We start from the raw sequence: 144,179 nt of genomic DNA, 5'->3' as shown, positions 1-144,179 counted from the left end.
TTTTTTAGTTTTTCATTTTTCCAATAAGTGCACAAGCACAAGCTATTTCTCTGAAAATAGCTAGGTTTTGGAAGTTTTTACAGTTGTAGAGAGGAGAAAAAATAGAATTTTGTGGGGTTTCAGTCAGCAGCAAACACGTTTTCTTAAGACTCTATATCCTAATGGATCCTCAAGGCTATGAGTCCATGCTTAGTAGGCTAGGATCCCATCTGAGTCACCAAAAGTGATAGCCATTTTTATCCCCCCCTACACCAAAATTAAAATTTTTCCTGGGTAACAACATGTGCAATTGTCAATTTGACTCATTTAAATTTAAATTTTCATGAATGCATAATAGGGATACACAAAAGTTAGCTTTTCCTTTTATCCCTAAGTCTTGAATCTTTCCATTTGTGGATGCTTTATCCTCAAAAGATATAAGTTGTGACCTTGCGACCACTCTTCATCACATTGTCACAGGCCATTAGCACCTGATTGTCAATGAAGCTACAAGAGTGTGTAATGATGGACATGTGTCAATAGTTTGAGAATTCATGAAGCATTGAAAGAAAAAAATTTTTAGGGACCCATGGTCAATCATGGTCATTAGATATCAACAAATCAACATCCAATTTTTCCCCACTTCTTGAAGTCGTATGATATTTAACCAATGCAAGGAAATGATATTGTGACTTTTTTCATGGTGGGCCAGGTCCATAGGGAGTTCCTATCTACATTTTCATAGGAGGAAGAAATATTTCATCGAATGAGGGAAAAAGATTCAGTCAACACATTCAATTGACCTAAGGTTAAAGGGTTAAGTTGTGATCGTGTGATGAGTCTTAGTTGTAGTCAAATTTTAATGCCTTTGCATGATCACAAGCAATTTTCACATAACCATGATTTGGGTTGTGGAGCTAAAAAATTCCTTGATCACATGTTTGCATAGAGTTAAAGGGAACCCAGGGTCAACCTTCCAAAGTGGCAATCAACATTAAACAACCAAGCTACACAATCTTCATATAGTTGCAAACATTTGATGCCAAATTTAGTTTCAACTGCAAAGGGGTGATAGAGAAAATGCAATAGCTTTCACATCATCATGTAGTTAGTAAGCGATTAAGCCCAAACTATTGTGATGGTGTGAATAATTAGTTTCACATTATTACAGGGTTGGAACAGTTAAGGGTTAAAAGTTATATAGTGTTTTGAAGCAGCAAAATAAATAAAATGTGAAGGGTGGTCCCAGCTTTGCAGGGTTAAACAACTAATGAAAGAAGTAGGTTGCAAAGCCATGAATAGGGTAGTCCATGGGTTAAACATAAGAAATTGACTGGTGAGGTGGAAAAATATTTGAATGACATTGGGCCATGTGGAAGGTTTAGGTGATTGACTTTAGTTGACTGATGATATATTTGATTTGGCATGTCAAGGACAAAGAGAAACAATTCGTTAATGGCAAATCAAATTTTTGGATCAGCTGTAACCACTTTTTGGTGTTCCCCATGCTTATTCAATGAAGATTTCATCATTCTTGCTGCCTAGATATCAATCTACCTTGCCAAAGTGATGATGGTCATCATTTCTATCTTCTTAGGGCTCGGGTTGGTATGAAAGATATGATGTCTTGAATCTACATGTGTACCTGAATCATATCTTCCTGAAATTTGTAGTAATTGTTCTCTATATCTTTAATGGTAGTGGTTGAGTTATGTCTTAGGGTAGAAGCTATCTCAGTTATGTTTGAAATATAAAAACAAGTTTTGTAAACCTTCCAAGGGTAGATCATTTTTCTCTAATTCTATACTAGTAAGCATTCTATGCTCTGTTACTATAATTGCTTTTTGTTTATGAATGAATGTAATTCTTTTTTGTACCTCATTCTCCCATCAATATTAGTGCAAAACTTTCTTGCCTCTGTTGGTGTTTTTTTTTTCATTCTTCAATGGAGCATGACAGTATCTACTTTTTCTTCTTGGATGTTATAGAGTGAAGTTCCTTCCTTGTAGCTTCTCATTTGGTTAATAACTTGAACGTGATTTTTGAAGTAATGCAAATATTAAATCAGTGTATCTTGAGATTATATTGATGAGTAGTGCATTGTTATGCAAAGACAATGTCAAACAAACTATTTTGGTGTATCGCCTTTTTAGATTATATTAGGTACTTTGCTATCATGCATTCCTTCTCTCTTTTCCTCTCAAAAGTAGTTAGAGGCACCCTGATAGTAAGGAAGTTGACCTTCTCCAAAGACTCAATCTCATTGTTCAAGTCCCACAACTTGGAGACTATTTCCATGTTTCACAAGGTTGCCTTTAGGTAAGACTTTAAGCAAGAGTGCAAGCTTTTGTGACAATAGTACCTTATGTGAATGTTGTTGGAAAATTGATGTATGCTATGGTCTATATGAGACTAGACATTTCTCAAGTAGTGGGAGTCCTTAGTCAATAAATGGATAATAGTGGAAGGGTGCATTAGGATGTAGTTAAGAGGGTGTTTAGATATTTGAGAGATACATCTGAGTATTTCTTGTGTTTTCATGGTAACTCTTCTGCATCCCAATGTTATATTTACATTCGTAGATGTTTGGATTCAAATTGGGTAGGTGACATTGACAACTTGAAAGATCCAAGAGTGGATATCTTTTCATGATGTTTGGTAGTTTGGTTAGTTGGATGAGCAAGCGGTAGGATATAGCTTCTTCATCTACTATATAAGATGAGTACATGATAACTACTCATGTTTCTAAGGAGTCTATTTGTCTTAAGAGATTGTGTTCTGATTTTGGTTTTGATGTGGGACAAATTATTATTTGTTGTGATGGTCATAGTGCTATCTATTTAGCAAATAATGATACTTTCAATGCTTGGAAAAAATATATTGATGTACAGTATCATTTTTTTCATGATATAGTGAAATATGGAAAGGTGATGTTAGAAAATGTTGCTACTTTGGAGAATGTTGTGGATGCATTGATAAAGCTTGTAAGCATAGAGAAATATAGATGGTGTGTTGGTTTTATGGGCCTATGATATAGTAACTCCTATAAGGTCTTCATTAAGTGGGAGATTTTTGGGATAAGGTGACTTAGCCTTACCATGATTTACTATTTTATTTGTGCTTTCTTTGAAAGTTTCTTAATGAAGATGGAATGTTCCACAAGAAAAGAGTTCGAGTAGAAAAATAGAAAGATTCTATTTTTGGTGATTTATTCTCTTATGCTTTGGTTTCATACAATATTTGTGCATAATAAAGTTTCTAAAATATTTTGAAGATGTAGTGAATGTAGACTCTTTAGAAGTTGTTTCTTTGTTGTACAAAAACTCTTTAAGAACACTACATTGTACATGCTAAAAGAGATATCGAGTATTGTTTGAAGAAAGATGTTATGCTACCAAAATAGTTCTAGATTTGATATCACATCTAAATATTCTTGGAGAGTTGTTGCTGATAATATAGTTCAATTTTCATTTAGAGTGGTGGGTTTTATCCTAAGAAGGGTTTCCAACATATATCTTGTGTTTTGTGTTTATGCGTTGAATCTTTTTATATGTGTGTATTTAATTTGCCATAGTGTAAGGATTTTTGAGATAATTTTTAGCACCATCTCTCATGTTAGATTTAGCATTTGGAAGAGTTTTCGCACTTAGGCTTCCTTTCATGTGATATTATTGCTATGGATGCATGTTGGAGTAAATAAGTATTTACTTATTACACTTTACTTAAGTTTACTTAGGTTAATGCATTATTTTATTATTCTGCATTATTTTTTTATTTTTTAGGTGAGAGGCTTAGGAGTTTGCATACTCTTATAAGTTGTCACATTGACAACACTAGAGTAAGAAACTCTAATTTAACACATGGTGTCTACAACAATGGAGTTTGCATAATTAACTAAGTTGTCATGTAGACAACACAGTTATTTGCACTCCTCATTTAGCACATGGTGTCTACAACATAATTTTACGTGCTACACCTTTTTAGGCTTATCCTCTCATCATCACACTTACTCCTATGCTTAATTGAGGATAACCCACACCAGGTGGACATGTGCCTAGTTGTATAGCTTATCATGTTGGTGACTCCTAGGTATTCTAGAAGCATTCCAGAGGCCTTTATATATAGGCACTCCTAGTGTACTTTCACATTGAATTGAATAAACATTGTTATTTTGATCATACTCTTCTGGTCTACTATTGTTCTTGTGCTTGAGTTCCTTGGTCTTGGGTGAATCTTTTCCTAAGGAAATTTTTTACATGGTATCAAAGCTGAGGGAGATTCTCTTCACATAGCTGTTCAAGACCATTCTTGCTTCAGCACCTCAACCTAGGTCTGGAGAATTCACAGAAATTGGGAGCATGTAAAGCCAAAATGTACCTTGCCATTGTGTCTAAAACATCGATTCAGTGTAAATTGACTCTAAATTTGCCTATATTGGGCCAGAGTTGATTTTGAGGAAATTTTTTTTGCAAATTGGCATTGAAAGGTCTGATTTACAATTATGCAAGTATAGGGTTTGAATTATTATTTATGAATTCAAAGATTCTCCATGCTCAATTTCATTTTCTAAGTGATCTCCTTGTGGAATTCGTGGTGGAGTTTCTTCTTGGTCACTTGGTTGATCCTCTTGATCTTCATGATCCTTTTTATCCTTCTCATCATATGGTATTGTTGCAACACTTGTAACATTTGTATCTATATTTCCATCCCAAGATTCACCAGGTCTTTCAATACAACATCCCTACTCACAATGACTTTTTTTGTGATAAGATTAAACAACTTATATGCCTTAGATTGCTCATCATAGCCAACAAAAATGTATTAGTCACTCTTATCATCTAACTTCTAGTTTTTTTAGGAACATGTGCATATGCAATACAACCAAATACTTTGAGATGAGAAACACTATGAATCTTACCACTCCATGATTGTTGTGGAACCATGTCCCTCACAATCTTTGTTGGACTCCTATTCAAAATATAAATAGCACAAGAAATTGCCTTAGCCCAATACTCATTAGGAAGATTCTTACCTTTCAACATGCTCCTTGCTATCTCCATTATTGTCCTATTCTTTCTCTCACCAATGCCATTTTGCTGTGGTGTGTAACTAGTAGTAAATTATTTTTTAATTCCATGATCCCTGCAATAATTTAAAAACTCATTTGACTTATACTCTCCTCCTCTATCAGATCTTAATACCTTGATAGGTAAACCACTTTGTTTCTCAACAAAAGCCTTAAATTCTTTAAGTTTGCCAAAAGTTTTAGATTTTTATTTAAGAGAGTAAACCCATGTCTTTCAACTGAAGTCATCAATAAATGTTAAAAAATAAATGTTCCCCCCTAATAATGGCATTTTCATTGGATCACATGTGTGCTATAAAATGTGACCTGTTGGGAGCATGAATCAACAAATAAAGATTAGTTAAAAATCTCAAATATACATCAAAGACTCAAAAAAATGAAGGAACATTAATAACTAATACTTGCTTGAGTTTTGCAACTCTAAGCAACCAACAAACCAAATCCTCTAGCCACCTCTATAGCTCAACAAGGGCACCCATGAGAGGCCTTGTTGGTGTGTTAAGATGGAGGGTATGTTTGGTGTGCTCTCCCAAACCCAAAAAAGTGTTGAATCTCTTGAGGGAATGTGAAAATGTGAGAAATGATGAAATATGAACCTAAGCTGCAATGAAATGAAGAACACCTCAAGAAATGGCTATGGAGAGAGCCATACTTGAAGGCATTCAATGATGATAATATGAGATGCAATAAATAGAAACTACACTAATATGCAAGCTAAATCAACAAGTAAATGCAAAGGGAATGTAAATATAAAGGAAAACTAGCTAAACCATGCAAATGCAAAGCTAAACTGGCTACCAAATGGTTAGTATGCACCTACAAAATCACCATAAAAACTCTACTAATGCAAGCTCAAACTCCCATGAAAGCTCAAACTATGAATGCAAGCTCAAATATCAAACCAACATGATAATAATGCAACAATGAGAGATATAAATGCTTGAGACAAGACCTCTATTCATAAGCTTTAGGGAGGGCTTGGTGAGGTGGCATCCATGTAGGTGCCACATAAGGTGACATGCAAGCCATGCAAGTGGTAAAAAATTTAAAATTTTCTTACACATGTGTGAGCAAACTTGAGAAAAAGAGTGGGAGACAAGAGTGCAAAGGAGAGTGTGTAAGCATGCCTTCTCACACATGTGTGAGCACACTCTTAGGCTAATGAGGGAGATTAAGAATGATTAAGTGGGATTAGAGAAGACGTAGGCTTAAGAGGATGAAAATGATGGTTATAGGCTAGGTTTGAGGCTAGGCTTAAGATTAAATAAAATAAAATTTAATTTAATCTTGGGTTTAGAGTAATTAATAGGATGTGAGGATTTAACTAAATAAAATTTATTTTAAAAAGGGGATGATGGAGGATCATGTGTTAAATCAATTTAACACATTAGGGCTAAGAGTATTTAAATTAAATTTAAATACTTAGGAGAATGCACTTAATTAATTAATTAAACAAATTAAATAAGTAGAAGAATGTGACCAATATAATTAATTAATTAATAATTAATTACACTATCATGGGTAATATTAATAAATTAATATAGTCTTTAGGGACAATTTTAAGTGTCTAGATTTTGTCCCTCTTTGATGTGATGTTGGAACGACATCATATCAAAAAAAAAAATTTAGGTTGCCTCAGAGAAGGTGGGAATCTTATGATGACAATAGAGGAGGACGGTGCCCTCTCACAAAAAATGGGCAAAAAATAAATTTTGGGCAATTTTCTCGAAAAGTCTTAAGAAAGAAGAAAATGGAGAAAAACGAGAATAAATGAGAACATTGACATGACTTATGGGTAAACAGGGGATGAACATGACTTAGGGAAGACATGGGCTCAACTGGGGTATGTGGGGGGCCTATATAAGCCTTCGAGGGGCCCAAAGAAGGTCATTGTCACACCACAAGTAGAGCATCCAAAGCAAACATGGACCCCACTGATTGATTACAGCTTGGTGAGCACGTTCGAGAGTACTAGTGAGTAGCTGAGATGGGCCCACCAGTAAGTCATCTAGTCGTCTTCGTCTTTTGGTAGACTAGGCTAGGTTAGGCACATTTAATATGCCATAAATGTATAAAAAATGAGGTTCAGGTGGAGAAGATAGTCTCCACCCTATCATCTGCGCAAATGACAAAGCTATGATCTCGGCATCATGAAGATGATAGGATCCATCCTGTCATCTACGAAGATGCCAAAAGGGTGAGAAAAAGATGCAGAGATGATAGGTTTCATCCTGTCATCTTTGTGGACAGGAAAAAAGGTTAGGGCAAGCAGAGATGACAAAGAACATGTCATCATCTTTGTAGATGACAAAATATTGTCATTTGTGTTGATTGGCACATACGTTGATCAACATCTATGTAGATCAGCATTTTTGTTGATCAACATCATAAGGACAAAATATTGTCATCTATGCCAGTTGGGATAGATTGTAGCAGGCCAGGGAAGATGCCCCATTCTAGGGACATCATAGGCTAGAAAGATTGACTCCTTGCATGTCTATGCTATAGGAGGACATAGTGGTATTCAGGTCAAGAGAGGACTACCCTCCGACCATGGTGATCTAGGAGAGACTCATAAATACGGATTAGGGACACATCCAACTATGTGGCTTAGAGAACATTCATGAGTGGCTATACCTGAGGGCCCACTCAATGAAACTATTGGCGCTCATAGAGCAATGGCACACATCGACAAGGAGCTTCCATCTGTCGATGGGGAAGGCTATAGTCACACTCTTGGATGTGTGGCAGATCTTGCGAGTGCTGATCAGAGGTGCATACCCAGAGTATGTACTAGAGAGTTTTGATCCATTTCTAAGGGAGTGCTTTGGTAGACAATGACAAAATTTACTCGTCTAGCAATCATGGTTATCATGGAGAGGAGCTCTAGAGTAGAGGCTATCAAGGCTAGCAGTAGACCTCTAGGTCTACTGCTAGGGAGCCATTTGCCTACAAATACTGACCTCCCATCTAGTATACATCGATAAAGTCTATGGGGTTCTAGCATTGATGCATAGATGAGATTATCATGTTCGAGTGGACTCCATATGATTGGGTAGAGCGGTGGGGGCAGACACTGGTAGCAGGTGGAGAGGATGACACAGAGGATTAGATGTACCTCCTATACACACAGACTAACTACTAGATCATTAGTCAATCCATGTACATGATTATGCGGTACATGCCTTCTTGGGTGTGATGGCAGTTTGGCAGGATAGAAGATGTAGTGCCAGATAGATTCTTATATCCTGTGGTGTCTCAAGAATATGGTCGGCTATGAGGGCATGGGACCACTCTTCTAATGGCCTGTATATCATAGGTATCGATGCTAGCAGTACCATGGGTCCACAGACAAGACAGAGGAGACGTAAGTGTCACACTGACATTTGCATAGTGGTGGGCAGCCCACTAGCAAGTCAAAATCACAGTGCCAGGGGCATGTCCACTGATAGAGTAGGCACGAGGTGACAAAGATGGTGTAGGGGATGGGGGACAGGAAACCATGATGCCACCACTGGCATAGGGGGCATAGGAGGGATTGTGAGGGTGCAGAGCCCGAGCAAGGAGAGGGCTAGGGCCAACACTAGTACAAGCACCTGCACAGGCACCCGAATAGGGGCCATAGGTACAGGTATAGGCACCACCACAAGCACCACCGCAATGACAGGTATAGGTATAGCTACCCAGAGGGGGACAGAGACAGGGGCCTATAGAGGACTCATATATGGTGAGGGCTGAGCGGGATAGCCTTTGTGCAAAGGTAGCCTAGCTACAGAGGATAACATAGGTGCAATAGGTACAAGAAGACAACTTAGAGTAGGCCATGGGGGCCATACAGACAGAGCTGCAGGTGCAGAGGGCTAGGGGAGATAGTGCACAAGAGGCCGTAGTAACCCTACAAGCACGGGTGGATGTTGGGGAGTTTGCAGGGATGAGGATCCATACAGGGGCGAAGGAGTGGGTAGAGCTGGAGAGACTTCGAGGGGAGGCAGCCGCATTACAGGCCGAGCAGGCCACCCATCAGGCACAACTGGACAAATATCGTAGGTAGAGGGACATAGCTAGATAGATGCTATAGCCTAGTGCAGCCATCTCAGTGATGTAGGGAGGCCATCGCAGTGAGCCGAGCAGAGGCACAGGCCATACAAGAGGCAACCTATTATAGGTTTCTTTATATTGAGGTCGTGCTTGCTGATCAACGACAACTAGATTTTGAGAGGGGAGCCAGCTCATGGATCTCACGGGGTAAAGCCAAATTAGAGCAGTCTGTAGGATAGTAGAGACCTCCTTGAGGGGGGGATACTGGGGGGATGGGGCCCTCATAGCCAACAACTTGGTTTTGTATAGTGATTTTTTTTTTATAGATATGTGCAGATGCAACGATTTTTTGATGATTCATTTTTACTATATGATTCTACATGATTTGTATATGGATTGTACATACACTATTTTTTGAGACATATACATGACATGATTCGATGGCTCTATATGTGTATGTGTAGAACCAGAATCAGTATGCAAAGAACATTAACAAATAAAGTAAACATTCACAAACCAAAAACTAAATTCACATATATGCTTAGACTAAGAAATAAAATAAGAAGTGCAAACCTCACGAGAGAAAACACTCCATGCTTTCTTGATTCTGTAGATGTGTCCTTTTGCTGTGGATGTATGCTCAAGATGCTCAAAAGTTGCTTCAATGGAGATGGGTAATGGCAAATTGGTAGCTTTGTGAGCTCTCAATTTGGCATTATAAGGGTATGGTTGATGGCTTTGGTTCTCAAAATAGCATGGTAACTTTAGCTCAAAGATTGTTGATTAAATGGCTTGGGATGGGATTCAATTTATAGGCTAAGGGGTAGAGGGATGGAGGGCTTAGATGCAAGGATGGATGAAGGCTTAAGGAGGGCTAAGATGCACTCAAAGGGGAGCACATGGATTGTGCTTGTTTAGCACCAATGGGAAGGTGACACTTGTCACAAGGAGGATGAGTGTGAGAGGGTAGGGTTAAGGGTTGGTTAAGGGCATGATGAGTGGGGTTGAGTATGTAAGAGGGATGTAAGAGGAATGAGTGTGGAAGAGGGAAGAGTGTGGAAGATGGGTGTAAGAGTCATGAGTGGGCTTGTAAGAGTCTTTATATTTTGTAAGAGCACTCATGACTTAGTGGTTGGGTTTTTTTGAGGGGAGACTTTGGTTTGGATTAGGAAAGTCTTAAACTTGTTTAAGGAATGTGACAACATTAGGGGGTGGATTAGGCTTGGGTTTAGGATTAGATTAGTAATGTTAGAGATGTGCAAGTGGATGGCATTAATGAGGGTGGGTGAGTTAGTGGCTAAGCTTGGTTAGTATGGGTGGATGGGGTGGATTAGGCTAAATGGAGGATTAGAGATAGGTTAGGGTTTTTTTGAATTTGAGGATTTCATTTATCAAATAGATTTATTTAATAAATGGGGATTTTTGGAATTAGATAGGAGAAAAGGATTTAATTGATAAATAATAGATTATTTGATTTATCAATTAGGACTATAGATGATTAATTAAATTAATCAACTAGGGGATGACAAAGGATTAATTAAATAAGAATTTAATTAATGATGCCTTTAGAGATGGCTAAATTAGATTACCAAAGTAGTGTAATCAAATTTAGGTGTCTACAGTATGGACTTATGTGATGCATATGATATTTATGATGTGGATTCTAACGTTTTGTGATGCAAGATGTGATGCTATGTGATTTTTCCTATGATATATGTATATGATGCCTAACATGTGTGTGATGCAGATTTATGGGCGATTATGAAATGTATGCTTTACTTTACATGTATGGATGCACTATGTGAGATGATGTATATGCCCCTAGATGTGATGACTAAAATGAATGTATGCAACTAATGGAATGAACTAACAAGATGAACTAAAAATTCCTAAGGAACACTAAATGAGGTGAATCAAATGAACACTAATGTAATGGTAAATGAATGAATGTAATAATGAGAAGTTAATGCAACCTAATGGAAATGAACTAATGAATGAATATCTATCAAAACTGTCACTCATAGAAACCCAATAGTGTAGTGTAGGAGAGGGGAAATAAATAGAACCTTGTCTCAAGCACAACTCAAATGAAACCCTATACTACATGCATCCTAAGTACATGATATCAAGAGATTCCATTGTGTTCATATGGAGAGCACACCTTAAGTTGATTTTGCAAATGAGTTTATGCATTATATTCTATAAAGCATAAATGACATGACTCTTTTGTGTGGACTAGACAAACCATAAAGACTTTAGAATGATAGGTGTAGTTTGCATAGTTATGATAGATCAAATGTCATATATGCAACAGAGAGGTCTGGGCACACCCAAAGTCTTTTAGGGATCTTTGGTGGTACATGTGCTAACGCATTGTCCCTATTACGCAACACATTAACATAAGCTAAAACAAACACATATGAGATAAAGCCTCAAAAAATTGATCATACCACAAAAAACATGTGTCGTCAATGAGAGCCATTTAGGTACGACCAAAATATGGAAGATCAAGGTGCATCCTAAAAAGGCTTCCATTAACACACAAAAATAAAATCAACCAAATAAGAGACCTCATGAACAAGTAGTTATTCAGTCCACAGTTCCTGCCAAGAACCTTAGGTCTAGAAGTGAATGTCACAATGTCACCTATAAGAAGGATTCATCCTATACTAATGTGTCAAATCGAATGTCAATGATCGTAAAGTCATGTGATTTCGACAAGGGCTGTGAAGTGAAAAAACTTCTCGAATCATCAAGCCTCCAATGGTGATTTTATGTAAGTCCAAGTGTGGTCACTGTTGTGAAAAAGCTCAACATAATAGGATTGACAATCACTTGATGGAAAAATGCCTCATGGAGAAGAGGTCTTTTATTGGATGCATGACAAGCACAAGGCTAGATAAGACTTTGCACAAGGGAATTGAAATGGTGGAATGAGGCGAAACAAGCCTTATAGACAATGGATCAACCATACTTTTTTTTTTTAGGAACATTTTCTACTTTTTAGGCTTTTTTCAGGAACATTTTATGAATTTTTTTGGATTTTTTTTTTTTTTTTTTGATTTTTTTGGGTTTTTGCAGGACTATAAACACTGTACAGGAACTAAAAAGGCTCAAGCATATAATTGCTTGAGATGCTAGATATTTATAGGCTCAGGGAGTGGATCTCCCTCTAGAGTGGCAATTTGATATGCCCCAGAACCATACTTGGCTGTAATAATAAATGGATCTAGCCAATTTGCCTCAAACTTTCCTTTCTTTTCACAGTTGTAGAGGTTCCTCATATTATGCTGCAAAACTAAGTCACCCACTTCAAACTCCCATGGCTTGAATTTCTTGTGATACTAAAGTTGAAGGTGATTTTGATACATGTGGAGGTGGTTTATGGCATTGAGTCATCTCTCATTGAGTAGTGCCAGCTCTTGCAAGCGAGCAACTTGGTATTCTTCTTCAGATACCAAATTCTTGAGAGAGATTCTGAGGGAAGGGAGCTCAATTTCAATGGGCAAGATGGATTTGGAACCATAAACGAGGGAAAATGGGGTTGCTCTTATCGGGGTATAGATGGAGGTGCGATAAGCCCAAAGGGCGGGAGCAATTTGGATGTGCCAATCATGGCTAGCTGCATCAATGATTTTTTTTTAAATTTTCAAAATGGTTTTATTGGTAGCTTCAGCTTGGCCATTGCCTTGGGGGTAGTATCTGGTGGAAAAATGCTGGGTGATTCCAAATTTCTTACATAGTGTGGCAACTTCTTGATTTTTGAAAAGGGTTCCATTATCAGTCATGATATCTTGAAGTATACTGAAATGACCAATAATGTAGTTCAAGATGAACTTCAAAATCTGTTTTCTAATGATGTAGGTTAATGGAATAGCCTCGACCCACTTTGTGAAGTACTCAGTGGCAACAATAATATACTTGTGCCCATTTGAGGAATTTAGGTATACTTGACCAATAAGATTGAATCCCAACTAGGAAAAGGGCCATGGAGTGATGGTGGGTTGGAGGTCTTGGGTGGCAGCGTGTATCAAATCACCATGTTGTTGACAAGGAACACATCTCTTCACAAAATGATATGCATCTACTTCCATAGTGGGCCAATAGTAACCTATCCTAACAAGCTTTTTTGCTAACGTAAGGCCACTAGAATGGGCACCAAAAATCCCTTGGTAACCTCTTCTAATGCCATTTTTGCTTCACCTGAACTAAGACATTAGAGGAGAGTTCCATCAAAATGTTTTCAAAAAAGTGTGTCACCTAGGATGGTATATCAAGCTATGTGACGGATAAAGGTTTTTCTCTAATTTGGGGTGAGGGTTATGGGAATGGTTTTGTGATGTAAATAGGCAAAGATGTTGGTGTACCATGGAGACTCAGAACCAACAATCTCACACACCAACTCTGAATCAGTTTTCTCATAAGAAAGAGTAAAAAGATTCTCAACAAGAAACTCACATTTAGGACTATATTCTAGCATGGAAATCATGAAGGCAATAGTTGCCATAGCATCTGCTACTTTATTATTAGCCCTTGGTATTTGTTGAAAAATAATCTCTATAAAGTTCTACTTAAGATCCTCCACTATCCTGCGATAGGGCAACAATTTTTCATCCTTAGTGTGGTATTCATGTATGACTTGTTTAATGACCAATTATGAGTCTCCAAAAACAAGAAGGTTTTTGATATTCCATTTGATAGCTTGATGTAGTCCCATGACTAAACCTTCATACTCAGCTATATTTTTTGTGTAAGGGAATGAGATTTTATAAGACTTAGGAATGAGATCTCCTTGTGGTGTCACAAACCAAATTCTTGCCCCAGATCCCTTTTGTGTAAAAGATCCATCAAAAAATAGTTTCCATGATGTATTAGGGGTTATAGTCATAATTGTGTCATCTGGAAAATCTACTACAATGGGATGGTCACCTTGAAGAGGAGCTTCAGCAAGCTGATCCACAATTACTTGTCCCTTAATGGCTTTATGATCCTTATAAACAATGTCGAATTCACTTAAAATCAAGACCCATTTTGCTACTTGACTAGTGAGGGCAGCTTTCGATAACAAATATTTGAGTGGATCAATTTTGGCAATGAGACATGTAGTGTGATTAAGCATATAATGGCGTAACTTCTGCGTGCAAAAGACTACAACCAAACATGCTCGCTCAATAGCAGTGTAGTTCAACTCATAGCCAACTAGTGTTTGACTGAGGTAATATATAGCTTGCTCATTCCCATTGTCATCTAATTGTGCCAAAAGTGCTCCTAGGGCAACTGAAGTAGCTGAAATGTATAGAATCAATGGTCATCTTGCAACTAGAGGGACTAGAACAGGAGGATTAGCCAAATATGTCTTAATTTGTTCAAATGCTTTTTGGCATAGACAATCCCATTGAAACTTGTTTCCCTTGCAAAGCAAATGTTGAAGTGGATGGACCTTATCTACTAATTGTGACACAAACCTCCTAATGGATTGTAACTTTCCTTGAAAACTGCGGAGTTGTTTCAATGTTGTAGGTGGAGGCATATCCATGATGGCTTTCACTTTTGCAAGATCTACCTCAATAACTCTTCTTGACACAATGTAGCTTAACAATTTTCCTGATTTGACCCCAAATACACATTTTTGTGGATTAAGGTGCACTTTATATTTCTCCAACCTTTCAAAAATGGTGGTGAGAACCTCAATGTTTGACTCACGTGTCTTTGATTTTCCTAGGATGTCATCAACATAGTCTTCCATTATGACATGTAGAAGATCATGAAATATGGTGGTCATTGCATGTTGATAAGTGGCGCTGGCATTTTTCAAGCCGAAAGGCATGACTTGATAACAAAAGATTCCCCATGGGGTGGTAAATGTTGTTTTATGTTGATCTTCTTTTGCAATTTTGATTTGATTGTAATCGGAAAAATAATCCATCAAAGACAACATCTCATGTCCAACAGTCAAATCCACTATGATGTCTATGTTAGGAAGTGGAAAATCATCCTTGATACATGCAAGATTTAGATCTTGAAAATTTGAACAAACACGGATGCCCCCAAATGCTTTCCCTAAAGGAACAATGTTAGAGACCCACTCAGGATAATCAATATGATGGATGAACTTTGCCTCTAACATTTTTTCCAATTCTGGTTTGACTAAAAGTGCTACCTTAGGAAGCATCTTGCACAATTTTTGCTTCACTGGTTTAATCTTGGGGTCTACTATTAAATGATGCACAAACAAATCTGTGTCTAAACCTGGCATATCTTTGGATGTCCATGCAAAATTGATTTTGCCCTTTTTCAAGAATTCAGTCATTGCCTGTTGCTCTTTAGGATTCAGGGTAGTGGCAATGTAGGTGATTTGTGGGTTATCCTCTATACCCAAGTTGACTGGAATTGTGTCTTCATTCAAAATAGGTGACTTTTCTGGTGGTAAAGATCTGAATGGCAAGTCAATCTCTCCCTCTTCTGGCACCTCTAAGAGGTTTTCACTAGAAGATGCATCCTTTATTTTATCTTTTTCCTCATCCAAAAGTGCCCCAGAGGAGTTTTCACTAGAGGATGTTTCTTTTATTTTTCCATTTTTATTTTCTTTTTCACTTTTGTGACTAAGAGAGTTGACTTGGCTACCAAAGTAGGCTTCCTCATTGTATTGGATCTCATGTTCATAATCTCAGAGATTCTTAAGGCCAAAGAGTGCCATCACTGCTTCATCAATCTTACAAATGTCGAGAGCTGGTGGTGTATCTTGAAGGTCCTAGTCTATCATGTTAGGGTTAGTGAGAGGTAGGTCGATGGATGAAAGGTCATCTATGGTAATGGCATGGACATAGTTATCTAGGTCATCCTCAATGTATTGGAAAGGCACTTCAAAGAATTCCTTCTCTTCAGTCTCAAAATTAGGTTCAACCATACAATAGTTGTTAGCAAAGGATACCTTAGGTTTAATGGAGCCCAATCCACATCCTTTAGGATAGCTATTAGCTTCTAAGGCTTGTCTCATTCCATCTTCTTTAGGTCCAAGGCCGGTACCATGATATCCCATGTTTTTGGTAATGGGAGGGGCCTTAACATACTTATCTTTGGGGAACTCCATAGGTTCATCTTTTCCATCATAATGTAGCCAATCTAGGATATTAGATTCCATATGCTCATCACCAAGTGAACCCCAATGTTCAAATGTTGTCTTGTTAATATGCATAGTCTCTTTATTGGCAAGATGTGGAAATTGTGAAGGCTTTCCAAAGGAATGAGGGGAGAGTGGTAGTTGTCCAACACACAAGGCATTTTCAAACTTATACTCTCCCATTCCTAAATCAGTAAAAGTAACCTTCTTCCTAGTAGTATTGACCTTAGTATCTCCCACCTTCTCTTTTCCTTTGTGGGAATTGGAGTCATCATTGGCTAATTCTGACACTATTGTGGAAGGTGATTCTATAATGGTGAGAGGCTTAGGTATAACTTTGGCAAACTCACTAATTGGACAAAAATTTACTGGTGCACCTTCCAATCTTTTACAAAATGCAAAAGGAGTGGGATCCCCTAGGATTGTGACCTCTCTTCCTCGGTGGGGGAATTTAAAGCATTGATGATAGGTAGATGGGATTGTCTTTAGTGTATGTATCCAGGGCTGACCAAGCAAAATGTTATAGGGAAAATCCAAGTCTAGGACATGGCATTTAGTATTTATAATGGCTGGTCCAACTTTTAGTGGTAACATGATAACTCCTTTTGATTCTCTTTCCCTTTCATCATAGGCTTTGATTGTTATCCTCTTATTAACATCTAGGAGATCTTCTAGAAGTTCCAAGAAACGAATCATCTTCAATGTACATAGATTCAAACTAGATCCATTATTAGAAAGAATCTTTTAATCTTATGTCACTATAAAAGGACTTCAATGTGGAGCAACAAATTATGGTGGGGATCAAGACCTTGGAAATCTTTATCTATAAAGACAAGGTGTTGTTGGGTGGCAAGGTTTCCAATCATGGTGGTGAATTGGGAAGCACTAATTTTTTCAGGAACACAAGATTCTAAAAGAGCCTTCTCCAAGATTTCTTTGTGGATGAGTGATGTGGTTAGGAGCTCAAGAATAGATATTTGTGCATGAGTCTTACCTAACTAGGATAACACATCATAGCGAGAAGTGGGCCTTTATGAAGTGGATGGCATAGCAGGTACATGTGGCACTGAGGGATTAGTGTGATTAGGAGTGGCAACTTGCAAAGTAAGTCTTCCTCATCGAGTGGTGGCATCACAATCAACTGCTTGTAAGACAAGGGTATTCACATGAGTGTCTACTTCTTCAATGTGACCACACAAGGAGTCAAATCCACATATATCTCTGGTTTCTATCTTACCAGACAAGGAGTCAAATCCTAATATGTAGTTAGTAGAATAATCATAAGGTAATGCATTTGATGTGTAAACTTGATTTGCATTGTTGGTATTGTTGTTATCATTGTTGTGATCAGGAAATGGCTTTTGGAATATCTTTAATTTAGCATTTTTAGAAATTGGACCTCCTTCTACTTCAATTTCCCCATCATCAACAAGATTTTGGATAAAAACTTTGAACTTGATACATTTTTTGGTGTCATGTCCTTTGATGCGGTGGTATTTACAATATTCATTTTCCCTATACCACTTTGACTTCGGTTGATTTTTATCAAAGGGATGTGTGTTAGGAAATACCATCAAGTTGTGATCCACTAATTTTTGAAAGATGGCTTCCAAAGGTTCACGAAAGTTAGTGAACTTCCTATTTTGATCATAGTCGTGATTGTAATTGTTGTTGTTGCGAGGGAAAAATTATGTTTGATTGCGAGATTGCTGATTGGCATTGTTCAAATTGTTGTTGTTTCGGTTACGATAGTTGTTGTTACCTTCTTGAAGGTTTTTGACATCGGTGACACCATCGTGCATGACACCTTTCTTCTTGGACCAGAATTTGGGTTTATTATTGTTGTTTGCCTCATTGTGTGAGGATGATGGATTCTAATGTTTGATGGTACCTTTTTCCAAAAGTCCATTTTCAATATTCTTCCCCTTCTTGACTAAAGTGGCAAAGTCTTCAGGGCTAGCCATCTTCATGTGGAAGGACATTTCAGGTATCAAATTCTTGATGAATATATCCACAAGGTGGGAATCCTCGATTTTGTAGGGCATGTAGTTAGAAAGATTCCTCCATTGTTGTAGAAAGTTAGTAAATGTTTCACCATTTTGTTGCTTTGTGTTGCACAAATCACTCAATGAGGCATGATGTACAATATTGTAAGAATATTGTACTATAAACTTGTTAAATCATTGAAGGAAGTAAAGGAGCCTTTACGTAGATTCATTAAGCATTCTAGAGCGGGGCCTCCAAGACTTCATGCAAAGAGTCTCTTAAGATAATCATCACTATAAGCTACTTCTTGGCACAGAATGGAAAATTCCTTGAGATGTGTGATGGGGCATGTCTCTCCCGTGTACTTGTCAAATTTAGGAATTTTGAAACTAGGTGGAAAGGGTACCATATTGATGGATTTTTCAAATAGAAAAGGACAAATTTCTTCAAAAGAGACATCCTTCACCCCTTTGTTGTTCATGGTAAGGACCAAATTTCATAATTCTTGGAATTGTTGAGCCAAATCTTGATTAGGTTGCACTTGTGATTGTTGGGAGTTCACAAATCCACCTCCTAAATTGTAGGGAGTCCCAAATGCAGTGTGAAGGGGTGGAAGTACTCCACTTTGGCCAATGTATTGATATGTAGTTGTTGGAATTGGCATGGATTTCTTTACCATATTGGTTGGCACTTGTAAATAAGAGGAGTGCATTGGTTGTGTCAGAATTGCCATTGGTTGAGTAGGCACTTGCCCAATACCTAAGCATCCCAAAATTGAAATTGTCAAGGTAGATTGTGGAATACTAGCATGTGTGGTAACATTGGGGATAGAACTAATGATTTTTTGAATATGTTATGCACTCAATTGGAACGTGGATTGTGTGGGAGTGCTAGATGTAAGCATAACACTAGTTGTCACCATGGTTTCTTTCCCTTTGCTAGAAGTTGGAGCTACGTTTGAAGTGGGCAATACAAGAGCACCGCCTTTTGTAATTTGTCTAAACAAAGTGCTCTCATCAAAGCTTGGGAGAAAATTAACACCATCCTTGACTAGATTTAGGAATATCTCAGTTTTGTTTGCCCTAATGGATTTTTCCATCATTTCCACATTGTAGGGATTCACAAGGAATGTCCTAACATCACTAGGTACATCATTGGGGTCAATAGGATCTTCATCTTGGTATACCTCTTCGTCATTACCCCCCAAAGTTGTGTTACAGAAGTGATTTTCTTGTTCTTGCATAGATGTTGAGTTAGGCATACCAAGGTTCAAACTAGAGGGAATTTTGCTCCCTAATTATGAAGTTGTGAGTGGAGGAAATGGATTCTCCATCTCTGATTGTCTCAATGATTCCCACAAACGTGACATGGGATTAAATGTGAACCTTCCTAATCATGTGTGTACCATGCAATAGTGACCAATTGATGGGTGGAAGATTATGGAAGAAAAGGAAAATGAGGATGAGAGCTATTAACCTTATGTGATTAAAAGGGTCAACCACCCAAGTGTGAACAAAAAGAGCTTGGTTTAGCAAACAAAGTGTGATTAGAGGATAATAGTATCTTTCTCCTACCAAAGATAGTCTAGTGATCTTTAGGTGAGATAGGACACCAAATTGATTACTCACTATTTGGAGATGGACTTGTGATCCCAAATAAGTAAGTGTAATTATGATAAATGTTTTCTTATAGATAAAAGGTCTAGCATCACAATTTCAAAAGATGTTTTAAGGTTCAAGCTCTCTAGAAGAAAATTTGAAAATGAAAGACGAGGAATTTGGAGAATGGAGGTGGATATGAAAAGATGAAAGTGTTGTGGTCACTTATGCGGTTACCTCAATTCTCATTCATTGGAAACAAAAACCTTGGGTTCACTCTTGGGAAGGTAGACCAATTTCAAAGTTTTCCATTATATTCAATTCTATCATAACGATCTTGCCTAGCTTCTTCCTTTTGGATGTCTTTGATAGCATATCAGAATTGTTTGCCACCGTGTGCTAGGTTCTTCCTTTCCTTATAGATGGGCGGTTTAGACAATTTCACTTTCTTATGCTTGACTTGGTTGACTTTATCGGTCATGGTAGGAATAAAACAAGACCCAAATTTTAACTTTGCAACTAGACTGACTCACTTAACCTATCTCACTCAATGAAAGCTTACCTCATAATTTCACTCATTTTAAAACTTGTTTGATGTTTTGGCTTTGGTTTTGAATGTTTGAACTAGCACATTGAACATGCCAACAACCCTAATAAGGCTATCACTAGGATGAACAAGACTTATCTAAGGGGTGTCCTCGATATACACAAGGTACGTGAAGCCCAAATCTATAAATGAAAGGAAATACTGCCACACAGCTGGGGGGAGATAGTAACCCAAATCTCCTCCTTCACTTTCCAAAGGTATAAAGTTCTTTGGGGCATAGCCAAGAGTGACAATATTCCACTTCCAAGAGAGGTGTCTTTTGATCCACCTCCCACTATTTATACTATACCAGAACACTAGAGTTGAATTCATCCCAAGGGGTGATGAAATCTCCAAGTAGGCCTTCTAAAAAAAATGAAAAACAAGACCACTTATTTCTTGTGCACCCAAAATCACCTGAAGGCGCAAGGGGAGCTGAGAATACGTAAGTGGCCTTGGGGTTTAAAAGACACTTGTTCTTTCCCAATGAAGCTTTAAGTTTTCTATCTACTTGAAGACACTCGTGATTAAAACATACAAGGTTCTTTCCAACTTGAAATGGCTTCAACATAAATGAAAATGTGGATTTATCAACAAGAAAGTAAAGTGAGTGCGTGAAAATAAAATGCTGAAAATAAAAATGCAAAAATAAAGTCAATTTACCTTAGGGCATTCAAGAGTGTATGACTTCATTTTAAGCACCAAATCTAAATGTGATCTAGCTTAGGCATACATGTCCATTTTAAGCACCAAATCCAAATGTGATCTAGCTTAGGTATACAAGTCTATTTTAAGCACCAATTCCAAATGTGATCTAGCCTAGGCATGGATGTCCATTGTCCCTTAATGCATTCAAGATGGTGTAAATTCTTTTTAAACACCAAAACCAAATGTTGTTTCTATCCTAAAAATTCATGTCAATTTTGCACACCAAATCCAAATGTTTGCTAGCCTAAACCTCCATGTCAATTTTAAGCACCAAGTCCAAATGTTGGTTAACCTAAATATTCATGCATTTAAATGAAAGTGTTTAATCCATACAAGTTCATTAACCCTTAAGTTTAAGTGATAAAAATCACTACAAATTTCTTTTAGTGATAAAAATTACTATTAGTTTTTGCTTTCTAGGTTTTCAAGGTTAATTCTCTGCATTAAAATCGTTCGTAAAAATCTGCAAGTTAATAGATTGGCAAAAATTATCGTTCAAAATTGCACCATTTTGTTAAAAAGTGGAGATGCCAAAATGTAGGCGTAGACACCAATTCTTGCAGACGACAAAATTCTCAGATGACAAACTTTGCAATTGCTAAACAATGAAGACGATAGAAGACACTTGGCATGGTTTAAGCAGACTAAATGGCTTGTCAGACACAAACGACAATGTAAAATGCAGAGACGCTAATATTTGGAGATGACAAACTAGGGCGCACACAATGCAGATGACAGAACAAACTTCCCAGATGACAAAATAAACTTTGCAGATGACAAAATAATATTCACAGATGACAAAATAATATTCTCAGATGACAAAATAATCTTCACAAATGACAAAATAGTCTTCACAGACGATAGAATGAAAAACTGGACACTAGAATAAAAACGTAGATGCTAAAATGGAAATGCAAGTAAGTAGGTTTAACTACGGCAAAGATGCTAAAGAGCAGAGATGCTTGTCTGTGTAGACACTGATCTGCGAAGACAAGAAAACCTAGATGACACTGCAGCCCGCAGAAATGACACAGCGAGGTTTTTTATGACTAAATGAGGCTTGCTTGTAGATTTTTGGAATGAAATCAGGGATGTGAGTCCCACTGGGCATTGCCAAAATGTGTGCTAAAAAATGTGACCTGTTGGGATCACGAATCAACAAATAAACATTAGTTAAAAACCTCAAATTACATTAAAGACTCAACAAAATGAAAGAACATTAACTAATTAATGCTTGCTTGAGTTTTTCAACTCTAAGCAGCCAACAAACCAAATCCTCCAGCCACCTCTAATGCTCAACAAGGGCACCCATGAGAGGCTTTGTTGGTGTGTTAAGATGGAGGGTATGTTTGGTGTGCTCTCCCAAATATAACAAAGTGTTGAATCTCTTGAAGGAATGTGCAAATGTGAGTGATGATGAAATATAAACCTAAGCTACAATCAAATGAAGAACACCTCAAGAAATGGCTATGGAGAGAGCCATACTTGAAGGCATTCAATGATGATGATATGAAATGCAATAAAGAGAAACTACACTAATATGCAAGCTAAATCAACAAGTAAATGTAAAGGGAATGTAAATGCAAAGGCAAACTAGCTAAACCATGCAAATGCAAAGCTAAACCAACTACCAAATGTTTAGTATGCACCTACAAGATCACCATAAAAGCTCTACTAATGCAAGCTCCAACTACCATGAAAGCTCAAACTATGAATGGAAACTCAAATCTCAAACCAACATGATAACAATGCAAAAATGAGAGATATAAATGTTTGAGACAAGGCCTCTATTTATAGGCTTGAGGGAGGGCTTGGTGATGTGGCATCCATGTAGGTGTCACACAAGGTGACATGCAAGCCATGCAAGTGGTCAAAAATTTAAAGTTTTCTCACACATGTGTGAGCAAACTTGAGAAGAAGAGTGGGAGATAAAAGTGCAAAGGAAAGTGTGTAGGCATGCCTTCTCACACATGTGTGAGCACACTCTTAGGCTAATGAGGGAGATTAAAAATGATTAAGTGGGATTAGAGAAGACGTAGGCTTAAGAGGATGAAAATGATGGTTATAGGCTAGGTTTGAGGCTAGGCTTAAGATTAAATAAAATAAAATTTAATTTAATCTTGGGTTTAGAGTAATTAATAGGATGTGAGGATTTAACTAAATAAAATTTATTTTAAAAAGGGGATGATGGAGGATCATGTGTTAAATTAATTTAACATATTAGGGCTAAGAGTATTTAAATTAAATTTAAATACTTAGGAGAATAAACTAATTTAATTAATTAATTAAATTAAATAACTAGAAGAATGTGACCAATATAATTAATTAATTAATAATTAATTACAATGTCATGAACAATATTAATAAATTAATATAGTCTTTAGGGACGATTTTAAGCGTCTATACCACATATATCTGAATGCACAATTTCTAAAGGTAACCTTGCTCTATATGACATCCCTTTTGGAAAACTCTCTCTCTATGATGTTTGGCCAAAATACAACTTTCACATGGACTTAATGATGATTCAAATGAGGGTAAGCCTCTTACCATTTCCTTTCTTTGCAATAAAGATAATCCTTTGAGATTTAGATGACCATACCTCAAGTGCCATATCTATGTTTGATCTTGACTTGCTACCTTGAAACTTGCTGGAACTTCGTTAGTCATATTGCTCTTCATCTTAAGTGGAAACATTTTGTTATTTGTCATTTCTACCATTGAAATCACCATGTTACTAGGAGGCATATCAAATATAGTGTATAATTTTTTCTCAAAAATAACTCTATAACCTTTTTGACTAAGTTGCCCCACACTTATAAGATCATGTTTCAAACCAGGCACAAAGTATACATCAGAAATATATTTCTTACCATGCTTTGTTATAACATTGATTGTGTCTTTTCCACTCACTTCCACTATCTCATTATTTCCCAACTTCACTTCTGATTTAATTGATCTATCCAAACTTTCAAAAAACTCTTTATTACCTGTCATATGATTGTTGCAACCATTATCTGAAAACCAAAAATCATTTGTACTCTCTTGAGCTACATTGCAAGTAATAAATAGTGTCTCAGAAAAATTTACATTTTTCTTACTCATATCAGCTTGTTTTTTCTGACACTCATTCGCAAGATGTCCAATCTTCTTGTAGTAATAACATTAAATATTTTATTTATCATACCTTTGTGATGTTTGGTTGTTATAGCTTCCACTTGAATAGGAGTATTGATTTCTTCTTCCTCCTAAATCTAGAATCCTTTCTTCTTTTTGAAAATTATTTCTGCCTCTTCCTCTTCCTCTAAATCCAACATTTCCTCTTCCTCCACCTCTACCAAATGTCATTTTTGTTTTGATTGCATTCTCCAGTGAATTACCATTATGCTTGTTCAACCTGTCTTCATGATTATACAAGGATCCAAACACCTCATCTATAGACAATGCTATTAAATCCTTAGATTCTTCAATTGCAAACACAATATTATCAAATTTAGGAGGAAAACTTCTTAAAACTTTCCTACAACTTTATGGTCAGAAAGCTCATCACCATTCATCCTTACTTGATTAAGCACATTCATAACACGATTTAAAAATTGTTCTACAGAGTTAGAATCCTCCATTTGTAAATTCTCAAATTCTCTTCTAAGTGCTTGCAAGTTAACAATCTTTACCTTACTTGTACCTTGATATGCAGTCTCAAGAATGTCCCAAGCTTGCTTGGCTATAACAGCTAGCTTAATTTTTCCAAGAATTGAGTAATCTAGAGCTTGTCCAATAATTTGCAAAGCTTTTTTACTCTTCTGCCTATTTTCATCAAGCTTTTTCTTTTGATTAGCATTTAAAGTAGACTCATCTATAGGTTCAGCATAACTAGTTAAGATTATATCTAACAACTCATAGGAATCAAATATAAGCTTCATTCTAAAAGCCCAATCATCATAAGTCTTTTCAGAAAATATTGGAATTGAAGCCTAAAAACTCCCTAAAGCCATGCCTGATAGAAACTTATAAATAAAATTCACAGATATAACAAACCCTAAATAGGGCAATAAGAAACTTATGAATCTTACAATAACTTTCTATCCCCTTTCTTTGTTGCAATCCTCCTTATGCACAATCCTTCAAACTCTACTTCTTAACCAAGCTCTGATACCACTTTGATGGGTGGGCACAGGCACACAAAAATAAAATACGAAGCGCAATGTGTTGTGGCACAATAAAAGTTAATTGTATTTAATTACTCTTTGATTGACCAAAAATAGATACATAACACTCCCTTTTATAAGTAAGTTCACAATATTCTAGAGATATTTGACATTTTCTAACAAGACAATTATCTACAAAGTTCTAGAAACTACTACAACCAACACAACCTAAACCTAAACCTAATATTTAATGACAGATATGATTAAATATGTTTTAAGAGTATAAATTAATATTTCTAACAAGTAGTAGCTAGTGCATTGTTAAGTGTTGCAAGAAGATCATATCTGTGAAAGATGTATCGATATGAGTTAAGATTGATAAAGAGTGCAAAAGGGAAGATGGAGTGTTTCAAAGGAAGAAGATCCATTTTTATTTGCTAATAATGGTGTATGTAGCATTTTTTGTGGAAGCTTATGGAAATAGTGTGGACAGGTAGATGCTTAGAACTTGTGGAGGTGATCAGAAGAAGTGTCAAAGTGATTCACAGTTATTTTTGTGTAGCAGTACATCATATTGTGTGCTTGATTACTATTGTGTTCTCCATTCACTCCAATGGAATGAACTGAAATGGAGGAGTTGTCAAGGATTCTAAGCAATGTGGGCTTAAAAATGTGGATTTTGAGTTGGGTGAAAAGAATAAAATGATAGATAAAAAAATGTAAAATTGAGATAAACAATGGCCAAAAGTGTGAATTTAGTTTTTAATTATCAAGAAATCCAAAAAAATCTTAAGTATTTATTATCATTTATTAGAATTTTTTTTTTTCATGACCTACTAGAAGCTAATAGGAGTGAAAATCAATACTATTATTTGAATTATTTTAATGAGTTTTAAATAGCTTTTTATCGCTAAACTTTAGCTTATACGAACAATGGAAAAAAATATTAAATCTCATTGGTCCATTGGAAAAATCTATGGATGAAAGGAAACCATGAGTATATTCCTCCATCATGGACTAATAAATGTAGTGTAAACATAAATAAACGTGTACATGCAATTGAGCATGGACTTTATTTGAATGAGGAAATGAACACTATACTATAACGAGGGACAAATGTGAATAGTCAGACATCATGCATAAAATTAGGAATTAGGAACAACATGGAGAGAACAAAGCACTCCTCAAAGCAATAGGAGTAGGCACTAACAATGCATCGATTATTTTCATTGAAGCATCCATAAATAGTTATGCCAATGTTTTGGGGTTTAGAAGTGCCTAAAAATAGTGCAAATAAGAAATTTTTTGTTTGTCCATGAACATAAGAACTTTGGAGAGCACAAAAAGATTGTAAAATTGCAATGTTTTGACTTGGAAATGTGAAAGTATTAAAGGTTGACCATACAAAAGAAGGTGCAATTTGAGTTGTAGAGCCTAGGATATTTTATTAGGTTGCATAAGTACTATTATTTATTGGAAAGATTATTTTGAATGTGGAAGTACTTGTAAATGAGGAAACTCTTGATGGCCCAACTTTTAAATTGCTAATATTTTTGAAATGTATACCTATTATGAATTTTAGTATTCGAGGGCCCTAGTTTTAAGGCTAGCAACTCATAAGTTTGATTCTTCTATTCTTCTCTAACATTTTTCTTTCTACCAAAAGCCTCAAGTTCCTAATCTTTTGTCTTAATTTATTATTTATAAGTTGATAGATAGAAGTGGACCAAGTATTAGCATTAGTGAAGGGGGACTAGTGATAATATTTGACATATTTTTATGTGTCATTATGTTTGGATTGATAATGATTTGAGAAGCATGTTGGATTGTGATACTAAGATTTTGGGCTTGATGAAAGAACTTAGTCATTTTGAATGACTCAGTGATATTTGGTAAAGTGTTTTGAGGTTGAATTTTAATTAGATCAATGATGTTGTTAGAGGTAGAGAAACAAAAATATTTGTAGTGATTGAGGTATTAATATTTATGGGACTTGAATTTGTTGTGCCTATAGAGCTTGAAGTGTTTGTATGAATTTTAATGATTGAATTTAATGGTGAGTCATGAGATAATACTTGGTATAACTTTCTTCACCCAAAGAAAGATCTTGATGGTCTTGTTTTGCTAGGATAAAAAAGGGGTTTGTTCTCCCTCACTTGGGCTTGGGCTATTTCTTAGAGTTGAACTAGTGGTAGATTTGGCTATCCACATTAGGTCAAGAGATTATTTTCTTAATTACCTATTTCCTATTTTTATTGTATTCTTCAATTCTCCAGTTGCAATCATATTTTTCTTACAAATACTTTCTTATTTATTATGATAGTTCTTACATGTCAAGTAATTTAACTACTTTAGAGATTTTGTGAGTCAACACCCCTATAAAAGGGATTTTTCTATGAGTATTTTATAGAGAATGATAGAAACACTTCAATGTTGATTATTATTCCTCACAGAATCCAATCTTCCTTAATTTGAACATCAATAATCAAATCCACCTCCTCTTCTCCTCCTCCAACTATGTATTTTGTTGCTAAGTGAATATTAAATTTAGTGAACTACCTAACACTTCTTTTGTTAGTCACACTTCTAATATTAGTAAGATTTTCCTTTCTCTCACTTTTGAAATATTGTATAACTGGCACTATCGATCTATTAATTAGAATATTGCAAGAAATAACATACCATGACAAGAGATTCTAAGATATAATTATAACAAGTTTATTTCTTTTTCCCTAGCATAGAATCACAATTTTTATTTTATTTTTCCAATTTATCTCCCTAGAATCCTCTATGAGGTAGAAGATCTACTGTCAAACATAACAAGTTATGACTAAGGATAAGGAGTTATTCCTAAAATTCTTCACTTGTATCCCTCTTGGACTATGGCCAGTGAGCCCAAATAATACTTTTGTGAACTTAGAACCTTTTTGCAAGTACTCGAACATATTATGTTTTCTATAAATAAAATTTCACATATGGAAGATTTATAATGCCCGGTCTATTATATTCACTTATTGAGTTTAAGACCATAAGAATGTGCTAACATCTAGATTAAACATTGAAATAAGACCAAAAATAAATTGCTATAGAGATCATTGAACTAATGTTTCATTCATGACATACAAGATCATGAGAAAATTAGTTGAAGAAACATATGAACTTGTAACTCAAACATTCCATCCATTGATTCAACACTTTTTTATTGACCAATTATGATAATAAAAAGTATGTTCTATAATAAATATATGTCAATTAGATTCACAAAAGTGTTTTAAGAATGATTTAAAACCCTTATTTAAAAATCTTCATAAAATAACTCATAAAATTGCTAACATAGAGTAATTGAGAAATAAAAAAACCCTTGATTTTGATTCCATTAAATTTTAGAAGTATATAGAATTTCAATAAAGAAAATCATTATACTTGATTTCAATTTCATATTGTTTTTGAAACTAAAAGGTGTTTTACAAGGGACATGACATTGTAATTGTATCTCACAATTAAGAAGTTTTATTTGAGATAATCTACTTAGCTGTACAAGTATATCCGATAATTGACTAAACCCTATTTGATTTAATTACCAAACATACAACTAGAGAAATGAAAAAGAGGCCCCAAATTTTCTGTTGTTATTCAAGAGAGAACAATCTTTACGCCTTTAAATGATAAAATATGCATGGTAGTAAGAAAATTCCATTCGGATTAAAAAATAAAACAAGTATTGGCCTTCTAACAGCTTTTCAAATATTCTTTCATTTTCCTTTAGGGAAGTAGTTGCATAGATTGTTCCGAAAAAATTCTTCCATGAACCTAGAGAAAGTTGTTAAAAAGATAGAAAATTTGTCCTTGTCTCCTAGGATTTCATGATAGATATATGCATTACATCTAGAAAATCTCATCAAAATATGTCAAATCTTCATCTTTAGTTAGATTTTATCTTCAAGATAGGATTAGGATAATTGTACATACCAAAATCTAGATGAATTTTCAAAATTTGATGAGAACCAACAACCAATTATATATATCACGACAAAAGATCACTTATACTGAAAAATTTAGATTCAAAGACAGTAGACAACATTTAATTATTGACACACAAATAAGTTGGTAATTCCAATGAACCCTTAACATTCAAATTCAAATGTTGAAAATTCAGTAAGTATCAAGGTGTTTGATTCTTAGTCTAGTAAAAATAAAAGACATAGTCTCCTTTATCCCTTTCCATAAACATATGCTCAACTAACTATGTCACACTTACATGCTTAGTAATTTATGCATCTTCAGTTTAATCATACAAGCACGATGCTCTAAGAATAGTACATCTTGAGCAAGATGATTGCAAATTAGCTTAATACTTGAGGAGCATTGGGGACCCACTGACGAGTGTACACATTTTATACTTTTATTTAGCAAAGAGGATGTGTCATCACCTTTTCCCACAATTTAACCTTTTGATTGTGCACTTACACTCTTAGTGCCTTTTGCACAGGTTTATTTTTATTGGGTGTATATGTGAAGCCCAAAAGTCTTTCATTTATTATTGTTTCCCTCTAATTGTTTATGTCTCTTCATTTCTTTTGAGACTCTATATATATGAATTGGAGGTTCATCATTGTATATCATATTCGTAGAGTAGAGCTGAAGCTACAACTATGATGTAAAGTTTAGACTTTAACATTAATAAGAGATCTTCCCCATAGTGTGGGCGTAGCTACAATTTGTGGTGAGCCATGATAAAATTGTGTGTTTGTACTTTTCTTCTTTTTATTGTTCTATTCTTTCTATTTACACTTTCAAAGAACTTCACAATTAGTATTAGAGCTTGGCGTAGATGTTGGAATTGATTTTGGTGTTTGAAAATCCAAAGTCATGGAAGATTTGCGAGTGCATAAATTTCTAGGACTGAATTTTAGTTTGTTGAAAGTTTAGATGCGTTCATTGCTAGTAAAGGAGGACTTGGTACTAGAAATTGATAAAAAGGATTAAAAACTTGCTGCAATGAAGGATGAAGACTGAGATAAAACTGATGAGGAAGCAAAGAAGAAAATCTTTCTTTCTTTATCACAAAATGTTTTATTCAATGTACACAATGAATCTATGACCAAGGAAGTTTGGGATAAACTTCAAAGTATATTTGAAATGACCTCCACTACAAATGAAGTATTCATTGTGAAGAAGCGCTACAAGACAAAATAGGGGAAGAAACAATCATCATAGAAGATCAAAATTATCTAGGCGCTCAAAGTCAAAGGAAAGGAAAGGAGGAGACTGCTAGTTTTTTGGCAAAAGTGGTCATGTAAAAAAGGATTATAGAGGTTATAAAAGGGCACAAGAACGAGTGTGGCAAAGTCAAGCCAACACCATCTATGACAAAGATGATAGTGTACTAATTTTATCCACAACTGAGACTGCTTCAGCCTCATGGGTTTAGGATTTCAGTGCATCATTCCACTTCTCTCCATGTATGAAATAATTCTCAAATTATCAAGAAGGTAAGTTTGGTGAAGTATATTTGGGTAATAATAAAGCATGTGAAATATTAGGCAAAGAGGATATTTTATTGTCTTTGAAAGGAGGTGTTAAATGGCTATTAAAAGATGTGCATCATGTTCCAAAACTAAAGAGAACTTTAATTTTTGTAAGTCAACTATATGCATAAGGTTTTGTCACTTCTCTAACCAATTTATGGAAAGTCACAAAAGGATCCATGTTAGTTGTAAAAGGAGACACGATTAGGAGTTTATATATTGTAAAAAATATTGGTGAAGTGGGGGCTGCCATGACAATTGAAGATGTAATGCCCCACCAAGGGATCCAAAGAATTAACCTAGAATTTCACTAAGTTTGGTAGCATTTTTTTTTTCCAACATGAAAGTAAATACCACATATAACTTATGCATAATAATGGAAGCAATAGTAATGTCCATCTACATGTAAACATATCATACATAACAGATTACATTCTTTAAGATCCCTTAACGTTGAATTACATCTAAAAATATCTAACATACACGAATCCATCTAGTACATCCACCTGAAATAATAATGATAAGTCCAATGTTTAATTCATTAGATTTCAAATGCTCAATCATCCACTGTACATGTCACAGGGTATGACAAGCTCAAAAGAATATACATACGTGAAATGAGATACATCATTCTATTCTAATCCATGATACATCAAAGTAAAGATAATCACATGATATACATGATACATCATCATAGAAGACATATACATCCATCATAAAGATCAAACATAATAAACTAAGTACACGATTCCTCCCAACCGTTAATAGCATCATTAGACCATCGTGAATCCTAGCCATCCCTCCGTGCGTAACATTCCAAATCACCGAAGAGATCATCGGTATTAACATAGTAGGAATGTCACTACTAACATGTAAAACATCATATGTAGAAAGTAATCTAACATGCAAATAAAAGCATAAGATAACATCATCTAACATATGCTAAAACATCAATGAAAAGATACATATCTACCATGATGAAGGATGCATCAGCCACGATGTCTCAATGAATCCCAATGATAAGAGTGAAAAATACACTACCACCGGACCGCGTGGTACCTAAGTGGTCCACTCCCACCATGCTGAGGAGATAATCTCAAGTCCCAAACAAGCTATCAAAAATCACATAGCATAAATCTCTACAAGTCCAGGAATCCTAAAAGTATACTAACTCAAAGGTTCCAAACACAAAATCTGACATCTAATCCCCAGAGGCACACAAAGACATGTAGGAACCTACTATGCAAGCAGGAAAGTGTCATCGCATTTATCACGTACAAGTTACCCTGGCAGTTAGCTAAACTCCACGGGTCCATACTGATCTCATGTGGCCACTAGTATCCTCTCATACTGATGAGGCATACTACAGAATGCAAGGTCGCAACCATGTGTTCTCACTACTCCCATCCTAGCCTATACAAGCACTCAAGGCATGGGCGAGAACAAAACACTTATCTTTTTAGGTTCATTCAATTAGTATTAGGTGTCAATGTTATCACTTATTAATCCAACTTACAATGAGTTACCCTGACAGCCTCTTAGGGCCCCGGCCCCCATTGCAAGCCACTTCCCGTCACTACATGCAGATATCCTACCCTAAGCTCATGGAATCATAAATCTCAAAATCACAAAAGATAATCCATAATAAAATCATCAAATATGCATAAAAGCATCAAATCTCCATGAGCAAACATCCATAGAAAATCATGAACACAACAGCTCTCTATTGGCAACTGAAGTATCAAAGTACCCAATGGTTCTCAATAACCAAAATATATCTCAATCATATTGATCGAAGACTCCAAAAATGGTTGAGTCAAACATGTCACAACATGACATCATCAAGAATAAATCCACATTTCAGTCCCATCATGGCGACTAGAAAATAACCAAGGATAACTGATCGATGACCAAAAATAATGGTTAAGTCAAGTGTCTCATACATAAGAATCTCAACTGTAACAATCAGTAATTACAACCAATACATAGAGCATTCCATCACATAACCATGGTTGGGTTTATAAAAATTGAGATTAAAACATCATAATGATATCACAATCACATAATCCCCCAAGCCTCTGGTAGACGTCCTATAACTGGTCAACACTAGTCAACCCAAATTCAAAACAATAGCATAAAGAATACACAATGCAAACACATGTTTTGGTTTTGCTAAGTTTACGACTTAAATTTAAATGCAGAAGTCTCAGTTTACATTTCCAAGTTTAGAGAAAGAATTGGAGGAACATTTATATGTTTTGAATGAATACAAATATTTTTTAAAATCCATCTTTCAATTATAAACTTTGATTCAAAATGTCCCCCACCAAACTAACAATTAAATTTCTTATACTTAATAAAATAATTAATTTAACCATGAACCTTTGATATAAATCATTTATCAGTTATACAATTATAAATCAAATTACTATTAATCATATTTACATATTATATATATACTTATACATATATATATTTAAATATAAATAAATAAATAAATAAATAAATAAATATATATATATATATATATATATCACATTAAACAAAATCGAATTAACAAATCCGATTAATACCAATTACATGACAAATGTTATAAACATTCATATAACAAAATAGTCCGCCGGTACGCAGGACCCTGCGGTCACAGGGCCTGCGACGTTAGTGGTACTGCGTACCACTGCCGTCGCAGTACCTGTGACGGCGGTACACTGCGACCACAGTGGGGGGCGCGGGTCTCATCCCCCCCCTACTAAATGCATGATATGTATTTCTTTAAAAAATTGCTTACGCGATTCCCATTCGAGTTTTGCGATTTGGTTTTAACGTTTCTTAAAACGCTTTCACCTAAGGATATATTATTCGATTTTTAACAAATATATATATTATATATACATATGTATATATATATATGTATGTATGTATGTATGTATGTATGTATAAATACATGCAGAATTAAAAATATCACAACATATGAACATGTATATATATATATATATATGTATGTATGTATGTATGTATGTATGTATGTATGTATGTATGTATATGTAAATTGACAAAATATATATATAAATTTTAATTTTTAGAATTTGTCCATAAACTTTTGATCTCCAAAATTTTTAATAATTAATCTAATGGGTTTGACTATGAATCTCAACCCTAGCCCCGTGTTCTTTTCAGATCTATACATACAAAATTTTCTCAAATAAATTTTAGCTACCCATATTGAGAATGCATACAATAAAAATATGAAATTTCTCAGAAGACATATGGAAGACACGAAGAAGACAGGAAATGCATGATGCGAAAATAGCATAAGTAAAATCACAAGAATCTACCCGGATTCTGATGCTAATTCACTCTTCTTCAGAAAACCCGCAGAGCAAGCTCCCTTCTTCAGAATTCTCGAATCCTCCAATGCTCCAACTGCACTCCAAACGCTATGTCTAAGCTTCTAGGAATGCCTAAATATAAAGAGCTATCAGGAAACACCTAGAATGCTTCTAGAAATAGCTAGAAGGTGTCATCAACTAAGCATGGGTCTTTTCCAACCTTCTAGATGAGCCATAGGGTTGTAGACACCATGTGCTTGATTGATGCACTAACCTCCGTGTTGTTGACACATGAGAAATAGAAAAGTGCGTTAATTCCCATGCAAGCTTATAACTCCAATTCACTTTTTATATAATTTCTATTTAAATATTTATAACTTTCATTTTATTTTTTATAACTTTTATTATTATTATTTATTTATTACTTTATTATTATTTTATTATTATTATTAATTTTAATTTTCTAATTTTCTTTTATTTAATTCTTTTTTTCTCAATTAATTCTCATTTAATTAATTATAATCAAAATATCAAATAACATGATATTTTATATTAATTTTCTCAAATAATTAACTTATTAATTAAATCTATTTATTAAGACTTAATTAATAAAAAATTCACCATAGACCTCCAAGATAAATATATTAAAACCCATCATAGAGCAATTCACACAAAATCAGTCTAAAGGGTTAAAAATCACAAATTATGTCATTCGACACATTCGGTTGGTAAAATATCCAAATACTTGTCCTACCTCACTAGGACAATTGACTTAAAGGTTTGGGATTTGGACTTGAGAATTTGTCTCCCTTCTCTTATCATTGAGATAGTATAATAGGGTACGCTCATCCTGGCAATTCAGGGAAGTCGATACTCGGTACCTACAACCTGCAGAAAATTCATGCATGTATATACAATATATATAATGCTAAGCTAAACAAACAATGGCAGGAAGTGGTGCATCATGTAGATTCCGACTAAGCAGGTGACTACGACTCCCTTCCTTAACCATATCAGAAACACCATACAATAAGAAAACACGCACACCATACATATACAAGTATGGGGTAAGTATCCATAATAAAACACATGAGATAATAAACCATCCAACTAATCATCAATAATAACTGAACACAATGTAATGATCATCATGTATGCATGAAATGTAAAGTCTAAATGATCTCATCACATAACCGCTGAATCCATAACATAATGTCTAATAGTGTCAAAACAATACCACTAATCCATCAACATAAAACTAGTCCATCATAGTCTAATAATAATAGCAATAATGTCCAGAAAAGATGTAAACGAGGGCAGGCACTACAGAAGATAACAATTCAGAATTGTGGCATCAAAAATTCAGTCAAATGAGTAAAAAGGGCCTTGCTGTTATGCATAAAAGGGAGCAATTATTGGGGCTAAAATCAATTGACTTACAATGTTTTGAACATTATCTCTATGGAAAATAGAAGCAGGTCAACTTCTTAAGGACTAGACACGAAAATAAAGACACTCCTTTGGCACTTGTTTATTCTTCCTCACTTTCCTTGATGATTGCACAAGAAAAGTATGGATTTACATATTGCATAAGAAATCTGATGTTTGAAGCAATTTTAAATTTTTTAAGGCTTTAGTTGAGAATTAGATTGACCACAAAATAAAGTGTTTGCAAATGGATAATGGCGGAGAGTTTTTCTCATTGGAGTTTGATTTATGTTGTGTGGATAATGACATCCATAGAATCAAGATTGTTCCATTCCCCCCGCAAGAAAATGGAGCAATGGAGAGGATGAATAGAACAATCTTTAAGAAAGCTCATTGTATGCTTTCTAATGCTGGTTTAGGCAAGGAGTTTTGGGCAAAGGCATATAATATATAGCCGTATACTTAATCAACCGAAGTCCCTCTTCTTGGTTGGGTTTTGGCATACCAAAGGAAGAGTGGCTGGGAAAGAAAATCTCATATTCTCACATTTAGGTGTTTAGATGCGAAGCTTATGTACATGTTCCAAAGGAGAAAAGAAGGAAGCTTATCAAAAATTCACAAAGATGCATATTTGTGGGCTATGGTGAAGACCAGTTCAGTTGCAGAATTTGGGATCCAGTTGGGAGGAAAATTATCAGAAGTAGAGATGTCATCTTCAATGAAAAGGTATTTCTGGCTCTCAACTTAGAAGAAAAATCTGCAAGTGACTATGTTCCTTTCTCTATTTTCGATAATAACATTAATGCTGATAGAAACCAGAACAATGTTTCTTCAAGTATTCTACCTCCTACTTCAGTTTTAGCTCCTGCCCCTCTTTCCACTTCATCTACCAGTATGTGGAGTCACTCCAATACTACTGGTGAACAGAGTATTGATGAAATAGGAAGTCACAGCCATGAAACTCCAGTTTCAAATTTCTATCAAAATAGAGATGATAATCCTCTGTTTCAGTACAGAGAAAATGAAAAACATAAAAACATACTGAGAAAGGCACTTTCCCTGCCGATGTTCTTGGTCATAGACATCTTAATGATGAGAACGTGCCACCTACGGGTGAGGTGGACTCCACACAGGAGCCTCACCCGTGGTCTTCCCCACACTACACCAACAGTGGTTCTGTCGCCTGCCACTTCCAGCACACCCATCAGATTGGTCACGTAGGAGAAAGGGAAACTGATGGGCAAATGGTGGATATTCAAAACGCTGACATATATCATATCACCCATGGTTCCTCTGCTCCCCATTATGTTTCGCAACATATCATTAACGATACAGCCCTCCATCCCCTTACTCACCACTGCAATCTGAAAAGTCATGGAGAGCATGAATCGAGCATGCATTTGGAAGATGTTACACACTGTAATCACACCAGTTAGTAGCTCATCCATGAACTCGGACTGGCAGACACAACAGTAGAGAAACCATCGCGTGAGGAGTTCACTTGCGACTCAAGGCCCTTTGAGGTTACCTGTCAGATAGGCCATGCAAGACAACAGCACATCTTGGATAAAGATAGGGTTGTTAAGGGGGAAGTTAATTCCCATGGCATCCAAACTGTTGTGCAAACTCTTATTGCTCCGGTTGAGACTCATCACAACATTCACACGGGTCAGATAATAGTGCTCGATAATCAGCAAGTCTCTGCTATTCAGCAAGGTAACAGTCTTCCTCACTCTCGGTTATTGGCACATGATGGAAATATCAACAGCGAACATAACATAGAGGGTTGCATGCACAATTCATCTGCCAAGAACAATTCGCTTATAGAGGGTGTTGAGATGCAAAATATCAACATAAATCAAAACAAAACTTCAAAGAATAATTGCTCTCTGCCAAGGGGCAGTCGCTATGAATTAATTAAATTCAATTCTCAGGAAAATACCAACAGTGCTGATAACAGTGGAAATCTGGATGCACATAATGGAGATAATTTCAGGGGCTGAGAAAATCTAGAAGATAGACTAGGCTTCCTGTCCGATTCTCTGATTATGAACTATTATATTCCGAAGAAGCAGAGCCAGAATGTTTGCTTTCATACCAAGTTGAACCAGAAAGATTCAAAGAAGCTTGCAAAGCATCAGATTCTTACAAATGAGAGGCAGCAATCTAGGAAGAGATAGATTCTTTGTTGCAAAATAAAACTTGGGATTTGGTTCCTTTGCCACCAAATCGGAAAGCACTAAAAAATCAATGGATTTATCGATTGAAAGATGGCAAAAATTGAAAACATTACAAGATTGGTTGTTAAAGGTTTCAATCAGCAAAAAAACATAGATTTCAATGAAATCTTCTCACCCGTGGTCGAAATGTCTACAATCCAAGCTATTCTTGATTTAGTTGCTGCTCATGATCTTGAACTTGAACAACTGGATGTCAAAACGATATTTCTCCATGGTGATTTGAATGAAGAAATCTACATGATGCAGCCTGAGGTATTTATTAAACATGGTAAAGAAAACGTATATTGCAGATTGAGAAAGAGCTTGTATAGTCTCAAACAAGCTCTGAGGCAATGGTACCTCAAGTTTGATTGATACACTGAAAATAACTTCATTTGGTGTGAATCTGATCCATGTGTCTACTACAAGAAGTTACCTGATGGTTCCTTTGTTCTTTTATTGCTCTATGTTGATGACATGCTTGTTACTGGTTCATCTATGAAGTTGATTTTAGAATTGAAAGAAAAGTTGTCACAAATGTTTTCTATGAAGGACTTAGGGGTAGCAAAATGGATACTTGGCATGGACATTGTCCATGATAGACACAAGAGGGAAATAAAGCTTTCTCAGGAACACTATGTTCTCAAGGTATTAGAAAGATTTGGCATGGGGGATGCCAAACCAGTCAACACTCCTCTCACTGATCATTTTCAATTATTCATCTATGTGTGTCAAGACACAAGAAGAACAAAACTACATGAAGAACATCCCATATTCTTCAGCAGTGGGTAGTCTTATGTATGCAATGGTTTGCACTTGTCCAAATATTGCCCAAGCAGTGGGGGTTGTCAATAGATTTATGAGTAATCCAGGTAAACAACATTGGGATGAGGTTAAGTGGATCTTAAGGTACCTTAAAGGAACTCTTGATTTTGTATTGTGTTTTGGTGGCAAAGATACTTTACTTAGAGGTTATATTGATTTGGATATGGCTGAAAATCTAGATAACAAAAGATCTACTACTGGTGATGTTTTTACATTTTTTGGAGCAACGATCAATTGAGCATTGAAGTTGCACAAATGGTCTCACTATCTACTATTGAGGCTGAATACATTGCTCTCACTAAAGGAGCAAAAGAGTTGATTTGGTTGCAATATTTATTTGGTGATTTTGATTGTCCTCAACAAGATCAACCTTGTATTGTGATAGAAAAAGTGCCATTGACTTGGCCAAAAATGCAATGTTTCATAGCAGGACTAAGCACATTGAAGTGTGTTATCATTTCATTCGAAGTAAACTTGAGGAGGGAAAACTTCAAGTATTGAAGATTAACACCAAGGAGAATCTAGCTAATGCACTCACAAAGGTTGTTCCATGAGAGAAGTTCAAGTTCTATAGATCTTATCTCAACATTGTAAAGAAATAACATTAGGAGAATTCAAGGAAGGCTCATACATTACAACAGTTGGACTTTAAGTGGGGTTTTTTTTTGGTATATATGTGAAGCCCAACAGTCTTTCATTTATTATTTACAATTTATTATTGTTTCCCTCCAATTGTTTATGTCTCTTCATTTCTTTCGAGACTCTATATATATGTATTGGAAGTTCATCATTGTATATCATATTCGTAGAGCTGAAGCTATAGTTGTGATGTAAAGTTCATACTTTAACATTAATAAGAGATCTTCCCTGCAATGTGGATGTAGCCACAATTTGTGGTGAACCACGATAAAATTGTGTGTTTGTACTTTTCTTCTTTTTATTGTTCTATTAGTTTGCACTTTTAGTGAACTTCATAATTTTGACCAAATAGCTAGGACATGATGTGAGCCATTAATATGGGTAAAGATGATTATTTTTTAAACACTTCATTTCAAGGGAAATTTAGAACCCATAGGCGTTAAGAAGAGAACTACATCATAGTTATATTATGTTAAACACTTTGATGCAACCGCATAACCATGAGGTGATCTAGACCATCCACATGCGAGTCAAAAGTTTAGTTGTTGTTTATGTGACACTAGATAACCTGCTCTAGAAAAAAGGGGGTGATAATGACTTAAAATCGAGACAAGGAGAAACTTGTCAGGAAACAAGAAAAATAGCATTGGCTAGGATAACCAACCTATTAAAATTAAACTAGTGGAGGGGCTAGTCACAAAATGTATACAAGGGCCTTGATAGGTAACTTAGATGACTAGAAATCACTTAGAGACAATCAACACATAATTAAGACAAAAGGATAAGCCTCAAGGGTTTAGGGTTGAAGGACTTACCTGAAATCATGAAACAAACATGTTATCTTTTGTTTCATTGAACAACTTTATTATCTACTTGTATGGAAGAAAATCATTAGAGAAGAATTATCTCATCAATAGATATTTCATTCTAGCACCATGTTGTTTGAGAATCACAATAAAAAAGTTTTCTATACATTTTGAGGCCCACAAATCATTAAACTAGGGAAATGGGAGACAAAATTTTAACACTTCATTATGTTTCTCTAGTGTCTTACTAAAAATCAAATTCTACCCAAGAACTCTTTCAAAACCTCATTCATCAATCTCATAAATGCACAAGGTGCATTAGTTAGCCCAAAAGGCACGAGCAACCATTCAAAGAAACCTTCTTTACCATTTCATGCAATCTTCACCTTATCTTTGAATACAGATTTATCTACTTTTCAAGTATATATTTGTGAAGTGATCCACTCCACTCAAATAATCCATAATGTCATTCATCATTGGTGATGAAAGTATACACTTAATGATCAATCTGCCTTCAATAATTTTGTAACCTATTTATATATTGATCTTTCCAGTCTTTGTAGGATTCATTCTATGAGCTGCCTTGTCTTGAAAAGTGGCTCTTGGAATCCAATCAATCTAATGACTGATCTTCCTCATTAGTTAGAGTCCTTCCAGTAAATTGTCTAAAACAATATCCTTAAACTTCTACAACATAAATTGCAATTTCTGCAACGAAATCTTCCGTAACTTCACAATATTGTTTTATAATTAAAGAAAAAAACCTATTCAAGTCCCATTCTATCTTAAAACTTTCTAACATCAACCAAACATTCTCTCTTCAAAAAAACAAACTTGAGCCAAATCTTCTTTCATAGATTTGAACTAATGTCTAACTCCATACTTAGTTAATAAGTAAACATTAGTATATCATGAAGGCTTTCTGATCCTTCCTATCAAGTTTCAACTCACTAACTATTTCTTTAGGCCCACAAGGTTGTCTTTGCTTCTACTATCAATTAAAACATCACAAAATTCTCCTTCATACTTGGACCTTGTTTTGAATAACTTCTTTCTTTGATTATGTTCATTGTCTTAACTTATCAAGAGTCTTCTTATTATCATGGCTTCGTCTCTTTTAGCTTGATTTGAGCGGGAGGATTTTGCTTCTTCTCCATTGATGTTATCTTCTCATTCTGAATTTATGTTCTTCTTCTTCACCACTTAATGAGGATATTCATGGGCCTTACGACCTTCTTCACCACACCTGTAATAGGTTGCTTTAAAAGTTCCTTTTATGGAACCTCTACCAAATCCTTCATTGCCTCTTGAACTTTGATCTTTTATCTTTTGTGCTAACTAATCATTTATGCTGGGGTTTTCAAATTTCTTCTTTTAATGATGACCATCATTTGTGTAAGTTCTTCTATCTTTTCACCTTGACCACATCCTCTTACATTCCCTCAAATCTTTCGTTTACTTTCTCCACAATTTTTAGAGTAAATTGAAACACATCTTCCATGATACAAATCCTTATCAAACCCAACTCTTCTTGAATGGGTGGTCTTAGTCCATTGGTGTAATAGGCTATCCTCTCCTTGTCTACTTTATAATAGCCTGGTGTGATTAGAATGTCTTGAAACACCTCCATATATGTTACTAAACAGCCCTCTCTAAACTCTCTCCTTTCCTACACACAGGAGAAAGGAAATTTAAATTTTCAATTTAATTCTTTTGAATACCCTACATATATCAACGAATGCTACCCCGCAATAATATTAAAAAAGGCGCTGACTCTTATTTCAAACTCAAGCATTCAAACCAGACAGGAAGATTGACCATGTTTCTCTTCCAAAAAGGCAACAATCATATTAACATCTGGGTTAGAGTGGGGGGTTTGTTCAGTAACAAAAGGTACCTTAAAGAAGGATTTCTTTGGCTCTAAGACACTAGACCACAGCCGGTGGATAAATATTTTATCACAATGTTAAGAGCTAGAAATCAGTTTTGGAGCCGTTTTACAAATTATAGAATCATCACACCATCAAACATTGCCAATTCACTTTTCTATACACAAACTAAATTGATCAACTCATTAACAAACTAATAATTCATTATCAAAACTTGCTTTCCATCAAAATATATTCATCGTATAAAACTCACCATCAAATTGTATATATTCAAAACAGCATATAAATTTGTTGCTATGAAAATGTCTTCATGTAAAAAAATTAATGTATATTACATCTAATATAACAGCTGTTGAGAAGACCGAAATGAATAACTTGATATGTATCAAATGAATTACCAATAATCAAACTCTCCCTAATCTTCCCACTCCGACTACATTATAGAACCAGCACATTTCCAAAGATTATTTTTGAATATGACATTTCATCATACACTCTATTTGTATAACCATAAGTGGTGAAATGGAAGTATTTAATCACATAATTATTGTGAATTTTATCAAATACTTACATACGTTGTGGGTTCTTTCACATTAGCACAAGCTGAGAGAAATGTTAGATAAAAATTTCAGAGCCTGGTTTTACAGTCACCAATAGCATTTGCTTGAAACTTCTTAAATCCTTCGAACGGTGTCGTTATGTTCATTTTATGCCCTCTAAGAATTCTTTCACTTTCTGTACATGTATCTCTATAACTACAATTCTAGATTGAACACAAAATAAATAATTTCAAAGGCTACAAAGACAGGTTTATTTGGCTTTATAGAACTTCTTCAATAGGTTCAGGTGTGTATATTTTCAAATAATTTGAGGCATTTTGTCTAAATATGTTACCTTCCATGTCTGTGCTGTGACATTATATGAACAGAATTATAAACAATAAAAATGCTTCAAAATTTTCTATTTCTTAACTAGTCTTAATACTACTTTCAGTATCTTAAAAACATTTAAGAAACAACAAATTCTTATACTTCCATAACCAGAACTATTTTCTTTTGAAATGCTGTTTGTAAATAATCAAACTCACAGTAACCCAAATATAAAAGAATCATTTTCTTTATTTCACACATTGCAGAACTTGATACATTGTAATGCAGTAGACTAAGATTAGACATTTATTATAAAAAATAAATCTAATCCACCCACAGATTAGTATTTTAATCCGAAACTCTTTTAGGACCCTTTGTTGATGGAGAACCCATGATTGCTGGAGCAGCACATAGATTTCATAGGTTCTGGAAATGAAATCAAAATGACAGAATGAAAGCAGAAGAATGACGGACTATCTAAGAACATCCACAAAAGCTCAGAGGCGTAGACAGACATTTTCTGACATTGAACATAAACGGGTGGACTTCTGGCCATACTTTCAGTTCCCCAGTTTCTAGATCTATACATATTAGATGGTTTACATGGCCATCACTTTCTTCAATCATCCAAATATAATCCCCCACAGCACAAATAGTTCCAGAAATGAAATCTTTGGGAGATAGAATTGCTTCATATTTAGGTTTCCACTCTCTGTCAAGCTCATCAAGCTCATAAAAAATCAAAGGATGCGTGTATGGTGGGAGTTCCATTTGTTCACCTTTACAAGCCATTATCATTTTGCCCTTGTACATGACAATTCCCAAGGTCTCGTGGACAGGTCTCACACCCCCAAAATAAAGAAATCTAATGTTGCCATCTCCATTCAAATCATACTTACCCACTTCTATCCCTTTTCTAGAAAACCAGTAGATATTTTGGTTCTGCATGAAAATGCTTGGGAAGAAGCTAATTGTCATATGCCCAGACACTCTTTCCTCTATATGAACCTCTCTTATTTCCCACTTTTGTTCTTCCGATCTATAAATCAAAACAACAAAAATCTTTCTTCTAAGAAGATAAAGATTTCCAATTATAGCAATTACCTGGTAAGTCTTTTCCTTTGGATCACACTTGAGGTGCACGGCTACATCATCATGATATTTTTTCAAGTAAAATGAGATCCTGCCTTTTCTGGTCACTTTTGCGTCTTCAAGACAACGGAACTGCATGGTAAGTGGATTGAGCACTCTAATTTTTCCATTTCTTCTACAGCTATAAACCAAAAGTCCTCCATCTGCAGCCCTGAGAAACCATTATGAGTTGCTAAAACTCCACTCTTCACCAAACATCTTCATGTACCTCAGCCTTCTACCAATATCATAGAGAGCGAGCCCATTAGAACACCCACTTGTTTCATCACAACGATCCATCACTACCCAGCTTTGCAGATTACTCTGCTCCCACAGATTGTGAAAGTAAGAAGAACTCGAAATAATGCTTCGCCATGCAGTAGAAACAATTTGAATCTGGAACAGAGTATGAAGAGGAAGCTTGCAAAATATTGTGTTCAAGACATCCTCTGGAATATGATGTACTGAAATTGATTCTTCCCAGCCATCCTCTCTATTTGATGAAGTCTCTCCTTTGTATTCTGCTTCTTTGTCCCCGTCCATAGCATGGTTATGCTTGTTGGATCCATCCTCGATGCATAAGCCAACTTTAAGGGTAAGATTATTGTTATAAGCATCCCTTGATCTAGAATCAGCTTTCTCCTGTGCAGCTATTGCTTTACCCTTGCCACCTGGATCTTTGCTTGAGCCTGAGCCATCCTCTCTGCGTGGCCCAATACCAAGTGTGAGCCACTCAGTATAAGGCTGCTTATTCGATATACTTTGAAAGCAATCATTTCCCTTCTCCTCTCTGAGAATGCTATTCCAGCAGATTCTCATCCTCTTAATATTATAAATGAGCATTGAATTGTCTGCTTCTCTCTTGGAGGCCATCATCTTTATGTGTATGTGAAGTGTGAGGTTCCTATGATTCTCTTCCATCCATTATAAAGAAGAGTTCGGTGCCATGGAAATGTCCGAGTAACTCGAGCATTTTGGAGCCTTGCATTGTTGTGTGTCAATGTTGTCTCGAGTCCTCCTTAATTTTCAACGAAAATTGACTTCAAATTCAGAATTTTGCCATGGGTAATCCCAAATTCCTTCTGTATCACATGACTCAGCAATTATTTTCAATATTTTATCCATTTCATGATCTGGACTCTCGAGCATTTAGTTTCCCATGCCAAGCCGTTCCTACACAATCTGGTGTTTTGTGAATTTATTTTCGAAAATTTTATCATTGTCATGAAAGTATGCTTGATTATTCGCAGGTTGAAAGAAAAAGAGGTTATATTAGAGTTACATGATATGTATATGGTGGAATTTCTAAAATTCAGTCAATATTTTTCAGATTTAAATTAAAATTATTAAATTTTCAATTTTTATTTTTCACTCAATATTATTAAAAACTGATGTAGGTTGACATTACTAAATTTTTAGTATTGTTACTGAAAAAAATCATACTTGCGCAGTGGTGCTAAATTTAATATCCAGTTGTAGTATACATAATAATATACCTGAGCGTTAATTCTGATATGAGAATTTAGTTATTTTAGATTTATATATTAAAAAAATGTTATTGTTGTATAATTATGTCTGATAGGAAAATATTTTTAAAAATTTACATGTTTAAGTTGAAGGTATTTAAAATTACAATTGGACTTTATGAAGATAAAATTATGTTTACAATTACAATTCCTATTAATTTGTAGTTAACATTTTTTTGAAAATGATCTAAACAAACTTATGATCTTTTTAATTAAAATATTGACTAAAAACATCAGATTAATATAATGACACTGAATTTAATTATTAATTGTATTATACATTTTAGATTTAGATTTAAATATTTACTATTGCATATCAAGAGAACAAAAGAGTTTTACACTTAGTGTCATAGATTGCTAGCTAGTAACCAACCATACAAAAAAGAATCAAAACTTATCCATTAGGCTATCAAGGAGAGTTTATATAGCCAGAATACTTGTTAACATACTAAACCAAAAGGATTATTCCTCCTCCTGTTCACTTGATTCTGAAGTTGTGAATCTCACGAGGGAAGGCATGAGTGGCCTAGGCAAATCATCCCTTTCCATTGACTGCTTCTTCTAGGTACCGTTAATACAGATCTTACGTATAAGCTAAGCAAGGGGAATATTAAATTCCTCCACTTCTTTCTTTCTCCTTTATGGTGGTAAATATACTTGATCTTTCTTGGTCAAGTGTCCTTTGCCTTCTTGTATGAACTGCCATAATTGCTCCTCCTTTAGTTTGAATATGGTTGTTACATGCACAACAATATCAACACATATGAGTCTCCTCAGAGACTCGGTAAGGATTATTTCTTTACCCTAAAAAGCATTATTATTCCTTAACTTCCATAGCCAATAGAGAATTAATAAAGAGAGAAAGTCTAGAACATATTAAGGTTATTGCTACTATGACAGATTTTGCCAAATATAATATTCTCAACAAAGAAATTAGTATCAAAATCAAAACAAAATATATGCCAAATATCCTGGGCAAAGGGGCATTGAAAAAACACATGGACAACTGATTCAGGACAAGAGCAAACAACAAAACTATTAGGGTCACCTCCTAGTTTACCGAAGGGTAATTTATGCATAAACAATCTCGAAAGGAAGCACACATTATTTTAGGTTCAACAGACCTAGCCCAAAGATGGATAAGAATTTTTTAAAAATATTATGTTTGAGGGAAAGGTTCCAACATGAGTTAAGATGATCAAGGATGTCAAGGTGTTGGAGGTAAGAATGGAGTACACATACTTGGTCTTAACAAGGTGCAAGGGAGAGGAGTCAGGCCATCTCAATTGAAAGGAGCAAGAATCACTCGAACAACATTCCAACCTTAATCATAGAGTAAATTCTCCTTTGGGATTCTTGTAAGGAGTATTTAGACTTAAGCTCTTTCCAGTCTATTAAAATGCCATTACACAGAATGATGTTGTAGTTCTTTATACCAAATTTAGCCTATTTTTTCATTGAACAACCTTGCAATAGGGCTAGAGGCTTGAAATTTCTTTTCAGTTCCACCATATTGAACTATTTCTACTCCTGATGTTACCATCCTCTATTTTTTGAATACCACACAACAATGGCCTCACCTTAGCCGAACTCTTCTATATGGCTTTAAACACATTAGAGCCCCAAACTGCTATTTTACAGTCTAATGATAGGAAGTCAAATTCATTCAAGTTATTCCAACATGGGTGTCATCTAATCAAGTTATTTTATATAAGTATTTTCCAAGGTTCATCTCCTTGTGTTTCTTTGGCAATCCATTTCACTGCTAAGGCTATGCCTTGAGCCTTAAGGTCTTTCAAGCCAAGACCTCCTAATTCCTTAATTTTTGTACACCAATCTCACCTGACAGGATGCATTGTAAAAGTACCCTTCCCATTAAACCAAATAAAATCTCTAATGATTTTTGGTAAAAATCCAAATTGCTTGACATTGAAGAGCCAAGTTGAAGAAAAGTATATAGCATAAGAGGATTTAAGAATCTTCTGATAGACCCTGAATTCTTCCTGCTATGGATAAAAACTTAGTATTTCATTTGTTGAGCTTACAACTAATTTTTTCTCTAACCCAATTCTACATATCATCAATGTTAGGGTTGATGGTACAAGAAATTCCAAGATATTTAACAACCGAGTTTGGACCACCCTAGCTAATTCTATATTTGTTGCACCAGGAGGGAGGGTTTGAGTTCCAACCCAGAAGGATAGATTTAGAGATATAAATTTTTATTCTAGAGGCTGCACAAAAGAGATCCGACTTAATCATCAGGTGCTCCATGTTAGTCTCATTGAGTTTAAATAATATTGGCGTGTTGTCTGCAAATTGAATATTAGAGATCTTGTTTCCATTTGGTAGGAGGGGACCTAAAACATTCAGAGAAAGAAAATTATCTTTGAGTAAGTAGTGAAGGGCTTCTGCAGCTATCACAAATAGTGCTTGGGCAAGGGGGCACCCTTGCCTAATAGACCTTGAGAGTTCAAACCATTCTAACCTGACCCCATTAACCTTTATGGAGGCATTATCATCCTTAAGAAGAGTATTCACCATATGAATATACATTTCTAGAAACCCTAGGGCTCTCAACATCATGAAAATGAAGCCCCACTCCACCCTTTCATAAGACTTCTCATAATCTATCAATAGCATTTGAATATCCTAACCTGAATATTTTGCCTAGTCCATAATTTCCTAGCAAGTGAGGAGGTCCTCTAGTATATATTTGTTGTTGACAAAGCCTATCTATGTCTAGCTGATGATCTTAGGGAGAATTAGAATGTCTATCCTAGAGGCCAGAATCTTAGCCAAGATTTTATAAGATACATTCAAGAGTGTGATAGGTCTCCAATTCTTAATTAGTGTTTTTTCACCTCCCTTATAGATTAGTTTGATAAGGCCAACATTGATGTTCTATCCCATAGAATATTTCTCAATGGAAACCATGTATAGATCTTGTAGGATGGGGCTAATCCAATCTTTATTGACCTTGAAGAATTCCATTGTGATCCCATATGGTCCTAGAGATTTCTCTTTGCTCAAAATACATATGACATCTTTAATCTCTACAAGAGAGATAGGCACTTCTAGCAATGTTGTATCCACTTCCAACAATTTCTTAGGAATAATAGCTTGAATCTTGCTTCTTGCATTTTCCATATCAACCTCATCATATTCCAAATAAAATAAAGTTTTATAATATTAGGTAAAGGCACTGAGGATTCTCTATGAATCTATGAAGTTGGATATATTCTCACATACACACTCAATCTTATCTTTAGCTTAACTTTTAGAACTTTGAAGAAGAATTTAGAAACTATGTACCCCATCTTAAGCTAGTTATCCCTAGAGCAAATTCTGGCCCCTTGAATCATTTTGGTTTGAAGTTTCATCAACTCATGCTTAGTCTTTGTAACCACCTCTAGGGTTTGAGGGTTGGAAGGTTGATTTAGGAGAGAGGATTTAGCTGATTGTAAGGAGTTGATCAAGGAGAGTTCCAAAGCTCTACCATCCTTGGTTTTTTTTCCCCACAGTCTTGAATAGCTTTCACTAGGAGTTGATAGTTTGGTTCCAACAAGTGATGGGATTCTCATGTCTATAGATGGTATAGTTATACCACTATATAATTTTGGAAGCTAGAAGCACATATTGGTCATCCAACAATAAATAATTGAGAGAAAATGATCTAGGGTTGTTGAACTTGGATTGGGGAATCCAAGTTAAAAAAAAATCAACCAGAATAGGGTGGTGGTCAGATAGTGAATATGGTAGAACCTAGAAAGGATTGTTGTCAGAGGGTTTGGAGCAACTAAAGAAATATTTGTCATAATAAAACCTATCCAGTCTAGAATATATCCTCTTATCTCCTCTTTGGAAGTTGGAACAAGTGAACTAGATACCCAAGGATTGATGCCTCAAATCAGTAAGGGGATCAATGAGATTGAGTCTACTCAATAGTCTAGACCAATAGAAATGTTCATTTCCTTTCCATTCAAACTTCAAGCCACTTATTTTATCCTGAGGTCTCTCCACCACCTTAAAATCTCCAGCCACCATCAAAGAGATATTTTGTAATTCGGCCAACCAGTGCCACAATTTGATTCTATCCAAATGATCTTTAGGAGCATAAATAGAGAAAATGCCAAACTAAAAATTTTTAGATTTAAAAAAGACACATGCTTCTCTATCACAAGGTGAGTTTCTCTAGTTCCAAATGCATTTTAGGGCAACTTCAAGGGAAAAACTTATTGCCTTGACCTCTTGAATCACTAGAACAATGCTCCAATCTGACTCCTGCAACATCAAGAGCAAGAATCACTAGAACAACACTCCAATCTGACTCTCGCAATATCAAGAGCACTCTTAATCATAAAGTAAGTTCTCCTTTGGGATTCTTGCAAAGAGTATTTAGACCTAAGTTCTTTCCAGTCTATTAAAATATCATTACATAGAATGATGTTGTAGTTCTTTATACCAAATTCAGCCCATATTTTCATTGAAAAACCTTGCAATAGGGCTAGAGGTTTGAAATTTCTTTTTAGATTCCACCATATTGAGCTATTTCTACACCTGATGTTACCATCTTCTATTTTCTGAATACTACCTAGCAATGGTCTCACCTTAGCCCAACTCTTCTATATGGCTTTAAACACATTAGAGCCACAAACCACTATTTTACAATCCAATGATAGGAAGTCAAATTCATTCAAGTTATTCCAAAAAAATTCTCTACATGGGTGTCCTCTAATCAAGTTATTTTTGATAAGTATTTTCCAAGGTTCATCTCCTTGTGTTTCTTTGGCAATCCATTTCACTATTAAGGCTATGCCTTAAGCCCTAAGGTCTTTCAAGCCAAGACCTCCTAATTCCTTATTTTTTGTACACCATTCCCACCTAACGAGATGCATTGTAAAAGTACTCTTCCCATTAGATCAAAGAAAATCTCTGATGATTTTTGGTAAAAATCTAAATTACTTGACATTGAAGAGCCAAGTTGAAGAAAAATATATAGCATAAGAGGATTTAAGAATCTTCTGATAGACCCTGAATTCTTCCTACTATGGATAAAAACTTAGTATTCCATTTATTGAGCTTACAACTAATTTTTTCTTTGACCCAATTCCACATATCATTAATGTTAAGGTTGATGGAAAAAGGAATTCCAAGATATTTAACAACCTAATTTGGACCACCCCAACTAATTCCATATTTGCTGCACCAAGAGGGAGGATTTGAGTTCCAACCCAAAAGTATAGATTTAGATATATAATTTTTTCTTGTAGAGGCTACACAAAAGAGATCCAAATTAATCATTAGGTGCTCCATGTTAGTCTCATTGAGTTTAAATAATATTGATGTGTTGTCTGCAAATTGAATATTAGAGATCTTGTTTCTATTTGGTAGGAGGGGACCTGAAACGTTTGGAGAAAGTGAATTACTCTGAGTAAGTAGTTAAGGGCTCTGTAGCTATCACAAATAGTTCTTGGGCAAGGGGGCACCCTTTCCTGATAGACTTTGAGAGTTCAAACCATTTCTTCCTAACCCCATTCACCTTTATGGATGCATTATCATCCTTAAGAAGAGTATCCACTATATGAATATATGTTTTTGGAAACCCTAGGGCTCTCAACATCATGAAGATGAAGTTCCACTCCACCCTATCATAAGACTTCTCATAATCTATCAATAGCATCCCAATATCCTAACCTAAATATTTGGCCTAGTCCATAGTTTCCCACCAAGTGAAGAGGTCCTCTAGTATATATCTGCCCTTGACAAAGCCTATCTATGTCTAGTTGATGATCTTAGGGAGAATAAGAACTATCCTAGAGGCTAGAATCTTTGCCAACATTTTATAAGATACATTCAGGAGTGTGATAGGTCTCCAATTATTAATCATTTTTTTGTCACCTCCCTTATAGATTAGTTTGATAAGGCCAACATTGATGTTCTATCCCATAGAACATTTCTTAATGAAAACCATGTATAGATCTTGTAGGATAGGGCTAATCCAATCTTTATTGACCTTGAAGAATTCCACTATGATCCCATCTGGTCTTAGGGATTTCTCTTTGCTCAAAACATAGATGGCATCTTTAATCTCTACAAGAGAGATAGGCACTTCTAGCAATGTTATATCCACTTCCAACAATTTCTTAGGAATAATAGCTTGAATATTGCTTATTGCATTTTCCATGTCAACTCCATCATCTTCCAAATAAAATAAAGTTTTATAATATCGAGTAAAGCTATCGAGGATTCTCTATAAATTTGTGAAGTTGGATATATTCTCACATACACACTCAATCTTATCTTTAGCTTCCTTAACTTTCAGAACTTTGAAGAAGAATTTAGAAACTATGTCCCCCATCTTAAGCTAGTTAGCTCTGGAGCGAATTTTGGCCCCTTGAATCTTTTTGGTTTAAAGTTTCCTCAACTCATGCTTAGTCTTTGTAACCACCCCTATGGTTTGAGGGTTAGAAGGTTGATTCAAGAGAGATGATTTAGCTGATTGTAAGGAGTTGATCAAGGAGAGTTCCAAAGCTCTGCCATCCTTGTTTTTTTTTCCCCATAGTCTTGAATAGCTTTTTTCAGGAGCTTACAGTTTGGTTCCAACAAGTGATGGGATTTTCATGTATATAGATGGTATAGCTATACCACTTTATAATTTTGGAAGCTGTAAGAACATACTGGTCATCCAACAATGAATTATTGAGAGAAAATGATCTAGGGTTGTTGAACTTAGATTTGGGGGATCCAAGTTTAAAAATATCAACCAGAATAGGGTGGTGGTCAGATAGTGAATATGGTAGAACCTAGACAGGATTGTTATTAGAGGGTTTGGAGCAACTAAAGAAGTATTTTTCATAATAAAACCTATCCATTCTAGAATATATCCTCTTATCTCCTCTCTGGAAGTTGGAACAAGTGAACCAGATACCCAAGGATTGATGCCTCAAATCAATAAGGGGATCAATGAGATTTTCCATTCAAACTTCAACCCACCCATTTTATCCTGAGGTCTCTCCACCACCTTAAAATCTCCAGCCGCTATCCAAGAAATATTTGATAATTCAACCAACCACTACCACAATTTGATTTTTTCCAAATGATCATTAGGAGCATAAATAGAGAAAATGTCAAACTCAAAATTGTTAGATTTAAAGGAGACACATGTTTCTCTATTACAGGGTGAGTTGCTTCAATTCCAAATGCATTTTAGGGAAACTTCAAGGGAAAAATCTATTATCTTAATCTCTTGAATTTGTAGCATATCAATATTTTTAACCCACTTTAACAATCTCTTAATAATATATTTTCAATTTGATGTTTCTAGACCTCTAACAGTCTAGAAAGCTAGTTTCAACTTGTCCATAGAATGGCTTATTTACGAGTGTCCATTAGGGTCTAAAACTCATTGAAGAATTTTTGCATTTTGGTTGGGGTCATCTTGAAGGGCTTCATATTTACACTTGTTTGAGAAAACTTTCCCCTTTTTCTCTTCACCACTTCACCACTTCCAAAATAATATGGTTATGCTTTCACCTATCTTTCCTTTTTCTACACAAAATACATAAACTACCATCCTCTTCCTTACTATTCATCTTAGATAAATCCTCCACCCAACCTCTGGAATGAAAACTAACTACACCTCCTTTGTCGAGAAATTTCCCTCTTGCGGAGTAAGAAAGGAGTCTGGATCCACATAATCTAAATTGGATGGGAGATCCCCTTTCCTATCAAAAGTTGGATTTTTAGAGTTTGTTGGAATAACAATGAGGGAGTAATCATGAAATCTTTCCTCTTCATTCAAGTAATTCAACTTGTGGGTGATTAGGGCTTCTCTAGCCATGTTTCATGGGTTCTCTAAGCCACCTTCTCTAGCCAAAAGGGGTAATTGCCAAAGGAGAGTCATACTCTTCTATGTTCTTGGTGAACGAAAATTTAACAGCCAAAGAGGATGTGTTTATGGAATCTTTTTTGGTCTTATCTTTTAAAGACCTCAAGGTTAGCTATTGGGCATTCAAAGGCTGATTACCACTAGCATAAGGCTTTGGTTCTAGCCCAAAGTCTAGAGTTTGAACTCTTGGTAGGGTTTCAAGCTCTTCCTTTGAAACTTGAACTATAAGAAATTTGGAATTCATTAAGGGATCATAAAATTGGTCTTTCAAGGCATCTAAGAAAGCTATAAGTTTTTTGGAGTCCTTCAACCATGTAGATGCCTAAGGGTCGAGAGAAATTTGATTAGATTCTTTCTTGATGGTGGTGATAATATACTTGATTTTAGGGGGTTTCTTAGAGGGAGGCAAGGGCTCAATCTTATGGGGTTTTTTGCCAGTAATAAGGGGGCATGCCTTCCTTTTGTGGCCTTCCCATCTACAAAAATAAGATGAATTAAGCCCTCCCATATATTCAATGGGACACCATATAGGTGTGGTTCCCATATCTAGGCAAATTTTCTCTGGGGTATCGAGACTAGGGAAAATGGAGATAAGAATTCTAATATCAGCATTAGGGATTAAGGTGTTTGAGTGATCAATTTTAAGAACCTTTCCAAATGGCTCCAATAGTTGTGGAATGAAATTCCAAACATAGGGAGGAAGATTTCTAATCTTTATCCACCTTAGGTTGGCTAGGGTCAAGACTTCTTCATTAATTGAATCAAAAGACCATGGCATAGCCATAAACTTTGCATTACCTACTTTCCAAAATAGTTTGTCCACCATAGCTTTTTGGGAATTAGGGTTGCAAAAGATTACTATAAATAAACCTTTGTTTAAGATACGCCAAAAAAAATGGTGCCTTAATTTGTGACCTCAAATCCTTTGAAACCAACATTCAAATAGTTCCTTGATGGAAAATTGAGAGGGTCTATTGCAAAAAAAATATTCCAATGTTCCTTAACCTACTCTTCTCTTTATATAACTCTACTATCATCTGGTTGTTAGGTTTAATAATGAGGTAGGGTGAAGAATTGTCCTTACCTCCATCTCGGTGTCCATTAGGTTGAGCAGTTTGGGATGAAAATCCTTTGATAAAATTGGTGTTGGCTAGGATTAGGGGGATTCCTTGAAGCACTTGTTTGAAAAAGATTTTTCCTCCTCAACCAGTTAGTTTATCTTCAACTTCCCTCTGTTCTCCATGATGAGTAGTAAAATGGTTTTGGAAACCTAAGTGATTGTGAGAGTTGGGTAGGTTGTTCTTCAATTTCACCAAAGAGTTATCATTGTGAGTATTTACTGCAACCAGAGTAAATGCATTGAGTCAGTTAGTCATCTCAAACCTTGGAAAAGTTGAGGCCATTAATGCCAATATATAGGGGAATTCTTGACTGTAGAGCCCTCTCCCTTTGTCTCTCATCTTGGATAAATTGTGGAACTTTTCCAAATTTAAATATTTATATGGTAGCTTATTTAAGATATTCTAAATTTTTTAATATATAAATATACAAGTATTGTTGCTTTTTTAAAGTTGTATTTTTTTAATTTGAGATTTCATTGATGACAAATTACTAGTAGTTCATATTTTGATGATATATCATAAAATTTGATTAAAAAATTACTAATAAATATTTATATAACATATTAGAAAAATTGAATACAAAACTACTTACTCATATACTTAAATTGAAGTAGAATTTTTTTAATACATAAATAATTAAAAATATTAGATTAAAACTTAAAAATTTATTTAACAATTTGTACATAAAATTTCAAATAATAGCCCTCTACGGTAAAAGATTTCAAAATTTAGACATTGGCAATTATATTATCTAGAAGTGGAATGTGGATACCCACATCATAGTGTTATCATAGGGGGGTCTTTCAAAACTTGATCAACTTTTCAATTCACATCATAAATCCTTTTCTAAGAAGGATTTGCAAAGGCATAGAGTGGACCAAATTCCTCACAAGCTAAATTAGTCAACAAAGAAATGTATTATTTGTATCAAGAAAAAGAAAGTGCTAGAATGCCCCAAACCTATCAAATGTTAGTAGAGATGCCTAGGGAGCTCCAACATTTCTCTTATTGGTAAATTCTAAGATCATCTTTGTGATTCTATTTCTTTGTAGTCTTGGGTTTTTGAATACCAGAAAGGGGTAAACGAAGTTTCCACATAGACATCAATAATGGTTTCTGTATATCAACTTTATCTTAAATTGTTTGTAACTTGGACAATGTGCAAATTAGATTTAAGGGATTTTTTTTTGTGAAAGTTTCATATCATCAGATCTTTGTAAATGAGGACCCCTTCTTTTCACTTAGGAAAAGATTAGTTGTCTTTTGTAGTTTTAGTTGATAACAATTTTCAAATCTCCCAACCCGAGAGATGAGTTTGAGCAACTCTGATCTTTTAGGGAGACAAACCTCAAAATGCAAAGAATTCAACGTCATAACTTCAAATTTTCCTCAGTACAAGAGGATGTCAAGTAATAGTTTTTCTTAGTACAAGAGGGTACCAAGTGACAAGCAGATGGTGCTGAGTGACTTGGCACATGAAGAAGCTGAGTAAGCTTGATAGTAAGGGTAACTTGGTACAAGAGGTTGCTGAGTGAGCTTGGCCACTAAAAGGATATGGATCTTGGCATAATGGATGTCAAGTGAGCTTGGTCAACAAAGGGAAGATGGAGCTTGGTAGGCTCAACACTCAACTAACACAAGGACCCACTGAACTCGGTCTATGAAGACATTGAAAAAACTTGGTTAGAATGACAACTTCTTGGTGGACTCAATAGAGACAACATGTCTTACACAAACCAACTGAGCTATCTACAAACTTTTATCTGAACATTTCTACCATTAAAACACAGAGAAGACAACAATGAAACTTGCAAGTATGAACTTCTCAAATACTATACATGCAACAACAAATAGAAGGGAGACAAAAATGAGCCAAGTATACCTATTTTCTTGCTTTCTATTCAACTAGGTTAAATCTATTACAAAATCTATGAGCATTTGGCTTCAACCAAAAAACACTAAAACTTCAACTGATAAAACTTAATTATAAACTTACAACACTAAAGGCTGCATACAATATGCTTGGAGCAATCACTACTTCTCAAGATAAACCAATATTAACTTACATAATGACAGAGAGATTCAAACACATGCTGTGATACTAAACCTTCCTTTTGTCCTCTAAAATTTGAATATTCCTCTGATTTGATCTACTAATCTTCTTCTTTCTCTACTCTACTCTTCTCCTCTGTTTTCTCTCTTTCTTACTCACTATTAGCTTATCAAATGAAGATGAGATTCATTCCTTTTGTCTCACACCAAAAAGTTTCCCTTTCATTTTTGGATTTGAAGTCACCTACCCACATTTATTATTTCTAACTATTGCTTGTATAATGTAAGATTTGGTAGGTGGGCATTTGGCTCAAGGGGCAACCATTCATGCTTCAAATTCAACACTCTCCCTTGGTCTTGAGCCAAAAAAAAAATGGATCTCTCCTGATCCATATCAATTAGAAGAAGGTGCCCAAAACTTGCTATGCCCAAAGGCTTTGTAAAAATATCTGCTAGCTACTACTTAGACTTGCAAAATTCCATTTTGATATGTCGATTCTCCACCAGCTCTTTGATGAAGTGATATCTAATTTCTATGTTCTTTCTTCTTCGTGAAGATTGGATTCTTAGAAAATGCAATTGAGGAATATTGTCATGAAAGATTGTGGTTCCATCCTCTTGCCTTTCATTCAAATCTATCAAGATCCTTCTTAACCAAATAGCTTGGCATACTACTACATTCACTACTATGTGTTCAACCTCTTCTATAGATTGAGCAACAATAGGTTCCTTCTTGGATGCTCATGAAATTGCACTTGATCCCATATGGAACATGTATCTGGAAGTGCTCTTCCTATCAACTAAACTTCTAGCCCAATCATTATCAGTGTAACAGACCAACTTGAAATCATTATTTGTAGTATATAAAATCCCAAATCCCTTGGTACCATTCATACCTTAGAATCCTCTTTCCTGCTTGCCAATGGGAATCCTTTGGAGTTTCCATAAATTTTGTAATATCCTCCCCTGATTTGAACTTTGACTTGCAGAAATTTAACTTAAGGAATATTGTCAAACACTTTGTATGCAAACTCATAAAGCTGATTTCCTCAATAAATTGCTTTCCAATGAGTAGATTTATGAACAACTATGAAGTGACATTAAAATGCATAATACACATCATAACATTTTCACAAACACTTGGCACACATTCAATAGTATATGAAAAATCTGGAAACTCTTTCAATCTGCTAATAAAAGGTGATTTTTAAATGTAGATGTGCACTTACAGCTGCCTTAAAGGCTGCAACAACTATTCAGACTTGTATTCAACAATTATTATGCAAAATATCAAAATTTGATAGAAGAAACTTGGAATTAGTGGCCGTAGTATTTTGCAGATGTAGTCGGCCAACCCTCCAAACTTCTAATCAGCCGAAAAAACAAGTAAACTTGATACCAACACTGTTCATGCCGTACTGTAGCAAAATACTGTTCATGCCGACAGTAGCAAAATACTGTTCATGCGGCACTATAGCAATAACTAATTTCAGATCTGCACCTCAAACCCTTGTAAATTTCTTTATGCAAACGCCCCAAATGAAACCCAGTGTACTTCCTGAAGTGAAAACACCCTTGATCCTCCTGACTGTGTCTTCCAACAGTGAAGAGAATGCTAGCAAAGAGGGATTCCGTCCTCCAAGCTCGATAATCAGATATCTAGCAACATAACATTAATCTTCATCCAAGCATACAAAAAAAAAAACTCTTCCATTTCTTTTATAGTGTTCTCACAAGAGCTCAATCCTTCGTTTTCTCAATGTGGGATAAAACATAACTCCCTTTATGTACCTTATGTCTCCAATGTGTTATAAAAATAAAGGGAACTCTTTTAATTTAAATATTTCCCACAAACTATAGTCTATGCATTAATAAAGTCAAATATTTAAATTTAACTTTATAAAATGGCTTTATCAATGCATAACAAATCTTATCAATGATAAATAAGTCTTCCTGTCGATTTTAAACAATTACCATCAACATACCACTATGACTGAATGTCCGACCATGTCCAAGATGACTTACTATAAATAGTAAGTATGCCCAAAGTTGCCTCAGAACCCCTCAGAAAGACCTGCAACTGAAATTGTCTAGGCCAAATGGCCTCTAAGCCCCTTTAATGTCCTAGTTAGCCTACGAGACTGTGGGGAAATAGGCTAATGACAGCATCATGCTATGAATGCTAGAAAGGGGACATTACAGTCCACCCTTCCCAAAATTGCTTGTCCTCAAGCAATTTCAGCTCTAGATGCTGCAATATCTGCTCATTTTCCCAAGTAGCATCCTCGACAGGTAGGTTCCTCCACTTCACTAGATACTCCCTGATAGTACTCCTGCGAAACACCCTCTCCCTGGAGTCAAGTATGGCCTTGGGAACCAAGATAAGCTTCCCCTCATCATCAAGAGGTGGCAACACTACTGAAGGCACCACATTGTGACCCAATGCCTTCTTAAGGCGTGACACATGGAACACATTATGCACTTTACTGTCTGCAGGCAACTCCAACTCATAAGCTACTTCGCCCACTCTCCTGATTACTTTGAATGGTCCATAGTAGCGTGGTTTCAATTTCTCTACTCCACTCTTCTTGAGAGAGGACTGTCTATATGGCTGTAACATGAGGTACACCATATCTCCCACCTCAAAAGACCTCTCAACCCTGTACTGATCAGCATATTGCTTATGCTGATTTTGCGCCTTTTGCAAATTTTCCTTCAAGGATCGCATAATGTCCTGACACTCTTGCAAAGTATTCTTGGCCTTAGGCACCCTGCTGTCCCCAAATAACAAATCCAAAAAATTAGGAGCATCATACCTGTATAGTGCCATAAAAGGGGACATTTGAATAGACATATGGAAAGAGGTATTATAGCAGTACTCCCCTAGATGTAGCCACTTCACCCAAGCCTTCTTCTCTCCTGCAATGTAGTTTCGAAGGTACCCCTCAACCCATTTGTTCACTATCTCTGTCTGCCCATCAGTTTGGGGGTGGTAGCTGGTACTCGGAGTGAGCTCTGTTCCACATAACCTGAACAACTCCTGCCAAAAGTGGCTCATAAATCTGTTGTCTCTATCACTAACTATGCTCCGTGGTATCCCATGTAGTCTGAATACCTCTCAAAAAAATAGTTCTGCTGTTTGTGCTGCTGAATATGTAGACGAAATTGCAAAGAAATGTGCAAATTTCCTCAATCTGTCTACCACAACAAAGATACAATCCCGACCCTGTGCCTTGGGGAGGCCTGTGATAAAATCCATGGAAATGCTATCCCACTTCTTCTCTGGTATGGGTAGGGGCTGTAGTAAACCACCCGAAAAAGAATGTTCTTGTTTGTTCTGCTGACACACAGGGCATTCCCTAACAAATTCAAGCACCTCTGATTTGAGTCCTTTCCAAGTGAAGCGCTCTCTCACCTGCCGATATGTCTTAAAATATTTGGGATGTCCTGCCATTGGTGAATCATAAAATGGCCTCAAAATCTTCTGCTTCATAGCAGACCCGAGTACTAAATAAATCCTTTCCTTGTAGATGATCAAATCATTTACGACAGTGTATCGACTATCTTGAATAGCTCCCTCAATAATGTTAGATGCCCAACTATTCTTAGCATATTCTACCAAGATCATCTCTCTCCAATAATCCATGACTATCCCAATAGCAAGCAAATGAGGCCTTCTAGCTAAAGCATCTGCAACAATATTTTTCTTCCCTTTGACATAGGCTATGTCAAAATCATAGGCCTATAATTTACTCACCCATTTTGGTTGCCTGTCATTAAGGTCCTTCTATCCAAGGAAATTTTTCAAGCTATTATGATCTATTTAAACTGTGAATCAGCTTCCCACTAAGTACTGCCTGAACTTAGCTAGCGTGTGCATGATTGCTAGCATCTCTTTGTCGTAGATGTTGTAGGTTCTCTCCACACCTCATAATTTTCTACTCTCATATGCGATGGGATGTTCGTCTTGCATGAGAACAGCTCCTATGCCCTCTCCTGAGGCATCACACTGCAACTCAAAAGGCCTGGTGAAATCTGGAATGGCTAAAATAGGACATGTACTCATCAGCTCCTTAAACCTGTCAAAACAATCTTGAGCCCTCTCTGACCACTTGAAACTATCTTTTTGTGTCAAATCTGTAAGTGGCACTGCTATCTGTGAAAATCTCTTCAAAAATCTGTGGTAGAACCCACAAAGCTCAAGAAATCCCTTAAGTTGTGAAGTGTTCCTCGGTGGTGGCCAATCTAGAATGGCCCTGATCTTGTCTGGGTCAACCCAAACACTTCTTGCACTAATAATATGCCCTAGATAGAGCAACTCTATCATCCCAAACTCACATTTACTCATCTTGGCATATAATGACTCCCTCTGTAGAATACTGAGCACTGTATCAATATGCTTCAAATGTTCCTCCCAAGTACGGCTGTATATCAGTATATCATCAAAAAATATCAACACAAACTTCCTCAACTGATTTTTGAACACTCTATTCATACAGGACTGGAAAGTGGTAGGGGCATTTGTCAACCCAAAGGGCATGACTAAGAACTCAAAATGTCCATAGTGGCATCTAAAAGCTGTCTTCTCCACATCCACCTCTCTAACCCGTATCTAATGGTAGCCGGATCTCAAATCAATCTTGAAGAAGTAGCATGCTCCATGCAATTCATCAATAAGCTCATCGATGCGCTGGATAGGGTATCGATTCTTGATTGTCTTCTTGTTTAGCTCCCTATAATCAATGCACATCCTCATTGTACCATCCTTCTTCTTCACCAATACTACTGATGAAGTGAAAGGATTTTTGCTTGGCTGTATGTGCCCCATGTCAATCAACTCCTTAATTGCCTTTTCTATTTCATCCTTATATCTCTTCGGATGGCGGTAAGGTGTGATGATAACTGGCTTAGCCCCTTCCTCTAATTCAATAACATGCTCGATTCCCCTATCCGGGGGTCTCCCTGGAGGTATCTCACCAAACACCTTAGTATGTTTGGTTATTATTTTTTGTACATTAGGTGGATACTCTAGTTTATGCTGCTCTGCCATCTCAGGCATTACTCTAAACTCTGCTGCCCACTGCACCTGATCATGTCTAAAGAAACTCTACATCCGCTTGAGTGACACCACTCGAAGTCTCCTATCTAACAAACCTCTGAGCACTATCTTCTTACCATTTGCGTCAAACCTCATTTCTATTTTCTCAAGGTTAAATGTAAACTCTACCAGAGACTTCATCTAGTTCATCCCAAGCACCATATCTTGATCACCAATGTTGACCACAAAGAAATCTCCTGTCATGTCATAATCTCCCAAATGAAGTTGCAAGTTGGAGATTTTCTTGGTACACTCAATTTTGAAGCCATCGGCAACCATCACCTTAAATCCCCTATGCTCCTCTATATGTAGCCCTCTGCGTGTCACAAACTTCTCATCAATGAAGTTATGTGTCGTCCCTGTATCAATGAGTTCCACAACTCTCTGTCCATCCAAGGTTCCCCTAACTCTGAAAGTGACGGCCTCCTGTATACTTGACAACTGAGCTATCATGCTACCACCGCGTGCTTCCTCCTGTGAAGAACTATCATCATCTCCATCTGATTCAGATGACTGCTCTGAATCTCCATCTATTGACTCTTCAGCTGAAAGGTACTCCATCTGCTTAGCTTTTGCTTTCAATGGACACTTATGTGACAAATCCCAAGGCTCCCTGCAATGAAAAAAAAGCTTCTTCTTCCTGAGATCATTAAGTGTCTCATTGTCCAACCTCTTACTTTCCTCCTTAGTTGGCTGAACCTCTTTATGAAAAGGTTTCCTGTCCTTATCTTTCCTTGAAGGGAAACTCTTTGCCTGGAATTTATTTTTTGAAGATGAAGAGGAATCCATGTCACGAGCTTTCTTAATGGCTTCCTGCAAAGTGGGAGGGTTGAGAGCTTTAATCCACCCTCTCAACGGATCAGCTAACCCATCCATAAATAGAACTAGTATCCTCCATTCAGATACATCTGTTACTAACATTGCAAGTTTTTGAAACTCTGAAATGTATGTTTCCAATGATCCCCACTGTTTAAGCTGAGCTAACTCCTTGAAATGGAGTTCTGGATCCTTCCTATCAAAACGTTCAATCAGCCTCTCTGTAAACTCCACATATGAGGTAATGTGTGCATGTCCCATAGTGACCATACCATGATGCCACCACTCGTGTGCTAACCCATCCAGATGAATTGCTGCATACTTAATAGCTTCTTCCTTGGGCATAGGGTTCAATTGCAAGTATGTGTCAAGCTTTTGAACCCAAGCTCTTGCTGTAGACTTTCATCCGTAGATCCATATACTCCCTAAAGGTAATTGCAGTAGTAAAATTTGGCCCTCTGGCTTCCCAATCTCTCCTCAACTGGTCCTATATATCAGTAATCTGGGGCTCTGGTACGAGCTGCTCTGGAGCTCTAGGAGGAAATGTAGGAATCATGGGCCTTGAACTCACTGTCCTAGCTCACTGGGGTGCATGACCGAAATTGTTCCCAAATTGTTCATCTCCATTATGTGTCCCATCCTGATCATTTCCATTCTGATTGTTACCATTCTGATTATTTCCTCCACCCATCTTAGCATTCAACCCCATTTGACGAGCCATCATCTGCATCATAAGATCCAATCTCTGATTCTGTTCTTGTGTCCTTTGTTCTGCTACTCGCTGACCCTGTACCAAGGTCTCTAATAACTGTAAGAATCTTTCCTCTCTAGGCTCTGGACCGACATTCTCGCCTCCACCTAATCTTGTATTCCTGTCATCTCGGTCACCCATATTGCTGTCTTGATCAAAGAATACCTCCGCTGTGTCTGTATGACTTGATTCTATACCCCCCTGTATGGATGAACTAGATTGTTTGCTTTGCAGGTCTGAACTCCTACTTTGTCTTGCTCTGGTATTGCGGAAATTATAAGGCCCCTGTCGCATGCTCAAACATAAATGCTCTAATTTTTGTGTTTTGACATTTCATCAAACACTTTCCCCTCTATCCGCCAGTTCCAAATTTCCTATAAGACCTCCACAGGATGGCAGGACTTATAGCTCTGATACCACTGTAATATCCTCCCCTGATTTGAACTTTGACTTGCAGAAATTAAACTTAAGGAATATTGTCAAACACTTTGTATGCAAACTCATAAAGCTGATTTCCCCAATAAATTTCTTTCCAATGAGTAGATTTACGAACAACTATGAAGTGACATTAAAATGCATAATACACATCATAACATTTTCACAAACACTTGGCACACATTCAATAGTATATGAAAAATCTGGAAACTCTTTCAATCTGCTAATAAAAGGTGATTTTTAAATGTAGATGTGCACTTACAGCTGCCTTAAAGGATGCAACAACTATTCAGACTTGTATTCAACAATTATTATGCAAAATATCAAAATTTGACAGAAGAAACCTGGAAGTAGTGGCCGTAGTATTTTGCAGATGTAGTCGACCAGCCCTCCAAACTTCTAATCGGCCAGAAAAACAAGTAAACTTGATACCAACACTGTTCACGTCATACTGTAGCAAAATACTGTTCATGCCAACTGTAGCAAAATACTGTTCATGCGGCACTATAGCAATAACTAATTTCAGATCTGCACCTCAAACCCTTGTAAATTTCTTTATGCAAATGCCCCAAATGAAACCTAGTGTACTTCCTAAAGTGAAAACACCCTTGATCCTCCTGACCATGTCTTCCAATAGTGAAGAGAATGCTAGCAAAGAGGGATTCCGTCCTCAAAGCCCGATAATCAGATATCCAGCAACATAACATTAATCTTCATCCAAGCATACAAAAAAAAAACTCTTCCATTTCTTTTATAGTGTTCTCACAAGAGCTCAATCCTTCATTTTCTCAATGTGGGATAAAACATAACTCCCTTTATGTACCTTATGTCTCCAATGTGTTATAAAAATAAAGGGAACTCTTTTAATTTAAATATTTCCCACAAACTATAGTCTATGCATTAATAAAGTTAAATATTTAAATTTAACTTTATAAAATGGCTTTATCAATGCATAACAAATCTTATCAATGATAAATAAGTCTTCCTGTCAATTTTAAACAATTACCATCGACATACCACTATGACTGAATATCCGGCCATGTCCAAGATGACTTACTATAAATAGTAAGTATGCCCAAAGTTGCCTCAGAACCCCTCAGAAAGACCTGCAACTGAAACTGTCTAGGCCAAATGGCCTCTAAGCCGCTTTAATGTCCTAGTTAGCCTATGAGACTGTGGGGAAATAGGCTAACGACAACATCATGCTATGAATGCTAGAAAGGGGACATTACAAATTTGGAAATCAGACTTACTGCATGCATCATATTAGGCCGAGTTTCTATCAAATACATTAGACTTCCAAAAATGCTCTTGTATAGTGTTGGATTAATACTTTTACTGCAATCTTCCTTGTTCAACTTCAAACCTACTACTATTGGTGTTGGGGCTGCCTGACTATTCTATATTTTGAATCTCTCCAAGATCTAGTTTTCATACTTTTCTTGATAAATGAAAATTCCACCATAAATTTGTTTTACTTCTATGCCTAGAAAGTATTTCAAGAGACCTAGGTCTGTCATTTTAAATTCATTCTTCATGGCCTCTTTGAACTTGCCAATTAAGAAATTATCATTTCTAGTGAAGATTAAGTCATCTACATACAAGACAACAATCAATACATTACCATTTTCTATCTTGATTGAGAGAGTGGGCTCACCATTGCTTTTGTTGAAGTCATTGCTCATAAGATATGCATCAATCATGTTGTACTGTGCCCTTGGAGCTTTCTTGAGACCATATAGATCTCTCTTCAAACTATACACCTTGTGTTCTTCATGTTAGTATAAATAATTATTATTTATTCTTTACTTAAGTTTACTTATGATAAATGCATTATTTTATTATTTCTTAGGTTAGACACCTAGGAGTTTGCTTACTCATATGAGTTGTCATGTTGACAACACTAGAGCAAGCAACTCTAATTTAGCACATGGTATCTACAACACTGGAGTATGCATAATCAACTAAGTTTTCATGTAGACAACATAGTTGTTCGCACTATTATTTTAGCACATGGTGTCTACAACACAATTGTACATGCTACACCTTTGTAGGCTTATCCTCTCATCATCACACTAACTCTTGTGCTTAATGGAGGATAACCCACACCTGGTGGACATGTGCCTAGTTATAAGACTTATCATTTTGCTAACTCCTAAGCATTCTAGATGCATCATAGAGGCCTTTATATATAGGCACCTCTAGTGTACTATACAATGAATTGAATATCATATGGTTATTCTAATCATACTCTATTGGTCTTTTGTGCTAGTTATTGTGCTTCTTGGTCTTGGGTGAATTTTTTCCTAAGGCAAATCCTTACATGGCATGAAAGCCATAGAGGTGTCATTTCATAGCCATTGGAGATTGATCTTGCTTCACCTCTCCGAGGACACCTCGACTCAGATCTAGAGAATCCACAAACATTAGGAGTTTCTAGAGCCAAAGTGAACCTCACCTTTACATCTGAAGCATTGATTCGGTGAAAATTGACTATAAATTTTCCTATATTGAGCCATAGTTGATTTTGAGGTTATTTTTTTTACAAACCGGCACTCAAAGGCCTGATTTGCAAATATGGTATGATCTATTAGATCTATTAGTTTATTTTTTAGATCTATATTTTTGTCTAATATTTCAATTTCTAGATTATATTTTTGAATTTGTATTTTCAAATTTTTTTTAGGCCTACTAGGCTTGCAGAGAATTATTTTTACCAAGAACTTGATAGTCAAATCCTGGCCCCTGCAAGTGAAATATTCTTCAAATTATAGAATATTCTATTTAATTAGTGTCAATTCTTCACAAATATGACCAACATATTTTACTGACAACTTACAACTACAAACAGGCTTTATAATACTAGCAATAGTCTACACATCCAGTCACCCAGTGGTAACACAACACACGAGATGCTTTGCTAAATGTCCACTAGCCTTTTCTTTTAAACATTGCATATGTTAAAAACCCACCCAATGTGGGGTTAAACAAGTCTCCTTGCTCATTGCTCAATTAATGATGACCAAAACTCTGCTGGCCATTTTTGCAAACTTTTCTTGCACCACTTCAGCGATCAAAACTATGCCCGATAGCGATGTAAATAATTATTATTTACACTTTACTTAAGTTTTTCTTAGGATAAATGAATTATTTTATTATTTCTTAGGTTAGACACCTAGGAATTTTTGTACTCATATGAGTTGTCATGTTGACAACACTAGATTAAGAAACTCTAATTTACCGCATGGTGTCTACAACACTGGAGTATACATAATCCACTGAGTTGTCATGTAGACAACACAATTGTTTGCACTATTATTTTAGCACATGGTGTCTACAACATAATTGTATGTTCTACACCTTTATAGGCTTATCCTCTCATCATCATACTAACTCCTATGCTTAATGGAGGATATTCTATCATGTTATCATGTTGCTAACTCCTAGGCATTCTAGATGCATCATAGAGGCTTTTATATACAAACACTTGTAGTGTACTATACAATGAATTGAATACCATATGGTTATTCTGATCATATTATGTTGGTCTTTTGTGCTAGTTATTGTGCTTCTTGGTCTTGGATGAATTTTTCCCTAAGGAAAATTCTTACACTTCACCTAGCAGTGCATTTCACTCTAATTACTTGTTTCTTGGGAGGCAAAGTAGTTAACTCCCATGTCTCATTTCTTTTAATGGCATCTATTTCCTCATCTATGGCATTACACCATTTCTCTTCCTTCATAGCTTCTTCAAAGTAAATTGGATCACTATGAGAAAATAATGCAAAATTAACACTCTCATCATAATCTTCCTCATACCTTTCATATTAGTATATCTCCCTTAGACTCTTGGTCTTTCTCCACAATAGGGAGGCGAGAGTGGGATCTGAATTCTTATTATTTTTGTTGCTACTATTTTGCATACTAGCTCAGGGCTACCTTGAACTGCTTGGAGCTATCACTCAACATGTTAGAGATTACTTGCCCTTATTCCTTTGTCTGCAATCCATGCTTGCTACTCCATCATCTTGCTGATCACAAATGTCATATTCTTCCTCATCAATACTTGACACCTTTTCTTGAAGTTCTTGAAGATTCATCAACCAAGCCATTCCATGATTGATTTCTAAGAAAATCCACATCTTTTGAAATGATGATCTTCTTGGTGATCAGATCATACAATCTATAAGTCTTTTATTTTGAGCTATACCCTATGAAGATACACTACACACCTTTGTCATCTAGCTTTTTCCTTTTTTCATTAGGCATACATGCATATGCTACACATCCAAACACTCTCAAGTGCTTAGCTATCCATCTATTCCTTGACCATGTCTCAAGAGGAATCTTGTCACGAACTAACTTTGTAGGACATCTATTAACCAAATATACTACTATTACTATAGCTTCTCCCCAATATTCATTTGGGAGCCCTTTTTCCTTCATCATGCTTCTAGCTATTTCAACAATGGTCATGTTCTTTTTCTCAGCCACTCCATTTTTCTATAGAGTATAACTTTTGTAAGCTCCTTCTTGATGCCATTCTTCCTACAAAAAATTATAAACAAATTGGAGGTATAATCCCCTCTTCTATCTGATCTAAGGACCTTTACATAGTGTACACATTATTTTTCAGCCTGGGCTTTAAACTCAACAAATTTATCAAATGCTTCAGATTTGTTCTTCAAGAAATACACCCATTTCCTATGACTAAAATCATTTATAAATGTCATAAAATAAGTACTCCCTCCAATAGAAGTAGTTTTCATTGGGCCTACTAAATCAGAATGCACCAATTCTAATGGTTCCTAGCCCTTCTAGAATTTCTAGAATTAAAGGGAAGCCTATGTTGCTTACCCAAAATTGAAGCCTCACACTTGTCATATGAATCTACTATTGTTGATAAACCACCTACCATTCTTTTCTCAGACAAAAAATTTAAAATAGAAAATCCAAGATGTTCATACCTGAGATGCCAAAGCTTGAAGGTGTCTTCAATTATGCTCCTAAGAGTTGATTGCTGATGTACTAGTGTACATGCATGCTTGGAAGGTGCAACACTGACCTAAGAAGAGAAACATGTCTATATCCTCAAAGGAAACATCTGGTTCTTTGTCATTTAGATTACTACAAGTAGTCTATTACTCCCATCCTTCTCATGAATGAAACACTTGTCATTTTCCATCAACACCTTGTAGCCATTTTGAATGAGTTTTTCAATACTCATCAAGTTGTACTTCATATTGGGGGTAAAATATACATTTTGTATCTCCTTCTTCTCACCTTGCTTGGTGTGGACCATGATAGATCCTTTACCCACTATGGGAATGGTTCCATTATTTCCATTTTAATTTCAGACTTGAAAGTCTTATCAATGAAAGAGAATAAAATTTCATTACCACTCATGTGGTTGCTACAACCACTGTCTAGGTACCATACCTCATGGCTTCCTTCTTCACCAATGTTACAAATGATGAAGATTTTTGGGTTGTTTACATTTTTCATATTCACATAAGCCACATTTGTATTTTTCTTTGACTAATTACCATGCTTCTTCTAGCATTCACTAGCATAATGCCAACACTTATGATAGTAGTAGCATTCTACATTTCTCTTATTAGATTTATAATTCTTCTTACCTCCTCTAGAGCTCTTTTGAGAGGTGCTTTCTACCTCTTGGTTGCTTGCTCATCTTGAGATTTCTGCACCAACATTTCTCTAACCATTCCTTCCATGACCTCTACTTCTTGATCCTCTACTAGAGCTATTTCCTCCTCTCCCCTTGCCTCTTTAATTTTCTTGAGCCTTGAACGAATGCTCTTGGGAAGTTGTTATTGATTTGGTGCTCATGAGTTTGAAGAGTTTCCATCAACTCATCCATGGTCAATGTGGTGAGATCACTTTCTTCCTCAATGGTCCTCACAAGGTTGTCATATTTATGGGGTAAACTCAATACATTTTCCATAATGCTTTTCTCTTCATAATCTTCTCCATTTAATTTGAGCCGATTTATCAAAATGGAGATTCATGAGCTGACGTTTGCAATAGGTTCATTGTCCTTCATCTGAAGGTTCTCAAACTCCCTTCTAATCATCTATAGCTTTACTACTCTAACCTTATTAGTCCCCTTGAAGTTTGTCTCAAGGACATCCCATGCTTCCTTTGATAAATTTGCTATTGAAATCTTGGGAAAGATAGTCTATGTCATTGCTGCCTTAATTAGACTTAATTCCTTTACATCCTCTCCCCTTAACTCCTTTAGTTGAGTCTTCTATGGGTATTTGAGGGTAGGATACAGTGTTGGGATAGTAACATCATTGAACCCATTGATTAAAAAATCTCACAAATAATTAGTAGCAATTATGGTTTTCATCTTCTTTTCCCATGTATCATAATTCTATCCATCAAAGGATGATGACTACTACCATATCTTTCCTACATCTCCTACCATGTCAAATATAACTAGAAAATTAATGCCTTAACTCATTGTGGATGTGGGGCCTGAAAGCTTTGATACCATGTAAAGAATTCAACTTCACAACTTCAAATTTTTCTTTACACAAGAGAATGTTGAGTAATAGTTTTTCTCAACACAAGAGGGTGCCAAGTGATAGGAAGATGGTGTCAAGTGACTTAGAACATGAAGAGGCTGAGTAAGCTTGGTGGTAAGGGAAATTTGGCACAAGAGGTCTTTGAGTGAGCTTGGTCATCGAAAGGAGGTGGAGCTCAACAAAGTGGATGTTGAGTGAGCTCTGTCAATAAAGGGAAGGTGGAACTCAATAGGCTTAACACTCCACCAACACAAGGGTCGAGTGAAATTAGTTTATGAAGACACTAAGTGAACTCAGTAAGAACAATAGTTTCTCGGTGGACTCGGTAGAGAAAACACATCTTATAAAAATTGAGTGAGCTATCTACAAACTTTTTGTTTGAACATTTCCACCATTAAAACATAGAGAGGATAAAAATGAAACATGCAACTATGAACTTCTTATATACTAAACATGTAGTAGTGAATAGAAGGGAGACAACAATGAGCCAATTATTCCTTATTGCTTTCTTTTTATTCAACTAGGTTAAAACTATTACAAAACTTGGGAGCATTTGGCTTCAACCAGAAAACACTAAAACTTCAATTGATAACACTTAAATATAAACTTATAGCACTAAAGGCTACATACAATATGCCTAGAGAAATCACTGCTTCTCAAGACAAACCAAAATGAACTTATAGAATGATAGAGAGATTCAAACATGTGTTGTCATACTAAACCTTCCTTCTATCCTCTATCCTCTGAACTCTAAATATTTCTTTGATCTAATTTGCTAATCTTCTTCTTTATTTTCTTTGCTCTTTTCCCTTGTCTGCTATTTTTCTAACACATTGCTAGCTTATCGAATGAAGATGAGATTCATTCCTTTTTTCTTACACGAAAAAGTTTCCCTCACATTTTTTGATTTGAACTTACCTACTACATACATTTATGGTTTTTGACTATTGCTTGTAGGATGTTAGAGTTGGCAGGTGGGCATTTGGCTCAAGGGACAATTATTCATGCTTCAAATTCAACACAAAAGACAAAGGAGATAAAGAGCTAATCATGTACAAAAAAATAAAAAATAAAAACTACCATCAAAAGTGGGGAGGCATGTAAAATTTGAGTGTCACATTTACGTATACATGAAAAACTTGAAAGGAGAAAAAGTTTAAAGACAATGGATAGTATGTTCAAATCTATGCACACATTTTATGCTCCATGACCATATCAACTCTCACATATGAATCTATATTTGTTTAACACTTGCACAAATGATTGAAACATAGGGGTGCTCAAAGAGGGGAAATGAAATTCATTTTTGTGAAGATATTTCAAAAATTTAGCACAAGTTAGATATCTGTATGACACTTTAGTTCCATGCTCAGGATTTCCCCATAAATCTCACAACTTTGTGTGATTTGCAATGAATATCGAGGGTACCCAAGAAATTTGTACACAAGATCCTGGATTCAATATTTGAAAATATGAAAATGGTTTGAAAAAAAAGTGGGGCACAAATAATTTACACAAAGTTGAAATCTGAAATGTAAGACCAAAATCATGAAAATTTGAAGAAAAGGAATCACAAACTCAAAATTTGTACACACATCTTGGCCTCAAGTTCAAAATCTATACACACATCTCTACCTCAAGTTTGAAATCTGCACATGACCTCAAGCTATAATCTATGCACACATCTTGGCCTATATACATATCTTAGCCTCAAGCTCAAAATCTATACACACATCTTGGCCTCAAATTCAAAATCTATAAGTTTGAACTGTTTGGCACATATTTTGAGCTCCATGCTGGCAATGTCATACCAATCTCAACACTATCTATCTTTTACAAGAAAACCCATTTGCCTATGGGAGAAGGTAAATTCAATTAAAAAAAGAAAAGAATAATAATTATTTAAAATGAACTAAAGAGGAGTGACCTTCTTTTACTATTCAAATATTCTTATTATGTTAAGTCCACCTTATTAGGGCATCAAAGGCTATAATTTCAAGGGCTAAATGATTTATCTTAAAAAAAATCCAAGTCATCAAGTGAAAATTGATTTTGGAGTGGAGAAGGTGATCCTTATTACTAGTAGTGAATTTCACAAAAAGGTGCAAAATTGCTAATATAATAATGCAATATCCGATTAACTTAGGTTGCATTTAATGGAGGTTGACCTAAGTTCCATGGAGTTTTTGAGATGGGATATTTTAGTGGATCGAGTCATGCTTTCAGTATCAGTATAGGCCAAAGTTAAAATTTATAGGATGGGACATCAAGGCACAACGATTAAAAATATAGGAGATATTTTATATATAGATACATAACTCAAATATGTATATCATAACATAGATAAACCATTCTTGATGGATATTTTATAAACTAAATACATGTAACATAACAAATTTAAATAAGCAAATAAGTACTAAGCACTTTCATTGTAATATTCATGACAAGTACATGTAGCAAAAATGCCTAAAGGCTACAAGTATCATGCATGAAATCAAAATGACATTAAAAGTATTCCAATAAATAGTAAACAATAACATAGAGCTTAAGTTATGAAGGCATGCACATGCTCATGCATTTCAATGCATGAACAATTTTTAAGATCTACGCTCAGTTCCACCACATGCATTCAACCTCAACTTAGTTTCTTTCAAATTTCTTAATTATTTCATGCACAAGAAAACTTCATGTATGTAGATAGTCTTGTTGGTACCAATTTTTAATTATTTTTTAATTAGTTTTGTATAATGAACATAACTGTTATTGTCATGTAATCTCTTTTCATGTTATTGTTTAGGATTTATTTATTGTAGTTAACTCTAACTTCCCTCATTAGTGTACAAGGATAATATATTTAGTTTTTCTTTATAATGTACTATGCATTTTCAGAATACATAATCAATAAAAAAAAAGTTTTTAATTTCCATCTCTGTCGTTTATCTTTTCTAATTTCCTAATTTTATCAATTTAGTTTATGTACTATGATTTTAGATCTTTAATTTCTGAATTCACATAACCAATTAGCTCAAACTTGTCATTGGGAGAATAATGAATGCCAAAATTGTGTGTACCACTCACATAGATTAAGATTCTTTTTGTAGCTCACCAATGAGACTTGTGTGGATCTTGCATGTGCCGAGAGATAAGGCTCACGCCATACATAATATTAGGTCTCAGTGTAGTAAGGTACATGAGGCTCTCAACCAAGCTTATGTATAAAGTAGGATCTATGTGGGGACTTGGATCATACTTGGTTAATTTTTCACCAAGGGCTATAGGGGTAGCAATTGCTGTACATGACATCATTATAAATCACTTCAATAAATCAACAACATACTTGGTTTGAGAAATGAATATACATTTAGTTTTTTTTTGCACCACTACCTTGAGAAAATAATGCATAAGTCCTAGATCTAATATCTCAAATTCTTATTTCATATCTTCTTTGAATTTCTCCATGAGAGATGGGTTACTACCTATAAAAAAAAGATATCAACATAAAGAAAACAATTAAAATATCATTTCCAACATGTTGGGTATAGAGGGTTGGCTCTAAAGGACTTTGAATTTATCCCCTTTTCAGCAAATAACTATCAATTCATGCATACTAAGCATGAGGTGCTTGCTTCAACCCATAAAGTGTTTTTATTCAGCTTGTAAACCAAGTTTTATCATCCTAAAATTTCATAGCCAATAGGCTGATCCATATACACCTCTTCATCAATAGAAATATTTAGGAAACTTGATTTTACATCCATATGATATATTGACCACTTGCATTGTGCGACAATAGACAATATAAGTTTAACTGTAACAGACCTGACAATAGGCAGCTTGTTTATGGGCTTGTTGGGGTTAATCCAACTTTGAAGAGAGTAACAACATTTTGGACACCTCTAGAGGATGGTTGGATTAAGATTAACTTTGACAGGGTGGCCAGGGGAAATCTTGGTGTTTCATGGTGTGGGTGTGTGGCAAGAGACCACAACGAAAACATTCTCACTTTTGTAACCAAGCATTTGCAAGATGGAAAAAATAATATTGCATAATGTTCTATAGGTAGGGAGGCTTTTCTCTTAGGAGAAAAAATTTCTTGTTAATGAATTCATTTGGAAGTGATTCAAAGATCATCATAAATGACATTAAGAGAGGGAAGATGGAGACATGGCACCTGGATCAATGTATACAACAAATCAAAGAATTACTTCTGAAATTGGATGATTTTAAGGTTTCATGTTCATTTTGGGAAGCATATAGGGTGGAAGATATGTTAGCCAACATGGGTGCCAATGTAACATTGGGTCCACAAAATGAAACATTTGAGGACTTGCCTCACCTTGGACTAGAATAAAGAGAGCACTATTGTTCGACCATTAGACACATTAATTCACATATAAATATTTTCAAATTAGATGGTTTAAGGGGAAGGCATTGTGATTCTAACTTTTGATGACATTAAATCATTCCATAGTAAGCAGAGATTTCCAATCTACTAATGTATCCCTTGCGCATGTCAATTGGATTTTTTTTTTGCTTTGGTACTTCTTTCTAGAGAGTTCCAAGGTAGATAATTTAGCTGGAAGGTAGGTTAAGTTTAGTTGTTTTACACTATGATAGAAATGGAGGAAAACTTCACTCTGGGTTTGGATTCTCAAATGTAGACCTACAAAGGCCAGATTACCACATGACGTCTGGGTAAGTGCACAAAGTTGTGGTGCCAAAAGGGGGGTATAAGTGGACACCCTTTTCCTGAAATCTGCAAATTTTGAACTTCAACAAGAATTTGAAGACAGTTACGCTCAAAATTTTCAGATATGACAAAAACAAAAGTCATAGTCCTTTAAGTCTAGTTTCTAAACTACTAATTTTTTTTTCAAAATGGTTTAGTTTTAGGTCCTCAAAATAGGGGGCCACAAAAAGTGGTATTGTTTATTCCAAAAAAACATAACACAGTACAAAGTGTGGCCCCCCTAAAATTTTAACTTTTTAAAAAAAATTCTTTAATCGCTCTAGTCAAAAGTTACTTAACACTATGTAGTTTATCCTAGATTTTTCGAGTAATTTTATAATGTGTATTTTTTTTTTTAATGAATTTTTTAACTAGACACATCCCAAAAACATGAAATATCTGTGTGCTCCCCCTAGAAATAATTGAAAACTAATCTAAAATCAAAACTTTTTTTTTTCAAAGTGTGTAGAATGGAGTCTAGTTTCTAAAAAATTAAGTTATTACAAAATTCAATGAACGAGCTAAAATCTATAGCTCAATTAGTACGTGGTGGTTTTTGACAAAAATGAACATACATTCAAAAAAAATTATAGATTATATGGTTAGATAGCTAACACAGAGACCTATAATGCTATGTAACTTGATCTTATCGATACTAAACCATGAGAAATCTTGAAGTGGAGCACAAAAGAAAAAATAATCATTTTTGTTTGCTGGAAAACACGTCTCACACATGTTCATCAAATCCAAACCTTTGAGTTGGATCTCCAAGGCAAAACCAAGCCTTAGGCTTGGGTTTAATTAAGGTTTAAATAGCACGTGCACCCTATAGCGTGCACACGCTATTTAAACCTCAGTTCTAAATAGTGCGTGCGTGCTATAGTGCGCATACACTATTAAGATCTAAGTTGCAAAAGAGAACTATGTGGGGGGGGGGGGGGATAGGGGAATGGCTATGTGTGTGCATGAAAGAGATAGAGAGAAAGTAGGGGATAGGAGAGGGGAGAGAGTACAGGATGGGAGAGAGAAAGTGAGAAAGAGTAGGGGTGGAAAAGAGAGTATAGGATGAGAGAGAGAGAGAGAGTAGGGGTGGCAAAGAGAGGAAGTGAGAGGGAGAGTAGGGGTGGAAAAGAGAGAGTGCGAGATGGGGGAAAGAGATTTAAAGTAGGGGATGGGAGGGAGAGGAAGTGAGAGAGAGTACAGGTTGGGAGAGAGAGATTAAGAGTAGGGGATGGGGGAGAGAGAGAGAGTAGGCAATGGGAGATAGAGTGGGAGAGGAAGAACTTGAGAGAGAGGAGGATGGGAGTGCATGTGTGTGAAAGAGAGAGAGTATGGAATGGGAGAGGGGGAAGACAAAGTAGCTCAAGAGAGAGTAGGGGATGGAAGAGAGAGTAGACAATGGGAGAGGGAGTGGGAGAGGGGGAGAGTGGGGGGAATGGAAATGTGTGTGTGTGTGTGTGTGTGTGTGTGTGTGAGAGAGAGAGAGAGAGAGAGAGAGAGAGAGAGAGAGAGAGAGAGAGAGAGAGTAGGGGATAGGAGAGAGTGTGAAAATTTAAGAGAGACTAAAGGGTAGCAGAGAGAGAGAGAGTGGAGAGGGAGAGAGTGAGAGTGAGAGAGAGAGAGAGTAGGCAGTGGGAGAGGGAGAGCAAGTGAGAGAAAAAGTAGGGGATGGAAGAGGAGAGAGGGGGGATGGGTGTGTGTGTGAAAGAGAGAGAGTCAAGAATGAGAGAGGGGAGAGAGAGATAGAGAGAGTAGGCAATGGTAGAGGGATGGGAGAGAGAGGGAGAGAGTGAGTGAGTGAGTGAGTGAGTGAGAGAGAGAGAGAGAGAGAGAGAGAGAGAGAGAGAGAGAGAGAGAGAGAGAGAGAGTATGTGATGGGAGAGGGAGTGGGAGGGAGAGAGAGGTGGAATGGAAGCATTTAAGAGAGATAGAGTAGGGGATGGGAGAGAGTAGGCAATGGGACAAGGACTGCAAGAGAGAGAGAGAGGGGGGGAATGGGAATGCATATTTATTTATAAGAGAGATAGAGTAAAGGATGGGAGAGAGTGTGAGAGTTTGAGAGAAAGTAGTAGGGGATGGGAGAGAGAGAGAGAGAGAGAGAGAGAGAGAGAGAGAGAGAGAGAGAGAGAGAGAACTTGAGAGAGATAGATAGTAGGCGGTAGGAGAGGGAGTGGGAGAGGGAGAGGGAGAGGGAGAGAGAGAGAGAGAGAGAGAGAGAGAGAGAGAGAGAGAGAGAGAGAGAGAGAACTTGAGAGAGATAGATAGTAGGTGGTAGGAGAGGGAGTGGGAGAGGGAGAGGGAGAGGGAGAGAAATAGGGGGGATGGGAGTGTGTGTGACAGATGTAGAGAGTAGGGGATGGGAGAGAAGAAGAAGAGTGGGGGGATAAGAGTGTGTGTATCTATGAAAGTGAGAGAGTAGGGGATGGGAGAGAGTGTGAAAGTGTGAAAGTAGGGGGTGGCAGAGAGAGAGTACAATGACGGGGGAGAGAAAGTAGGTGGTGGGAGAGGAAAAGAGAGAGGGGGGATGGGAGTGTGTGTGTAAGAGAGACAGAGCAGGGGATGGGAGAGAGTGTGAGAGTGTGAGAGTAGGGGGTGGCAGAGAGAGAGAGTACGATGATGGGGGAGAGAAAGTAGGCAGTGGGAGAGGGAAAGAGAGAGGGGGGATGGGGGTGTATGTGTAAGAGAGATAGAGTAGGGGATGGGAGAGAGTGAGAGTGTGAGAGAGTAGGGGATGGGAGAGGAGAGAGAGAGTAGGGGATGGGGGAGAGTGTGAGAGTGTGAGAGAGTAGGGCATGGGAGACGAGAGAGAGAGAAGGGGATGGGGGAGAGAAAGTAGGCGGTGGGAGAGAGAGTGGGAGAGGTAGAGAGAGCTTGTAAAAGATGGGAGAGAGAGAGAGTAGAGAGGGAGAGAGAACTTGAGAGCGAGAGATAGTAGGTAGTAGTAGTGTGAGTGTGAGAGAGAGTAGGGGGTGGTAGAGAGAGTATGACGATGGGGGAGAGAAAGTAGGCGGTGGGAGAGGGAGAGAGAGGGGGAATGGGAATGTGTGTAAGAGAGACAAAGTAGGGGATTGGAGAGAAGAGAGAGAGTAGGGGATGGGGGAGAGAAATTAGGTGCTAGGAGAGGGAGAGGGAGAGAGATAGAGGGGATAAGAGTGTGTGTGAGATCTCTAAAGAGCCGGGGATGGAAGAGGAGAGGGGGTGAGAGAGGTAGAGAGAGTAGGTGGTGGGAGAGGGAGAGTGATAAAGAGTAAAGGATGGGAGAGAGTAGGAAGAGAGAGAGGGAGGGGATGGGAGAGAGAGTAGGGAGGATGGGGAGTGATGTGTTTTGAGATAGTGCGTATGCGCTTTATAGTATGTACGCGCTTTATAGTGCGTACACACTATCTCAAATCACCAAAAAATGGTCAAAACCCAACCTTGGGGCCCATTTCATCCATTTTTAACTTTTGGTCTATTATGCTCTCTGTTATTCCAACAGAAAACATGGGTTTCAACATAGAAAACACTATTTCAACACTTTTGGAAGCTAGCAAACACCAAATTCAATCATTGGATACGTGATTTGAAGAATTTTTGAATATTCCTTTAATAGAAAAGGTTAGTGCAATCCATTTTAAATATTGTCTGTCAATATATAGATACAAATTTGATTATAATTTGATATGTTATGTAATGTATAGTGAATTCATTGAAAATTGTATGTTTGAATGAAATGTTATTTCGAAATGGTTAGAAATTTGACAAGTCATTTGATATATATTGTGTATTCGTTCAAATAATTATAATTTTTATATGTAATTGAATAATTTGTAATTTACACATTTTAAGCAATTCAGATGTTTGAATAATTTGACATGTAGAAATTATCATCATGCCAAGGAAGAAACCAAAGGTTCAAACAAATGCAGATAGGGAGAGAGATTTGACAATTAAAAGATATAAAATTAAATTACTACGTGAACAAATAAAATTGCAAAGCAATGATGAAGAATCGACTTTCGAAGAGGATCAAGAACCACCAGTATAAAGAAACAAGGAGGAGGAATTAGAAAGACAAAGAGAACAAATGAGATTTTTATGCTCAAGAAGACAATTGAATTGTGAAGCTACACCATCCTCTAATGTTGGAGTCATATCGTCTGCTACACCATCTTCGAATGTTGGAGTCATATCATTCGCTACACCATCTTCCAATGTTGAAGTCATATCATCCTCTCATGTTGAAGAGACACTAATTTATAGATCCAAGGATATACACACTCCATCATGTCATGTTGAAATCACAACATCAACACATCAAGTAGGTGATATTCCATCTTTTACATCTTATTTCCAAGGCACATCATCTTCGGTTCAAGGTACATAATACATTCAACCTTATATTGATGTTCAAAATTTTGAGAGAATTGAAGAGATTAGAACACCTTCTACAATTTGTTTTAGAAAACCAAAATATTTGATTGATATTGATACTAACATTTTGAAATCAATGCCTGACAAGATTAGCAAGCGTACTTGTCAAAGAAAAGTTAATCATATGCAGAGATTTTTTTTGGAGAATTAAATATTACAGGTCAATGCCAATTATTATTTGAAATGATGAGAAATTTGAAATTTAGGCCTATCATGAAGATTCTTGGGCTAAGAACGATGGATGATTCAAATGAAAGAAATATTGTAAAGAATCTAATGAGTGCTTATGACAAAGTGGGTTCTAAATCATGCACCAAAGATAGTAATATCACAAGATGAGTACTCACATCAACAATAGTAAGTAGCCAAATGAAGAAAGCTCGACTCATGAGAAAGACAAGAAAAACATTAAAAATTGGTAGAGGTACCTTAAGGAGAGCCATGCTAAGGCTTGAGAGATTAAAAGATCCAACAAAAAATGAGTTATGGACATTTAGCGATAGACTACCGCAAAAGGATAAAGAAATTAGTGAAGCCTTGAAATCATTGATAAAAGATTTTTGGAAAAATAAAACACGTGTTTCTCCTAATCAAAGAGATGTTGTAAGAAGGAGGATTGGTAGCCGAAATCATGAGCCACATGCGAAACATTTTTTGGACTCAACTCAGACATAATTTTTTGCAAAATTTATTGGTATGTATCATCAAATTCAAATAAGTCAAAGATTTTTTAAGATGGGTAAACCTTTTTATGTGAAAATAAATCACACACGCACAACTTGTTGTTGTAGGATACATATTGAATTTTTTAACCATTCTGATGTTTTTAGGCACGTATGCGTAGTTTTGCATTCTCAATTTGTTTTGCAGGATTGTGACATAAAAGAGCCACCAAGATCTTCAAGGGAATTCATAGCCAACATTTTATGTGAAATAGGGGACGGCCAACAATTTTACAAGACATCATGCTTGGATGGTATGTGCTTATTTTGTGGTTCTTTGCAACTTTTATCAACTTGTCAACATATGGCTAGTACACATGCAATTGGAAATGAAATAGTAGATTATGGAAAATTCAAGATAGTGACATATGCTATAAAAGATGGGAAACATGGTAAAAGATGTGATCTAGTTATTGAAAAGATTCCAGTGTATGAGTTCATGAAGATTTTTTCGTGAAAAGATTATTTACGAGTATGCAAGGCATACCCATAGAGCTTGATGGTTGGATTTTCAATTCAAGTTGTGCAAGGATAGGTTTCCATTGGATACCATTGTTTTGGTTGTAGATTTTGCAGAGAACTACACAGTACAACCACAAAATGAGGTGTAAGCAAAGTATTATACATCTCAACAGGTTTCCATATTTGTTCACATAACATTCATGCATTCGCCTACAAGTACAGAGGATGATAGGAAGATTTTGAGGGAGTACCATTTTTACATCAGCGATGATCAATCACATTCTACGGAGTTTGTACATGGTTGCTTTCAACTATTTTATGGAGATTTGGCTAACAGGGGCATATCATATCATCAACACATTATTTGGTCAGACAATTGTGCATCTCAATTCAAGAATGCACGGATGTTCTATTGGTTGAGTAGGATGCACAAGTTGTGTAGAATTCAATATATGTGGAATTTCATAGAGGTTGGTCATGGTAAGGGAGAACACGATGGTGCAGGCGCATGCATTAAAAGAGCCTTGGCTCATGAAGAACTAAAGTACAAAGATGGAGCAATATTGATAGATGCAAAATCCATCATCCAATGGTGTTACAATGCTACAATGGGTCCAAGTAAGGAAGGTGAGTCTACAATTTGTAGATTTTTTTGGTTGATAGATAATACTAACATTTCACCATATTAGGATTGTTGCACACTAACAGGATGTAGTGAGTTACACTGTTTTAGAAGCTTTGATGTAGGTTCATGGAGTATCCACACACGAAAAATGGCATGCTATTGTCCATCATGTGTAGAGGAAAATTGGGATGACTGTGAGTCAACTGAATGGGTGGACAAATGGGATATACGGGTTTTGGACCCAAGTGACACCTAACATCCCCCACAAGTACTAGAAATGGTAGAGATGGATTCATCTATTGACTTTGACTGCTTGTCAGATCTAGTGCAACCTGGTTATATATATATATATATATATATATATCTTTGTAATTTCAATATGTAACTTTATAAATTTTACCCAAGTATTTTCTGAATTAATGACCGCATTTTGTACATTTGTCATTGCAGGCCATGTTTTTGCTATTATTACACCTGAAGACAATGAAGAAGGGATAGATTATTATTTGTGTCATGGTGTTGAAGCCAAACAAAAATTAGATCACTCAGTTATAGATGGTGAAGGTTTAGAGTACCATGTCAGTGCGGTGGTTGTAACAGGCACATGGCTTAGACGATATCCTATGAAGAATACTAACTTGTGGTTATTCAAGGATTGACAAATAGAGAGGAAGATTCTTCATTATTCAAATCTTGTTGTTGCATCAAATGCCCACTTGATAAAATATGGAGGAAAACCACATAATAAGATTCTTTGGAAAGTTTGCGAGTCAGACCATGAGGCAATACTTGAGACATTAAAATGTCCAACAGATCTAGTTCGCTCATTAGATTGAATTGGGAGAGAGAGAAAAAGTGATCAATTGGATCCAAATACAATGTTACAACATCTTCCCCAAGACTATCACATGACTAAGGTGGACCGTATTGTTATGATGTGTAAGTGATGAGATTTAGTTTTGATTTGTTTAGAATCTAGATACATTATTTGAATTTATATTAGATTCTTTAATAGGAACCATTTTTTTAATCTTATCTTAGATTTTTTACTGTGCTAATTCTTCATTTGTAGGTCACCAAAGAAGAGGGCTAATAAAGTTGATGCACAAGTGATAAAGGGTGAGATGCCAAAACCATCTGTGAAATAGTATTATCAATTCACATCCTCAATAGTTATTAGTGTTGTTTGTTCAAGTACCATTGTATGCTAATCATCTTATGCCTTGAATTGTAGACTAAGATTCTCAAAAGAAGACTAAACCATATCATCTGTCTACTCCCTCTTTATATAAGAGTTTGTCAAACAGTGAGAACGAAACATTGATTATTACTCCCCCCTCAATGTAAAATTCTCATTGATTGCATTTTGTAAAGTTTTAAGTCACTATCAACCTATATATCATTGTATTCTTCTTATCATCAAATTACACAACAATAAGAATATGAATGATGACTTCTTCACATGAACCTGACAATTATAAATGCTACACCTTAATAAATGTTTGGGCTTGGTCTTTACCATTTGAGCTTATAATACAATACATTGGCTTCATTTCTATTTGGAAGTATTTATTATGTTTGTTCCAAAAGTCATTCTTTATTTGCGAATATGAAAATGTGACTATCATGAAAGGCATAGTCTTATAATTTTTAATTTGTATAATGGTATAAAAGCTTGGTTGTGGGTTTGAATCCATACAACCTATGATGAGTGAATAGTGTCATGCAAAACACCCTTCATTTCTTTTTCTATTTCAAACACATTCAACCATAATTAGCACCATTACCACTACCAAGGGATGAAGTCTTGTAGGCTTATAGGTAAAATTATGATTGGTAGTGATCTCCTTAACAAGGTCATCACCAACATTGGTGATCTTGCTACGAGGCAGGCTAGTATCAGTGTCCAATGCAATACTCTCCTTCTAGTTGAGAAGCATATTTGACCCATTCTCCTAATTTCTTCCCTCCCCAAATTTTCCATTGCCCTCATGACCCTCCTTCTCATGCATTTATTCTATTTATTCTTCTACCTCCTCCTCTGCTTGGCCATTTTGCAACACCATCTGGATGGAACTCTAGCCTTCCTCAAAACCATTATACATGACCTCTCCTTCTTCAAGATATTCTATATAAAATTTTCCTTGACCCTTGAACCTTTCAAAACCCCAATCTCAATGGAAGGCTTCTAGACCAAAGGAACTAGTAGATCTGGTTCTTTACGAGAAAGAGACAACAAATCCAATTTCCTAGTGACTAGATGGAAAATTGGGGAAATCATTTCAATTAGTTGTAAATTGAAAGGAATTATAAGAAGACTATATCAATATAATAAGTAACTTAGTAATTATATCAATATAATTTAATTAATAAGAAAATGAATTTATTACTCTAACATATAGTACATTATTTTGCACACAAAGGTGTTGAATTTGATGCTTAACAGATTTACATACATGTGTAATAAATAATAAGTGTTGTAGCTTTGGGATCAACACTATAAAATGAAGGATGTCATACTAAATTCACAGAGGTACCAAAATATTTTATTTGATATGGAGACAAAAGAAAATATTTTATCCATAGCTTACAAAGTTTAGCACCTTTAAGTTGGTTGAATTCTTTGTTGAAATTTGTCACTATGGCTACATGAATGGTTTGAACGTATGATTTTATCACATGTTCTAGATGTTTTTGCATGTGAATGGTTTTATGCCACTTTAATTTTATGCCTATAAAACACTATATACAATGATGCTTCTTGTTAGCTTCAATAAGACCCTATCTTGCCCAACATGCTAAAACCTCAATAATGATGGTTTTTTTTGTTCATAGTTTGAATACCCATGTTTGTAGAGTTTGATTCTATTAGTTTGATTTTATTAATAGCCCCATGATATATTTTTAAATATTCCACATGTTTGGTTTTATATTCAATCAATCAACGTATTTTCCTTTTAATTCTTCCACATTTGGCATATCCATCTAACAATGAACTTATGATACTCCCATCAAGAAGTGCATGATTGCATGGTTTTATGGTGGATGTCCCTCTCTTTTTTAAATTTCAATTTTATTCATCTACATGAGTAAGGGAGATCAATTCCATTTCTTTCAATTGTATTTAAAGGTCATTAAAGTTTTTTCAAACAATGTGATTAAATAAATATTATTCAACATTTACCTCTATCATCGAGGTTGATTCATTCCTCCAAAATTGAAAGCCAAACTTAACATAGAAAAGTAAAGCAAGCCTCAACTATATTCTCATTAAACACTGTGAATTCAAATATCTTTGATGGGGCATATCTCGAAGCTCATGCGAGATATGGATGAGGTTCCAATTCCTACAAGACCATGTTGCAGAGACCTACAATAACCTTGGTCACTTTTTGGAGATCACATTCCATTTTCATTCTACAATGCCATCTCGGGTGATGTTGAAACTTGCAATGTTGGCCAGTGCAAAGTTGCCAACTGCCAAATCTCTCTCATCTTTTGTCGTGGGATCAAACTGTCTACTCCATTAGCTCTGGGTGGCTAGGTAAACCCTATCCCCAACCTCATCTTGTCCCCTTTAGTTCTTGAATGTTCTTAGGCATGCTGAACAGGAATGTCCCTAAGGGTCACTAAATGCCATAGGGCTGCAATCTTTGACGAGGCACATCTTGGAGCTCATGTGAAGTATGGATGTGATTCTAGCTCCTATAGAACCATGTTGTGGAGACCTACAATAACCTCTCTCACTTTTTAGAGATCACACACTATTTTCATTTTATGACACCATCTCGGGTGATGCTGAAACTTGCAATGTTGGCCAGTACAAAGTTGCCAACTGCCAAATCTCTCTCATCTTTCATCATGGGATCAAATTGTCTACTCCATTAGCTCCAGGTGGCCGAGTAAACCTTATCCCCAACCTCATCTTGTCCCCTTTAGTGCTTGAACATTCTCAAGCATGCTGAACCAGAATGTCCCTAAGGGTCACTAAATGCCACAGGGCTGCAATCTTTGATGGGGCATATCTCGGAGCTCGTGCTAGATATGGATGAGATTCCAATTCCTACAGGACCGTGTTGTAGAGACCTAAAATAATCTCTCTCACTTTTTGGAGATCACATTCCATTTTCATTCTACAATGCCATCTCGGGTGATGCTGAAACTTGCAGTGTTGGCTAGTACAAAGTTTCCAATTGCCAAATCTCTCTCATCTTTCATCGTGGGATCAAACTGTCTACTCCATTAGCTCCGGGTGTCAAGTAAACCCTATCCCCAACCTTGTCCTATCCCCTTCATCTTTCCTCTATGTAGGTCATCAAACCCATCTCCTTTTCTTTCAAGTTATTCCTTATCCTCTATTTTTGGAATGTATTATTTGATGGAAGAGGCACGTCCTTCACCATTTGGTCATGTTTGTTCCACCCTTACAAAACCTCTTTTCCATTACACTACTCCACCATGTCAATTTTGTCCCTCTTATCTATGTTTTGTATAGCTTTACCTTATTTTACTTCACTTATATCTCCATAATTATAATAGTTCTCTTGGGAATCTATCAACCGCAAAACCTCTTCACTATCTATCTTGCCATGATAGATATGGAAATCAGTTATTGTCTTTCTTCTACCACATTGAAATATCTTCAACAACCTTATCATCCTTCTTTCTTCAAGATCTAAGTTCCCTCCATCCTCTCCATGAGGATTCTCAAGTGCTTAAGCATCACTTTCTTGTTCTTCATGCACATCCCTCATAGGAATCCTTTCCAAAGCTTCCAAGATTTCTGAGATGGTTCCATTTTACTTGCTTACTTGTCTCACTTCTCTTTACCTTATTGCATCTTAGTCTCTTTGTTTCCTCAACTCTCTATCCATTATTTTAGTAGCTTATATCAGCTCCTGTATCTCCTTCTATATATTTTTTTTGGAGACATCTTCTCAATATAACAATCTACAACACAAGTAACTAATTTTGCACCCCTCAATATATCTACTAGATTTGATACCAATGATTTGAGGAGTCAAACTAGATCCCCAAGAAGTAATAAACATTCAGCAAATGACTTGTTTCAAGAATAGATTCAAACCATTAAACTAAATACCTACCCTTCTCTACAATGGTCCCTCCAAATGTTCAAATTGGGTTACCAAACCAAATTTTGCAAAATATCCTTCTTATGAGGAGTATTCAATCCTCTAATATTATATGATATGATATTCCTTCATAACTTTTGTTACAACTCTCCTAGATGGAAAACTGTCTCCCATTTACTATATCAACTTTACTTGCCAATTCTCTTATTTCTTTATTATTCTTCCTACCCAAACAATAATTCTTACCTTCCACATTAGGTTTTTAATTTCTCTTAGCAACCATGTTAAAAAAGGGGCTAGTAGTCGACAACTTATTCTTCCTACTATTTACTTCTACCCATTGGCTTTGAGCTTTGTTGGTGCAGGAGCACCTAGGAAATATGCCAAGTTTCCTAAATCATTTTTGGCTTGTAGTGTTCTTGGCTAGACCACATGAATAAGGGATATTTGATAAAGCCCCAAGTGTGTGAGTTGTGTTTGTAAATAGGTTTTTGTTGTGTTTGAGTTCCCAAGTTGCTTCTATGTTGGCAAAATTGCTTAAATTGCTTGTTAGAGCCTAGAATGGTCAAACATTGACCAAGACCCTAGGAGGATGGGAAAGATAGAAAAAATGTTAAAATTTTTAATTACATGGAAATAGGTTCATTTAACCATGTTTGAGGTCATGGAGCCATTAAATGCACAATAGTGCAAAAGTTGCACTTGGCAACTTTGCAAGTTTGCAAAGTTGCTTGACAACATTAACAAAAAGTGCTAAGCCTTTATAAGGGCTTCAAGAATCAGTTGGAAACCTATGAGATCTGTTGATTCATGTGGGTAAGAGGTATTTAAGACCAATCCAAGTCATTTTGAGGGTTGGCACATGCTTTTGTACGAATTTTGGCATTGGAATGAAGAGCAAACTAAGCATTTTGATGACAATTTTATGATTTCACCCTTCATCCACACCTTTAATGGATTGATAGGGTTGCTATTTTCATGTGGTTTGATAGTGTATGGAATTTAGATGCTTTGGTAATTATTAGGAGTTTTTTTTATCAGTTTCTTTACTAGTTTGAAAAATCTTTATAAAGTTGCCAGTTCACTAGTCTATACAAAGCAATCAACAAAGAAACCTCTATAACTTGAATTCTAATGGTGGAACAATGATGGACTTTTGGAATCAAGTAATAGATTGTATAAAAAATGTAAATATGTATTTTGGTCTTGTTTTGCAGAGGTTTTTCTTTTTTCCCAAGAGGCCCTAGGTGAGTTTGCATACCCATCTAGGCAATGAAATCAGCAAATAAATGTTTGAAAAGAGCATAGAAATCTAGCCCTAGGTGAGTTTGCATACCCTCATTTCTAGCCCCTTTATCCTAGGGCTTTCTAGAAATCTTACTTTGCAACATCTCTAGAATCCCAAAATGGTTCAAACACCTTCACTTTGGTTATATTAGATGACTTCCAATGTAAAATGAAACTCTTGTTTAGAGAAAACAATAAATCCACCTTTGGAGCAATCAATTTCGACTACCCAAACTTGTCTCCCACATGTGGGAATGAGGTTTTAAACTCATTTAGACTCTCAAAACCAAATAAAACCTCCCTTTGGATCCTTTACATGACTTGATTAAGCCCATTTTGGCTTATATTGCCAATGTTGGCAATTTTACAAAATATTGCACTTTTAGTGCCTTTTACATCTTTTAGAGGCTTTGATAGCCTTATTAAATTATTTAATACCTTTATAGGTCTTTTTTACCCACCCCTAACCTAGGATCAATCTTGATGTAGAGGATAGGGTGATGGACCCAAGTAACAACCCAAAATGAGCAAATTTGTAACAATGTGCCAAGTGACCCTTCTAGTTCCTGATGGGCAAATCCTACAAACAGTCAACTCTAAGATGTTTTTAGGCTTTAATAGGTTTTTTATACCCTATCTAGCATATTCCCATCAACAAATTTTAGTTTCCATACCCTCCAAGCCAAAATGCATAATTCACCCAAATGTTGTCAATGCAAAAATTGCAAAGTTGCATTAGCAACTTTTGCAACAATTTAGCAATTTTTAGGAAATAACCATAAAACTATCTATATTCCTATATTCCTTTGAGGTTTTACTGTTGCCAAACCTTTTCTAAGTCATAGAATTAGAATCAAGTGAAAAATGTAAAAATTGCACTTTTTGTGCAAAGTTGCATTGTTGAAAGTTGTAAAAGTTGCTCAAATTTGCAACTTAGTGGAAAAAAGGTTGTGGGATTGAACTGTCTACTCCGTTAGCTCTGGGTGGCTAGGTAAACCCTATCCTCAATCTTGTCCAGTCCTCTTCAGCACTCAAACATTCTCGGGCACACTGAACTGGAATGTCCCCAAGGGTCACTAAATGCTAGAGGGCTGCGATCTTTGATGGGGCATATCTTGGAGCTCATGCGAGGTATGGATGCGATTCTAGTTCCTACAGGACCATGTTGCAGATACCTACAATAACCTCTCTCTCTTTTTGGAAATCACATTCTGTTTTCATTTTACAATGCCATCTGGGGTGATGCTGAAACTTGTAGTGTTGGCTAGTACAAAGTTGCCAATTGCCAAATCTCTCTCACCTTTCGTCGTGGGATCGAACTGTCTGCTCTGTTAGCTCTGAGTGGCTAGGTAAACCCTATCCTCAACCTTTTCCTACCCCCTTCAATGCTCAAACATTCTCAAGCATCCCGAAACAAAATGTCCCCAAGGGTCACTAAATCCCATAGGGCTGCAATCTTTGACGGGGCATATCTTGGATCTTGTGCAAGGTATGGATGCGATTCTAGTTCCTACAAGATTGTGTTGTAGAGACCTACAATAACCTCTCTCACTTTTTGGATATCACATTCTTTTTTCATTTTACAACGCCATCTCGGTGATGCTAAAACTTGCATTGTTGGCTAGTACAAAGTTGCCAACTGCCAAATCTCTCTCACCTTTCATCGTGGGATCAAACTGTCTACTCTATTAGCTTTGAGTGGCTAGGTAAACCCTATCCTCAACCTCTTCCTACCCCCTTCAGTGCTTGAACATTCTCGAACACGCTGAACCAAAATGTCCCCAAGGGTCACTAAATCCCATAGGGCTGCAATCTTTGATGGGGCATATCTCGAAGCTCGTACAAGGTATGGATGCAATTCTAGTTCCTATAGGACCATGTTGCAGAGACCTACAATAAACTCTCTTTCTTTTTGGAGATCACATTCTATTTTCATTTTACAATGCCATCTCGGGTGATGCTGAAACTTGCAGTGTTGGCTAGTACAAAGTTGCCAACTACCAAATCTCTCTCACCTTTCATCGTGGGATCGAACTGTCTGCTCCATTAGCTTTGGGTGGCTGGGTAAACCCTATCCTCAACCTCATCCTACCCCCTTTAGCACTCGAACATTCTCGTGCATGCCAAACCAAAATGTCCTCAAGGGTCACTAAATCCCATAGGGCTGCGATCTTTGATAGGGTATATCTCAGAGCTCGGGTGAGGTATGGATGTGATTCTAGTTCCTACAAGACCATGTTGTAGAGACCTACAATAACCTCTCTCACTTTTTGGAGATCACATTCCATTTTCATTTTACAACGCCATCTTGGGTGATGCTGAAACTTGCATTGTTGGCTAGTACAAAGTTGCCAACTATCAAATCTCTCTCACCTTTCATCGTGGGATTGAACTGTCTACTCTATTAGCTTCGAGTGGCCGAGTAAACCCTATCCTCAACCTCATCTTGTCCCCTTTAGCACTTGAACATTCTTGGGCACGCCAAACCAAAATGTCCCCAAGGGTCACTAAATCCCATAGGGCTGCGATCTTTGATGGGGCATATCTCAAAGTTTGTGCAAGCTATGGATGAAATTCTAGTTCCTATAGGACCATGTTGTAGAGGCCTACAATAACCTCTCTCAATTTTTGGAGATCATATTCCATTTTCATTTTACAATGCCATCTCGGGTGATGCTGAAACTTGCAGTGTTGGCTAGTACAAAGTTGCCAACTGCCAAATCTCTCTCACCTTTTGTTGTGGGATCAAACTGCCTACTTTGTTAGCTCTGGGTGGCAGAGTAAACCCTATACTCAACCTCATCCTGCCCCCTTCAGTTCTCAAACATTCTCGGGCACGCCAAACCAAAATGTCCCCAAGGGTCACTAAATCCCATAGGGCTGCGATCCTTGACGAGGCATATCTCAGAGCTCGTGCGAGGTATGGATGCAATTCTAGTTCCTACAAGACCATGTTGTAGAGACCTACAATAACCTCTCTCACTTTTTGGAGATCACATTTCATTTTCATTTTACAATGCCATCTCGAGTGATGCTGAAACTTGCAGTGTTGGCTAGTACAAAGTTGCCAACTGCCAAATCTCTCTCACCTTTCGTCGTGGGATCGAATTGTCTACTCTGTTAGCTCTGAGTGGCTAGGTAAACCCTATCCTCAACCTCATCCTATCCCCTTCAGCACTTGAATATTCTTGGGCACGCCAAACCAAAATGTCCCTAAGGGTCACTAAATCCCATAGGGCTGCAATCTTTGACGGGGCATATCTCGAAGCTCGTGTGAGGCATGGATGCAATTCTAGTTCCTACAAGACCGTGTTGTAGAGACCTACAATAACCTCTTTCACTTTTTGGAGATCACATTCCATTTTCATTTTACAATGCCATCTCGGGTGATGCTAAAACTTGTAGTGTTGGCTAGTACAAAGTTGCCAACTACCAAATCTCTCTCACCTTTCATCGTGGGATCGAACTGTCTGCTCTGTTAGCTCCAGATAGCCCTATCTAAGCTTCATGTGAAGCTGATACATTCTAGATTCCTTGACAAAAGGAGTAGACAAGATTGGTTGAGCAGTGACAATAAATCCAAGTGCCTAAACCACATATGCTTAAACTTAAAAAATGGTTTACTACCACTGGGACTCCCCTTAGATTCAATACATAGAGAAATGGAAAAATGATCTAAAGTAACCAAAGTGAGGATTTCTAAATTAATATTAATATTTGAAAGGAATCAATCATGAGAAATAAGAAACCTATCAAGTCTCTAGTAATTTGGTGAAATTCTTGTCCCTTATTGGTCCATGTAAATTCCCCTTTAGAAGGAGGGATATCAATGAGGGTGTTATTATTCACAAAATTAGAAAATTTATCATTTTATGAAGAGGGGGAATATACCTTCAATTTTCTCATCCCGAGATAGAATGCCATTAAAATCCCCAGGCACAATAAATTTATCATCTTGAATGTTGGAAATAGCCTAAGAATAGGAATCCAAAAGTTTTGTTTTATCATCACATGTAGAAGTAGGGCCATATATATTGAGCATTGTGAATGACATACCAAAATTAGTAACAACTACTTGCCACTAGTTAGGAAAAGACTGAATATATAGCAGTGCAAGATTTATGGTTCCAAAGAATACATGAACCACCTGAAGCACCTGCAACATGAACATGAAATGAGTTCCACTTAGTCAACTTTGCAATTATAGAAGAATATGATTATTGAGACAATTTTGTTTTTTGAAGCAAAATTACGTCAGCACCACCCACATCAAGTTAGATTAGAGAGCACATCTTTTTTTTGACACTTCACGAAAGGTCCCTCATTCTTCTAAGGAGTGCCTTTTGCACTCCTTTTCCTTTTGCTATCTATCAATTTTTTTTCCAGAGTAGCTTGAATACCAAGGTCAATTTTCTCCTTAATCTTTTAAGCATTAGGTTTGCTTTGTTGTCTCTTACAAGTAGACACTTGAATTGAATCAGGCATGGGAGTTTGATGTGGAGAATAGCTTTGCAAAGGATCAAAATTATTCTTAGAGTCCTTATTCACAAAATATGACTTACTAATAGGTACCTTATGCACAATCAAGTCAGAATTAGTTAAATCCTTATAGAAATTATCAACTATTATAGGACTGTACTGAATAAAAGGAAACATTATTGGAGTTACATGGATTAGTAACTATCACTATTCCCTTAAATAATAATGAACACTATTGTATACACATAGCTAAAACTAAACAAAATTGTTGTTTCAAATGTTGTTATGGGGACACTAGCTAAATAGCCTAATATTTGCACAACAAAAAGTGGGTAAAGTAAGACAAACCTTTAATTGATGAGAAAAATAAGAAATCTAAGGAGGAGATGGCTTTAGTGCAACCAATTATATCACCAAGTACAAGATCAATCACATTACAAGACAAGAAAAAGATGAAAATGAGTAGAAGAGATAAGGTAATATTAGATGAAGCTATCATAATTTCAATCTATGATCATACAAAATTGGATTCTGATGCTATGATAAATTATGGAGAGTTGTGAAGGGGAAAGATGCAAAAGAGAAAGATAGGAAGTGAAGTACAAACAAGTATTATAAGATGTGAAGGACATCTTATTACAAATTGTTCTAGATGCACCAGCCAATGACAAACCTCCAATGATTGATCAATTAAGTTTACTTGTAAAATAGGTAAATGTGCCTGATGTTGATGTTAATGAAAATTTGATACAATTAGAAGAGAAAAGAATAGAGAAGAAGATTATGTAGAAACTAAATGAGTCCATTATTGCTCAACAAGTTGAACTTGGTGGTATTACAACCGAGCTAGAAAATATTCTTAAGGAGATAATCCACCTACTCCAATAGTTATGTGATGTACTACATTTGACACAATATATTTTAAAGAAAGTTGAAAAATATTGATGAGGATTTAAAGAATAGTGTTTTTAAGTTAATTGAGGTACCTTAGTTAATCCAGGTTGATTTAAGTAAAGACATGGACAAGATGAGAAGACAAAGTCTTGAATTTAAAGCACTCTTGATACCTTACTTGGAACTCATACAAAAGAATGTTAATAAGGTTAGATAACTTATTCTTACTCCTAAAATGTCTATTATTTAACATGTGATTGAACTTTGAATGGAGATACATCCACAACACTTGGCATTGGATGGCCACTTGGTAAATATTAAGTCTATCTCTCTAATATTTGTAGACCACTATTTTGTTGGATAGAGCAATTTCAAACTACTGATTTCTTTAATGGAGTTCCTAATAAATCTCAAGGTTCTCATTTAGGTGACCAATTGCCAGGAGGTCCACGAATATTGCCTAATAAAGTCTATTGCCAATCGATATTGTATCAAAAATTCAAACTAATTAGGTATTAAATTAAACTTGATAAACAAATGATAGAGAAGGAAAACTTTAAACATGAACAAGATCATAAATCATATGATGATGACATATTGCAAATGCTTAACTTATGCTTAAACAATGATAAAGTTCATTGTTAATCAATATTCTATCAAATTTTTGAATAGATTAGGTATTGAATTTAATTTCATATGTATGCACATATCTAATTTAATGTCATACATGAACAAAAATGAACAAACATATCATATCATATGTCATATATGAACAAACATATCATATATTAACCAATAATGTCATAAGTCAAATAATGTCATACATCGAATAAATGTCATACATCAAATATAGAATGTCATATACATCAAATGTGTATCGAATATGTCCATTGATGCCTATATATACATGTCTAGATCAACTAGATCTTTTCCTTCCCATGAGGGGAAGGAAACAAGTCTCTCGATGTTCTTTGCCATTGTGTGGAGGGAGATAGTGGAGATGACAGAGCCTTCCTGACACACTCACTTGACCTCTTGTTGAGGCTCTTCTCCAGCTCCAACTAATACAAAGAAAGTAGATATGAATCAATATTTATTATACGTTGAAATCAAATATATGTACACACAAAATCAATTATTTTCTTACCGCCAACAAATAGTCACTCTATAAGTTCACCTCAAATGCTCGTGGATGATCAGGCATGACGAGACCCTACAAAAATTCCATAAATATAATCACTTATAATACACATATCACCAAAAAAAATATTGTACCCAAGTAAATATCACCAAAGTCATCTTATACCCACCAATTCCAACCCAAGTTTTGATTGTGGGTCCAAGATATTTAGAGCATGTGAAATTTGATCTAACAACTTATTTTTGGGTTTAGAGAGAAAATACATGTCATAAATGGTAAGATAAGGTCCAATAAATGAAAAGGATTATTTGATTGAAGTTAAAATAGAGAAGCACACTTATAGATAAGGGTAACCTTGAGTTTTTAAAGAAAATGAATCAATATAGGACTTAAATAATAATTTGAAGGTCCAATGAGTCTTTAAAGGAGAGTGTGAAATCAATGTAGGAACCCATAATGTATATTAAAATGGGGCTAAAAATAATACCAAATAAGTGTTCTTACTTTTTCAAATGATACATGTAATCCCCACTTTATTGGAAGCATGTGTCCACCTCATGCACACAATAAAGTAGAAGAAAAAAAGAGAAAGAGGTAAAGATTTTGGGAAAACTACAAGGAGATTAAATATCACCAAGCTGAAGGACAAAAGCTCCCAAACCAAGAATATTAACTATTACATTCATTTGCAAGGATACATAAAAGAACAACAAAATCCTAAAGCTTACTAAGATTCCAAGTCAACTAGTTGAAGAGACCTCACTCAAGAAAATGTCTCAATCTCAAGCATCGTGTTGTAAAAGCTATAGCTTGAGAAAAGAAAGAGCAAAACTAAAAGATAAGAAAATACTCAATGATTTATCCCACTAGCATAGCTATAAGAGTATGAAAAGAAGAGAGAAGGGCCATGAATCCAAAAGTATAGTAAGTTATCTTATCCAAGTTTATTTTGTATGAGAGGAGGAGGACGACGAGAATGAAAGAATGTAGAATTTTGTTATGCTAGTTCCATTCATCCCAAAGAAATAGTGAAGGAGAGTTGATGGTGTTGATTCCAAAAACTATAGTTTCTTTGAATCATAAGGATATTCTTAGTTCTATTATCAAGTTCAATATTTGACTTTGGCCTATGAATAATATTAATTTAAAACAAAAATTCTCCTACACTTATGACTCTACTAGACCAAGGTGAGTATATCTAATCACCAATTATATCTTTAAACTTGACTATTATTTATAGAAAACATATAACTTCCATCTTTTAGGTCCTACTCCTAGTTGCAATCAACTTGGAATACAACTAATCTTCTATTCCTATCTTTACTTTTAATTTCATTATCTCCTACTCTTAGTCCTCATACCTTTATTTGATTTTCCTACTTCTTCTCTACTTCTAACTTCAATATGTGCTCTAGTTCTTCTTTATCTAATTCTTTCACGGCCACTTCTACCTTCACTCCTAGTTTTTGAATTAAAAGTAGCCAAAACTAGGGGGCTGACCCTTTAACAACAAACCAACCTACTATTAGCAGATAACCATTAAACAAAACTACCCCTTACCACTTATTAAAACAAAAATAAGGTTTCGATCCATAATTAAAAGAGTATCAATAGGCCTAACATACATAATACTTGTGTAAAAACCATAAAAGCTATAGTAATATATAAAAAAAGGTTAACATTAGAATTTTTGAGATTAACTATTATAAACAACAACTAAAATGAAGAAAATTATTTCATACCTCCGTCAGTGACCGTGAGCTAGCCATAGCTGTGACCACTCCACTATTAACAGACTGTCGTAGATGAGGAGGTGTGTCCGACATCATGAGATGCATGTCATACAATACACATTACATCTAACATGAAACATAAAATAAATATAATCAAATGAATTAAATTAACATGAAACAACTGTACCTGTGTGAAGCTTGTATGATGTCTATGCTCTGAGTCTATGGTAAAGTTTGAGGGTCCTGTGGAGAACTGATGCACATGCATAAATTTTTTTTGTCAATCCTTAATATGATTACATAATAAATATATGTATTAATAAAAATGATTAAATTGATACATACCTCAGGACTCGTGAAAGGGACAAAAAATGGGCCTAGAGGATCGCTACTAGGCCCAACAACACTCTGACCCTTAATTTTAAACAATGTCAATAGATGCTAATTAATTAATCATTCACTATACATATGAAATGTAATCAAATTAGTAAATTATAATTATAATTTACTTGTGTGTCAATGCCAAATGTCTCATTCGGGAACTGATCGGTGAGAAGCCCATCATTTGCACCATCTCTAGCATGAGTGCCAAATGTGCATAGGGATCCGCATGAAGTGCACATGTGACCACGATGCACAGAAGGCTCCTCCTCAACTAATGGGCTCATGGAATGGATGAGGGTCTGTGTCAAAGCATTAATGGTCCCTAGAGTGCTGGCCTCTACATTTTCCTTCACAACTGAAGGAATAGTCACATGCTCATGCTATGGCTTGACCACAGGTGCCCTAACTACATTAGGGTCACGACGTGCTCCCAGCCTCTCAAATGATGACCCCCCACCTCTACCCTAGGAGTCTAATATATCAAAATAATTGGGGATCTCCCCAAGGACAAACTCAGAATATAATTTCTTCAAAAAATACATGGGGACCTTGTGATTGTTGCAAGGAGGGGCATCAAAAACCATCCACCATCTATCCCAAAAATTATTTCTAATAGCATCGTGTATGTACCAATGGATGGGGAATCATTTAGTACCCTCTCTAACAGTATTTTGCTCACCGAGTTTTCTAAATAATGCACATATACTACCTTTTAGTATTTCTTTTTTTTTAACATCTTCATATGACAATTTATTTGCATTAAATCATTTTTGTTCATCCCTCTTAACCTACCAAATATCTAACTGACCACTAACTCAGGCTATCTGGGTGTTAATGGATTTGAGGGATGATGCCAATTGAGCCCTCATTGGATTGGTTTGTCTGAATTCTTTCAACCGAGCAATGAGTCTTTCTAATTCAATTTTGCCTCTCACTATTTCATTTATTATATTTTCCTATGTGCCTAGTGGAGGTCTTGCAATTGGTTTGAGTTGTGGAATTTGTTCTTCTTCTTGAGCAGGGATTTGGTTTTGGGGTTCTTGAGGGTTTTGATGTTCTTGTGGATTGTCTGGTTGATAATGAACATTTCCTAATAAAAAATCAATTGAAATCCAAATAAATAAACAAATCTAAATGAAATTTGTAAAAACTGTACAAAAGAATATAAAAAACTTACAAAAAAATATGAAAAATATATCAAACAACGCAAAGTTAGGTTTATATCACTTACGGCATCGTCGTGGGTATGCTTGTGGTCTTGGATTTCATCGAAAAGGAGGCATTTTTGCAAATGGTGGTGAAAATTTTAAGTCTTCAACTCGCGTATGCACTGCTCGTTGTAGGAGTAGAAGAAAATACTGATGAAAATGATGGGCTGCGGGTCTGCAGCCCATCATATATACTTTTTATTAGGAAAAAAAAATTCCTTGTCACCTTTTTGACACCACAACTCGGTGCATATGCCTATCTCAAGCACATTTATTTTTTTGACAACCTAGCCTTTCTAGAGGGCATACAACAAATGCTAGGACTAAAATATTTGAATGCATTCTAGAAGAGGAAATCAAACCTAGATGTGGCATCATTGTACATGCCAAGGAAGAGCATGCTCACTCCTAGATAACAAATACACCACTAAATAGAGAAGAAATGCCACCTTAAGGAGGGTGCAACAACATCAAAAGGAGTCTGGGTGGTATCCTCACTGCTCGTCGAAGAGGGGGAGGGTAGTGGAAAGTGTTTTCGAGGGAGGTAGGGGAATTCAATGATGGATGACCATTCAAATCCAACATTCACTCATTAGGAAGATGTAAGATGGTTCAAGGAATGATAAATAATAGACAATGGAGATGGAAATAAATATGTTTTGTTTGTTTTGATTGTTTAAGTGTTTGGGTTGAGTGGTCTTGTCTTTTCAGAGTGTTCATACTCTTAATTTTTGTCTAATGACATGTGTATGGTCAGGGTATGGGTAGTATAGGAAGAAAGGAATTTATCCATATCAATGCAATGTAACTCTCCTTTTATCAATATAATACAAAATGTTACCCATCAAAAAAAAAAAAACCAACAACAGGAGCAAGAGCCTCTGGATAATTTACTCCAAATTTTTGTGTGAATCCCTTGGAAATTAGCCTAGCTTTGAATCTTTTCTAAGAACCATCAACATGATATTTCATCTTGTAAATCCATTTGACACCAATTACCTATTTGTCTTGTGGAAGTGGAACTAATTCCCCTATATCATTTTTCTCAATAGCATGCATCCTTTCATTCATAGCATCAATCCATACTAATGTTGTCATAACTTCTTCATACATAGAAGGTTCAACTTGAATGGAGCTTAACAATGCAAAGTTAGAAACCAGATCCACATTAGAACTCCTTTGCTATATTTCCTTTAAACTTTGTACCTTTTGTGAAGAACTTGGACTAGATAGTGAATTTGAACTTTCACTTAAAGAGGAACTTGGTGAACTTGGTGGAGTTAGGCTTGGGCTTCCACTTAAGGTTGTGGGGAGAGGAGGGAGTTGAACATCATCATTACCCATGATAAATGGTATAGATTTCTAAACTTATTTCTTCCGTTGACATACTCCCCCTTCATAAAAAATCACATCTCAAATAATAATCCATTTCTTTGTATTAGGTTCATAAAATTTATATCCTTTGGTGAGATTAGAATAACCCACAAAGATATAAAGTTGGGATTTGGCATCCAACTTCTTTCTCTTCTAAACTAGAACATGAACATATGTAGGAAAATCAATTACACAAAAGTGAGCTACTGAGGGCTTGTTCCCACTCTAGTCTTCTGTTTGAGTGATATTCTAAAGCACTTTGTTGGGCTTCAATTCAAACTATAAACTATGGTTGCTACTGAAAATCCTCAAAAGGAATTTGAGAGGTTCTTAAACTTTAACATAATTAATGGTATCTCCATAATGGTATGGTTCTTTCTTTCTTTCTTTCTTTCTTTCCTCAAAAACTACCTTATAATTTTTTGCTACAAGTTGCCCACTACTTAAAAGATTATGTTGTAACTTGGGAACAGGCAAGGTCACATTAATATATCTAATTTCTCCTTTCTTAGTTTTCACTACAAGGGTACCTTTTTCCATAACATTGACCTCTTTATCATCACCAAATTTTACTTGACTTCTCACATATTGATATAATTTGACAAAGAGATCAAATTTACAATTCATATGATTTGAGTAGCTGCTATCAAGAAACCACATGTCCTTTTGAGGTTCTTTTTCCAAATTGCATATGAAGAATGTGGATTTATTTGCATCTTTGAGAGATTCTTTAGTATACTTGGCTCTTGATTTATGAAACAATAAGATTTTTTATTTCTACATTCGGATTCATAGCATCCATACCTTTCACAATATCTACATTGGATGCTTCTTCAGTCCTCAAAAATCCTTCTCTTCCTCATACGCTAGCATGTCCTCTTGATGTAGAAGACCCCCATTGAGTTTTGTTTGATGGAAAAGGAGCTACATGATTTTCTTCAATTTTGACTATAGTCTAGAAGGTCTACACTAGATTCTTTGTTGAACACTTCATATGCTCTTCATGTGATTGCAAAGAACCTATCAACTCTTCAATTTTGAAGGTAGATGCATCTTTACTATGTTCAATGACTATGACTACTGGATCAAACTTTGGAGGAAGAGATCTCATAATCTTCTCTACAATTTTTTTCTTTATGATAGTTTCCTCTTGAGTCTTGAGATGATCAATAATAGTTTGAGCCCTCATGATAAATTCATTGGTGGACTCAAATTCTCTCATCCTTAAATTTTCAAATCTCTTTGAAAGTATTGAAGTACAACCAATATTATCTTGTCACATCCTTGGTATGTAGTTGGAAGTTCTTCCCACACATTCTTTGAATTTTATATACTGGCTAGAGGGAAAATAGACATATCCAATGTAGTTTGAATGATGAAAATAGCCTAATTATCCTTCTTCTTGTCTTCTTTTAACTAATTTTTTTGAACCTATGCTAAGGCATTTAAAGAGTTTAGGTCTACGGACTCTATGTAACCTCCTTCTACTAATTCCCAAAGATCTTGAGGTAATAGTACAATCTTCATCTTGATACTCCAACCTTCATAGTTGTCTCTACAAAATAGCTAAAGATGGAATGGAAAGTTGCCACCATTTGCCATTTGGAAAGATCCTGGAGAGAACTGATGCCTTGCCTACAAGAAAATGTTTCTAGAACCTACTCCAAAATATTTTTTGCAAGATAATCACATGATCATTTTGCTTGATTGATTTAGCATAATTTTTATTGACATAATCTTCAAGCATGTTATGTATGTAGTCATGAGATATTAGAGTCATAGCATGTTGACAGGTGGCATCTGCTTTGTTTAACCCAAAAGGCATCATAACCAAACAAAAGGTTCCCAAGGTGTTATAAACATGATCTTATATTGATCTTTAAGAGGAATACAAATCTAATTATAACCAAAAAATACACCCACAAAATATAGAAAAGTATGTCTAGTAGTTGAAACTACTATCTTGTAAATGTTACACAAAGGAAAGTCATCTTTCAAATATAATTTATTCAAATCTTGAAACTCTCTGCACATATGCATCTTATTTTCTCCCTTAGAGATAGAAACAATTTTGGATATCTAAGGATAATACTCAATTGAGTGAATGAAGTGAACATCCAATAATTTTTCAATTTCTTCTTTAACTAGAAGATCAATACTTTGATTCATCTTTTGAATAATTTTCTTGATAGACTTAGCATTAAGTTCAAGAATAATGTTATATGTCACAATATTATGATCAATTCCAAGAATATTAGCATAAGACCATGCAAAAATATTTTTAAATTATTTCAATAAATCTGTTAATTTTTCATGTTCTTCAATAGTCAAGCATTGCCCAATTTGAATTAGTTTTTCAGAATTCCTAAAGTCCATTTGAACATCAATAGTTTATGTTATCTGCAAATTACTTTTCATCGGGTCCTCAAGAGGAATATTTTCATCATATGTGTTCTCATAATTTGTCTCACCTCCAAAATAACCATCACTATTTAAATAATATGGCCCTCTTTATGATGAGAAGAACGAAGATTATCATAGACTTCTAGAAAATCAGTTAGAGCTTCATTGCTAAGAAAGTGGTCCAATTTCTTTATTTTATCAAAATCCAAAAGATTAGGGTTGATCATCTTAATATATCCACTATAAATTTTATTAACATGCAAAAAGGATTAGTCAAATATTTTATAAGAATTAAATCCCAATCGATAGGTATGTTCAAGAAAGCTACTACGATAGAGACTCATATTCCTTGTTCAGATTTTCCACAACCTTTCCCATTAAATGAGATTCCTTTAGAAACTTATATCCAATACCATAATAATTAGCCATGTTTTAGGAGTTAATTTTTCTTCATAACTATGTATATCATCACATACATGCTTAATAGTTTCCAGAATTTCTTCGGTAGAAACATGCACAAACGAATTTTTCTATTCCCCCGTAAGTAGCAAGAATGTTTTCTTTTCGGGATCATATTATTTTTTTATAAAGAATAAATCAGATATATATTCTCCAATAAACATATCATTAAAATCCAAAGTTCCCCACTCATCCTTATAGGGACAAGAATAAGAGTTTTCAGTTTTACATGGTTCTACCTTAGTTTCTATTTTTGCAAATTCTTGTGTTGAAGAAGTTTGAGCATGTTCAACATTTAAGAAAGGATTAGGTTCATCATCCACATGATAGATATACATGAGACCATTATGAACAAAATTCACCTTCTGGTGGAGTGTAGAAGGAATAACATGCACAGCCTATAGCCATGGTCTCCTAAAGAGTAAGTTATAATTCAAAGGACCAGGCATAACATGCATAGAAATCTCCAAGATAAAAAAACTAATCTTGATGGGCAATGTTATAATTCCCAACATATATTTATAAATTTTGTCAAATTCATGATTAGGTGCATGATCAGGTTGAATAGTCAAAAGTATCATCTTGTATAGATTTTAACATGTCTATGCTGCAAATATTCAAGCCCAAAGCATTATCAATTAAGGTGTGACATATGATGTTTCAATTAATAGACACAACAACCATAAGAGCATCATATCCATTTTGATTTTTTATAGGAGGAAGTTCATCTTTAGCAAAGACAATATAAAGATAAGATGACACCATATACATACAATATATACAAGACTTAATAGTATCCAAATTAGATGATGGTACTAGAAGAGTAGATAAATCCCTATGTAAATCTTTATTATGAGTAGGTGAAGTTTGAAATAATTCTAATATAAAAATTTTATTAGGATTAGCATGCAATTTTTCCAACAAATCATAATATTTAGAAGATTAGTTGGTAATTGAGGTTCTTGAGGAAGTATAGGTTGAGAAGGTGGCAAAGAAGTTGGAACAATAGGTTGAAATTTATTTCAGGTGTGATAGGTGTGAGGCACACAATCTTTATTAATAAATTAATTCAAAGGATTCATATGTTTATTCTAGTAAGCTTAGGACAACCCTTAACAATTATCAAAGGCTTCTCACAGCATATAAAAGGTGCAATAGAACAAACATATGTAGAAAAGGGAAACCATGCATGTATCTTGTCATAGAAACTACTAGAAAAAGCTTGAGAAGGGTGAGGAGGTAGATCACATGGTTTCACATCCAACACATCCTCGTTACAAAAGATATTATTTGTAAAGCTATCATGAAAGGACTCATGAAAAAAGTCCAAAATTTTCAAAAAAAACTATTTGGAATGCAATTTTTTTTTTGTATTTTTGAACTAAAGATGTGAAAAATATGAAATTTAATACCAATATAATAAGTTGAAATGTTGTATTTTGAGTTCACCAAAAATGGGGGGGAGGGAGAACGGGGAATGTGAGTGAAGAAAAGTATCCCTCAGTTCAGCACATAGCACCACACACTTGAAAAGGATGGAGTCCAAGGAAACAAATTCTTTCTAGCCAACTCTCAATGGTGTCAAATCTTAGAAGGTTAATGCAATCCATAGGATAAAGGAGCATCAATTAAAGATAAAATATAACAATTATGAAGAAATAAAAAATAATGAAACTTTTCTTTGAGATTAAAACACGTTCCTTCTAAATCTAAGCAAGATACAAAATGTAAAGTACACAAATGCTTAAATGAAGTGTTGAATTGATAAGGAGGGATGAAAGTACTATCTTGGAGATTTTGAACCTTAATTTCCAAGTGTTGTGCTAATGATAGGAGAGAATGGAACTAAATCATAGCCTTCAACTAAGAGACAAAGAAAATTATGACATCTTTCAGTGATCTGTTAGGGGCAAACTAGTGCTTTAGGGGTGCAATGCACTCCAAATGATATGTGTTTGACATTGATTGTAATTTTGAGGTTCTAATAAATGATGAAAAGGGTACTCTGACATGTGACTAATTTTCCTTTCTAAGATATATTTCTATCTGAATTATGGGATGTTTGATGACTATGTATGGTTTTTCCTGAGTTAATCCCCCAATCTAGTGGTTTCCACCTCCATGAATGGCTAGTTAGAAATGCAATGTGTGTGATGCTCATGTATAAGATTTGAATGTACCAATGCAAGGATCCAAATCCTTATATTTGAAACCCTGTCTTGAAATTTTGTGCTTGAATGTGGATGAAATATTAATGCATATAGATTTGTGGATAACATAGAAAGCATACCAAGCTCACAGGGATAAAGTACTCTAGGCCATACTAATGATTTGTATTTACCACTCCATGATTAAATCTTGAGCTCTTCAATTGAATGTGAAGAGGAATATGAGGAACTCTCTTGCTTCAAAGGATGTTTCCAAGCGGGCTTGCTTCCACCTTGCAAATGTGATAAGATAGATTGGGATAACCACAACGACTAGTCTACATGATAATAGTTGCTTGATTGTAGGTATGCTTGTTAACTTGATAGTCTACACACATATGATGTATCCTTGTGTTATTCCAAATTAAGAAATTGAGGGTGTCAATATATATGATTCAAATTAATTTCCTTCTGTAGGCCCACTGGGCTCAAAGACCTAATTCTAGACCAATCACCAAAAATTTTCCAATAGTTGGGACCCAAAATAAGACTAAATTAGGGGTATACAATACCCCTTATGAGCCCATCAAGGGTGCACTGTGCCCATAATTATTAGGTGCAAAAGACCTCAAGATAGTTTGGGACTCCAAAACAGGTCCCAGAATCTCGATATCAATTCCATATTATGAGGAAACCCCATTTCATTATGAAAAGGTGTTATATTGATTCAAGACAAAGGAAAGGGGGGACCTAGATGAATAGATCCTACCTCAAATTTTTTATTGTAGAAAATGAATGCCAAGGAGGAATTATTAGGTCCTACCTAGATCCCATTTAAGAGGAGGATAGGTGAGACTTAAATAAAAATTTATCATAAAATTATATTAATTAGATCCTAAATGGTCATAAATTGAAGGACTTCAAATTTAGGGTGGTACATATCCAAGAAGATGAATCTTAATAACAAATTTGGAAATGGGAGACAATGTTAGAAGTTGCATCTCAAAACTTGAGAGTTTGGAAACCATTGAATTGCCTTACTTTGGGTTTGAGAAAGTTTTAATAAGTATTTGAGTCCATAGTCAAAGTTGGAGATGGGTTTGAAGCCTTTGAAGGCCTATCGGTGCATTTGTGTACATCTAGGAACCTAAAGAGTTTGATTCATTTAACAAACCAATTTGAGAGATTTTTTGGGAGCCCTTAATCTCTCCATCAAATTATTTACCAATATTTGGAAATCAATGTATTATTGTATTTTGAGGAATATTCATAAAAATTTATCTCAAGTGTTTGAGCCCCCTATGAGACTAGCAGAACAAATAGTATGTTCATTTCTCCTACCACCTACTACATGATACATTTCATATTATTCATGTATCAATCTAGAGTACTCTATATATTAAAAAAATTTAATTTTATAATATTTAGGTAATTAATTAATAACATTTCAAAACTCAAATAAATGAACCCATGTCTCTTCCCTAGAAAAGAGCATATTCATTAAATCATCTATGAGGGCCACATCCTTAGTACTAGAAATATAACATATACTCTCACAATTTATGGATGGGGTATCCATTCATCATCATTTTTCTTAGTATCTAACCCATCACACATACCCTAGAATCTGGGATAAATATTCTTAAGGGGTTGGGATTATTCTAATGATGTGTGTGATGATGATGTACGTGGCACAAGAAAGGATGATCCTTATGGTTCATGTGATGATGATGGAGATGATGTAGGGTATGATGACCCTAAGAATGTATCTAATGATGGTCGAGATTCCACAAGTGATGATCAATAATTACATCAATCAATGATAAAATTGCATGAAGAGCTTATTAATCCATAGAATCCTTTAGGACTAATGTGACCATAACATGAGCCATGGTTTTCTTGATGTATGCCTCCTATCTTGTGCTTGTACCACCCTATGGGTTCTATGTCTATATTGCATAGAGACTCTCTCCCTACCCTTGAATTTGTGGATTTCAAAGTAATTTTTCTTCTCACCAAGGATGAACTTACAATATAGATTTTTCAAATAGTATAAAGACACCTCATAATTGTTACATGGTTGTAGGTCAATTAACATATACCACCTATTCCATTAAGATTATTTCATATTATTGTGAATATACTAATGCATAGGATTTTTTTTCATACTTTCTTCTAGGGAGTTATTAGTAGTAAGATTATTAAAAAAAAAACATATATCCCTTTTAAGTATGGCCTTAGCTTTCACTTGGTTGTATGATAACCAATCTGCATAAGTGTGCTTGTTTTTACAAACTATCTTCATGGTTTGATTGTGTTCTTTCTGCATGAGATGGTTTTTCAAACTTATTTAATTTTCTATAATTATTTGATACATTTGAAATGAAATTAAAAATTAAAAACATAAATCAATTACAAACCCTACTTTAATGAGAAATATAGACAAACACGATAAAAAAAATTACTTGTTTATGGGGTGCCATTATTGCAAATTGATAATAATGATGGAAATGACTTATTTGTGTAAGAAATGACCAAGTTATGACTTATTTTTAACTCCCCTTTCTGGTGGTCTATAGCTTTGGGAGTTAGAAATGGACAAAACCATGAGCAAGTGAAAATATATCACCTGCTTAAAACTTGATGATGCTTTATAAGAACTCTTTGTTATTTAAAACCTGATCAAGTTTTGGAGAACATAAAAATTCAATTAGGTTTTACTTTTAGTATATTTTGGCTAGGCTTGATAACTAAGGCTAGAATCTTTTTAAAATTAAAATAACCTGATTAGATTATTTAAATTATTTTGTTTGGAAGGGGGTGGGTCCACTATTGTGTCCACCATCTTGGGCACACACCTAGTTCTTTGTCTAAATAATTGACTTAGGCCACGAGGATATGCTATCTTCTAGATGAAGCACTAAAATAAGACTAAAAAAATCAATTGAAATTAAATATTTTGGATTTAGAATGTATATTCCAAGCTATTGAGACCATCAAATCATTGTCTCATCCAAGACATACAAAAATTCATGACAAAACTAATAAAAAAAAGCCTATGAATGCACAAATCAAAACATTTCATCCATTGATTCAACCCTTTGTATTGACCAATTATAACAGTGAAAGGCATGTTCTACAATAATTATATATCGATCAAATTCACATCAGTATTCTAAGAAATATTTAAATCCTTCTTCAGAGATCACCATAAAATAACACATAAAATTGCTAACAAAGAGTGATTGAGAAATAAAGAACCCTTGATTTTGATTCAATTAAATTCTGAAAGTATATAAAAGGACATGGAAAATCACTATGCTTTATTTCATTTTATTTTTGTAACTACCAAATCTTTTACAAGGTATGTTAAATGAAAAATTCATTTTAAGGATGTGAATCTCTATTTGGCACAATCTATTGAGTTATACCTATATCTAGGTGATATGAGTCATTTCGTCAATTCAGAGGATAATATCAAAAGAAAAAATAATGATATTGTGAACACATAATAAGTCATATGAAGACTTCCATTTATTAATAATATTAAAGATTTTATACAATTATGGGAAATATTGTAGGTGAGATGTATGCCTGTGAATCAAACAAATTTGGATAATCTCATGGAGGAGTTGTATGTCCAAGTTCATAAAAGTCAGGCAATCCTGTAAATGAGATGTATGCCCATGAACTCCGTAGGAGATGGGCAATCTTGTGGATGAGATGTATGCCCATGAAGTCCATATACAAGATCTAATACAAATTGGCAATATCAACAAACAAGATTTATCTCCATCTCCTTCCCCTCATTAAATCTGATTCGAGCCTCTTTATATATCTTAATGGATGTGGAAAGGTCATGCCATTTAAATTCTCATTAGAAATTGAATGGACAATTCAAAATTGAAAAGTTGTTACTTAATGTAATATGCTAGCTTACTTGTGATCATTCCTCCCCTCTTATAAGGCAATGTGCCCCGTTTCCTTATCACCTTCTAAATGATATGCAATCAATGATGATTTTTTTCTATGCAATATGAAAATGAGATATGTTGAGATAAATTCTTGTTTGGCGATACCCTTTGCATTCTCACAATGTTTTAATCACTTCAAAGAAGAGATGACTAGAGGAATGTATTCAGTAGTACCAATATATCTATCCTTCCATTACTGATAATCTACCCAATCATGGCTCTAGAAGAAATGTATCTCTAGATTATAAACCTTATCACCCTAATAAGTAGTTTTAATAGGTAAGACAATCCCCATAGACATATTATCTTTCTTATCAACATAAATAAACTAGCTGATACACATACTCTTTGTGGTGATGAGTAAGCTTGTAACATAAGTACTAATAGATGAATTTGATGTCACCCCAGGAAATGAACAACTGTTATATTAAGTCCTTTTATCGATCCACTAGCTACATAGACTGATCCAATTTATACAAATAATAAATTCACTTCTTATGGGAGAAAAACCAACAAAATCTTTGTTTCAATTCATTAGCTACACAAATTATTTCAACGTCATCACTAGTAATTTAGAGGCACCTATGAACAAGTTTCCTTGAGTCATTCACCTCATATGCTAGCGATGACAATCTACATGGAATTGATTTTTTTAGAGCACTCATCAACTAATGTGAAGGGATAGCTGTGTCACAAAATGAGTTCAAATCTTATGTGAAGGATAAAAAAAATAATTAACCTCCACTATCTATGGAAAAAAATTAGACTAATACCAAATCTACATTTTAAAGAAAATTTATGAATTTGAATGGAGTCAATTCAAATTCCTTTTGACCAAATTAGAGTTAGGAATCCAAATTCTTTCAAAGATTATGGTTTGAAAATCAAAAACCATTCTTCTAAAAGTTGGTTCATATTCCAAAGATAGATATATTAAATATATCTATTTTAGAATCAAAGTGAATCAGTTCTCTAAAATTAATAGTTGTAATTCGATATCAAACTTCAGTGTCAAAAAATAAGAACTTGTTACCTTCACCAATCTTTAGCAGAATATAAAAATAAATTCTTAGGCCATCAATTAGCACTATAACTGATTAACATTATAACCAAATCTTGGAAACTTTTTTTGGTTGTATATTTGATCTTCTTCTGAATAGACACTTCTTCTTTGATGACAACTACTAGAAAAGTGAATAAAATGGAAGTTTATTCAGATCACAATTTGCCACAACTAGTCTATTATCTTCTTCTAATAAACTCATTCCAACAACATTTAGATGGAAATGATCAAACATGCCTTTGATACTAGTGATCTGAATCATTTTGTCAATTCAGAGGACAATACCAAAATAAAGAATAGTGGTATTGAAAACACATAATAAGTCTTATGAAGACTTCTATTGATTCATAATGTTAAATATTTTATACAATTATGAAAAATCTCACAAGTGAGATGTATGCTTGTGAATAAATTAAATTTGGACAATCTTGTGGAGGAGTTGTATGCCTGAGTTCATAAAAGCTGGGAAATCTCGTGAATGAGATGTATACCCATGAGCTCCATAGGAGATGAGAAATCATGTGGATGAGATGTGTGCCCATGAACTCTATATATAAGATCTGAAAAAAATTGGCAATCTCAAAAAATAAGATTTATTTCCATCTCCTTCCCCTCATTAAATTTTATTCGAGCCTCTTTATATATCTTCATGGAAGTTGAAAGGTCACACCATTTAAATCCGAGCATTAGAAATTGAATTGAAAATTCAAAATTGAAAAGGCATTGCTTAATATAATATGTCATCTTAATTCTGATCACTAGGTGATAATTGACTAAAGTCTATCAGTCTAAGTATCAAACGTATAACTACAAAACTAAAAAGGAGGCCCTCAATTTTGTTTTATTATGTAAGGGAGTGAATGTGATTTAGGCCTTTAAAATAAAATATCCTTTGAAGTAGATAATTTCAATCAAGATAAAACACAAAAAATTAATGACCTTGTGAAAAAATTTCAAATATATCTTTCATCTTCTTTTAGGGAAGATATTGTATAGATTTTTCAAAAATATTCTTTCATGAACCTAGAGAAATTTGTCAAAAGGGTAGATAATGTGTCCTCATCTCCTAGGGTTTCATGATAGAGATAAAATTTATGTGGTCTTTCATAAATATATGCATTGCATGTGGGAAATCACATCAAAATATGTCAAATATCCATCTTTAGCTACAAATCATCTTCAAAATAAGATTAGAATAATCACATACAAAAATCTAGGTGAGATATCTAAGTTTTCAAAATTTTAAAATTTAATGAGACCCAATTATTAGGATTAACCATGGACAAAAATGACAATTACATGTAACTATAACCAATATCAATAAATAATAAATTGCATAGAAAAGAACACAACATACAAATATTTAATGTGGTTCACCCAATTCCTAAGCTACATCCACCAACAACAAGTCCATTATTATTATTATTATCCAGTGATTAGAATCTGCAATCCCTTGCAACTCAATACCACTGCAAGAAGCTACAATCTCATCATACATTATGAAATCCCTAGCCCTAAGCCATTTTATACAAGCTTTTTTGTGACTTACAAAATTAGGGCTAGAATAAGTCATCCAATGAAAAAATAATAGTAGAAACCTTTTATAATTATGGTGGTTAGCTTTCAGATTAGATTCATTTTTTTCTTCAGGGGCATTGACCCCAAAATATCTTGTTGGGGCATTTCCCCTCAACCTTGGGGCTCTTCTCTAGGACCCTACAAGGTGAGTTGCATACCCTATCTTGTGGGCACTGCCCCTAAACCCTCATAGTAATAATATTTGGGGAAATTGTGCTAAATAGAGTGATTGAAATTAACCTCTAGGTCTGATTAGGCTCCACATCAAAAAAATCTTTCACTTGGAGATTGATACAACTCCACACTAGTAACCTCCCACTTGGAGACTAATCATAGCATTGTTGAACTTGTAGCTCCCACTAGAATATCAAACCACCTTGGACTATGATATTCTTTTATTCTGTTCAGTCTAGAAGACCAACCACAACTAAAGAGGAGTTCAACTTCTCTCTTGTCACTGGCATGGTAGACATATCTACTGGATTATCATTTGTATGTATATTCTACATTTTCAACTATCTATCATCTGAAATTAGCCAAATGAAATGGTACTGCAACTATATGTGCTTTTTCCTTGAATGTGGATTAGAATTCTCGACAAATGAATGACACTATTTCTATTTGTAAACAAGTAATTCTCCATTTAAGGGTTCCCCAAATCTTCCATGAATAATTGAAGCTATATCATCTCCTTGGCTGTCTTTGTAGTAGCAACATAGTTTTCCTCTATGGTGGATAAAGCATTAACTTTCTGCAACCAAGAAATCCAACTCACTATTGTCCCACCAAGAGTAAATATATAACCATTAGTACTTTTCCTAGTATCAATATCTCCTGCCAAATCTAAGTCAATGTAGCCTTACAAATGAGTAGTAGAGCCCCTAAAATGTGAACACTTACTGGATGTTCCTCTTAAATACCTAAGAATTTGTTTAACTGCATTCCAATTCTCAGTTCTAGGATGACTCATATATTTGCTAACAACTCCCAATACATGTACAATATCTAGAATAGTACATACAATGCCATACATTAATCTCCCTATAGTTCAAGCATAAGGCATCTATTAGAGTAATAAAGTATTTTCTTTTTAATTATATCATATTGATTTAGCTATTCAGTCACTTATTATCTCTATTTTACTTAAGCTAAACTTTAGGTATATATTAATTAATTCTTTTTTTAATTATTATCATGCAACCTAGGTTTACCTTGTTAGGTTTTTGATCTCCTTTTATAAGGATTAATCTCTTTGTAATTTATTGATTCACTTTTGATGATATCAATCCCTATTTTTGCTCATCAAGAATGTCTCATCTATGGATCAGAGAATTCTAGCTTCCATAGCTTTTTCCTTCTCTCTTCTGTGACAAGTGTTTGTATGTAGATGATTCTTGGGAGCTATAGGGTTGATCTTTCATCAAATCCAACATGGTATTAAAGCTCTAAATCTTCATGGCCTTGTTTTGTTCTTGAGAGATTTGGCATGAGTTTTCAGATCTATGGCTTTCAAAAGATATTTTTGTATTGACAAGTGTCGTACATCAAACAATATGATTGAAATATGTTACACATTGATGCAATAGATCTCACTTTAGGAGCTAGCTAATGTAATCAAATAACTAGAGCTATAAATCAGTCACAAGCTAGGTGACAAAGAGAGAACATGAAAATGTTCATATTTTCATATTAAGATGACAAGCCTTTGACATTTTTGTCAAAGAGGGAGAAATCCTGAGAGAGAAAAGCAAAAAGAAAGGCAGAAAGAAGATATAGAAGAAATATGGAATACCTAGTCAGAGGAAGCTAATATTAAGGGAGTTATAAGAAGTGATCCAAAGGAAGCCATAAGGACAAATTGATTGATTGTCTATTAATTTTAACAGAATTTTGTAACCTATTCAGAAGATGAAAGTTAGAACAAAATTTTCTAACCTATTCAAAAGATGAAAGTTGCTGATAGAGGGAGAGATTTTAATTTACAAGAAATTATTTTCTTTTTTATATTATTTTTGGTTGTACTGATTAAATTTGGTTTTCTATTAATGTCAAAGAGGGAGATTTTTGAAAACATATTGATACAAGTATGAAAATGTGTTTCAATCATTATCTTGTCATTGAAGTCAAACATGCTACTTGCTGGTAAGATAATTGCTTATATGATTTGAGCACTATCATTTGTTTGATTGATGAAGAGGATTTGATCAATTGAGGTAACAAGAGAACATAGAGGAAAAGTTGAGTTATGATATGGAAAATGACTACAAAAATTAGTTAAGACAGTGATAATATAGTGCATTGATTATCTACTTAAGGTTGCAAAGGATGGATACATTGGCTAAGTTTAGAAGAACAAGTAAAATGAATTGTGTCTGCCAAGCTTAACAATCTGCACAGTAGGTGCCGAGAAAATTTAGTGTAAGATAAGTAGAAAATTAGTTGGAGCTAAGAAAAGTCAAAATTTATTATATTCTAAGTGATACAGTGTAAGCTAAGTAAAGTTTAGTTGATGTCGAGCACCAGTAAACTTTAGTTTGTGCTAAGTATTTTCATAGTGGATGTCGAGTAACACAATATGTGTTAAGCATTAGAAGCAAGTTAATGCCGAGTGTAAGCAATATGAGAAAGATCATGAATTCAATGAATCTGAGTTGAAGGGTTTGATCTATTGGATTGTGAACCGCGTGGAAGATAAGCTTGGTGAGTTGGTGGCACAGAAGTCAAGATGAACCATTTTGAGAAAAATTCAAAGAGGAATGAAGGAAAAGTTTCTAAGGGAATAAAATGAAAAGGTAGGTAGATTTATTGAATCCTACCTAATCCAACCTAACCCTAAAATGGACGAGGAAGGTTGAACAACAAATGATCTTAATTTTCTATTTATAGAGATGGTTGGTCAGAAGAAAAGATTGTCATGTGCAAGAACCTAAGGAAGACAAAGAGTCCAGGGTATTGCTTCATTTAGTGACCTAAGAGAAGAGACTGCTATTGGAAAACAAAGCAAGAAGGCTTAAGGGTATAGATGCTTGAAGGGTGAACAAGCTATCAAAGTTGAAGTGTGTGAAAGCCAAGAAAAATGGACGATTGAAAATATAGATCTGTAATCTACAAGTATGTTATAAGTTGTTATCAGATCAAGCCTTACTATTACTTTCTAATTATTGTACTAGTCTAGGGTAGATTCTTTGGATTAAGGTTGACCTAACAGTCATTTGTAAATCCTTTAACTGGGTGACATTCTAAGTGAATGATATAAAGTCCTCTACAAGGCTCAGTCCTAATAGGGTGATTGAAATGCTTTAATCAGATCACATTTAAAATTTTGTATTGTAACCTTTAACAGGGTTGACCTTTCACAAGGCATCACTTTAGAAGAGTGAGAATGAGTAGCATGTTATTGGTGGTTTTCCCAAAATGGGTTTCCATATTAAATCATTGTGTCAAATGTGTTATTGAATATGTTACTTTTTATTCTTACATTTCTGCAAAGTTGATTTGATAGTAGCCTACAAGTTTAAGTGATTGTATGGTCTAATGGATGCATGCATGATAAAAATGTTTTATGGATATGGGTTTACTAAGTTGTGAAAAGTTTTATTTGTACTTTTGGATCTTGGATAACTGATTCACCCCCCCCCTCTCAGTTATTCTAAAGGATTCCAATAAAATCTTTCTTCTTTTGTGTAACTTGTATTTTTTTATATATCTTTACAACTATTTTTATCTAAATCATAACATGAAAGTACTAAATCTCTTATAATACAACTTCAACAATCATTTATATGTTGGATTGAGCCATAAAATCTCTGCGTCCCCTCTTTAAACTCCAATAGCTCCCATTTGGCCATCTTTGGCTTGCTTTCTCACTCTTTTGTACACCATCCAAATTGAAGTCATTGATAATAGATTATGGTTTCCTAATGATTGTGTGATTGAGATTTTTTAAGGTTCTACATTTTAAAAATTTCCATGCACCCCTGTACTATCATCCATTTAGATGATTATTGAATCTAATTGATTCTCTTTTGTTGAATTTAAATTATACTATTTTTTTCTATTACTGCTTCAATTATTGTTTCTTTTGATTTTCTATATCTTTTTAGTTTTTTTTCTTTCTTTATAACTATTTTTATTAAAGAAAAACTTAATAAAAAAATCAAGTAAAGTACTACTAGTACATCAAAGTCTAATTTATCAATCAAAACTTTGTTGATAATCAAAAAAATAAATTTGAGTTTTAGAGCTAGATTTAATTTAAAAGAAAGTAATCAAAAGTCTTGAACATTGAAACACACAAAATGAAAAACTAGGGCCAAGAAAAACTAGGCTTGATTATGTTCTTCTCCACCAGGTCCTTGAGATCCTCTATCCAGTTGTATATATTCTCCACACTCTTCATCTCCACACACATAGTGTCCTATATGACAAATTTCTTAAGTTTGATGTTACCCATGATAGTGCCAAAGATGACCTTCCTCATCATTTCTTTCTAGACCCTACATATAGTCTGAATGGCCACACCCAACTAAATGCAAGCTATGGCATTGTCAAACTTATTGTTAAGAGATAACACTTTCTCATTTCGGACCTTGATTTGTTCTTCTAGATACTTTTAGATATTTTTAGATATTTTTAAATATTTTTAATATTACTATCCTTGGAGGGAACTTGATTGATCAAAACTTTAATTTCGTTAGCCATGGGGTTTTATGAAATGGGGATATCAATATTAGGCCCAATAACAACTTCAATTTCAGCTTCTTGGGCCTTCTTCTTCAAATTCCTCTCCGTTGGCACTCTTATTAGCTTTTTTTCATCCTCAATTTCATAGGTCTCTCATCTTGTTTATCCTAAGAATCATCTCTGCTAGCTTCTTTGCAATTCTTTTCTTTTTAAACCCTTAGCCTTTTAGATCCCCTTTCCCCAAACTTATTAAATTCTATAACCTAGAGCCCTAGTTTTCTTGTCCCCTTCTTCACCATCTGACCCTTCTTAGTCTTGATTATCCACCTCAATTATTTCCTTAAGAATTTTTATTTTCTTTGGAGTGCCGACGGGACTAGTTTTGGAAGATACATTTTTGTGTTTAGCCAGAGTTTCAAAACAACAAGGATTCTTCAAGGGTTTGGGTTTTCCATTTAAGATTTTTGGATTTTTCCTTGGGATTACTAGTTTCACCAATCGCAAGTAGGAGGAATATCCAGGTCATATTTGGACATTATTTCCTCAATAACAACAGAGCTCCTAGGAGTCTCCCGAGTGGTGGGAAAACACATGATAATACAAAACAAAGATCAAAACCTGATGAATGGGCCGATTGTCTTTATACCTGTTATTTAATGTGATTTGGAAATCCTTATGAATAATTATCATAGATTGTGGAAATCTCATCTCTGATTTTCAAATTATTGAGTCAATTTCAATTCATTAAATACAAATTTCAATCATAGAATAGGATTATCACATTTTCAAATATTTATCTCAATAGAACATTTCATCAAACACTTTACTTGTATAATTGCTATTTCCTTAAGACAATTGTCAGCTTATACACATATATTATCTATCATTCCATATTTACATATTTTCATTATTACTGTAACACAAACTGAAAATAAACACTGGTAGCACCGATAAAGATTATCACTAATTCTACTTACTAATAATTTCTTATATCCTTTTCGAAATATCTGTTATATTTATCTTGCAGTCATGTCTTCAACTTCTAAAACAATCAATTAAACATTTTCATGCATTGATTTGACTGTTAATGTTTCCACTCAGATTTATGCAGCGGCTTCAATAGTTTCAGATGTATATAGTTTGCAACCACAGATTCTGCCAGACTTAAATACTTTGAAATATTTCATCAATAATAATTTTTTTCACATTTTGCATACAATTTATTTAGTAAATAAGGGGTCCAGTGGAGAAAGTCATATTCATATTAATGTAAAATGAATCTAAGCAAAGTTTACAACACTGTGAAAGACTAATCAGCAGAGATATAAGCTAGCATTATTGCCAAAACAATGCTACAAAACACCGATTCAAAATAAAGTTTATTTGAATACATATGTCACAAACATAATCAAAATAGTTTAATCATACAATTCTTTCTCCATCACAGATGATGACCCAGCAACAGCGTAAAGTTGTACATACATTATCCATTATTCAGTCTGAGTTAGCATTATTTCATTATAATTAAAATACAAGACCCGATGCGAGGATAACAGAAGAAAACATACCCTCATTTACAAAGATTGAAAAATGAGAGCAGCCACGATTATACAAATTGCTGCTATAATGAAACGAACAGCACCAGCAACAGCGGCACAAAAAATCTATAGAACTAAAGAAATAAGACATGGGCAATCACACGAAGAGTGCAGGTCCAGAGATAAGACATGGGAAATCACAAAATCAAAAGAACCAACTCTAAAAGAGGCAGAGAACCATAGAGTCCTGAACCAAATAATTGAAATGATTAACTCTATAAAGGCCCACCAACTATAAATAGGTCAGCCATGAATCGAAAATGAATTAGAAACATGAAATAATATAATCACTGCAAAAAATTACCACACTGGAGATGCTGGGACAAGATGAGCAAAACATTGAATACCACAGTGAAGTTGAACTTTCCAACCACCAATGAAAGTCAAACTGTTCTTTGATTTCGTGCAACTTCGAAATTTTCTTTTTTGCCTTTACAAATCTTTATGATGTGTTTTTGGTATGTTTTTGTCTAGAACACAACATCAACAAAACACAACATCAACAAATTGTTGAATGAAATAATATGCTGGTTGAGAAAATGTGAACATAATTAAATTAAGAAATTTTTACTGATTATAGATTGTGGAAATTTCTTAAGATTAAATTTTAAACAGTTAAACCTTTTACAATTTATTAAAGAAAAACTTAAATAATAAAATACAATGATCACATTTGCGGAGACATTTTTCAATAAAATCATTTGATCAAACATTTTATCTATATAATTTCCATTATCTTGAGACAATTGTCAAATGATTGACATATATTGTCTATCCTCTAATATCTTACAAGCTGAGGTAAACATTCACAAAGATTACAGCCCCTAATGACATTTGCTTATTATTTCTGATACCTTTGAAATATCTATTTACACTCATGTGTTCAACTTTTAAGAAAAATAACCAAAATATTTTCAAAACATCTTTGATAATGATTGCAAAGAGTTCATAGATCCCTTTGACTACTTTAATTTGAATATTAATATTTCCACCTTGGCTTTATAGAGCCTTTTCAATAGTTTCAGCGTCTATAATTTAACCACAGATTCTATGAAACTAAAATACTTCACATTTTACATACAATTTTTATTTGGTAAATAAAGGGCACAGGCAGAAAAGGTCATATTTATATTTAAAAAAAATGAAACTAGCCAAAGTTTGCAATAGTATCAAAGATATGAAGCTCCTACATTCTGAAACAACAATATAAGACAACAATGTTCCCAAAATAAAGTATATGACAAACATAATCAAAACATTTCAATCATGCAATTTTTTTTTCCTGGGCCATTTTCTCATTTTCTTTGGTCTATTTGGCTTATTAGGAATGATGATATATTTAAACATACAAGGAGAATCCTTACTGAGTCTTTGAAGAGACTCATTATGCATAAAATCTCTATGTGGGTTACCATGAGCTACAAAGCAAAAGAAGGACAAGTGTGGAGGATAAAATATGAATGCATAAAAGTGCTTAAGGATGAAGGTATATAGTTTGAAGTGAAGGCTGATGCACTGGGGTCATTTGAAGGCACCCTTAAGGATATGGTAGAATGGATAAAGTTGACAAAATAAATAGAAGAGACCAACAATAACAGGTTGGGTAGAATGGTCAACATACTTGTCAAGACTTGTGAGACTAAAAGTGTAGTAGTGTTTATGGGAAACAAGAAGGGATTCAAAGAAGGCAGAACATCTTGCATTTTGATTAGTGCTTTTTCACACACACCCTTAGCTTTCATGGAAAAAGTTGATGAAGGATCCAAACACAAGGATTAGAGATGAGGAATTGAGGTTGTGGTGGTCATATGGTCCCCTACCTTGGATGACATGGATGGAAAGTTGAGGATACGATTTATTTCCTTTTTGTTTCTCTAGTTTGGTTTTTGAGTAGATGGTTCTATGTTTACGCACCACATATTTCTAATCATTTAAACCTATATTTTGTGGTGTTTCTTGGTATGGACTTTTCATTATAATTAATAGAAAAAATTGTCAAATGATTGACATATATTGTCTATCCTCTCATATCTTACATATCTTCATTGTCACTATAGCACAAGCTGAGGTAAGCATTGATAAAGACTACAACCCTTAATAACATTTTCTTGTAATTCGGTACACTTTTTAAAATATATGTTATTTATACTCATGTCTTCAATTTCTAAGAAAAACCACTTAAACATTTTCAAAACATCTTTGAAAATGGTTGCATAGAGTTATCCCTTTGACTACTTTAATTTAAATATTAATATTTCCAATTTAACCACAGATTCTAGAGACAAAAATACTTCACATTTTACATTCATTTTTAATTTGGTAAATAACTAGTAGAGAAAGTCAAACTTATATTAAAATAAAGTGAAACTAGCCAAAGTTTGAAACAATATCAATGATTTGAAGTTCCTACATTTTGAAACAGAGATATAAGACAACATTGTTCCCAAAATAAAGTATCTAACAAGAATCCTTATTGAATCTCCGAAGAGACTCATGATGCATAAAATATATATGCAGGGTACCTTCAACTACAAAGTAAAAGTAAGACAAGCATTGAGGATAACAAGTGAATGTGCAAAAGTGCTAACAGATGAATGTATACAGTTTGAAGTAAAGGTTGATGCACTGGGGTTGTTTGAAGCCATCCTTAAGGATATGGTAGAACAGATAAAATTGACAAAATAGATAGAAGACCTAAAAAAGAAAACTGATGTAAGTGGCCAAGCTAGCACTAGTGCCATGGTATAAAGGCCCAACAGTAGGTTGGGCAAAATGGTCAACATACATGCCAATACTTGCGAGGCTAAATGTCTAGTAGTGTTCACTAAAAACAAGGAGGAATTCAATGAAGCAAGAAAACCTTGCATTTTGATTAGTGCTTTTTCACATGCACCTCCTCTTCCATAGAAACAACTGATGAAGGATCCAAAAATAGAGATCACAAATGAGAAACTGAGGCTATGGTGGTCAGATGGTCCCATGTTTAGATCTACTGATTCGTATGGACCTTTGATCATTTAACTTAAGTTCTAATCATTTAAACCTATATTTTGTGGTGTTTCTTAGTATTTGAAAAACATAATCAAAATATTTCAACCATGCAATTATTTTCTACACTATTTTCTCTTCTCATGATTTGCTTTGGTCTATTTGGCTTATCAGGAATGATGATATATTTAAAGATAGGAGTAGAATCCTTACCGAGTCTTTGAAGAGACTCATTATGCATAAAATTTGTATGCAAGTTACCATTAGCTACAAAGTAAAATCAAGACAAGCACTGAGGATAACTAGTGAATGCACAAAAGTGCTAAAGGATGAAGGTATACAATTTGAAGTAAAGGCTGATGCACTGGGGTCATTTGAAGGCACCTTTAAGGATATGGTAGAACGGATAAAGTTGACAAAAGAGATAGAAGACCTAAACAAGCCAACTAATGTAGGTGGCTATGCTAGAACTAGTATCATGGTATACAGGCCTAGATATAGCAACACTAGGTTGGGCATAATGGTCAACATACTTACCAAGACTTGTGAGGCTAAAAGTGTAGTAGCATTCATGGAGAAAAAGGAGGAATTCAACGAAGGCAGAAAACCTTTCATTTTGATTAGTGCTTTTCCACATGTGCCTCTTCTTCTATGGAAACAATTGATAAGGATCCAAACATAGAGATTAGAGACGAGGAACTGATGGTTGCCTACATTAGACAACCTTGATGGAAAGTTGAGGATGCAGTTTATTTCCTTTTTTTTGGTATTGTTTACTTTTTAAGTAGATGTTTCAATGTTTGGATGTTGATATGTAGGGATCTTAGATTGTTTGACTCAATTGTCAAATGATTGACATATATTGTCTATCCTCTCATACCTTACATATCTCTATTAAATAATTGTAGCACAAGTGAGGTGAACATTGATAGAGATTACAACCCTTAATGAAGTTTGCTTGTAATTTCTTCTACCTTTCAAAATATCTATTATTTACACTCATGTCTTCTAAGAAAAATCACTTAAATATTTTCAAAACTTCTTTAATAAAGATTGTATAGAGTTATCCTTTTGACTACTTTAATTTCAATATTAATATTTTCACTATGGCTTTATAGAGTCTTTTCGATAGTTTTAGGTGTATATATTTTAACCATGGATTGAGACATTTTTAATTTGGTAAATAAAGGGAATAGACAAAGAAAGTCATTTTTATATCAACATAAAGTGAAACTAGCCAAAGTTTGCAATAGTATGAGACAAAATTATTCCCAAAATAAAGTATTGACAAACATAATCAAAACATCTCAATCATGTAAGTATTTTCTAGGCCATTTTCTCTTCTCATTTGCTTTGGTCTATTTGGCCTATTAGGAATGATGATATATTTAAAGATAGGAGTAGAATCCTTATAGAGTCTTTGAAGAGACTCATCATGCATAAAATCTGTATGCAGGTTACCATTAGCTACAAAGTAAAAGAAAGACAAGTGTTGAGGATAACAAGTGAATGCACAAAAGTGCTAAAGGGTGAAGTTTCAAGTCACCCTTAAAGATATGGTAGAATACATAAAGTTGACAAAAGAGATAGAAGAGCTGAACAAACAAGCTAACACTACTTCATGGTATATAGGCCTAGGACCAACAATACCAAGTTGGATAGAATGATCCACATACTTGCCAAGACTTGTGAGGTTAAAAGTGTAGCAGTGTTCACGAAAAACAAGGAGGAATTCAATAAAGGCAGAACACCTTGCATTTTGATCAGTGCTTTTTCACATGTGCCTCCTCTTCCATGGAAACAACTGATAAAGGATCCAAACAGAGAGATCAAAGATGAGGAACTGAGGCTGTGGTGGTAAGATTGTCCGCTGCCTTGGACGACCTAGATGGAAAGATGAGGATACAGTTTATTTCCTTTTTGTTGCTCTAGCTTAGTTATTGAGTAGATGGTCCAATGTTTACATGCTGATTTGTACGGACCTTAGATCATTTGACTTAAAGTTGTAATCTTTTAAACCTATATTTTGTGGTGTTTCTTGGTATGGACTTTTTATTAGAATTAATTAAAAAAGTTGTCAAATGATTGACATATGTTGTCTATCCTCTCATATCTTACATATCTCCATTATAACTGTAGCACAAACTAAGGTAAACATTAATAAAGATTACAGCCCCTAATGACATTTGCTTGTTATTTCTTTTACCTTTTAAAATATCAGTTATTTATACTCATGTCTTCAACTTCTAAAAAAAATCATTTAAACCATTTCAAAACATCTTTGATAAAGATCAAGCATAGAGTTATCCCTTTGACTACTTTAGTTTGAATATTAATATTTACACAGTGGCTTTGTAGAGCCTTTTCAATAGTTTCAGGTGTATATATTTTACCACAAATTCTAAGAAACTAAAATACTTCACATTTTATCATATTTATTATTTCGTAAATAAATGTCAAAGAAAGAGAAAGTCATTTTTAAATTAAATAAAGTAAAACTAGCCAGAGTATATCAAAGATTTGAAGCTCCTCCATTCTGAAACAGAGATATAAGACAGTATTGTTCCCAAAATAAAATATCAGATAAACATAATTAAAATATTTCAATCATGCAATTCTTTCCTCCATCACATATAATGACCCAGCAACACTGTGCAGTCTGAACTTAGCATTATTTTATGATAAATAATCTATCATTTTTAGCAAAAATATTAACTATAAAACATTTCTGACTGTTTCGGTGTGTCCGGACATTAAATAAAGATCAGATCCAACAAGCCTAAAATCAAAAACCAACATATAGGAGAAACATAGCAGACGATAAATATATAATTTGTATCTTGCAAAGTAACAGAACTTGATAAATCCAACTGCAATCTGAAGTAATACTAACTACATTTTCAAAGTAACAGAACTTGAAAAATGTAACAGACTCGTCTAATATTTTAAACCCTTTACTGATGCAGCAAAACCTAATTAGAGCATGGGCAAAAGCTTAGTCCCATGGATACACAGTTTCTCCCATCATAGTCGTCTACTCCTGGCAAAGAATTCGCCTCCCCATTTTCTAAATCTACACGAATGATAGATATGATATAACCATCTCGGTTGTGTTCATTTATCCAGATATAATCCCCCCCAACGCAACAAGTCACTTCATCTTCCAAAGGTTCGGGAGATACAATAGCTTCATATTTAGATGCCCACTGCTTCCCACGCTCATCAAACTCATAAAAATTCAAAGCAAGCGTATATGGTGGAAGTTCCATTTGCCCACTTCTACAAAGCATTATAATTCTTCCTTTGAACAAAACAATACCCAAGAAGCCTTCCATTACAGATTGCATCCCTGATAGGTAATGAAACTTGCCATCTCTATTCAGATCGTACATACCAAACTTTTCCCATCTCCAGAAAACAAGTACATTATTTGGTTCTTCAATAAAATTTTCGGAGAAAAGCTCATTTTCATTCCCATGTCAATCCATTTAAAAAACCATCTCCTTTCTGCAGATTTATAATTCATAACAACACAATTCTTACCATACCCAAGATCAACATTTGCAATTATAATAATTACCTGATATGTCCTTCGCTGGGGATCAAACTTGAGATGCACAGAAGTCTCATCATAATGTTCGTCCACATAATCAGAAATCTTTCTTGTTCTGGTCAGTGTTGCATCTTCAAGATAATGGGTCTGCATAGTGAGTGGATTCATCACTTTAAAGAATCCATTCCAGCTAATAAAAATCAGAAGGCTCCCATCTCCATCTCTGAGATTCCAATTAGAATTCCAACCTCTACCCTCATTATTAAGCATCTTTTTGCACCAAGTACTTCGACTGACATCATAGAAAGCAAGCCCTATAGCAGCCTCGTCTCTATCATCATGAAGAGCCATCACCAACCACATTTGCTTATTGCTCTGCTCCCACATATTGTGAAACTGAACAGAGGTAGAAATAAAATTTCTGCATGAAATACAAACAGCTTGAGATTGGAAGAGAGTGGGAAGAGGAAGCTTGCAAAATATAATGTTCAAGATGTCCTCTTCAATTTGACCTACAAAATTTGAGTCTTTTTGGACTTTTACTTCTTTGTTGGATCCATTTTCCCTACATGACAAATCCTCACCTTTGTCCATGACATGCACAATCATCTTTGATTCATCCTCAATGCAAGAGCCAATTTTGAGTGTAAGCCAACTAGAATCACCTTTCTTCTCTTCATCCATTACTTTAAACTTGCCATATAGATCTTTGCTTGGCCCTGAGACATCCTCACTACATGGCCCAATACCAAGAGTGAGCCACTTAGTTTAAGGCTTCTTACTAATATTTCCTTCTCCCTCTTCACTCATAATGTTGTTCCAGCTAGTTCTCATTCTCTTTATATCCTGGATGAACCTTGAATTTTCAGATTCTTTTGTAGAAGTCATCCGCTCTTTCTTAGGTACCTTGAATAGGTACCTTGAAATTTTTTGAGCCCTTCTTATTTTCAATCAAAATTTGACATTGAATTCAGTATTTTTCTTTGGACAGCCCGTAGAGTCTTAATATTATAACATCTTATGACTAGGCACTTATCTTGGTCAATAGTTTGAATATTTAGTTTTCCAAAATAGCTTATGTTAAAGTGATAGGTCATATTTATGAAAATTAGGTTGGGTTGAAATGGGCACACACTAAGGATTGATTAGTGGGTACCATTTCAAATGAAGCCATATTAGTTTCCCAAAATAGCTTATGTTAAAGTGACAGGTCATATTTATGAAAATTAGGTTGGGCTGAAATGGGCACACGCTAAACATTGATTAGTGGGTACCATTTCAAATGAAACCACCCCAATTTTCATTTCCAATAGCCTGTCAGAGTTTTGTTATTACCAATCTAAACTTTTCTTTTTTAGATTATTAGTCAAACTTTTGTTATTCCGAATCTATTGTGGTTTTGGTTGGGTGGGACTCTAACTACTAGAGTTAGAGTGCTTCTATGTAGCTTGGCTGTAATGACCCAAAGCAAAGATGGTGTTTAGGGCCCTCTTCCTACTAGTTGTCATACACTACTACTTAAATATTATATTTAAATTAATATAAATCTTATTTAATAATTATAAATTTGGTCTTACTTTACCTTCCCTCTCTCTTAGTTAATTTTAGTTTTCTATAGATTGTAGATTTTATTCTATAATATTACATAAATATAATTTAATATTATATTAAATATTTAATAATATCTAAGCAATTTTTTTATTCATGTTATTATTGAATAGTTTAAATATTTAATAAATAATTTAATTTATATATATCATATATTGATAATAACCATTAAATATATATTGTAAAATATAATGTTATGTTTAGTGTCTATAAAAGAGACTAAACTAAACCATTCGAAGTTTGGCAGGAAAAACTGAAATAGACATGAAAATTGAGGTAGGCTCAACCATGTGCTTTGGGAAGATACTATTTTTAAACTTAAGCAGATATTCCAATTAAATTTAAGAGAAATAGATTATGATAAAGTGACAACTAGTGGTAGTTAAAGTGGGTTTTAGGCTGTTTTAGGCTTCGTGCCATATTTTTAGTGAACTTTAAAGTAGGCATTTGAATTCATAAAATTTATTATGAATCTTTGATCATTTATACCCTAGGATGAAACCTAAGGGAAAAGTTTGGAGACCTAACTTGAGATGGTATTGGTTTCTATTATCGGTATCACACTTCAACATAGCCTCTAGATCCTCTTTATTAAGAAAAGTAGAAGTTATGTTTGTAAAAGAAACACTTCTAACAAGTACATTTTTCACTAAACCTTATTAAATCTTTTTTAAAGAAAAAAATTGTGTTGTGTGATTTGTAATATTTTTTCTTTACGATCTCATTTAAAAAAAATCTTGAATAGAACATTCTCAAATTAATTAGTTCCCCACTTCTTATTATGACAACATAAGTACAATAGCTCTATACTAAATAAAGAAATTAAAAATTAAAAAATACTTTATAATTTTGATAACATGATTGTGATAAATTAAAAATACCCTTAATAATGATATGGACTCATAATGAATGAGTACATTATACATTCTATTTATTTACACAAAAATTAAAAATTACATCTAAATTGATTTTATCATTGACAAACTATTCAATCTTACAGTATCAAATTTTATTTTACATTAACATAACTTGTACTAAATCTTGATCAATAACATATTATATAAATTTCATCATAAAAAAATCAAATTATCATCTAAACATAATCATTTGATAATTTAAATTATATATTATCACAAAAAGGTTTTTTTAAAATGAAGATTGTGAAACTGTCACATAAATAGTCTGAAATGAATAGCTTGAATGGCTTCATGTGTAGCAAATGAATCACTCATGATTGAACTCTCCCCATTAAATTATATGATCAATCATCACATTTTGAAAAATGCTTTCAATGCGGCATGTATGTCTTTGTTGAAATCTCTTGCTCTAGGACAAGCTAAAGAAGTGTTGATAAAGATTTTTGAGTCTGATTTTACAGCCACCAATGACATTTGTATATCTTTTCGCTTGGTTTTACATCCACCAACCATCTCTTTACGAAGACAAAATACATATGACAGAGTTCATACATTCTATTGATTCTTCCACATTTATGTCTTCAACTTAAAGAATCATTTCATACAGTTTGGAAATGTCTTTAATAATCGTGGTAAAGAAATCACAGATCTTCTTCTCAGCAAATATTTGAACGTTAATGGTATAAATTTCAAGAAATTATAGAAATGCAATTAAAAGAAAGTGTGTATAAATTTCAAGAAATTATAGAAATGCAATTAAAAGAAAGTGCCCAAAACAGAATACCAACTTTCTAATAATTCTAAACTTCTTAATTTTGACTCCACCATACTCTTTTATATTGTGGCTCTTTAGAGATTATGAGATTATTATATGCTATTAATTGAAAAAAAAGGGGTAAAAATTTATTAAGGTAGAAATAAATACAACAAGGAGAGCTCAACAAGGAGCTCTATCCTGAGCTACAAGTTCATCAAATTCTTGCACCATCTTAAAAGGAAGTTGCCCCCTATCCATAATATTCCAGCCCGAAGCATGATTAGAAGCCCATTTGGCTAAACAATCAGAAGCTCTGTTCCATTCATGAGAAATGTAAGTAAACCTAATGAACTCAAAAGAAGTACACAAGAGAATAATTTGATTAACAATAGTGGCCAGCTGCCAACTAGCATCCTCAAGCTCCTGCGAGGAAAGCAAGTTCACCACCACTTGGGAATTAGACTCAGAGATAATCTTGCTCCATCCCCCCATGCAACATTGTTCCGCAGCCTATAAAATAACCTGAGCCTCCATGAGATTGTTAGTGTAATCACCCTTATGTACTGAGAAAAAGAATTTAACGTCACCAGAACTGTAATGAACCACTCCCCCAATACCAGCAGGGCCTGGATTCCCTCAAGAAGAACCATCCGTGTTAATTTTTAGAACTCCATGGGGAGGAGGATTCCAATGCCCATCCCAATTCACCCAACCTTTCCTCTAATGCCAAGGTTGCCTTGTCACTCTTGGATACCTTTGAGCTAAAACCCCATCCTAAAGATTAAAATTGAGGTGATTGCATATAGCAAGATCAACCGGATCCATACCCCCATGTAGCATACACTTCACTTGAATAGTTTCCTAAAGAGAATGTGAGATCTTCCACCAAATATGCATAACACCAAGCTGAACATCTTAGAAGATTCGATGATTCCTCTCCAGCCATATATGCTAGAGTATGAATGATGGGCCAGCAATCCAAGCAGCATGGAGAGGAGAAGACTTGGAGGGAGCATTGCCCAAGCAGGCCAAAACTCAAGCAAAGAGGAAGCATGCCTACAAGAGCAATCCCAAGCACTCCACCAAAGGTGCTATAGCTGAGTAGAAAATGAGCAATGGAAGAACAGATGGGAGACATACTCCTCCCCATTACCACACAAAACACAATAAGAGGCGCCTTGAAATCCACATTTACAAAGATTATCCCATGTAAGACAACGATTGTGAGCCACTAGCCACATGAAAAAATTGCACTTGGACCAAGAAACTTTATTCCAAACTTGCTTCGACCAAGGGACCTCAACATCCCCAAATAATTTTCTAGTTATCTCTTGATAACCAGAAGAGACATGATATTTACTAGATAAGGTACCTCCCCAAGCTAAAACATCTAGACCTAGCAAAGATGAATACTCTCTAAAGGTCAGAATCTGAGAAAACTCTTGACAATCCACGCTTGTGCCTCTAGGAGGCCAGTCAGAAGAGTGTTTCCATCAGTAACCAACAACAGTTCCCAATTGATAAGGAGTCTTGTAATGAGCCACTTTATCCCATCCAGCAGCATGAAAAGAATCACAAAGAGTCTTAAGATGAGGGTACATGGATAATATGGATGGGAATCTATCCCAAACATTAGACCAAAACAAAGCCTCAGAACCTCCCTTACATATCCAAAATAGACCTCTCTTGACTAACACAGTACCAATCTCCAGAGTATGCTAGACCCTTGAGCCATGTCCTTCAAGAGGAAGTGCAGAAATAGAGCAAGGATCAACACCATGAAAATATTTATGGGTGATAATATGAGCCCAAAGTTGATGTTTTCCAGAACACCATCGCCAATAAAGCTTAGCAGCTAATGCTTGACTACTCAAGAGAGCTAATTGAAGACCAAGACCACCCTCCTTTTTAGGCCTACAAACAGTCTCCTAGCTAATCAAGCTCCATTTAGTGCTACACAAATTAAAACTCCAAAAGAATTGCAAAGAAAGATAATCAAACTCCTTGAGAAATTAAACAGGAGCAGCTTGAACCATGCTTCTATAAGTAGGAAGAGCTTGGATAATAGATTGAAGAAGAGTAACCCGAGTAGTAGTAGAAAGCCATCTATGGGTCCAATGATTTACCTTATCCTAAAGCTTGGTAATCAAATGTTGCCAAAAGAGACCTGACTACCTAAAAATAGCAATAGGATGCCAAGATAAGTCAAAGGAAGCGACCTAATTTGAAACCGCAGGATACCAACAATCCTATGCTGAATAGAATTGGGAGTGTTAAAAAAATAATGGAAGATTTGTGCTCATTAAATTTTTGGCCTAAACCTGCCAAATAAATATCTAGAGTATGTCGAAAGGCTTTAGCTTCCTTGATCCTAGCAAGCCCACAAGAGTAGAATCATCAACAAATTGAAGGTGGGAAAGAGTGGGTAAACCATTATCCCACCACTACCCTTGAATAGAATTATGGGACACCTGATACTTAATGAATCTTCCCAAGCCCTCAGCCATGATGATGAATAGATATGGGGAGAGATTCACCCTGGCGAAGGCCTTTAAAGGCATCAAATAGCTAAGAAGGTTGACTATTAAGAAGAAGAGAAAAAGAGGCAGAACTAACAAAACTCATAGTCCAACTCACACAGTCAGAGCTAAAGCCAAAGGTAAGAAGAATACTCCTTATGAAACTACATTTAACTATATCATAGGCCTTAACCATATCTAGCTTAACAAACATTGCTCTCTTCCTTGAAGTAGCCATAGAGTGAATAGCCTCAGTAGCAATAACCGCCCTATCCAAAATTTCTCTTCCAACAACAAAACCACCTTGTTCTTCTGAGATAATCATGGGAATCCACTTTTTAATTCTCTCAGCAATCAACTTAGTAATAAGTTTGTAAACCACATTACATAATGCATTTTCTCTAAAAAACTCCAATTGATTATCACCCTCTCTTTTTGGAATAAGAGTCAAGAAAGTAGAATTCAATGCCCAAAACATCTACTTGCTATAATAGGATTCCTTAACCACCTCCAACAAATCATGATTAATGATGTCCCAAAATTCCTAAAAGAACTCAACTAGAAAGCCATCTGGACCAGGAGCCTTCCCCTTAGGCATGCCAAAGATCACCTCCTCTAGCTCTTCCAAAGATATTGGTTGCATGAGATAATCATTCATTTCTTGAGTGATAAGGGAAGGAATACAAGAAAAAAGAATATTTTCTTTATTATTAGCATGAGGAGAGTCCTCAGACAAGAGGGTAGAAAAGTACCAAGTAGCCTCTTGGAACAAAGCTAGCAAGGAAGTTAGTTGGATACCTTGAGAATTAACCAAAGAAGAGATATTGCTTTGATTCTGGTGAGATTGCACCATTTTATGGAAAAAAATGTAGTGTTCTGATCACCTTCTTGGAGCCAATCAACTCTAGCCTTTTGCTTCCAAACAATTTCTTCATGAAGTTCTCATTCTTCTAGAGCTCTAGAAGCAAGGGATTCAACCCTTCCAAGATTCTCTAAGAAACCTCGATCTCTAATTTTCCTTGTGATGACATCAAGATCTTCTTGAGCAAGCCTCTACATAGAGTGAAGGTTCCCAAAACATTGTCTATTTCGTATCCTGAGCTTCCTTTTAACATAGTGAAGCCTTTTAGAAAATGAGAACATAGCAATACCATATGTAGGAGTGCCATCTTTCCACCTACGTAAAACAAAATCACAAAGAGAGGAGTCACAAAACCACATCAACTGGAACTCTAAAGGAGGACGCTTTGGAATACAAGCCCGAATATAAGAAAATTTGATTGGCCAATGATCAAAACCCATCCAATCTAGGATTTCTAAAGAGAGAGTAAGGGTGCCACTAACCAAAAAAAAAGAAACAATAAATTTGTCCAAATGTTCTGAGATAGCATCAACCCTAGTCCTTTGATTATTCCAAGTATAGAGACCATTAGAAGGCTTAACATTAGAGAGATGCAAAAGTGATATATGTTACCAAAGAAGAGCAAAAGAAGGCCCCAATCTAGCCAAACCACCTTGTTTCTCCTCCAGACTTAAAACTGAATTGAAGTTCCCTGCTAACACCCAAGGATGAAAAGGGTGGAAATTTCTAACATATTGAATATGCCTCAAAAGTTCCTCCTTCCCACAAAATCAAAAGGCACATACACATTATTAATCATGATTACCTCTCCTGAGTCTAAATCATAAGACACCATAGAGAGGTCTGAGTGAGAAGACACCCAACAAAGGGTAGAAATTTTTTGCAGATCCCAAAAGATAGCTAAACCACTAGCACTACCCATAGCCCCAACATAGTGGCATTGCCCATGAGTCCAAATACTAGAGGCATGTTGGACCATAGACTTCACATAGAGCTTAGTCTCTTTGATACAAAAGACATAAGGAAAATGATCAACCACTAGGTTCTGAACAGCCTTTTGTCTAGGGATGCTATTTAACCCCCTAACATTCCATCAGAGAATAATCATCATTGAGTAAAATGGGGAAAATGAGCATCCAATGGTTTCACTAACCCAGACTCTATCAATATATCTCCTATGAGTTTAATCTTCTCTTGGTTTTTTTTATGCCCACTCCTTAGAGGAGTAAAGAACCTGCTTAAAGGATCTATGCATCAACCCCAAGGGGAGAGGAGACTCCTTACCTTTACCTAATGCTAGCACATCCTTAACCAAGTCGGCTAGAACAACATCATTATCCTTTGACATTGTAGGTTTCACCAGAGCATCTAACATTGGAGCTCTAGGGACTTTATAGTTTTGATATACCACAACTTGGGATGCCCCACAAGAATCATTAGGTACAAGTCCCTCATCTGAGAAAATTGGGTTAGAAGAGACAGTAGGAGGAAAACCCTCCTCTAGAACCATACTATCTAGCACCTCAATGTTATTGAAACCCAAATAAGATATTCTATCTTTCAAAGGCCTCTTTTGACCATGCCCCTTAGCTCATGGCCAAGTAGGGGTAAATCCATGCTTATCCTACATTTGAGCCTTTCCCTTTCCTATAGCGTCTTGTTGATTCTTCCCCTTGGTTGTATTGTCCATCTGAAGTTGTCCTTTCCCTACAATATCTGCCAAACCACCAGCATTGCCAACCATAGAACCATCCACTCCTTTGGAAGTCTAGTTACAAGGACAATGACACTGTAAATGACCATACTCATGAAAAATCTGACATTAGAAAGGGAGGGATTCATAATCTAACTACTGCACCAAGGAAGAAGCCCCAAGACAATTTTCTAAAGAATCTGTTAATGGGTTATTCAAATTAGTTTCTACACAAATTCTAGAATAAGAAATAATATTTTTATTAAGGGATTGATGCACAATTGCAATCAGCTTTCCTAACAAAGAAGCAATTTGTCAGAGGATGACTTCTCACCAGAATTCTAGGGGAAGGCAAGGCAAGCAAACCCAAACTGGCATTGTTGAAGGGAGATCCTTAGCAAAATTAAATCATGAATGCTAGGGTTTGACAAATAACCCCACATGGTTTTAGAAATAAGGGCCTCCTTCAAAAACATAATCGAGATCAGACATGCAAGAGAATACAACAAAAAAATAGTTATTCCCTACCAACATGATCTACATATTGCCTTCCACCTACCATGAGCGGTGGATCCATGCCTCAAGAGTAGATAGGGAAATCCAGATTCCAAGAAATTTGCATATCAAAGCATGCTTGGTCCAATATTCAATGTCCTCCATTACAACTGCTAGAGGAATAAATAGAATAGGGCGATCATGGCTACGCGAAAAACAACCATTAAATTTTTTCATCTTGAAGCTCTCCCCTGAATAAAATGATTTAGATCTCATTGCATGCATAGTTGGAGAAGAACCATCTATCCTCACCAACATAGAAAAAATCCCAGGCCTTGCCATGCAAACAATAACAAACCCCAATAAAAAATTGTTTGCATAAGATTTCAAAAAAGAAGAACCCACACAAACTTTGTCCAGCAGTTGACAATCCAAAAAGAACAAGGAAGAATATTAGTAAAGGGAAAACAACAATCACAGGCTAGGGATTGTGCCCTAGCCTAGCCGACAACCACAACTTAACATTTTTTTGATATTAATTGAATGCTATTTAGTATTATATAAAATATTTCATGTTATAAATAATTATAAATTATTTTAAATATATAAAATATGAATTAATTGATATGTCATATGCTAATGACAAGATTAAATATTCTCGTATTTTAAATATATTACATCTTTATTAACAAATAATTAGTATCATTTATTAAATATAGTTAAAATTATATATTTTATTATTAATAACTAATAAGTATATATTAAAACTTACATTATAAGAAATTTTTGCACTATTTTAAAAGTTCAATGTTAAAAGAAATCTAGACTCCTTCCTATTTTTAACTAGGCTTTTGGCTCATAGTTTTTCTTTGGATAATCTATATAGTGTTAATATTGTAGCATCATATGCTTAAATATGTCCACCTTCATAGAATGGAGCATTACATCTTCCATTTACTATTGCTAGATAATAATTATTTTTAAGAAGACATTTTGCAAACTTTCTAAGATGAAGGTTTTTAAGGTTATAAGTATGGATATATAGATTAACTAACATGTGTCCTTTCTAAAAGTGTGTTCCCAAAACACCTAGTCGAGCCCACATCCATTTTTGTTTACTTATCTTGCAAAACTTCAAATTCTTTAAATGCACTCACCATAACATTATTATTTCATGGTTGTCATGCATTATTATCTAAACATATTTAAATTATTGATTTCCTCTTTTTTTCCCTCCCCACCCACTCATTGTTCAGTGTTGTGGTCTATAAGTTCTATTAGTATTGAGTGTCATTATTACACAAGAAAACTATGAATTTGATGTAATTTTTTCTCTTGAAATCTCTTGAAAGAATAATAGAATTATTCCTAAGGTTACTTGAAGCTATTTTTCAACTATATAGATAACTCCATTAAAGACAAATTAATATTCACAAGAAGGCCTTTAGTTTTTTGCATAAATCTATAGGTTACAAAAAGTAATGATGATAAATCTATAGGTTTCTATGGTCAATAGATATTTTAAAAAACATGAAGAGCTTGTGAGGTTCAGAGGTGGGTTTAGCTATGAAGATCCTATTAAGCCCTCACATGAGGTGTGTCTTGTGCTTATGAAGTACCTTACCCTTAAAGGTTGATTTGGTGCTTGCTAATGCTACCATTTTCATCTTTTAAATCACTTTAGGCATCATGATTAAGTCTCCAATTTATTATTTTTGATATGTGACTTGTAAGCCACTGTCATAAAGGCTAGGGATAGAAAGAAAAAAGGTAAAAGATTTAATTTTATTCATTAAATATTACAATTTTTACCTAGCCCCTTTCCCTCCTCGTGGCATTACTTTAATTGATAGCTAGTGCCCACAAAATCCTAGTGGCACTAGTGGCAGGGTTTATTTTGTGGCCTTGACTCCCCAATCATCCCCTTCTTCTACTTCCTTTGGTAATTAAAAAAAAAATACAAGAAGGTTTCTTAGTGTCCCATATCACAACAAAGCCTAAAATGGAAACTTCACATGGTGTTAACCTAGTTGATTCAAAAGAAGAGAATTATGGTGGCTGTAGGAGGTTAAGTAGGATAGCCAAAAGTAGGGTTGGATAGAAATATGTAAGATAAAGATTAAGAGATAGAGTTAGAGGATAGTTAAAAGGAGGAGGTGGGTGGGAAGAATAAAATGGGGAAGGATGTTAGAGATATGAATGGAAAAATAAAAGAGAATAATTCTAACTAGGAGGTTGCTATAATTAAGAAAAGGAATAAGGTTAGCCAAGAAACTATTGAATACAATTGATTAATTATGTATTTTCTTTGATGTTACATAAAATGTTATGTCATTACTAGTCAGTGTATGTCGAGATCACTTGGGCATTAATGATAGTTTTTTGTGTCTACCAAACATTCTAGAGTTTACCTAGTTTAGAAGATAGTTTCTACCAAGTTCACCCGAGTGCCAAAGGAAAGTTCATGAAAGATGAGTGTTAACTAAGCTCACTCAGTGAATGAAGGAAATGTTGGATGGAACTAGTGTTAATTGAGCTCACTCAGTTACCAAAGAAACTTTGTGTATATGTAGTGTTCACCAAATTCACTTGGTTAACATAGGAAAATCATTTTGAGTAAGTGTCTACTGAGCAGGGTCAGCTAACAAAGAATTTCTTGTTTTGACATATTGAGTTCAATTAATTTGTTTTTTTGGTTCTAGTTGACTAAGAAGAGGAATATTAATTATTCTAAGTTGTATTCTAGTTGACTTGAAAATATGAAACATATAAGTATAAGGTCAAGTTGAGATTTAGAATGTGTAAATGAATGCAAGATAATTGAAAGATGCTAAGAGGAAGCAAATTAGAAGGATAAGCAGAATATCCTTGTGGAGCTAAAAAAATATAGTCGGTCAAGAAGGATCAAGTATACAAGTAGAAATTAAGATCTGTAATCATCAATTCAGTTGCATCTAAAATTAGGTAATCTCATTGTTACTCTATAACCATTGTAGTAGTGATCTAAATCTCTTAACAGAGTTGGCTTAACAACTATTTGTAAATCCTCTAGCAAGGTGGCATTTATTTTCAATTTTCCAAAGACCTCTAACAAGGCCCCTAATAGGGTAATTAAATACTCTAACAGAGTCACACCTAATAGTCTATTTTATAACTTTTAATAGGGTTGGCTCCTAATAGGGCTTACTTCAGAAGAGTGAAAATTAGTAACTAGTTGCAATTGGTGGGTTTTCCCAAATTGGGTTTCCATATTAAATCTTGATGTCAAATGTGTTCATACTATTTCTCTTATATTTCTGCAACTAGATAATATTAATCATAGTTAACATCTTAAGATTTTCATGTTAAGTATTTGTCGAGCATTAGCAAAATTTAGTTTTCAAAATTTATTTTGTTCTAACATCTAAAGAATTTGGGATTTATTTTAGTAGTAACTAATTTACCCCTCCTCTCTTAGTTACTCCTCTTATATTTTCAATAATTGGTATTAGAGCTTTTGGTACTTGTAGAAAAGGTTTCAAGGACCTAAGCTAAAGATTAGGATGCCTTACAGAAGAGAGATTCCTAGGTTGAATCGAGACAACTTTGCAACATGGCAAGGACTTATGAGGTTACATCTAGCAACTATTAGTGATTTAGGTTGTAAGTATCTTAATGCTGAATACAAAACTCGCACTAGAAAATTATCAGTTGAAGACATTATTAAAAAGAAAAATCATAACATCATGATGATTGATATTGCATTTGCTCTTAATTATGTTGAATTTGATGAAGTAAAAGACTGTACTATAGCTCATGCAATGTGGATCAAACTAAAAGACATTTATGGAGGAGATGAAAATGTAAGAAGAGATAAAGTAGGAAGTCTTAGAGGTCAATTTGATTAGATGAAAATGAGAGGAGATGAAAAAATTGCAAAATATGTGGAAAGAACCAAATCAAGCATGAGTGCAATCAAAGCATTTGGAGGAGACATTGATGATAAAATAATTATAAGCAAGGTACTCAGAACCCTTCTTCCTATTTATGAAATTAGAGTGTCTGCTATTCAAGAGATGATCCAAATAGCAATATAACTTTGGATGATCTAGTTGGAAGATTGAAAACTTTTGAGTTGGATAACTATGATAATTATGTTCCTAGTTCCAAAGGTATTGAGTCTGCATTTGAAGAAAAACTTTCACTCTAAAAGAAAAAGAGTAAGAAATCAAAGGCCAATCAATTAGGAAGTGAAGGAGAAATAGAAGAAAGTTATAATGGTGATCTTGAAGTTGTTGAAGCTCTACTTGTAAAGAAATATACAAAAGGTAGAGAAAAGTACAAAGGTAAGATTCCTCTAATCTATTTTTCTTGTGAAGAAGTTGGCCACATTGCTACTAGGTTCCCAAATAGAGAAAACAAGGATGAAAAGAAAATTAATAAATAAAAAGGCAAGAAGGAATTCAAAAACTATAAGGACTACATGGAGAAAGGTAAGAAATCTTGTTTTATGTCTAAAGATTCTGATAATAGTGAAGATGAAATGGTATATATTGTTGTAAAAGATGAATCTGATGATAAAGGAGATAAAATGACACTTATCTCTCATGTTAGAAAAAATGATATATGGATTATTGATAGTGGCTACTCACATCATATAATTGGAGACAAAATAAAGTTTGAACACATGGAATATTATGATGTTGGTAGTGTGAGATTTGGAAACAATGACCCTTGTTGCATAAAAGGAAAATGATATATCTCTTTGACCAATGAACTTATATGTGACAATGTTTATTTGGTTGAAGGACTAAAGCATAATCTACTAAGTGTAGAAAAATTGAATAACATTGGATTCAAGGTGGAATTTATGAATGGGAAGGCCAAAATGCTAGATGGAAAAGGAAATCTAGTGGATCTAGCAAAAAAAAAAAAGGTAATATATTTTATCTTGATTTGAGTGAAATTTATGTTTTATTTCTCAAGTAGAAGAAATCTAGGTATGGCACAAAAGATTATGTCATGTAAATTTTGATAATCTAGTTATATCATGTAAGGTATTCCTAGCTTGAGAAAATTTGATATGGATCTATGCAAGAATTGTCAAATTCGTAAGATGGGAAAGACTAGTTTCAAAAGAAAGAACTATCATTTTGAAGAAGTCTTAGAGCTTGTGCATACAGACTTATGTGGACCTATTAGAATAGAGAGTTATAGTGGAGATAAGTTTTTCATTCTTTTTATTGATGATTATTCTAGAATGATGACTATAATGTATCTAAAAGAAAAATTAGAAGCTTTTCAAAAATTCAAGTGGTGTCTAGCAATAGTAGAAAAATAAACTAGAAAGAAATTGAAATGTTTTGAGATCAGATAGATGTGGTGAATTCATCTCTAATGAATTCAATGAATTTTGCATTGAAAGAGGAATTAAAAGACAAGAATTAGGCCCTTGTACACCTCAGTAGAATGGTATAGTTGAAAGAAGGAATAGATCCATCGGGTAAGTGCACCAAGTTGTGGTGCCAAAAGGGGGGTATAAGTGGACACCTTTTTTTTTTCTTCTGAAATTAACAATTTCTAAACTTCAACAAGAATTTGAAGATAGTTACATTCAAAATTTTAAGATATGAAAAAAATAAAAGTAGTAGTCCTCTAAATCTAGTTTCTAAACTACTAATTTTTTTTCAAAATGGTTTAGTTTTAGGTCCTCAAAAAAGGGGGCCACAAAAAGTGATATTGTTTATTCCAAAAAAATAACACAGAACAAAGTGTGCCCCCCCTAAAATTTTAACTTTTTTTTTGAAATTCTTTAATCACTCTGGTCAAAATTTACTTAACACTATGTAGTTTATCCTAGATTTTTTGGGTAATTTTATAATGTGTATTTTTTTTAATGAATTTTTTAACTAGACACATCTCAAAAATGTGAAATATCTGTGTTCCCCCTAGAAATGATTGAAAACTAATCTAATATCATTTTTTTTTCTGAGTTTGTAGAATGGAGTCTAGTTTCTAAAAAACTAAGTTGTTGCAAAATTCAATGAATGAGTAAAAATCTATAGCCCAATCAGTACATGTTGGTTTTTGACAAAAAATGGACATACATTCAAAAGAAATTATAGATGAAAGACTTGAAATAGTTCAAATAAAAAATAAATTATATGGTTATATAGCTAACATAGAGGCCTACAATGTCATGTAACCTAATCTTATTGATTCTCAACCATAAGGAATCTTGAAGGAGAGCACACAAGAAAAATAAATCATTTTTGGTATGTTTGTAGAAAAACACGTCTTAGACCAGTTTATAGACTCCAAACATTTGGGTTGGACCCCCAAGGCAAAACCAAGTCTTAGGCTTGGTGGAATGCAAAGGTTTGAATAACACGTACACCCTATAGAATGTGTGCACTATAGCATGCATGTGCTATTTAAAGTTTTTAAAATTTGGCTCTTAATAGCACATGTGCACTTTAGTGCCCACACACTATTGAGACCTAAATAATGCATAGAGAGGGCAGAAGAGAGGAAAAGCAAGAGCGAGAGAGAAAGAGGGGGATGAGTGTGTGTGTGTGTGTGTGTGTGTGTGTGTGTGTGTGAGAGAGAGAGAGAGAGAGAGAGAGAGAGAGAGAGAGAGAGAGAGAGAGAGAGAGAGGAGGGGATGGGAGAGGGGAGAGAGAGAGTAGGGGATGGGAGAGAGAGGAAGTGAGAGAGAGTATAGGATGGGAGAGAGAGGAAGTGTGAGAGAGAGTAGGGGTGGCACAGAGAGAGTACAGGATGGGAGAGAGAGAGTAGGTAGTGAGAGATGGAGTGGGAGAGGGAGAGCAAGAGAGAGAGGAGGATGGGAGTGCATGTGTGTGAAAGAGAGAGACTAGGGGATGGGAGAGGGGGGAGAGAGAGTAGCCCGAGAGAGAGTAGGGGATGAGAGAGAGAGTAGGTGGTGGGAGAGGGAGTGGGAGAGGGAGAGAGAGGGGGGATGGAAATGTGTGTAAGAGAGAGAGAGAGTAGGGGATGGGAGAGAGTGTGAAAATATGAGAGAGAATAGGGGGTGGCACAAAGAGAGTAGAGAGGGAGAGAGTGAGAGAGAGAGTAGGAAGTGGGAGAGGGAGTGGGAGAAGGAGAGTGAGTGAGAGACAGAGTAGGGGATGGGAGAGGAGAGAGAGGGGGGATGGGAGAGGGGAGAGAGATAGAGAGAGTAGGGGATGGGGGAGAGAGAGTAGGTAGTGGAGAGGGAGAGAGAGGGGATGGGAGTGTGTGTGTAAGAGAGAGAGTAGGGGATGGGAGAGAGTGTGAGAGTGTGAGAGAGAGTAGGGGTGGTAGAGAGAGAGTAGGGGATGGGAGAGAGAGAGTGAGAGTAGGAGATGAGAGAGAGAGTAGAGAGGGAGAGAGTGTGAGAGAGAGATAGTAGGTGGTGGGAGAGGGAGTGGGAGAGACAGAGAGAGGGGGGGATGGGAGTGTGTATGAGAGATCTAGAGAGTAGGGGATGGGAGTGTGTGGGTGTGTGAAAGAGAGAGTAGGGGATGGAAGAGGGGGGGGGGGGGAGAGAGGGAGGGGGGGGGGGAGAGAGAGAGAGAGAGAGAGAGAGAGAGAGAGAGAGAGAGAGAGAGAGAGAGAGAGAGAGAGAGAGAGAAGGGGATGGGTGAGAGAGTAGGCAATGGGAGAGGGAGTGGGAGAGGGAGAGAGAGAGGGGGAATATGAATGTGTATGAGAGAGAGAGTAGGGGATGTGAGAAAGTGTGAGAGCATGAGAGAGAGTAGGGGGTGGCAGAGAGAGAGTATGAGATGGGTGAGAGAGTGAGAATAGGGGATGGGAGATAGTGTGAGAGAGAGTAGGGGATGGGAGAGAGAGAGTGAGAGTAAGGGATGGGAGAGAGAGAATAGAGAGGGAGAGAGGGAGAGAGAGATAGTAGGCGATGGGAGAGGGAGTGGGAGAGGGAGAGAGAGGGGGGATGGGATTGTGTGTGATAGATCTAGAGAGTAGGGGATGGGAGAGGAGAGAAAGAGGGGGGATGGGAGTGTGTGTTTGTGAAAGAGAGATTAGGGGATGGGAGAGGAGAGAGAGAGAGTAGGAAATGGGAGAGAGAGAGAGAGAGAGGGGGATGGGAGTGTGTGTAAGAGAGAGAGAGTAGGTGATCAGAGAGTGTGTGAGAGAGTGAGAGAGAGTAGGGGGTGGTAGAGAGAGAATGGGATGGGAGAGAGAGTAAGAGTAGGGGATGGGAGAGAGAGAGTAGAGAGGGAGAGAGAGAGAGTGAGAGATAGTAGGCTGTGGGAGAGGGAGAGAGAGGGGGATGGGAGAGGAGAGAGAGAGGGGGGATGGGAGTGTGCATTTATGAAAGAGAGAGTAGGGGATGAAAGAGGGGAGAGAGAGAGTGTGAGAGTGTGTGAGAGTAGGGGGTGGTAGAGAATGAGTACAAGATGGGAGAGAGAGAGAGAGAGAGTAGGGGATGGGAGAGAGTGTGAGAGAGAGTAAGGGATGGGAGAGAGAGAGAGTGAGAAATTAGGGGATAGGAGAGAGAGTAGAGAGGGAGAGAGAGTGAGAGAGAGATAGTAGGTGGTGGGAGAGGGAGTGGGAGATAGAGAGAGAGGGGGGATGGGAGTGTATGTGAGAGATCTAGAGAGTAGGGGATGGGAGAGGAGAGAGAGAGAGAGAGAGTGAGAGAGTAGGCAGTGGGAGAGGGAGTAGAAGAGGGAGTCCAAGAGAGAGTAGGGGATGGGAGAGAGAGAGAGAGAGTAGGTGGTGGGAGAGGGAGAGAGAGAGAGGGGCATGGGAGTGAGAAAGAGAGAGATTAGGGGATGGGAGAGGAGAGAGGGTGAGAGAGAGTAGGGGATGGGAGAGAGAGTAGGTGATGGGAGAGGGAGAGCGAGAGAGAGAATAGGGGATGGGAGAGGGGAGAGGGGAGAGAGAGTAGGAAGAGAGAGAGTAGCCCGAGAGAGAGAGGGGGATGGGAGTGTGTGAGACAAAGAGTAGGGGATGTGAGAGGAGAGAGGGTGAGAGAGAGAGTAGGTAGTGGGAGAGGGAGAGTGAGAGAGAGTAGGGGATGGAAGAGGAGAGAGAGCAAGAGAGTACAGGATGGAAGAAGAGAGAGAGTGAGAGAGAGAGAGAGTAGAGGATGGGAGAGGGGAGAGAGAGTGAGAGAGAGTAAGGGATGGGAGAGGATAGAGAGTGAGAGAGTAGGGGATGAGAGAGAGAGTGAGAGAGAGTAGGAAATGGGAGAGGGAGTAAGAGAGGCAGTGAGAGAGAGAGATTAAGGGATGGGAGAGGAGAAAGAGACTAAGAGAGAGTAGGGGATGGGAGAGGAGAGAGACTAAGAGAGAGTAGGGGATGGGAGAGGAGAGAGAGTATGGAGAGAGAGAGTAGGGGACGGGGGATGGTGGGATAGGGAGAGATGTATATGTGCTTTATAGTGCATACATGCTTTATAGTGCATACACACTATAGTGTATACGCACAATGTGAAATCACCAAAAAATGGTCATAAAACAAGTTTGGGTCCCTTTTGATCCATATTCTACTTTTTGTCTATTGTGCATTCTGTTGTTCCGATAGAAAAAATGGGTTTCAAGATGTTGGAAGTTAGCAAACACTATTTGAAGACTTTTTGAAGCTAGCAAACACCAAATTCAATCATTGGATACCCTATTTGAAGGCTTTTTGAATATTCTTTCTATAGAAAAGGTTAGTGAAGTCTATTTTTAATATTGTTTGTTAATATATAGAGACAAATTTAATTATAATTTGACATGTTATTTAATATATAGTGAATTCATTGAAATTTGTATGTTTGAATGAATTGTTATTTGGAAATGGTTAGAAATTTGGCAAGTTTTTTGATATATATTGTGTATTCATTGAAATTATTGTAATTTTTATATGTATTTGAATGATTTGTAATTTATGAATTGTAAGTAATTCAGATGTTTGAATAATTTGACATGTAAAAATGATCATCATGCCAAGGAAGAAACCAAAAACTCAAACAAATGAAGAGAGGGAGAGAGATTTGGCAATTAAAAGAGATAAAATGAAACTACTACATGAACAAAGAAAATTGCAAAGCAATAATGAAGAATTGACTTTCAAAAATGAATAAGAACCACCAATACAAAGAAACAAAGAGGAAGAATTGGAAAGACAAAGAGAACGAATAAGACTATTGTGCTCAAGAAGACAATTGAATTGTGAAGCTACACCATCTTCCAATGTTGGAGTCATATCATCCTCTCATGTTGAAAAGACACTAATTTGTAGATCTGACAATGTACACACTCCATCATGTCATGTTGAAGGCACAACATCAACATATCAAGTAGGTGATATTCCATCTTTTGCATCTTATTGTCAAGGTACATCATCTTCAGTTCAAGGTATGCAAAACACTCAACCTTATGTTGATGTTCAAAATGTTGAGGGAATGGAAGAGATTATAACATCTTCTAAAATTCATTTTAGAAGACCAAAATATTTGATTGATATTGATACTAACATTTTAAAATCAATGCCTAACAAGATTAACAAGCGTACTTGTCAAAAAAAACTTAATCGTATGTGGAGATTATTATTTGAAGAATTAAATATTATAGGTCAATGCCAATTATTTGTTAAAATGATGTGAAAATTGAAATTTAGGCCTATCATGAAGATTCTTGGGCTAAGAACAATGGACGATTCAAATGAAAAAAATATTGTAAAGAATTTAATGAATGCTTATGACAAAGTGGGTTCTAAATCACACACCAAAGATAGTATTATCACAAGATGAGTACTTACATTTACAATAAAAAGTACCCAAATGAAGAAAGATTGACTCATGAGAAAGATAAAAAAAATATTGAAAATTGGTAGAGGTACTCTAAGGAGAGCCACATGCTAAGGTATGAAAGATTGGAAGATCCAACATGAACATTTAGTAGTAGACTACATCGAAAGGATAAAGAAATTACTGAAGCTTTGAAATCATTGATCGAAGACTTTTGGAAAAATAACACACGTGTTTCCCATAATCAAAGAGATGTTGTAAGAAGGAAGATTGGTAGCCAAAATCATGACCCACATACGAAATTTTTTTTGGACTCAACTTAGACACAATTTTTTGCAAAATTTATTGGTATGTATCCTCAAATTTGAATAGGTCAAAGATTTTTTGAGATGGGTAAACCTTTTTATGTGAAGATAAATCACTCACTCACAACTTGTTGTTGTAGGATACATATTGAATTTTCTAACCATTTTTATGTTTTTAGGCATACATGTGTGTTTTTGCATTCTAATTTTTTTTTGCAAGATTGTGACATGAATGAACCACCAAGATCTTCAAAGGAATTCATAAATATTGTGACATGAATGAACCACCAAGATATTCAAGGGAATTCATATCTAACATTTTATGTGAAATATGGGACAACCAACAATTTTACAAGACATCATGCTTGGATGGTACATGTTTATTTTGTGGTTCTTTGCAACTTTTATCAACTTGTGAACATATGGATAGTACACATGCAATTGGAAATGAAATAGTAGATTATGGAAAATTTAAGACAATGAGATATGCTCTAAAAGAAGGGAAATAGGGTAAAAGATGTGATTTAGTCATTGAAAAGATTCCAACGTATAAGTTCATGAAGATTTTTTATGAAAAGATTATTTACAAGTATGCAAGGCATAAACATAGAGCTTGATTGCTAGATTTGCAATTCAAGTTGTGCAAGGATATGTTACCACTAGATACCATTATTTTGGTTGTAGACTTCGCAGAGAACTACACAGTACAAGCACAAAATGAGGTGAAAGCAAAGTATTATACTTCTCAACAGGTTTTCATATTTGTTCACATAACATTCATGCATTCACCTAAAAGTACAAAGGATGATAGGGAGATTCTAAGGGAGTACCATTTTTACATGAGTGATGATCGATCACATTCTACAGAGTTTATACATTGTTGTTTTCAACTATTTTATGGAGATTTGGCTAACATGAGCATAACATATTGTCAACACATTATTTGGTCAGAAAATTGTGCATCTCAATTCAAGAATACATGGATGTTCTATTGGTTGAGTAGGATGCACAGGTTGTGTAGAATTCAATATATGTAAAATTTCATAGAGGTTGGTCATGGAAAGGGAGAGCACGATGGTGCAAGTGCATGCATCAAAAGAGCCTTAGCTCATGAAGAACTAAAGTACAAAGATGGAGCAATT

The sequence above is a fragment of the Cupressus sempervirens genome, chromosome 10 (assembly GCF_028749045.1).
Source record: "Cupressus sempervirens isolate cs-2001-9-10 chromosome 10, ASM2874904v1, whole genome shotgun sequence".
Classification (NCBI taxonomy): domain Eukaryota; kingdom Viridiplantae; phylum Streptophyta; class Pinopsida; order Cupressales; family Cupressaceae; genus Cupressus; species Cupressus sempervirens.
This window is presented reverse-complemented; position numbering follows the sequence as displayed.